This window comes from Malurus melanocephalus, unplaced genomic scaffold (genome assembly GCF_030028575.1).
Source record: "Malurus melanocephalus ecotype Western Australia unplaced genomic scaffold, MMel_1.1 scaffold_123, whole genome shotgun sequence".
Taxonomy (NCBI): Eukaryota; Metazoa; Chordata; class Aves; order Passeriformes; family Maluridae; genus Malurus; species Malurus melanocephalus.
The window spans coordinates 914,364-1,058,542 of record NW_026623355.1 but is presented as its reverse complement, the minus strand read 5'-3'; the positions used below and the strand labels follow the sequence as shown (position 1 = coordinate 1,058,542).

The following is a 144,179-nucleotide window of genomic DNA, read 5'->3' as shown; positions in this document are numbered from 1 at the left end:
RAAAATTAAAATGAGTCTCAGTAAAGAGTAAGATGAAACACTGAATTAACAGCTTTTCAGCATACAAATTTCCACTGCTWTGARTTTACAGATGTCAGTGTTTAACTTARGTCACTTCTCYCAAATTCTTTAGATGCCAATTCTTAGCTGGCAAAATCCATGTGGTGGGGAAGCCTGTGGAAACCCTCTTTCCTTTAATTTTCAAGGAACGAAGAACAAGAGCCCAGTCAGCCTCCAGAGACAGTGGATTCTGAACAATATTGCAACTTGGCAATAATGAAATCCTTTCGTCCTCTTTAATATTTGCACCTGACAGTTAAATGCAGAAACTCACAATTATAGAGCCCAGAAATATCAAAGCGTGCCTCAATATCRATTGCCACCACCACTYCAAGAATATCTACTGGAAGAAACAYGGGCATMGGCTGCCCATCTCCTCCTCTGCTCCCAAGAGATATGGGGCAGTAAAACCTTACAGGGTGAAGGAAATTGCATCATTGCAAAGCCAGCTTGGACTGTGTCAGAAGTGTTTTTTAACAACCTTTATTTTTTAATACCCTTCATTTTCCTTAGAAAAATACTGCTTTCCCACACATTCATCTCCATCCTCTTCTCCTTTTAAACAATTTTAGGAGAAGGTAAAGCAATCAGCCCTGAGGGAACACCTAAATCAAAGGGGTGATTGCCTTCAGGGGTATTTTCCCTAAATTTATTTCTAAACAAATATGCGATGGAACCAAGTTATCTATTCCACAGCAGAGAGGAAGGGAGAGCTGCAGCTGCATGAGCTCAGAGACCTGGCATGATGCAGGCTCTAGAGGAAACCCCCCACAAACCCCACTCCAGAGAACCAAGAAAGAAATGAGCTCCTCCCTGCTCCTGGGAGTCCTGCCTCTGCCTGACTTCACAGGAGCTGGCAGGAGCATCGATGGGAGCTTCCACAGAGCCAGAACTTCTCCCCAGGATATGAGATTCAGCACAGCGCTGTTAAACACATCCTGAAAATCTGCCACGTCTTGTGAAAAAAAAAAAAAAAAAGAATTGGAGGTGGTTTCCCCTTCTCTGCAGAGAGGGAAGCTCCTCACACTGTTTGTATTACATCCAAATATCTTCTTCAAACAAAATATTTCCCTCGTGAAGCAGCTCAGCCAAAAACCTGGAGGAAACCTTGATACAACTTTTCCTCTGAGATGACAGTCCTTACTGGGAAAAATAAGAGCATGATTCTGTGACTGGGGAAGATATCAGCAGTGTGGGGAGTCAGATTAGGAAAGGGAAAATAGAGTTGAAATATTATTGTTTCTAAAATAAAATCTGATCCCTTTGTTTGCTGGCCTTTTTGAAAAGACTGAAGAGAAACTAATTTTTTTTTTACCTATACACAAGTAGATAGTTGATTTATACAAATATATCATGTATGTTAGGCATGAAGAGCTGGACTAATGCGGGGGGGGGGGGGGGGGGGGGAGGGCATTATTTTACCCATAAAATATAGATAAAGATCCTTGAGGGCAGGGCATTTTTCTTCTCAGTCACATAAAGATCAGCACAAGGAATCCTGGATAATACCAGAGGTTCCTGGACAGCACAGTTGCATAAAAGGTAGATTACCTTTCTTGTCTCACTGCACCGTTTGCTGTCACTTGTGTTGATAAGGACATATCRTCTTTTTCTTCAAAGTTACTTCTCAAAGCTTTGCTGCTCTTGCATTTGAAGGATCCATTCGCATTGTCCGTAAGCCAATAAGGATAATTTGGAGTGCTTTAGAAGCCCAGCTTTATCGGGCTTTCTGCTTACAGTTGTGGTACAGACAGCTAATTGTTTTTTTCACACTGAAAAGACAAATTTTGAAGCTTTCTACTGCTCTTTTAAGTAATCTGTGAGCTGCAGAACTAACAAAGCCTCTTGTCCTAAACATTGCTTCCCACAATACCTTCTGTTCCTCCTTCAAGTCCTCCCTCTCACATGTCTCATATCCATCAGATGGACAATTCAGAAGAAGATTCTGTGGTGGCATTTTGTGGAACAGGCATCCAGCAGTGTGCTGAGAAAAGCACATCTGTGCCTTCCTTGGTCCAGCTACACAGCACACAGCTGCTGGGCTCATGCTGCAGACACATTCTCAGTTGTGGTATTAATTTTGACTATCCTCTTCTATCCACTTGGCAAATTTTCATTGGTTTGGTACATTCCTATCCTTAAAGTCAGTTTTGGTATAATATGGTAAATGGGTTGAAAAAGGTAGGGCAGATAAGAGGACTAAGATTTTGTGATTGCTTAAATATTTTCACATAAAGCTAAAAATGCCTACTCTCAAAAAAGGTCTTTAAAAATGTATTTTATCCACCAAACATTCCATGGAAGTGGTTAATGTGGCACAAGGAACAGAAAATCTGGAAAATGCAGTTTTCAGACTACTTTTCTTGGGCTCAGCGTCTATTTTTTCATTTCCACATTAAACAAAAAARCCAGTCATATGTAGGTTAATAAAGTGAACACAAGGGAGATGTACCTCCAAATTGGAGCCAGACGGTGAATAACAGAGCAGGAATGTACTTAAACCTCGGTACCAGCTCGTGACAAGGTCTGCTCTCTGTCTCAGTCCTTGGATTTTGGAAAAAAGCTTCAGGAGCTAAGAGAAAAACTTTCAACCTGACAAATGCTCCTTGGCTGGAAAAGGCTCCTGTTTTAATTCAGCACAGATGTGACTTTTAATGAAAGCATTATGGCTTTGCAGCTGCATGGATGATACAAACCTTTTTAAAGGAATAAATGACTCAAAATGCTTTCTTTTCACTGCACCATTATGCTTGACCTTTGCTGGGGTGCAATCCTAAAACCAGCTACAATGCTGTTTATAGTTACCTGTCTCTTATCCAGTCTAATCTTGGGAGAAATGGGGCAGCCTGACTCCTGCTAGAGGAGGAAAGAGAGCAGCCCATACCTCCCAGGTGGGACTTAACACTTTGCAGGATTAGGTGCCTGGTGAGAATAGACACCAATGGTAAACACAAAGGAAAAAAAATCTAAATGCACCAGACAGGGAACTGCAAAGAAATACTGGGTCATATTAGCACAGAGTCACTAGATAACACTGAAAACTAGGTCAATGTGAGGAACACTGGGAGCTTTTGCTGCAGCAGTCATTCTCCAGAAATTAAGCTGGATCTAAGGGCTGGCTATTTGGCTTGCATTCAGACACCTGCTTCAYGCAGACACAGGGGTAAATTGTAAACTTAATTTCTTCCCTTTGTCTCATGTCTTAATTCTGCTGGGCAAGAGACAAGACAGACACCTGTGTAATAAGCTTTTTTTTCTGTTTAGTCAGGTAGCATCTTCTTTATCTCACCTAKCTTCTGTCTGATTAGAGTCCAGTAGTTTCCTCCCATGCAGCAGCATCTCTGGGGGTAATTAACCACACATACCTTACAGGAGGATAAATCAGCTCCTAGAGAGAGGCTGTCTCTCTCCACACACAGAAGCTCAGACTAGACAGCTTTCAGATAGCCATTAAGGTGTAGCAAATCCCACCCTTATTATATACAACCCCAGTGAGTAATTAAAAAAAATAATACTGAAGATCAAGCACATCTTTTCCATCTCATGGAACAAGCACTGTTGCTCTAAACATGCAATCTTAAAGTTAATTTTAGGYAAACCTTTTCAGTCCATCTTCTTTCCTGCTAATGTTTCTGTGTATTTATTTCAGATCTGTTCCCCTACAAGGAAGAAGAAATCAACCCCCTGTGGTCAACATTTTCTTTCACCCAAAATGTCCCGTATTGACACTGCACTAGTCTGCCCCTGATTCAGCAGAGCATTTATCCATTTATTTAAAGACTGCTGAATCAAGGCCAAAGATACCATCCTGTGCTCAGCAGTGAACTAATAAGCYAAATATTGTGGAGTCAAGTTCAACATGCCGACAAATTCACATTTATCAATTTGGATTCCTTGGAAGTCTCCACATATCTGCAAAACATTTGGACTTTCACTGATTACTCTTTGTACTGGAGGTACATCTTCCTATCTACTCAGTGAAGTTTTAAAAAATATTTACCAATGTTCATGTAAATTATTGGTACAACAGCCTCCAATAACTGACCCATACAATGTGTATTATATGCAGAGCATGTGGAAATAAAGAAAGTAATTTCTTTAGAAAAAGAGACCAATTCATTTCCAAGGATAGCTAGGAAAAAAAAAAAACCAACAACAAGGAAACCCTGGACAGCTGATGAGAGAGCCTAAACAATTCTGTTTAAAAGGAGAAAGTTTAAAGTTATTATTCTTTAGCAAATCATTCTGAATGAATTTCATCATTCTTGATTCAAATGTGTTTTTTGACACTTTAATTATGAAGAAACCATTCCTGAACCATACAATATGAACAGAGATGCCATAAGTTTAAGTAAAATGCTATTACCAGCTCATTTTGCAAAATTCACAGCCTCATTCAAATTAAACAGCATTTCTCTACAACAGATGAAATGAATATTATAAAAATGAAATTGTATGCATGTCTTCAGGAATATTTTAATTATTTTATGCTTTATATACATATGTATGCATGTGTGTGTGTGTGTGTATGTATTTGTCAAGAATGGCATGCTGATATTTAATGAGGGTTTTTTTCCCCACAGTAAGATACCCTCTTATGTTCTTAGAAATGAGAAACATTCACTACAGCAGTATAATGAAGCAATGTTCATTAAAACAGGGTATGTAGGTAACACGTTTCTATTACCACATTACTGCATCCACTTAAATAAAATACAGAAGACTCCATGCATTCCCCTAATCTTTTTGCTTGTATTCTCCTGCTCCCCATTTATTATTGAGTTACCATATTTATAACACATTCGGACAAGTTTGCTCCCAAATAAAGCACAACCAATCTGCACAGAACAATGTTTACCTCTTGCCTCTTGTCTTCTTTTTTTTCCTTCCCTTTTCTAGTCACAAATCATTTTCACAAGCTCTGACTGATTAGTTGTCAGTTTCCTTCCCATTTTAAATTTAACAAAAAAACAAGCTTGAGCTCGATTTTTTTTTCTTTAATAAATACATGCCTCTGAATAATGCAGGGTGAGCAGTTACTTCAGGTATTACATAATACTCTAGCTCAATTGATAATATTCTCAGCCTGTAAATCAGTTTYTAAATTTGCATGATAAACACAGTTCATATGACATTTAAGCTAATGACTTGCTTTACAAATTTATGGGCTCTTCTCTTCCTATAATGCTAGAAAAACAGGAAGCTTTTGTGCTAAAGTATTTTGATTCCAAAACGTCACAAACTCTGTTTCACATTTTCGGGATCTGTGTTCCTCTGCTATGCAATAAATTTTCAGGCAGTAAAAGGGCACTGCAGAGGGTACAGAACATAAAAGGAGAAAGACTGTAAGAAGCCCTTTTCWACACTAGCCAGAAGTGAATTGGAGTCCTTTGCTCTACTATACATAAAGAAAATAAAAACAAAAGCAAAAACCTTTAAAGAAAATCTTTCCTTAGGGAACAGGGCAGATGTTTGTAGAATTTCTTTTCTTATAAGGTGTCCTCGAGAACTCAATTTGGGTTGAATGAGAGAAGCAAGATGATTTTTGCAAACAGAAGCAGAAGCATAGCAACAAACCAAATATCCCATATTACCTCACTYCTCCATTTTCACATTCAGAGTAGGCAAACATGCAAATTAAAAAAATATAGTCTGGTTACACTGCAGGTAAACATGCTGATATTTTTGTCCCACTGGCATTAAGGCAGCTTAGGTTTTCACTGAGTAACTCAGTTCCTTACTGTACCTCCTTTGTCCTGCTCTATTAGAACACAGCATATGCAGAAGTGTATTAATTCAAATTGCACAGTTGTATGTACACTGACTGACCTGATTTATAAGAACAGTCTTCAGTAAGTACTTAACACCTTGAATCTCCAGCTCAGCTGCACTCAAATGACTTATATTGGACTCAATTCTCACCTCAGCTTGCTCAAATACAAAACTCCCTGTGGTTTGGGGGGCTGGTGGCTAATCAAATGCCAACCAATTAATGAAAAATAAGAGGTAAGATACCAGCTACACTGAAAACCACCAGCCAGCACCACAGGAAACAAGGCTGAGTGAAATTATAATTTCAGAATGCTATTAATTATTTGCAATTGAAGAAGGAAAACCAGTCCTGTGGTTAAGAACCTGTAATAGGACTTGGGACCAGACAAGCGACCTCCTTCTTGGTTATGTTGGAGTTTCCCTGAATAACTTTGTCCTGCCAATTTCTCTTCCACGTCATTTTTTTTATATCTGACATGATGATATTCATACCTGTTTCTCTTCCTGCCTCACTGTCCTCTTTTTTCACCTTCATCCACAGAAACACTGGCATGGGAGCTAYTCTCTCCTAAATTCCTGCTACATTTCTTTTCCTTTTCATGAACAAATACTCCATGGGGCTTAGGTTAAAGGAATCTGAAATGCAGAATTTTACAGTAATATTGTTTAAAAAAATCTGTTAGCATTGCTAAAGAAAAACACTATCTGAGGACTCAGCGAAATTATATCTATCTGCTAATCATAAAACATAAATATTATGCATATTAAGATATTACTTACATATTTCAACACTATTAACCTTACCATATCACAAGTCCTAAGCTTGACTCTGTAGAAATACTATTTTTTTCACTAATATTGAACTGCACAAAAACTTCTGCAAAATAAATAGAATCAGCTATGAATTAAACATTGTTCAATCTTAAATAAGCCTGCATATATAATTTTACTATAAAATCAATAATATTTTCCATTTTCCTATTAAACAATATACTCAGCATTTTTCTGTAAGCAGGACTGTCTTTTGGTGAGGTTCTAGGGCTTATATTATGCAAAACATCAAAGCACAGGGCTTACTTCATGAATATATATACCTTTTCTTCCAGCAACCTCAGCAATTATAAAACTTGCCCAATTTGGCTTTTTTTTTAGCTCTGCACTGAAATACATTAATTGAATGGATGATATGCACGCTTGTTAGGCCACAAGGGGTTGAGTGACCAGATAAAAGCCTTTTTTACCCTTATCAGCAGGCCATGCCAATTGGCCTGCTGAAAGACTTAGCTATCTTCACACAAATATAATCAATGAAGTTTAAATTTAATATGATGTAAGGCAAAAATGCAGAAATGCTAGAGCACACAGGAAAAATTAAAGCTTTAAAAATAGTTCCCCTTTATTTTAGCAGTATGTACAGCRTGACATACCCCAACAAATTGAATACATTAATACATATATGCGTTAATAGATCAATACCCAGAACACACTTGCTGGTAATGCATTACAGATGGTTCTCTGCTAATTATTTACATATTGCTGTATGGAGGCTGGGATGCTTACTGCTTTGATGATACTTTGAGTTACTGTTTTGATGACTCCGAATAACTTTGAAGACTTCAAGGTGATACTGTGTTCCACTTACAAGTCTTTTCTTGTTCTTATATATGTGCTTAGCATGCAAATTGGAAAATTTCTATTTACAGGCCAGACACTAAGTGAAAAACAATCTGTATCAGATAATCTAAAGAATATAGTAACCTATGCTTCTTATTCATTGCTTAWATACTTGACCAGTCAACAATTCAAAATTTGAAAATTATTTCTCTTCTTGCAGTGTTTATGTTGCTTTCTTAAGTCTTTGTGAATAACTATGTTCAATATCTATTTCAAGTGTTTCAGGAATAAATCTCTGGTCTAACTTATTCTACTGGAATGATTAAAAAAAAATAGTTGAAGTATCATCCTCTGTAAATTAGTTTTCTTCATTCAAAATCTAATTTTTCATAACAAAAGATACTTCAGAAGAGAAAATGATATTATTTAATGTAATCAAAATGCTATATTAATCAGTAGTAATATAATAAATGATTCATCATTCTAAGCATGTACATTTTTTAATATGCCATTTCCATTCTTTAGATAGAACTATACAGTCAATTTAGATTTACTTTTCAGGCAGGAAAAAGTAAATMTTTTCTGATCTTACTGAAAGAAGAATTATATAAATCAGAAGAGCAAAACAYTTCAGAAGTAGTCTTGGAGGAGTGGAAGAGAAGACTTTTTTTAGCTCAAAGGTGGAAGAAGGCTTCTGCAAAAACTTCCAAATTACTTTGTTCCTCTGAGTCACTTTAATCCCTTGGAGAGAATATCTTCTGGAGTGACCTCCTTGAACCTTTGTGACCAATGCAATAAAACACCAAAAGACCTAGAGATTAGAAAAGAGAGTCTTGACACTAAAAAGAGTGTTCCTCAGGGCTATAAGTTACACCAACAGAGCGAGAATGAATCCCAGTGGGAAGGGAAGATCCTGTATCCCTACCATTATCCTGCTTCGTAATCTACTCCCATTATAATTGTGATACTTTCTAAATGCAGCTCTCCTTTCTCATGCCTGCAGCCATGCACATTGTTCYCTGCCTGACAAAACCACTCTTTGTTTGTGAATCACAAGCTATGTAAACTGCATAATAGTCTTTAAGAAAAGAATCAGATCTTTGTTGTGTTTACGCTACACATTTCTCTGCAGTGTTTTACACAAATGATTTACCCACAGAAGCCCACGGATGTTCCAACGGCATAACTTAAGAAATAATGATCTCCTTGCACAGCTTTACCCACCCCATGTGTCTTCATTATTCACTTGTTCTTCTCTATTTTGCTTGTTCTTTCCTGTTATTTAAAAATAAAGAAAAACAATTTTATTCTGAGGTACAACTGAGGACCTCAAAAACCTAGCTGAGAATAATCCATGAGACTAATTCAGACGTAGACAAATACAGTGCATATGTTTGAGAAGAGGAACTGTCACRAGCTGCTGACCACACTCGTGCACAAGCCTGTCAAGGTCACCAGAGCCAGAGCCCCCTCTTTACTGCCTGACCACCCCCTGTCCTGCCGGACACCAGCACCAAGGGCTGTGCTCACTCTGTAGGAGACCAATCTGGTCTTGCCAGGGTTGCTCAGGCTCTGTTATTGCACATTGCAATTTCACAACAATGTCAATTTTGATTTATTGCCACTATTCTACATGGCCATATAAAGCGTGCACAAATTTTAGAGGCTTTCTTAATATTTTGCTCATGTTTTTTTCCTTTTTCAAAGAGTGCAAAATTACTCCCTCAACTGGCAATGCTATTTTTGCTAAAGCCTAACTCCTGATATAGCGAGTAAAACWCAGCAATGGCTCAGCTGTTAATGAAAAATCAGAAAGAACATTAAAGAAAGAAGGAGGCCTATAGTTTACAAAAGGATTTGTGGGAATTGGGGAACAATTACCATTCACTAAGACACTTGCTTTGCCAGCTGCATAGATATATTCTATCTCTGTGAAGATCCCTAATCCACAAAGCTGAAACAGTCTTTCAGGAAAGGGGAATGTTTTGAGAAGTTCATTGTTATAAAGGCAAGCAAGATAATCAAGAACTGATCATTTATAATCATATCTTAGCAATAGATACGTTGGCTTGAATCTGGAATGTTTCCAAATTATTATTTAGTTATTCATTATAATTTTTCTTCTGTGCTTTGAGTCTTTTTTTCTAAAAAATAACTTGGGACATATTTTATCTTTAAAGCTTGCTGTTTAATTTTCTAATACTTTTAAAACACAGAATAGAGGTGGCAATAAAGCAATCATTTTACATTAAGCATCAGGAGAGGAGTAATGAAGTGGAATCACAGTGTTCAAGTCCTTCATTTACAAAACACTCTTTTATCCCAAACACCTGCATCTTTCCCCAGGCTAAGGGAGCATTTTGACTTAGAATGTTAGATGCTCTAGTRCATTATCGCTTCAGATCACCTACAGCCAACTGATTCTGGGTGCCAATTAATGTTATTACCACCTAATCAAATGCTACTTAATGCAAACTGTGGGCTATACCCTTGGCTTTGTGTACAGCCTGAGACTCACAGTTGAAGAAAAGAAATTTGCAAAGGGCAGTTTACAAAAACTGCAATAGTTTCTAAGCCAAGAGAGAGAATTAAAAAGAATTACATGTATTTCAAGAGGGAGATTTTGTTATAATTACTTTCAAGGTATTACATGAAAAGGTCATATTGTCAAGAGCATCACAGATTTAGAGGTTACAAAGTATAAAGCTAAGTGGAACTCACTCTCTGTTTTGTTGGAATATTCCCAAAATTGGAGTGGGGGAGGGGTGAGCTAGATAACCTCCAGAGACACCTTCCAACCTCAGCTGTTCCATGATTCTCCAATAATTAGCTTTCCAGGTGGTGGACATGCAAGTATGATACACAACCAGCTGTGGTACAGAGCCCTGTGCCTTCTCACAGCCACATGAATGGCTGCTCACATTCCAAATCCAAGCTATCTTCCTTTYCACCTCCATCTTCCTGAGAAAATACCTTAATCACTGGCTCAATAAGGTGACATTTTCTGAATTTCTCCTACCTTCCCTGTAGGTGTTACTATAGTATTAATGGTAAATGAGCAGACACAGCAAGCTTGGGCTGCTTGTAGAAAGCCCAGTAGAAAGCCCAGACACAAAAGGATCAACTTCAGCTTCACCACACTCATGGTMTCATATGAAACACCAAAATACACACTGCAACATGTTTTGGAACTTGGGAAATTTAGTATTTCTTTCCTGGATGATGCCAGAACCACTGAACTGCCTTGTTTTTTTTTGTCCCAAGAATTGCCAACAGCTTGCCTCCAGATCCCATAAGGTCTTCAGACACTTGCAGCTGTCACCTGGGAGCTTGCTGGTGCAGTGTCATATCCCTGCAAATGAGCAAGGAGGAAGCTAAACCTAAGACAGTCTTCCCTTGTGTTTATTCTCCAGTCCTCGACACACTGAGTAAAGAGCAGCACCAGCTTTCCCCACAAGCACAGGTCAGCATGAGCTGTTCCACCAAATCAAAGCTCACCACACAGAACAAGCACAAACCTCCTCTTACAAATACTGATGGGGAAAAACCTGTAAGTAGTCATAAGACAAAAAGAACTAATCAAACTTTCACTTTCTCAGTCCAATCCATGCAAAAGTTTCAACACAACTTTCTGACAGGYTTAATGGCTTTGTCCTATTCTTTGTCCTGACAAGGAATGAAATAACCAGCATAAAAACATGAAGTCTAAACCCTAGTGCATGGTTTGACTAATTTATCAGAATTTTTCACRTACTTGTTTTTGATCCAGATCAAAYSTGGACTTCCTRCAATGGGGAGTAAATGCTTCTCACATTCSCTGCAAACACCATCCTACCAAYATGCTYTCAGGATTTTATGGGTCAGAGCAAACAGTGGACTTCTCTACTCCTGATTCAATTTCACAAAATCTTGCACACAGAAGTACCTGAYTACAGATTGAAATTTTCCAATTCCTTATCTTAAGTTTGTATGGGAGCTGAGCTTCAGTAGCTGGGCCTGTATAATGTGTTGGGTTAGTTGCAATCCATTCACAGAATATGTGATCACAACCTGATACATTATTTGAAACCCTGCCAAAACATACTTGAGAAATAAGTTATCTCACAAATTATTTCTGAAGAATTYCTTTTCTATTATAATTAAAAGCCCACTTTATATACACTAGGCATCTTATTTCCTTAATTATTTTCAAACAGTTCCTGAATGGTTTAYGCATTCATCCCCAAACACATCAGCCTGTTATTCCCCACTGGAATATAACAAATGCTGAATATTAATTATTTGAATATCTAAATRGCAAATATTCTTTTCCAATATCTGTTTGCTGACCAAATTCTTCATTATCAATTAGGAATGGCTAGGGAAGTTGGCTGTTTTAGGCAGAAAAGAGCAGTGTCATATTGGCAGATGTGCTGTACGTGTTGATGGCTTGAGCAGGGGAACACTTTGGACATTACATCTGCATCTGCAGCTGATTCACACTTGAAATCGTTACTGAGGGTTCTCCAGCTGGAAGGGCAAAGTCCATCAGTAGAYCACACTTGGGTTCCCAGGCCTTGCATAATCCATTCTTCAAGCTTTGTYTGGTTAAAGTTCATCACGTGCAGACTTTAACTACTGACACCCTCTTGGTCTTCRTGGCCTTTGCTTGCATTTCAGAGCCACCTTGAGAAATTTCTCTGAGTTGGTCACAACTGAGTTTTAATGCCTACTTTTTTTATTCTTCTCTTTAGAACTATTTTCTAGAGAAATATAGACATAACCATATACATTTAAACAAAATCATCATTATTCTCTTCTGACCAAGCACCAAAAACTTTAAAATTACTGGCATTCAACCCATTAATAGCATTTCTGCAAACTTTAATATGGCAAAGAAACACTTTTAGTTTTCTGTTTTAACTATTTAACTTTTATTATTACATCACACATGAAAAGCATCTCAACAAGCCAGGAAAACAATATTTTATTATATAATATCCTTAATTATTAACAAATAAATTCTTTCTGGCAAAGCTTCCTGCATCTCCCAGAAATCCTAAGATAGACTTGAAATTGCATAGATATGGGAATTATAGTTTTGACTAAGAGAAAGGCTGTAAAAGTCTGGGGTTTCTGTGTGGTCCAGACTCATATATAATTATTGATCTAACTGTAYGAAATCAGCACCTTGATTCTAATTTTCAAAGATAACCGTTCATTGTCATATTAACAGCTGCTTCCAACCCAAAAACCACCAACGTAGATGAAATTCCATGTGCTAGAGTTTATTGTAAATTATTGCAGCCATAATGAAGGCTTTTGAAGTTTGGAAGTAGAAGTGAAACAAACTCCTAGAAACAGGTCAGAAAAATGCTAAGTGCAACTATTTTGGAATGTGACTCCATATTCAAGGCCCTTTTGACTTGAACCTCCTTTTGCTGCAGTGCTTCCCAAYGATTTAGGAGGTATAAGCATAAAATATTTGTACCAGAAAAACACAGAGTCAAACTGAGGAAAATGTTAAAGAGTAACAAAGGAGTTTTATCTGGCCAGTTTTTGAACAAACAAAAAGTTAGTAATGCAAACTGCAGACTAAAGTTTAAAGCTTTCTGAGGTTTTGGCTTTCAGTTGTGGGGGCTTTTCTTTGTTTTGTTCGTTACTGAGTTTCTTTTAAGGCTCTAGTTCTAGCCTTTTAAGGAAGTGTGGTCTTGCTGTAATTATAAATGAAATTGTAACTTTTACTTCTAAGAAAGAGCACAGCCAGTTCTTTTTGAAGTGATATAAAAGACAAGTCCATGTAAAAGAAAGGAGTCATATTTTGATGTAAGAAAAATGTTGGCTACAGAGTTTCTTCAGAGAATGCTCAAAAGCAAACAAAAGTTACTTGGGAGTTAGATTAATTTTAATGAGCTTCCAGGAACATTTATGGCATATCTATCCCAGTGACCACAGGTGGATATCCCTGCTGGGTAACACTTGGTTGCTCCTGAATAAAACAGCGGAGTGCAAACAAACAGAACAGACAAAAGAAAAAAGGAAGATATTTATGTCAGGGTACACTTAATGAACACCTGCACTTCACAGGCCTGGGTAACCATTTACCACCTTCTTCCCCCAGATAAATATCTACTGAGAAATTAGTCCTCTTTCTGTATCACTGACAAATTAAATTAAACTCTTGACGTGTGCTTGGAGGCAAACTACACATAGGTTAATTTTCCTTTTTTTGTATGTCAGGAAAATAATCATCATGGGAGCACCTAATTAAAAAGGACTCAACCCTTTGTGCACGGTCATGCTTGTTGCTTCCTAACAGAATGACTATTGATCTGGACACGGAGAATGCAGTTAAATAGAGCTCCAGTGGTCCAGCTGCTTGGCATCAGAGCACCCTAACAGTATCCATCAGAAAATCACCATTATAAACTTCATACTGGCCACAGGAAGAGAAACCACAAGGTATTATCACACATGAGAGAAAGGTCTCAACTTTGCATCACTGCTCGTTTAGGAACTTTGCCCTTTTGCCCAGGTCTGCCTCCCTTCCTCTCCTTATTTGCAATGGTGATTTATAAAAGGGGGACTRCCTTGTGCAAGACATTTATGAGTCCAAAACAAATTACTCAAAGAGGGTAGTAGCCTGAATGCAAGCTGTATTTGTAGTCCATGTGCCACAGGGGAAAACAGCTAACAAACACCAAGGGTGCCCAATAGCTAATTTCACAGATAGTGTAGAAAGACAGCAAAAACAAACACTAAATTCTAGATACTGCTAAATAAAAATCCTGATCAGAGCATGGGAAACAAACACCCTCCATTGCAAACTGCAAGAAATTCCACAAGGCAAGGCCGTAAGTTCCTCCTGAGTGGACCAGAGCAGAAGCTGAAATTCTGGCATGTTCAGCACACTCTTCACAGGCTGAAATCTGTCCCCAAGGGAGTGTGCCATCCTGCCCAGCAAAGATGTCTGTAAAACACCAGTGTCTTCATGGGATGGCAAACATGTATGCCAATACAGGACAACATGTTTTTCAAAGATGCTCGAGGACTGACAGGAAGTTGGAAAGCTAATTTTGAAGGCTAGAGGTAGAAGTAAACTTAATGAAATTTATTTAGATGTCCAAAACAAATCAGCCACTTGACCATATCCAGGAGCTTTCTTCCCACTTAGTTTGAAACCCTGATCATAGGTTGGATATCAGTTCCTTAAGAGAGAATTATTCATGTTCAATGAGCATAAATGGAAATAAAGCATTAATCTGGAATAGCCATGGAGGGTCAGAATGTTTACACTTGTTTTAGAGTAGGACATTTACATTTAGGTACCCAAGTATGCATGTCTTAATATCAGACTGAATACTGCCCTGAACTTGTAGCATAGCCTAGAAAAATATTGTCTTCATGGGTTGAGGAAAAGCTACACTTGCAATAATCTTCYCCAAGATCTGCAATCAAAGAGAAGTCTGTGCAGGAGTTTTTTAGACCCTGACTAATCCAAATGGGTCATTTTCAGGCTTTCAACCTTAAGAGCAAGGAGCAACTCACAGCAAAATCGTGGAAGAGCTCTTCCTCAGGTGTTAATCCCTTATTACTGTTTTCCTTTAAAATAATCCAGAGGAAATAATTTAGTTTAAGAAATATTAGTGCTTCTTTCCTTCCATTCATCTCAGTCCCCTCTTTACTTTCTATAACACCATAAATTATATTATTTTTACTTCATTTTCTCTTCTTGTTTCATAGATGATGAAACAGATTTGCAGATTATTCCTTCTAGAGGTGGTTACACAATCTTCTGCTGCACTGACCTGGATCTGAAGAAATCAGACCTTGTTTTCCAAATTTTAAATGCTAAACAATGAGAAAAAAAAAWGATGAAAGTTCCCTTGGCAAAAGATTCTTCATTCAGATTCTATATTGTATCTAATGAACATGAAGGTTTGCATTCAAAAATTATGGATACACAGTAAGAGAAAAATAGTTAGATAAAATAGCAGTTCTGGTATTATTGCGTTGATGTCAAAACAAATGTTCCATGCTCTGATGGCAAGTCAGTCCATCACCAAGGGTCAATTRCTTTTGCTAAAGGTGGCTTAGTTGTCATTAAAACAAATACACTGTTGTGACAAAAGCATCATAGGAATTATGCTCTGTGCCCCTTACAAAAGGAGCCTTGACATCCTACAACAAAACTGGACCTTCAGTACAAAAGGCCAAAAGCTTCAAATACTCTGTGTATGACAGAAGAGAACAGGAGAGGTCAAAGTGCACCTTCTGGTGTCTTATGTCCTCATAATAGCTGCTAGTGAAAAAATGGATTATCCTAGGAAATTGGCCRTATACTACAAAGGCAGAGAAAGGGCTCTCAGTGTTCTTTGCCAGTCTGACAAGGGAAATCCTGACCTCAAGTCCCCAGTGTTTGAGCAGCCAGGTACCCAAACTGCTTCACAATCAACTTGGGACATCCCCTGTGCCTTGCCCAACAACCCAATTCTGACTGTGGCCAAACTCCAGTGCTACTGGGAATCACATTACAGAACCTGGGATTCTGTCTCATTTGGAAAGTGCGGATTTGCAGATTCTTTCAAACATATTGCAAATGTTTATCTCACCATGTATAGGTACCAAAAAGAAACCTAGTACACTGTAGTCTTCATAAACAAAACAATATATTGCCTCAAACTGAAAATAAGAGAGTAATTAAATACAGAAATTTATAGACAACACATGACACTTGAATTAATTTTAAAGACTGCACTTACAGTTCCCCTTGGGTTAAAGCTTTTCTAACACATCAGGGAGAATCAAGCAAACAAAGTCTATGTTTTTGCATACAGTGTTTTATGTTCAATACTTCAATATTTATGTGTGGCATTATTTACCCTACACAAAAATATAGGCTTTGTGCCTTTCATTTATTCAACACTTCAGAATTGCTAATACCCATGGGTATATTACACCCACAGGTTTATTCCTCTGACAATGCTTACCTCAGGAAAATGAAATTTTTTACGTTTTAAATTAAAGGTAGCTCTAATTTGCAATTGTAATGTACTGTAAGAGATTATTATACACTATGTGGCAAAGGAGCTACCTTATGCTGRTAAGGTAAACTATTGTAGGGGTTGCTCTGAATGAACGTGGCACATGAGAATGAGGGAAAAGATACATCAAGTAACTCAGGCGTCTAACTATAACAACTCCATGCTGCTAAAGTAATTTCAGATGTGGCTGATTATCTGCCAAAACCCACCAATCTCTCCAGCCTGGCAAGGAAACTTCACTCACACACACTGCTCACCTGCACAAACAATCAATGTAACTATGCAGAAAAAGTGATGTCCCCAGGGTATCTCCCTTTTTGAATGGCCTCAGCATTAACTCTTCTGCTGTTGAACATTTTAACAAGAAATCTTTCTGATTATATTGCATAAACAGGAAATCCTCAGTGCACCAATTACCCATATCTTCCCACTGAGCCTAGATCTATGCTAGGTGTTGGCATCAGTGATCCCTATTCCAAGAAGCCATTCTGAAACAAAGCTGCTGATGATCTTCCCAGACCTCTCTGAACTGCTTGCCTGCCAAACTACCACTGTTTAATTCTACTCCAACACCAAGGAAACTCCTAGTTCATCACTATCTTCCTCTKCCTTCAGAGCTAGGAGTAGGATACCAGGTAAAGCTTGGCTGTACCATCTCCTGCACACACTTATATGTTGGGGGTGGTGTAAAAAGGCAAAGTTCACTCAAAATGATGCTGTACTATCTTATGCAGACTTRTCTAATATATTTCAAGCCTAACTTGCTCCCTGAATCCCAAAGATCTCTCGCACAACCCTGCTACAGCACGCAGTAGTTAATAAATCTTCAGAGTGCTACCATTTCTCAAGGTGAAGTTTGCTGTCCTTAACGCAGCAGGAACAGAGTTCATGTTCCTTGACAGCCTTAAGTGTGCTGCAGAAAGAGACTGCCCATCCCTCATACACAGCCAAAAGGGTTCAGAGGATTTGTAGTCTGAAACGGGCCAGATGCTCCCACAGAGAATTTCCAGAGGTCAGAGGCAGAGGTGCCAAGGGTCCTCTTACACTCGTTATGTGCACTGGCTGGTCTCTCGTTAGCAGAGYGCCTTAAAAAGGCCTGTATGAAAACAGACCCCTTTGCCTTCGGGCATTGTTTGCTGCCAGTGATTGAAGCATCAGAGTCACTCTCCCTGATGTGGTCTATCGAGTATTTCCTGCTTAAAACTAATAAGCTGTGAGAGTGTTATTTGTTCCCCCACCTCCCACTTTTTCTAATTTTCACTGCAAACACAGCTTATTTACACGCTGTCTCTTTTAAAAATCAAGTGTCAACCAAGTGCTAAACTGCTGCTATTTGCCAATGTTTCATTAACACCTTATTAASTTCCAACAGCTGAAGGTGACTGGACCCTCACCTCTGTTTATTTCCTCAAAGTAACAGTTAACTGAAGCATCAGGATAGAGGCACCCCTGTAAATATGACTGAAAACAAATATGCATGCAGAATATAATCAGGCACAACTTCAGCCAGATCTGCTAACAGACACATCTAGTTAATTTTATGCACAGTCACATACTATCAAGTTTGGAGCTCAGATTTTTATTAGAGATGATAACAAAGATCTCTGTGTGCTTTTCTCCCCCCCTCATCCCCCATGTCCATATCAGAAACTGGCTAAAACAGAAACACAAACATTGTACAAATTAGGCCACCAGTAGTTTGCTATTTCAGTTTAAATACCAGGTTAAAGGTGTGATACTTTTGTCATGTAAATCAGAACAGCTCCACTGATTCCCATAAAAACTGTAGTGGTTTACATGGCTGAGACTCCTGCATGTGTATATAAATTATTCTGTATTGAATACTGTTCCATGTAGCTATAACTGGGAAAAAAAAAAAAAAAAAAAAAAAAAAAGAAAGAAAAGAAAAAGAAAAGGCAAAATCCAAGAAATAGGACACCTGGAACAGGAGGAAACATTCTCCCTTGGAGGGATCCCTGAATTAAAGGAATTAAAACCTTTCTTCAGCTTTCCCCTATTCCTTTGCTTAACCTCTCTCTGCTCCCACCCACTTTTGTGTTCTCATTTAATTTGAAAGATAAGGACAGGAGAGCTTAGATATACATGTTTGCTGTATCTCTCTCTGTTTTTCATTTTACAAAAATTATTTCCATTTTTTTTTTTGTTTTTATTTTGTTTTGGTTTTTTTGTTCTTTTTTTTGTTTGTTTTATTTTATTTGTGTGTTTGCTTTTTGTTTTTTGTCCTGTCCTTCCAGACTATCATTTCGCTCACCTAGAAATAGTAACTAATTTGGTGGAAAATAATATATAGAGACTTTTCTTCCTCTCCCCAAATAGTCAGGGTCTTTGAGCTCCACTAATGCTGGAGGAGGTGGAGCTGTTATGGTTGTTCTCCAATTCATATTCTATTTTTGAATGGCATATTGGTTTCCATGACTGCATCATGTGTGTATTAACTCTGGGAGCTCAGTTATCAGAGTGCTWGTTAACACTTTTCATTGTCCAAACAGGAACAATACAGATGTTTCCAATAAGCTAAAAAGGGGGACATCTCTTCTATGAAAAAGCCTTCAAGAACATGAACTAATCAACAATAAAATTTAAATGCATATAGTTGAAAAAAAAATAAATTTCTGACATAGTCACTGGAAAGCTGGTAAATCACAAAGGAGCTAAGGTGAATAAAGTAAAAGGAAAGGAATTGGCAGGTATTTAGCTGGCAGTCTAAAGTCTAGAAGTACAAACAATYATATGGGAGATTAATAAAACATGGATAAAATAAATGGGATGTTGATACCCCTAACAAAAGTAGTGTACCCAGTTGTTGCCAGGGTGGAACCTTGAATTACAGTTCTCACCTCAAAATATTGTGTTAAATCAGAACATTTAAAAATAGTTGCAAGTGCATAACTTGAAAATTAATGTAGCTTATATGATTTTTTTTTTTTTTTGCATTGCCCAGGAACATTCCCAGGTTTTACTAGTTTCAGTATAAGCTAGTGGATAAATTTAAATCTTTTATTTTCTTAGTGTTCACTCTGTTTATGTTTATTGTTACACACAGGCTTGTGCTCAAGGATTTTAAGAAGTCTGCWGGGTGATATATTTTACTTGAAGATTGAAATGAATGCTTTGGTCTCAGAACTCTGCAAGTACATTGGACCAAATTTTGGTCTCATTATCACCAATTTAAATCTGGAATAGTTCCACTACTCTCTCTAATGTTACTCCCAATACATGCTGATTTAACTGAGTTCACAAGCTGGTCCATTGACCTAAGTGGTGTCAGTAGGAATGTACTGTGAAGAAAATTTGATCTACTAAATTCAAATCCTCAAGGTGTTGTTCTAGCAGCCAAGTTGTTTAGAAAGAAAACACTGAACTTGAATGTTGACCCTCCATCCCAGCTGGATCTCCATGTAAACTGTGCTCCTGCTGTAGCCTTTTAAATAGATCAGCAATTTACATTTTAAATAGATCAGCAATTCAAATTAGCGAAATGCCAAAATGTAGGTAATGTGTAGTGGGGAGATTTAGCATTACCTGAAATTTCATCAGGGTTCAGCAGCACAATTCTGTGTGTTTTGTGAGAGCCGGGATTGGAGGGGCTGTAAGGATTTGGCTACTGCATGTCTGCACCCAGGGATAACAGAGGTGGCTGTTACATAAAGGATGAGCAGAAATGGTCATGGTGTCCCAGATTGTCACCAGACCTTGAGTGACAATAGCAGGAGGGCTGAGGCACTAATCCTGCTGGGGAGAAACATTTTGGACAATTGTGGGAGACACAACCATGTTCTGGCCTGGCATGATCCACTTATGCAGATGCGTCCCACAAGTATTCAGTGTGGGGAATGGAGTATGTGGAGCAGGGATGCAACAAGATGATGGCTCTGTGTTCCAATTCCTACTCCTTTAAATGCCCAAATGTTTACAAAAATAGGAGGAATTTGTTCCTGGGAGCTCTGGGGTCTGCTAAAATGGATGTGAATGCCTTTAGGGCTAACCTATAGCGTCCTGTAGGTTTTGAAATCATATTCTTGAATTTTAGTGCCAAAGTAGGTCATCCAAAACTCACCAAAGAGAAATTARTGGCAGTGAGAAAAATGCGTAAACAGAGGAAAATGTCAATGGAAAGGCCACTGTATGACTTTGCGATGTTTTTTTCTGAAGGCCCCAGCCCATGTCAGTCTGTGTCATCAAGTGGCCCATCACATCCTGCCAGGCAGGGATTTGTCCTTCTGCCTTCCCATGGARCCACACACATGGCCACAGTCACTGTTCCATGACGGCCCAACACATGCTCCATACAGTAAGCCTGTAGCATTTCTCATAAGGCAGAAGCAGTCAGTTCTTCTGAATCAGTGATGGGAAAAAATACAACTGTCAGAGATTTTAATAACATGTTGTGTTTGCTGCTTTTTGTGGTGCTTCCTCATTTATTTGTCCCTCCCTTCTGCTGCTGGGYAGTGAAAAGACTTTGAGCTACATTATCTCCAGTCTTGACCTTCAGCATCTATCCTACTCTTGWATGGGCCAGACGATTTTGGGGTGATAAGATGCTGCTGTGGTCCTCAAACTGAAATAATTTTCCCCTTAAAGAAATGGTGCTTATGCTCATCTGCATCCCTGGCTTCACACGCACAAAGAGTCTCTAATTGCTGCCACTAATGAAAGGCATGTAGTGCAGGCATGCACCCCTCACGCCCCACTGTGCTGGGTCTGTCTGTTCTTGGCTGAAGGAATATCCCCGCATATTCTCTGCCTCCCTCACGGCCTGACAGTGCACAGCACTGTCACACACCTCAGTGTCTGCCTTAAAAAGCATCTGTGCCAATCACAACACAATTATTCTTAATMCCTCCAGCTCTGGCATTTGTTCACCTCACACCAGGAGGAAGAATAGGGGGCAGTTGCTCGGGATAAACACGAATGACTGTGGGAGATCCTCTCAGGAGCCGCTCTGTCAGCGAGGACATTTGCTCATTGACAGCCCCACGCAGCCTGTCGGCTCGGCTGCTGCTCTCCACAAGAGAAATGGCAGCATTTCAGGCTCTTAAGGGTGTGATTGATGGGTGTTGTCGGTCCCTACCTGTCAGCTCATTGCACTGACAGCATGAGATGCCCCARGGGAGGCAGCCTTACACAACACAGCCCACCCACCCTGCTCAGTGAGACCCTGATGTCCTGCCGCAGCGCTCCTGGCAGGTGGCAATCTGTTTGGCAGCACCGGGGAAGGGCAAATGAAGAGCTGGGAGCRCAGCTTTTGCTGGCAAGGGCAGTGACATCTCTCTCAGAAATACCTGGAGACGCTGGAGCAGGGCTGCCAGAGCAGCTGAGGCAGGCTGGCTGCTGCAGAGCRCTGGTTCAGCCTGGGGTTAGGATAGATCCTGCTGCTGCAGCTGCAGCCGAGGGGACATCAGTGGGAGAAACTTGTGGGATGCTGGCACGACTCCACGGCTTTGCATGTGCAACATTAAACACGTGCAGAGGGTTTGCAGTATGTGCTCCTGAGCCCAGGGGATGACAGAGGTGATACAATCATTTACCCCTGCCTGGAGGAATCCCCCACAGATGCCCATGGCAGAGCTGGCACACAGAGGTGTGAATTCCTCACCCTGCAGGAGTGAGGCTCAATGTCATCTGACTGTTCCTCCTGTTTTGCATCAAGCTACATAGAAGAGTCTGGTCAGAAAAATAATTCACCTCAGGAACCAGGACCTTTTTTACTGTTTTGTGTTTGACAGCAGGAGGTTTAAGGCTCTTTCTCAACATTGAAGTTTAAAGAGGATCTTTTTGTCCACAAGAACATATAAAGCCTCAGACTATTCAGCCAGTGTTAATAGGAGCAAAGCAAGAAAATCCAGCTGCCTTTTTGTCTGTCCCCTTCTCTTCCACACCCTCTGACCCTCCAAACCAGCAGTGGTTAACCTTTGAGCAGCTTGACTTGCCTCTCCCTGCACCTGGTTTAAATCAGCACCGATGCTTTTTGGGCCAAGAAACCCCAGCGGGGCCACCCAAAGGCCAGTGAAGTCAGKGGAAAGACTCCCACTGGCTTCAGGGGAGGCTGCATCAAGCCCAGCTTGAAGCAGAGCCATCTTTTCTTTAAAGAAAGCTTTTGCTTGACAGTTCAGAGGCCAGCTCTATCTACACACTAATACTTTTGGGGACTTGCTCCGGTGCCTGGAAGGCAAGCACTGACGTCACAGCTGGATCACTCCGTTCAGCTGGTGCCTGGGATAACAGTCTCACAGCTTCCCTTTCCCCTCCAAATCAAAGGCAGCGGCTGCAGCTGCACAGACCAGCGAGTCTGTTTAGTTTCTGTGGGCCAACAGCCACCAGCTGTAGAGGCTGCTGTGCTTTTTGCTGGATGGGAGCTTTTAATTCCAATAGACAATGTGTACAAATATTTCCCATATCAAAATTGTTCCATATCTTCCTAAGTTAATTAAATGCTAATTTTCTAATGAGGTGGCAACAATGGCAACAACCTGTTATCAGCATGCTAGCTACTGCCCGTAACCAACCGGTGAACACAGAACCCTTGCGCTCTTATTAAACTGCATTCCTATATTAATTAATTACTTTTGCAGCTGTATTATTCTGAAGCTGGACACAAACACAGATAGTAATTAAATGAAAAAAAACATTTACATCATTTGTAGATTCCAGAGYTGCTTTGTGGAATTTATTATTTCACAGTGTTGTTATAGAAACCTCTCATGTGTTTTCATGTCCGCTGCAAGCTAATTTAGTAAGAAATGGTGGAAGGAAAACTYAGGATGAAAATGCTGTTTGTTGTGGTCTAACCCCAGCCAGAAGCAAAGCACTACACAGCTGCTGGCTCACTCCCCCACCAGCAGGATCAGGGAGACAATCGAAGGACAAGAGGTAAAAATCTCATGGTTTGAGCTAAAGACAGCTTAACAAGGGAAAGCAAAAGCCAAGCACACAAGTAAAGTAAAATAAGGAATTAATTCACTGCTTCCCATGGGCGGGCAGGTCTTCAGCCATCCCCCGGCTCCATCACACAGTTACTTGGGATAACAAACGCCATCATTCTGTACATCCCCCCTTCCTCCTTCTTCCTGCTACTTTTTATTCTGAGCATGGTGCCGCTTGGTATGGAAGGTGTTTGATCATTTTTGGGTCACCTGTGTGTCCTCCCATGCATCCTGAACTTCCTCACCATTGCAGCAGTAGAAAAAGCAGRAAAGGCCTTGGCTCTGAGCAAGACCTGCCCAGCCATAACTAAAACATCTTGATATTATCAGCCCTGTGTTCAGCACAAATCCGAAATACAGCCCCATACCAGACACTGAAGAAAATTAACTCTACCCCAGCCAAAACCAGCACACTATTCAATATACATTCAGAATTAATTGAGGTTTAAAAGTTGGCTGAGTTGTGCAATAAGAATGAAATCTTGGAGTTCAGATGGAAGGGTGGGCATATATGTGTCATGGCTTTATATTCAGAAAAGGACTTAGGTGCTTAAAATCTGACAGAGTTGGAGTTATTGTGCGCGCATCCAAAGAGAGATTCTGCTGTCTGCTTCAGGAGGTTTCGAAACTCTGAGTCTAACTRCCAGCACAAAATCTTCCCAGACATCTTGAATTTGGGTCATACCCAAGGGCTCTTTGGTCTTAAAAAGGTCAAGTTGCCCAGCATCYAGTTCAGGCACCACCTTAGATTGGACACAAAAATATGCTTCTCTGTTTATCTTCCCCCAGGGCTGGTTTGAGCACTCTGAAAATTCCCACCAAACAGCTCTGAAATTGGATTTTTCATTAAACACAATGGCAGCTATTGATTTCTTTTGAAATATGGCTGCTGGAGCCCTTCCCTGGTCTAAGCTACTGTAGTATTAGAATGGGATATGAGAGATGTAGCTCAATGCCTCACTATGCTTATTCAGAGCAGACAGAATCACAGAGTATCCTGAATTGGAAGGGACTCACAAGGATCATCAAGTCCGACTCCTGGCTCTGCCCAGCACTGTCCCTAAGAGTCACACCACATGCCCGAGACCATCATCTGAGCAGTTCTTGAACTCTGCCAGGTTTGGTGCTGTGACCACTTCCATGTGGAGCCTGTTCCAGTGCCCAACCACCCTCTGGGTGATAAARCTTTTCTTGATATCCAAYCTAAACCACTCCTGGCACAACTTCAGGCCATTCAGGCCCTGTCACTGGTCACCAGAGAGAAGAGATCAGTGCCTGCCCCTCTTCCCCTCACGAGGAAGTTGTAACYCACCTTAAGTTGCAGTCTTAAGTTGCAATGAGGTCTCCCCTCAGTTTCTTCCAGGCTGAACAGACCAACTGACCTCCGCTGCTTCTCATATGGCTTCCCCTCAAGACCTTCACCATCCTTGTCACCCTCCTCTGGACACTCTATAATAGCTTTATATCCTATATTGTGGCACCCAAAGCTGCCCTCAGCACTCGAGCCCAGAGCAGAGCAGGACAATCCCCTCCCTTGCCCRGCTGGTGATGYCCCCAGGACAYGTTTGGCCCTCCTGGCTGCCAGGGCACTGCTGACTCATGTTCAACCGCCCATTGACCAGAACTCCCTGAGGAATATATTCATCTTGTGATATTACTTTAGCCAGAAGATTTAGTCTCCCTGGAAGCCAGTGTGAGATTTTCTCACCCTTTCTCATAGAAAAGGAATGGTAATTTCCAGCAGGACCATGATTTAGAGATACAACAGCTGCGTCACCTTTGACAGACATGGCACCTACCACCATCAAGAGAGAGTTCAGATGGTGGCAAAAAGGACAAGTCTTCTTAATGGCACTGAACTTAAAAAGCCTGTTAAAAAAAGCCAGTCCAAAGTGGGGCATGGSATTTCAGACAGGCTCCTGACTTCCAAATCTCCTCATCCTGTCATCAAGTATGCTCCACTCTCTGGCACCTCCATGTGCTGTTCATGGACCCTGGATACCCAATTAAGGATCAGGGACAGAGAAATTGCAAACAGCAGCGGTAGAGTGTCATGATGGGTAAAACTTGCACTGGTCTTGAAACCTCTTGAATTCTGAGATTTTTATTTGGSAACCTCCAAATATTTTTCTGTGGCCATCATGTTTCAATGGTTCAAAGGACASATTTTTCCCCCACTGCTGGAGAACAGACCATGTTTATAATGACGGACACAGAGTTTATTAGGAATAAATTGTATGCACTATGTTTAGACAATGAGGTAATGCACTTCCACATAGAACATTTTACAGCCATTCTCTTAATGGCATGATTCTCACCACAATGAACAACAGGTGAGATGCACCTGCAAACTGTTTCTCTGAGAGCTTCACAGAGTCAGTGTAATGATGTCCTACAAAGGMTAAATAAAATCTGCCAAGAAAATAAAGACATAATATGAAATTCATGTTAAACCTCTTTAAAACAACTTGTTTACTGRATTCAAATACCTCCAAACTGTTTCTGTTACATTTAGTACTACCTGAATAAGGAAAAAAATGCAAAACTGATAGCAAACCATGAGTCCATTCACATTAAGCAATAAGTAGACACTACTTCTGCTGTGTGCCTGTGTGCTTCTTTCTGCTTCTAATGTGGATAGAAAAATTCTTAGTATACACCCCTAGTAGTTGAAGACAATGATAGTAACAATAATGATCATGATAACAGTAAAATAATTTACATTTAAATAAAATGTTTCCATTAAATAATTCTACAAACTTTGCAAAATGATGCAGTGGGACCACTTTACCCAGCTACTGAAATGAAGCCACCTCTGGRGTGAATCACATCTGCTCAAAGATGGGTAAAGTCAATTTTATGTGATAGATTAGGATCAGGAGAAGGAATAAGTACTATTATGGAATAATGAAAGGGAAATTTATTTGAATTCAGGTTTGTAGGAAAACAACAGCTAAAACCCTTTTGCTTCAGAAAAAATGTTTTACATGCTGTTTAGTAATTATTAGGTTTTTGAGTTTTGCTTCATCCTAATCACAAAATCTTAAACTGTGCAGCAATCCCAACATCAGGAAAAGGAAAAAAAGGAAGGAAAACCCTGGCTGCGACACACCAGCACTGTAACTTCCCAATGGCTGTGAAACATATCCTGAGCAGGTTTCAGGAGGCACCATGCACTGAGTGAACTGCTTTTTAAGAGAACTCTTTTCATCCAACCTATCACTTTAATCTTAATGAATTTAGTATTATTCAGCATAGCGGATTTAATTAAAGATATTTAAAGTATTTAAATTATTAATGATTTAATAATTAGAAATAAGTATTTCACTCCAAGACTGAATAATGTATATTATTCAATTAATTTTTTTGCAAATAATGGKCTAGGTTTATTATTTTCCCCACATTTTCAATTCACCACTCTTCTGAAGTTGCAACTCTCTTATACTGGCTTGTTGCAAAATATAGCAAGTGCCAAACATCTTTGTTAATGCAGCCCAAGAAAGAACACAAGCATGTGRGAAGAAGAAAGTGACACAAAAAGCTCCTAAAGCTCTGCTAAAATCTCATTGGTGGTTAGATACAGCTCTGGGAAAAAACAYTGGAAAAAACCAAATCACAAGTCATAAACAAAAAGGTTATAATTATGTCAGAGGAAATTTACAACCTTTTATACCRCTACAGATTGGACCAGAGGTAATGGCATTAACTTGAGAAAGGACAGGTTTTGATACTARGAAAAAATTCTTTACTGTGAGAGTGGCACTGTGAGACACTGGAGCGGGCTGCCCTGAGAAGCTGTGGATGCCCCATCCGTGGAGGTGTTCAAGGCCAGGTTGGATGGAGCTCTGAGCAACCTGSTCTGATGGGAGGTGTCCTTGCTCATGGCAGGGGGGTTCAAACTGGGTGATCTTTAAGATCCCTCCCAAACCCAACCATCCTGTGACTTTACACATGCCCACAGAGTCTTGCTCAGCACAGCATTCATGCATACTCATGTATRTTCATCCTTCATACAGGCAACAAACGTGGGCTAACCTGGGAGCAGCTGGAGACAGCCCTTCAGAGACCACACAGCCAAGCACACCCACAAGTGAGTTTAATATTGCCATAGAGTGTGGCATTGTGTTATCACACAGGCTGTTGCAAAAGTCATCTTTTGGTGCCACTGTGGACAGGGAGCAGACATTCTGGAAGGTRGTGGCCCTTTGGTGGAATAGTCATGCATCTGCAACTCCACACTTCCTTCTGCTCTACAGAGACTGCTGGTGTGCCCAGTTGTTCACTGTACATTCAGGATCAGTTGAGAATCAGCCCTAAACGAAACCAACCTCTAAATTCCCTTCATTTCTGAGCAGAGTTGGATATAGACACCAGCCTCCCAACAACTCGGCGCATCTAGGCTCTGTGTCCCCTGTGGCTTCTGCTCATCCTGTCACATGCATTTGTGATTTGGTTTTGCTTCCCGAGTACTGCTTGCTCAGGTCTACTGCAGAGATCAGCCCTGTCAATACTAAAACTGCCCAGWAGGTTGATGCATCAGGGAGCACATGAGCTGCCTTGGTCCTGCAGGGCCTCCAGACTCTGAGAGTCAGCAATACCACTGGGAGAAGTGTGTCGTGATGGTGTAACTGTGAGCAGACTCCTGCCTTCAACAAAACAAGCTGCCCTGCCAGAGACACTGCACCCATCTCTGTGCCAGCCACAGTGAATCAAGCCACTCTCTGCGTGGGCTTTTTTTCCCTTTAATGTAGCCGCCATATATAAAAAAAAAAAAAAAATCATTAGGAATGTAACAGTATTAGTCAAATCAACTTTGTTGTTTTTCAGAGGTATGAAAACCAGTGATATAGTTCACAAGCAGGGAGTGTCAGTGAGTGGGAGTATTATGTGGTTTTTCAAGCTCTCTTCTTCCGCGTGGGCAAATTCTCATTCTTGCAGAGACCTCCTGTGTAATTGCTGTTGAAGGTCACACACAAAGTTTGTTTTTCYCAAGCTCCCAGGCAGACTGAACTGGCCAAAGGCCTGGAATTCAGATGGAGAGGAAGTGTTGTTCCTCCAGGCCGTAGCACCGCTGTGTTTTTGAGGAAGAAGGGCCTGCTCTGCTCAGTGGTTGCTTTCTTCATTTCAGTACCATCTATTCACCTTCCACATCACTGATTATTCCTCTACTGGGACATAGATGGCCCAAAGCTTTTTTTCACTGTGCTTTCCAAAGAGGAACAACAGTTCTTTCCTCAAATACTTTATCCCAATTCCACCTCCAAGGACAGCTGTGATATTTGCCTCCAAATAATTAAGACTAGCATAAAGTAGAGGTTTTTTGGACTATCTTATTTTTCCTCCTCATTAGCCTGTCAGCATCATCTCTCAGCCCATGCTAAGGTCAAGGAACAACTCGTGAGAGGACCAACATAATACAAAATCTCTCAGAGAGTCTCTGTATTCCACAAGACTTCTGAGACATGGGAGAATTTGACAGAGCATGAATATGTTGCTGGCGGATGTTTTTGATATTTGGCTGTGAGGGATGTAATAGTGGGGTATCTATGTAAGCTGTAATTTAATGAACTGAGGGCTTTATTTCTGCAGCTCTCTAAACTGGGCCAGTTAGATAGCCTGGTGTTTTAAAATCCTGTTTTACTTAATTAAAGTATTTCTGTTGGCTGGCTGGAAAGATGTGCTACCCTGTGAGTAACACATGATGAAAGGAGACATCAGTAACGTACATGACTCCTTCTTCRGACTCCATCAGAGCCAGGGCCTCTGTAGTTCCTCTGGAAGAGAATTAGCATATTTCTTACTGAAATGATTTTGGGGTTTGGGATTTGGATTTTTTTTTTTTGTGGCCTGTGTTTTTTTTTTCTCATATCCAGCTGCATCAATTTCCTCATAACAAGAAATAAATTGTTTAGTTATTTGTAATGTGCCTAGACATTTGTGAAGTTTTACAAAGGAACTTTTTCTGTTAGGCTAATTATAGCACTTGCAGCTCCTATAATCCTGAATTGTTAATGAACTGAACAACTTTTCCTCCTTCTTAGCATGGGAAAGACTTTAATGGTCTTACTCATGAAAAGATTGTATTGGGCTCCTCTCCTAACTTTTCMCAGGTTTCTGCCATTGGAGGAGGGAGTCCATAAGCAGCAGCATCTGGCAGAACATCTGCATCAAGTCCCTGCTGACAATCCGAGATCTGCCTGCCCAGGCTCACTCCTCCCTACATACAGAACCTGACACATCAGATACCCCACTGTCAGACAACCTCAGCAAATACTTCCCTCTCCAAGGGAGGCTGTGACAGTTTCTCAGTGTGTTCATCCTATGTTACCTCATCACTTGCCTGATGGAAGAATASTCAGACTTTTTTCAAACTGCTTACGGCTCTCTGGAAGGAACTTGACAAAGAGCCTTGATCTGAGCAAGCTGGAAAGCTTGATCGAGGTGTAAAGATCAAATCCAGCCTTCTCCAGACCAGTGACCAAGGAGTTTTAATTCTTTACAAATGACAGGAAAACTAAGACACTAACCCAGATAAACGTCAGTGAGTGAATGTGACAGATCTGCTCCTCAAGGCTTTGCAAGGAAGCAGCAATGAAGTGCTGAAGGCCCCCAGGCCAGCTCTGTTGCTGCTTGGTTGAAAGTCAGTTACAATCTTTTTTCTGTTATTCTATATCACTTTGAGTTATACATTATTGTAAATACCCTGTGGTACACCCTTTCAAAGCAACTGAGTAACTCAGCGTTTAACAAAGAAACGTTAATTTTCTTGTTTAAGTTCTGGGAAATACATGACAATTTTTCATTCTGAGTTGGCAATGATGATCCCCAAACTAGTGGTGAAATAGGGGGAATAATAGCTTTGTGGAAATTATTCTAGAGATCTGTACTGTAAGGAATGATGGATCAATGAAATCTTCCTTTCTGTATTTGTATTATCTTTTAAATTGAACATGTTTTATCCCTATGCACAACTCCCMTGCCGCAGCAATGATTCTTGTTTCCGAATGCCCTTGCTCATGGGGAACATTTTTTCTTTTTTCCAGCTGTAAAGATGTATAAAACAGAATCTATMTTTTCCTGTAGATAGGAATTAATTTAGTAAGAGACATCTCTTCTGTGTATAGAAGCCTAATATAGCGTAGAAGAAACACTTGCCACTGTGGGTTTGAGGGTGCCACATTCACAAGCAAAGTGGGCTGTCTCAGATGCGTCCTCTRCATCACCCCATAACGCTGACGTAGCCCAGTCGCAGCAGTGTGTACATGAGAGGCTAAATAATGCATGTGAACAGTCTCTTGAGCATTTATTTTAGTCCTTTCATGTGTCCTTCAGGCATTTCTCACTCCATCCTRATATCAACTTGAAAACTTCCTAATACAGGAAGTAAAAGCCGCCGACAAGGAAAAATTTCAAAACCATTGCTCTTGTTATCATCTGATGAATATCTGTGGAGAATTCACCGAAATTCATCATGGCAATCTTCATGAAAAGTCATACATATTACAAGTAATTCTTAATTTTGAGGTCAAACTTAATCAAAGAGATGTAATTATCATTCTGTAACATTTCAGATGAGAAGATACATTTGACCAAACTATATCACTGACAAATAAAGGCCACTTTTCTATTAATTAAAGGCAGCTGATGATCAGTGTATGACAAAATAAAAAATTCAGATGTATTCTCATGAATAACGCAGTTATGTTTAYAACTTGCCTTATTTTAATGTGAATTCAGAACTCTCCATGTATAAGTGCAAGGACTGTCAAATATAATTCACAAGAACAGGCTGCTCTTCAAAATAAAAATCTAGACAGTGTACTGGGAGAATGCCCCACATATATTGCCTAACTTTAAATGAATTTGTGGCTTTGGTGATGATCTGAAAAAGCCACTCTACTCTCTTTTYGTTTAGCACATCCTGTCATTACTGGAGCAGCAGAGATAGAGTGGAACAAAGGCAGAGTACAGCCTGAGAAGAGCAGCTCAAGAAAGGCTATGATTAATGAACAAATAAACATAAACATGGTCACCTGCAGTCATGAGCTTTTTAGGGCAGCAAAAACCTGTAATACTGTTGTTAAAACAGCCCTGCCTCAAGTAGACAAGCATAGTACCTTAGCTCATCTTAAGCTGAAGAAAATCATCAAAAGGGAAGTAGGCAAAAACCTGATTTTCACCATGCTTGTGGCTCTGAAGATACCTCAGGCAGGAAAAGCTAAATAAAGCTGCCCTGAATTCAGAATTTGCTCATCAAAATAGAAAAAATCATCCTCATCAAATCATCCTCATCCTCATCAAAATAGAAAAAAAATCTTACTACATTACACAGTAATAGTGACTTGAGGCCTCTTCAGCTTCAGCCAGGTGAGAACAGGAGAGACGGTGGGTCACTTTCCAGCCCCTCCTTCAAAAGGATTAGGCAGCAGGCCTCATTCTACCAAAAAGCAGAAGGAATGAGTGTGGCATTCTTTGACTGGATAGGAGGTCCAACAGACAGTAAGGGGAACAATTATGCAGAAGCATTTCAAAAGGACAACAAAAGACAATTTTTCTGGCACCTCCCTGAGAACCTAATAAATAAAAGAGAAAAGGCTGAATGTCTCAGCTTCTATTTACTTGTGCGAACAAATCAGGCACCAGTAATGGTAGGAGACTCACCCTGTAAGTTAAGCTMTGCTCTGTTCTTTTTGTAGCCTGTCCAAAACAATCCAGGACTGCAGCCTTACTCTAAACACCAGCAGCTCCCCACTGAGCAAGAGAGATGCTTTAGGAGTGCAGAATCAGCAAAAGGGCTCCCCTGCCATTTCCCTCCATGTCCCCTCTCTCTGCTAATAGTATCACAGGACAAGTGCCTCTAGAGAAATGCAGACATTGACAGGATCAGAATGTTTACATTTAACTCTGTAACAGACCCACAGAGCTACCCTAGCTTGGCATAATGTGACTTTTTTTACACATGAAGGCAGTAGCAATCACCCTAACTTATGTTTTGTGTAAATCCCCAAACCCTGTTTCTTTCCTACTTAAATAAATGAGTCTTTGGTCCAAGAAGCTGCTTTGCTCCAGACACATTTATCTCATTGTGGCCCTTTGACTGTCCTGTGAAAAAGCAGTTGTGGTAACTCTAATTTGATCTCAAAATTAGCTCTTCTTGAGCAAGATGGTGAGTTGTGAKGTGGTTGACTCCTGCAAGAACTGGCCCTTTTACTTCAATTTTCTCTCAGTCTTGTTTCTGGAGGAAGTACGATAGAACAATGATATCAGTTYATCACCAAACTCCATACTCACCTCCTGTGGCTGTGCTATTTCAAATTCCTACAAGCTCTTTGTGAAATGGCAAAAAGAGTATTACAGATCTATATGTTGCTCAGTTTTTCCACAGTTCAGCAAAATGAAGCTCTTTGCAGCTCATGTGTAACTGATGTGGACATAGACCTTTTAGGGAGAATCTGGGCAAGGCTCCAGGGTGAAGGCTCTGAACTGTGCTCCAGGGTGGACAGCTTTTATATCCTGTTTGTAGCTATGGAGAATAAGACAACAGAAACAAGCCTATTGATTGGCTAGTCAAGTATTTATTTGTGGTTTCAACATGCAAAACCAGTATAACGATTAWGGAAATTAGGAAAAATGTGGCACTGGAAAAAGTATTCATGCAGAATGAGTATTGTACTTGAACTATCCTGAACAATCATCAGTTACTCTGTCCCAATATTTATAGTTCATCATTACAACTGCCAAAACTGGCAACCACCAAGAYTGTTGTCTCAATTAAGGACAGTAAGCAGATTGTCCCATTTTTTTAATGAAAAAATCTAAAATGTAATACTTCACAGTTTAACATGTTTATTCATTTAAACGAGCTAAAAAATAGTGGTGTGACATCTGCTTGAGAGACACTGGTACCTAACATTTTGGCTGTCTCCCCACTAATTTGATTGTGATTAAGGGGGGATAAAAGGATGAGAAGAGGATTCTGTCAATTAAATGAATTGATGAACTGCAAAAAATGTTTTTCACTCTTGGAAATGTGTAGAAATATATCCAAAATAATGCATTACAGCAAAGTAAGAGGATGAAGTACTGCAAAATACCTCCATCAACTCTTTCGGGGAAAGATATTGTAAGCACTAGATCACAGACAATCTTTGCCAACTTATTCATCTCATGGCTTCCCTTCCCAAAGTGCAGGCATAATYCACTATAAAATCTTTCAGGATGTAGTTCCAACATCACATTTCTGCTGTCTTACTGATGTGCCGTATCATTATTTTCTTAGTCATAAGCACCACTAATTACTGAGCTACTGCAAGTTGGACTTGAAATGTGATCAAGACCTGTAGTATTTTTTTTTTGGCACTCTAACTTGCCTATTCTGCTTTTCAAGTCTAGTCCTCTACAGAGAATGGTCCTGAATCCATCTRACCTTCACCAAGTGGCTCAGTTGTGACTTACAGGCACTATACCTTATCAATTATTGCTCTACTGGGAGCTGCCAGCAACATTTTCTGTCTTGAAAGGGCTGCATTCAAAACTTGGCCCTAAGTCAGCAGGTAAGCCTGTTCCATAGTAGCCACTTYCATGGAAGCAGCATGAACAGTTTTGTAGGGTGCTCACTGTGCTTTCCTTTAGCAGGGCTGTTGAAAACCTATGTTTCCAAACACAACTTTTAGGTCAGCTGCTCTAGAGGACATCTAAGTGAACAGATGAGTCTGCTCATGTTGTAGCTATCTGCAGTTACATGTTACAGCACAATCTCCCAGTCTACATGCTGTCCCTGCTACAGCTGGTCTGATGCATGAMAGGAGCAATTTCGGATTCTGCATCACATGTCTATATAATATGCAAGTGAACTTTAACTGAAGTGTTCCTCAAGAAAAGTTTAAATGTATCTCTAGTGTCTATTAGGGAAATGCTTAATGTGCCTCTTAAGCTCTCAGTAAAATTAAAATATGGTTATGGACACCAGGCAGTAGAGCTGGAACCTTTGCTTGGCAATGGCCATTAGAAGCACTAGTAAACTACACTGAGGCTTCTGTCCTGAGATGATCTACATGCTGGCTCTGCTTTTGTAGGATAAAAGAGAAAAGGAAAACTGCCTAGGAAAAATTTACTGAGCAAAATCACTGCTTGAAGACTGTTTTGCCTTCCTAGCCAGAGACTCTTCCAGACAGGACATCTGCTCCCACCCACAGAACAAGGACTCAGTATAGGCATCTCCTCCACAAACTCTGCTAGAAATAAATTCAGTTTACTCCAGGAGCAGAGGGCAACAACACTACTGATATCTAACTTTTTCCTACAGGTGAATATCTTTGGAAAAAAACCATTAAGCCAGGTTTGCCATGTAAATGACTGGATCAGCAACCCTTCTTTGAAACAAGCACATAAGATTATTCATTTTATAACAAAAAAATCTTCTAAGACGGAAGTGATAGAGCTGCATGGATCAACAGCAGAAAGAGATTTGATCTATTAGCATTGGGTAGAATGCCAAAGGAAGTCCTCTTTATTGTCTTTTAAGTATTTATAGGCCACATTTAGTTTTAATATGAGCTTAGGGGCTAGAACTGACTAAAATTCAGATATTCTAAAAATCCAGATATTCTAAAACTGACATCAGTGCTCACTTTTGAGCACTGTGTGTTTAGACTGCTTTAATGTCTTTCAGATATATATATATAATTCAGTGTGTTCAACATTAATAAGAGAACCAAAATGAAAAAAAAAAATTAATAAAATAGACACTGAGCAACTCATACAAAGATAGATGGTCCAAAAGCCAAAAGGYATATTTCAATCTCATATATAATTAAGGGCAAAATAAGCCCCATGAATTATTGGAATTATTAGGAATTATTGTACTTATAAGAGAATAAGTGTATTTACTGCAATATTTACCATGTATTTCTATGTACACTGAACAGAAGTCTACCCAGTCTAAGCAAAAATAAATTTTCCTGTTACATGACAATATCCTTCCAGTACCTGAAGGGAGCCTCCAAGACAGATGGACTTTTACAAAAGCATGTAGCAACAGCACARGAGGGAATTGATTAATACTAAAAGAGAGTAGGTTTAGATTAGACATTAAGAAAAAATTCTTTATTCTGAGGGTGATAAGGCACTGGCACAGGTTGCCTAGAGAAGCTATGGATCATGCCTGGAGGTGTTCAATGCCAGGTTGGACAGGGCTTTGAGCAACCTGATCTAGTAGAAGGTGCCTCTGCCATGACAGGTGTTTTAAAACGATGATCTTTCAGGTCCCTTCTAACCCAAACCATTCAAAGATTTCATAATTCTATGACCTTTCATGCAAATGAAAAGGCCTAAMCCAAACAAAGCCAATAGACAAACTGCAAACTACAGGCAATATGGACTCATACACCACACATCAGGGAAGCTGACAGAATCACATATATATGCACYTCAGATTTGGTCTGATTCATAATTACGGAAAACGGAATATTCCTGTAGTAGGAACTTCATAAATTTGACAGTAAGAATTGCTTGCTTTTTAGTGCAAACAATTGAGAGAGCAGGTCACAAGATGASGTGCATGAAGGGAGTAATATGCATCTTTCTCAGACCACACATGACCCAGAGAGCTATCTGCTGACATTAAGAAAACAACCTTCCAGCATGTTAAAGAACATGAAAATTGCTAATGCAAAGTAACAGGAGAGGTCTGCATCTTCTGTGACATGTGGTTGGGTGCTGGTGAAGTGAACAGCATGTCACATTCAAGGAGACAGGCTGTGACATGCTTTTCCCTCCACTGAAAGTTGGGCCATGTGTCAGATAATGCTYCACCATAAATTCAACATGTTGCAAGGTGTCTGATCATGTGTGTGAGTAGCAGCGGAATATAAGTCACATGAATGCATAAATGTTAGGATTTTGTGCCTGTAACAGTCATAATTAGAAAATGAGACATATTTGCACATACATGTTTCTCATTCATATACTTTTGGAAGACTATTGTACTCTGAATTTCCAGAGGAGTTGTTTTGCACTACATAAAGTGAATGAGGACTATGACATACACGAAGTGGCTCCTTAGAGACTCATAATGTATATGGTCATAGTTACTGTATGTTTTAAAAATTAACTGTATTGATCCAAGTTTCTTAAGTGGTGATAATGGGACTGTGTCAATTTAAAAGAAATATATTTTCTATTTTAATATTTGCTGTGATTTGTATCCCTTTGACTTCAAAATCACTATAAGAAACCTTAGTCAGGCATCTCAGGAACAAGASAGTAAATACCTCAGTTGCAATTAAACCTAACATTCAGTTCTGAAACTGGTATCAAAGGCAAAGCCAAGCTAGTTCACTGACTTCWGAACTATGAAAACTTTTCTGGAAGTCAGTCTACCTAAACTTCCTAGCCACATTCAGCACCAATAACTCTATGTTTTTCTTGATATCAAATTGAACTGGAACTGAATTTCATTCAGAGAAAGACTGACCACATTTTTAAGCAGATCAAAACTTYACATCCACAAGCTCAGTTATATGCCAAACTCAAAGCAGAACAGGATAAAGCTAGAATTTTAAAGCTTCCTGCAGCTGCTCTGACACACCAAATTCTTCAAGTGGCTTGTGGCTATCAAATGGAAAAAAAATGCAAAAAGGTAGTGTGCAAGAACTGAAGGAAGCAATGGAGCCAAATTTACTAATTATTAGTACATCAGAAAAATAAGTGTATCTTATTACTTTGAGCCTCTCACATTAGTTTGATGATCAAAATGATTGTATAGCTGGAAACCAGTGTTTTTATACAACATGCCCCTAACAGGTAGAGCAAGTTGATACTAAAACCATCAGGAWGAGCATAATTAAAATACAATTTTGACTTCATATTAATAGTAGACCAATACACTAATTAAAATCAACATTGACTAAACTTTCTATTTACACTAGTTCAGACAGCACAGGAGGCAAAGAACTGTGTTTCAGAAGCATATGYGAATGTTAGAGCTTCTGTCATCCAGGTGCCATTTCTAACAGAACACATGTGTGCTGAACAGTTGGCAAAAGAATGAAAAAGATTACTGCAGATATATGGGCACACAGAATCTGGAATGACAGAAAATTAAGTCCATATCGGAGGTGACAGACTGCTTGTAAAAAGGTATTTTTTTCCTACAATTTCTTCCATCTTCATGCATACGCCTGTGTACACATGCACCAGAAAGATTAAAAGGGAGAGAAAGGATGAGGGGTTTTTTATATATATTAAACACAATGAAAAAAAGACTTTTTATTTGGTATTTCTGCTTTCTTATGGGAAAGGAAAAGGAAACTAATTTGGTTGTTAGGAAGCTTTGATTCCTAAATTTGGTCAAGGCAGACACTCCTGTGAAGTCAGCATCAATACCCATGATAATAATAGCACCTGTCTTTCGACATCAAAGTTCTCTGTCTGAGAAAAAAATAATGTAAACAATAAACTTCATGTATTATACTGTTGCTCCTGGCTTTGGTTTTAATCAAATACACTCAGCCAGGTATAAGTGTTCTTATTTTGGAGATCTGGAATGTGACTGACATATTGCAAAAYTTTCTTATGAATTTGGACTGCAAGAAATGGCATCGTTTACTGTCTCACAGTGAAGGGACTGTGTGTTCCTATGTAGTCTTGTTGAAGCTGAAGAAATCTTGATGATAGATTCATTGCATCTGCTAGTTTTCATCTGGATTCAGATCAAGGTCAACTTCATTGGAAACATTAAGATAAAAAAAAGCATAGAAAGCCAACAAAAATACCAGTATAGCTGCAAGGACAAGGGCAACTTCCTGTAGAAATAAAAGAAAGCAAAAATTAAAAACCTGTTAGAAATAACACCATATTTTCAGATTAATCAGGAATAAATATTATTTCCCTTCTATAATGCACATCAAAATAACACCAGACATATATAAATGTGTAAAGCATTGATATTTAACGAGTTTATTGTGGTTACCATTTCAAATGTTGTAGAAACCATCCACTTAATAAAGATTTTGGTGAGTCTGATACACTGTCAGAAAGAGGACATTTGGCTTAAAAGTCTTTAGTCTGACCTAGAGCTAAGAGCTTTATATCTTTTTATTATCCTATTCCTTCCTTTCTAAAGGAAAAGACAGAATTCACAAACCACAGTTTTGAACACAAATTTAAGTTATGAATTTACACTGTGAATTTTGATGTTTTCTAGCAATATGTTACTGCTTTTTGCCAACAAATTTGTAATTTTTTAATGAAGCAAACACAGTATGGTAGAAGTCAATGAAAATTGCTACCTCTACCTCCCAACCTCCTGGCATGCAGTACAATATGGAACTACAAAATCCTTCAGAATTGGATGAAACTTTTCTTTCTTCCGCTCTGCAATAAGGCAAAAAGCACAACAATTTGCACTTGCACTTGCCTCTTTTCACATAAAATATTGCAACTTGCTGCATCTTCCTTAATTAACATAAAAGAGACTTCCAAAGTATACATGATTTACAGCAGCTTTCAGAAGCAAAAAATGTTTTTGTACTACACAATATACTCATTACATGACTACCTATCATCTTAAGGCTGGACTCTGCTAACATATAATAAATTATAATATGATAATCCTCTTTAAAACACTATTTCTTTCAGAGTCACAGCATTTYACATTTCTAAGTTTCTATTTTTCTGTAAGGCACAGCACACTTCCTATGGTGTTGACTCTCATTTCACTARACAATGCAAGATGAAAGATAAATTTGAGAAAAATATTTATGGTACTTCAGCTCACAGAAAGTGTGATTCTACAGCTAATAACATCTACTGCTTCACTCCYTATCATCATGATGTATTTTTAAAATTGTGTACTTGAGATACTCCAAAGGAACAGATCAGTTTGTACCTCCAAACCCYGCTTTCCCTCAAAAGAAAGAAGCAAAACTTCCCCTCCAATTCTCAGCTTTACCTTAAGCTATAAAACAACTMCATCAGAACAATCACGATGTACATTTAAAAGGAGAGAAGTGAAAAAGTTCAGTAATTTTGTAAGAATTGATCTGAGTTGGTACAGAAGATGTCATATCAAACCTACTCTGCCAGTGGGACTGAAAGAAGATGCCTACACTGCACTGAGAYAATATGACACCCTTTACTGTCCAAGGACAGAATCTGGACCTCTTTGATGTAAGATTTATTGTGTCCTCTAAGAGAGGCCAGGTGAATTCTATCCCAAAATGACCATATTCCCCTTAGACTAGAAGGGAGTGCAGATGGTGTCTCTGGGGTGCACTGGAGAATTAATCCACCAGCTCTAGGCTGGTGGTGGCTTTCTGACCAGCATTGTGTGTCCACTGACATGAAGGAGTTAAAATTGTGCATTTCATTTTTTAAAGTCTGGCCCATAATCTGGCATTCTTCTATAGAACAGCATTTCATTTGCATTTACATGAATGCATTATATGGTTTATCAGAATGTTGGATCAATAATTCAACATATGCCATCTAATAAATTTTGAAATACTTCTGCCTAGTTGGCGTATGTTCTATAGGAACATATTCYTTATTCTACAGAAACCTTTGCTTTATATTTTACATGGATGATTAATTGAGACGTACTTTAAATTTGTTTTACCACATTAAAATTGCTCCTGCAAATTTGCTGAGGCTGTTGGCTACAGATTTCAACTTCATTTTTCTCTTAGAATTGTATCATTCTCCGAACTTCATCCTCCTGATTTCACATGATTTGATTTAAAAAAAAAAGTACATYTAATTCACTAATATATTAAAGGAAAGTGATTTTTGCTTTGTTGCAGTTGCAACACGTCAGTATCTCACAAAAGGGCATGGCAGCATCAGACAGGTTTCATTTATTTCCTTGTATCCACAGCTGTGCTCCCAGACCCATCTGGCCACACAGCTACTAATCTTAAGAGGATGTAATAAACAAGTGACATACAACTGCAGGCTCCATCTGCTCAGGAGAGTGGACAACAAAACCGTACAATGCAGGCACCATTCACAYTTGACACAGAGAGCAAATTCATTCCAGTATTAAAAAGTTTTTTCCCTTGTTTGKATGCCACACTTCCCACACTTTCTGCTTTACAATAGGTTTACCTTTCCTCTCCCTTCTCCCCTGTCTCCCTTATGAAATGCTATGGTGGCAACAGCAAACTTTTGAGGAGCCTTTGCATTRAAGATTTGTTTCAAAGGAAGTGGAATTGGAAAAATCTTGAGTTTTATTCTTAGGCTGCCCAGTAACTGTTTGACAGAAGCAGTTCCTTAATTCCTCRGCCTAAGTTACAATGAATAACACTGTGATAACAATACTACTTTCCTTGCACAGCCATTAGGAACTGGGTGGCTGGACCAGTATTTATTATTCCTGGGAATGAAAAGTCATATTGAAACTTCAGGTCTAAAAATTATGCAAGAACCTTAATTTTGAGTTACTGAAAAAGGAASAGTAACAAAAATCTAAAATAAATGGCCTTACAAAGGACATCTGGCTCTCAGCTAGGGATATGCAGTCTCTTAAGAACTGCATCCAGTTTATGAACTTTTATAAACATAAATTTTGCAAGGTAAATAGCAAATGAGATGCTATACCACTATGTTGTATTTGCAACAACAATATATATTGTCATTTTAATTTGTTTTATACTTTTCAGGCTTTGCTATTTGTATTTTAAGTCATGCATAGAAATGAAATGTTAAAATACTCCCTGCTTGACATATATAGCTCCCTTTCTCTWGCACTTTATGGATCATCCCCATCATCCTCTGCAAAATCCATTTACTCAGAGGATTTCACCATGAATAATTAAAGAATACAGAAAARGTCCTATAGAAATAAACTTAAAATGATCAGAGGGTTTTTTCTTTTATATCATGGTAGAGAACACTAGGAAATAACATCCCTACTCTCAAATCCCAAAGTACAGTCAAAGAAGCCTTTAAAAWGGAACAGAATTTTCTATTTTATTCTCTTGCACTTAGAATAATGTATGTAGAACCCTACTGATTTCAGTTTGGTTAAGTTTTTCAAAAACTTTTCCTAAAGGAAATGCAAACCATTACAGCACAACATAGATTTAATTCTCCTATCATTTTTTTTTTCAGTTTTATATCTCTCATGCCAAAGTACTTGGAATATGTCCTCAAATTCACCCTGATGCAACAAGTRGAAGAGCTGGGAACTAAACAAGATTAATCAGGAGATGGGATGAGGAAAAAATGTTGGCTATGATAACACAAATCTGGACATTACATATGGCAGCATCACATCTTACACATACAGAGAAGTATCATACTTCCAGGAAATTCCAGGGGTTTTTTACATATTTTTTAATTGTCCTTCAAAGAGAATCACAAATTTTTTTATCTGAAACCTGCTTAAAACTAAGTGAAAGAGTACCACAAATTGCTCTATTTGAAATGCTAAACTATCCCTACTCTTTCTGAAAAAAAATGAAGGGAAAATCATGCCATTGAAGGATATCATTAAAAATAAAACAAATACATATGAACTTGACAATATTTTTTTTATCTCATATAGTTTTTAACGGAAAACTTTAGCTGGACACTCACTAAGACCCTTTTTTAGAGTTTCAACAAAATCATATTTAAAAATGAATGTTTACTTCCTTAATGYAGGACATTCTACAGTCAACAGAAGGCAGCAAAAGTAATCTATGAACTTTTATCCACACTTTTTATGTTCTAATTTTTTATTGTAAAAATTTCAGATGGAAGAAATATCATTGTCTTCAATAATGAGAACAAGGTACTATTACAGAGTAATCAAAACCACCTCACTACATGCCTACAAAGCAAATGGATTCATTTTAATACAGCTAAACGCAAAGTAATATATGCARGTATCAAACATGCAGCCAGTACTTAMAAAATGGAGTACTCTTCCTTGAAARACTATGATTCTAAGGAGGTCTTTAGATTTCAGGGGYAACTACTCCCTCAGTGTGATCTCTGGATGTACAAAGGCGGAGGGGTTTGCAGTACAGAGATGACTGCTATTTATTTTACCATAGAGAATAATGAGAGGTAGTTTGGTTACAGCATATAATTATATACAACTGTATTTAAATAAGGCATTTCACAGTGTGGGGTCCTTCTCTCCTGTTTATAAGAACCTTTCAAGGCCCAGCTGCACTTAGATAAGCTCAGCCTTGAACTAAGATACCATTTTCTAGGAGCAAGAATGATTAAACATTCTTCAGGAAAATATGGACTTCCATAGCTGTGAGTCTTTTATCATCTGACATCTCTCAAAAAAGTACATTTTTATTCAGCAATTGGAAAAAATACTTCAACTTGGGCTTGAGTGAAAAGGAGGTCCTGGCTGCCAGCCTTGGAGTCGGCAAAGTCAGCCCTCTCAGCTGCTCCTCTCCTTCAGGACCCTAGGAAAACTCTGATTACTTCCATGGTCAGCGCTATATTCTGAACCCCTGAAGCATCAGGTTATGAAAAGTAATAGCACCCTATTCTTCTTCAGACTTCTCTATATAGCATCGAATGTTGGAATTTTCCTCCAAGTGTATTGTTTCATTTCTGAGATTTGAAGTTTTGCTGTTGTTGATTATTCTTTGAAGTGTTATAGACTGGTCCTAAGTAGAGACACAAGCAGACTTGAGAAAGATGGGATACTGTTCCAAGATACTACAGAAAATCCTCCTAAGATCTTGCTTGGTGCATCATGGTCACATGCTCAAACCATCATGATTATGATATTTTTGTGCTCAGGTCAGGCAAAAGGCTGATTTTGTTCTCTTGGTACATGTTTGTCTCCCCTCTCTTTCATTTCAAGGTCAGGGATCAAAGCCTGACTACTGGGATCACTGGGAATGTCACACTTCATTTACTGGTGGCACATGAAGCTGCTCTACACTTTGTGAAGCACATAAGTTGGTTTGAAGACCCAGTATTTTGGCCATTACAAAGTGCTTGGACTTTGTAGAAAGTATTTGGATGAAATTTTATGATCTGTAACATATAGGAGTGCAAATTACATGATCTAATAGTCCCTTGTGGTCTTAATTTCTGCAAAGCTATGAAACTGTATCTTGGCAAATGCCTTTCACTAACTTAGCAGATTATGAACAGCATGAAATTGGAGAATATCCTTTGCCAAAATACACTAGGAATGTCTTGTTATCTATTCATATCTTGCTCCAGATGAGATAAACTCTCCATAGTGAGGTAGCTAACTACACAATAGATTAAGCAGATATGCAAAAGAATGACAGACAGTATGCTCTCACTTTGTTTAGGAAACAYTTTTTCCTTAGCTGAATCAATGCTCTATGTTGCTAACAATTCTCTGTGGAGTGGTATTCTGCAGTCAATTATCTCTTTGCAAATACTTTGCAAATTCTACTGTTCAGATTTATTTGCAGATACTACTGCCTACCTCTCGAGGAGACAGAAAACTTCATCAGCTGTCCCACAGACACGCTCTTGCAGCCTATGAAAAAAATCTCTCCCCAAGAACTCCCATTACTTTTGGCTTCTGCATACCAGCTCCAGCTATCTGGGGGCCAAGCTTCCGCACTTCTCAAACCATTTTCTGCTTGTCACCTTCCTGCTGACACCTCTTCCTCATCCACTGAGAACAGTTAGTACCGATGGTGCAAAGGCCTTCCTGGACTTCCCCTAGCATGAGCCCCATGTTGGGGGACAACAAAATGATACAGAGAAAGTTCAGAGCCTCCCTTTTTGGTACTGCTACAAAGAATTTTGTCTTATCCAAACACCAGGAGACATGCAGCATTTCTGCTTTCTCTTAGAGTTGTTTCTTGAGACAGGGGTCCAGTATTTCCAAGACACACAATGTATTTTGGCACTGTCTACATTAGTGTCACATATACAAACAGAGCCAGTACAATAGCTCTTCTGCAATATTTAATCTTTAAACATGTTTAAAGAGCAAATATTACACACCAAGTACTAGCATGGTCACCCTGCTTGAACTAACTTTTGATAGTTATTAATGCTCAGCTGTTTTCTCTGACATTATCAACATAGATAAAAATCCCTCATTGGGGAAATTAAAAAGTACTAAATGCCAGTGACTGAAAGAAACTTTGTTACTTTAAACCTTGCATTAAAATGACAAGGCAATCAAAGTTTGACAAGACAAGCTAATTAGTATGCCAGCGATGAAATGTGGAGAATCTCCAGGGGATTGGTACTGAAAAGTTTTATGTCATTTATGGGGCTTTTTTAAGCTAATGTTGTCAGCTCTCATGGTGAAATACACAACAGTTGGATTTCATTATCCTCATAGAAATTAAGGACTAAAATCCCTTCACTATTTTCCAGTCCTCTTTTTTTATGCCCTAAACACTACACCAGGTCTTATTTACAGCCAAGCATATAAGTTCTTCAGGACAATTGTGCAAAACAGCTCTAGTTATCAATGATACAAAAAAKCCTATTTTTTGAAGTAGCTCTATGGTGCTTATTGTGTTAAGTATTTCACAGGAATACAAAAATATTCCCCTTTCCCAAAGAGTTTATCCTTTTACTTTTATCCTTCCACTACAATATTTTTATTAACTTCAACTTAGATTTTTACAGTAAGAGGTTAATTTATTTTGAAATGCTTTATGCTGCATCATGTATTGAATAGATACCTATATAAACAAACAAAATACATTCCAAATACATGTATGTGTCTGGTTTCTTCTCAAAGATTTACAAGAACTTTGGCCTTTTCTATTTAAAGTGCCTACTTATTATATTACATTGTAGTTACGTCACTTTTTTTTCTCTCAACAAAGACTGAAGTTGATCAACTGTGACAGCACAGAATTAGGGCCTACATAATAAAAAAAGACTAAAATCCCAGCCTTTGGAAGGTGAATCATACTGCTTATTACCATTACTCATCACAAGCAAAAGAAGGAGATATTAAAGACAGAGGGGAGTAGAAATGTGTTTCTGCTTGGGGTGGCAGGCAAATCCCCTCCTGACCTACCTCACCTCTCCAGCTTCCCTTAAACAACAGGTATGAGGCCCTGCAATCTGAGGACCAGGGAAATGAGAATGGGGACAAGGTCCATAYAGGTTGAAGGGGTTGTCTAGGGCAGGGCAACCTACCCTTCACATCAAAACTTACTCAGTCAGGAAAAAAAGAAGGGTAGTAGTCATTGGTGACCCCCTTTTGAGTGAATGGAGGGCCTGATATGCCAACTGCACCCAGCCCATAGGGAGGTGTGTTGCCTCCCTGGGGTCCACGTAATGGAAATCACCAAGAAACTTCCCAGCTTGGCGTTGCCCACTGACTATTGCCCACTAGTTTTCCAGGTGGGCACAAAGTTCCAACAAGGCTATGGGTGATCAAGAGGGACCTCAGGGCCTTGGGAAAACTGGTCAAGGGATCTGGAGCGCAAATTGTGTTCTCTTCTGCCCTGTCAGTTGCTGTCATATCAAACAGGAGCTGTCAAGAAATTCTTATTTTAAAAATTATCCAGAAAATAACAGGACTATTTATGATAGATGTGGAGGCTGAATGCAAAAAGATGGCAYTTGGACAGCTGGAGGATCTTAACATTGGACTGAGCAAAACAAGCCCTGCCCAAGAGAGGGGTATCAATTATGGGGCTTCATAACTAAGCAGTCTCTCCAGGGGTAGGGAAAGCGATTTCCCTGCGGATAGTCCAGGACCATCTACTGCCCACAGAGAAGCTCTGCTGCTGGAGAAACTAAACAGGGTGAAGAGCTGTCACCRCGAGATGGGAAGAGGTGCACCTTTACCCCAAGATGTTAAACATGCCCTTCTTCTGTGCTGGGCACTGCAGGGTCTGTCAGCAGAAGTGCAGAGTTTATTCTACACAGGTASCCTGAGGTCTGGTAGAAGTGTGGTAACATTTAGTAAGCCTGAGGTTGGCATTAAGCAGGCTCAGTGAGATGGATGCAATCAAAGGCCCTGCTTTCCTTCCCCTACAAGCAAATCCCTAAAGGGAAAGGTGCCCAATTTACCTTCCTTTTAGCTTTCAGCTCTGTCAGCTTTTCTCAGCAATTTGGAAGCAAAGCAAATTACTGTGATCTATTTGGGGATGATCCAGTTATATTTTAAGGTCCCAAAGCAGAAAAAAATATTACAGCTGGAAGAAGATATTTTAACGATTTTTTTTTTTTTTTAGGCAGAGGCAGAATTGTAAACCTGAGACATCACACAGAGTGACTAGCAGAACCCCAGAAACCCGCTCATGACCTGGAGAGTACATATAGGCCTTGATGSCAAAAGTCCTTTATTCACTAATACTCAATTCTTCACTACATATGATTACACATATGCTTTCCCATTCTCCCTTATTTTTAGAAAGAATTACTTAAGAAAATAAGGTTTTGAAGKATCAAATTGCATATTTTTCTCACTTGTGAAAGACATGCAAAACACTTGTACATTTTAAAAGAATTAGGCTGTACACTAAGTCTCCAAGTAGAACATCACTTTTAAAAGGTCACGTCATTGAAACTAAAATGAAAAGAAAAAGTGAAATTTAATAAGAAAGGAAGGAAAAGGAACTCAAAAGGTTAATAATCTATCCTTTAAACAAAAAAGGCAATCTACTTTTTCTCATTAAAACCTGACACACAGCACTAACTGAGGAGATTATGTTGTGAAAACATACTGCATCGCACGGTAATGCTTGATCGAGATCAGCAATCAGGAGCAAAAAGAAAGCACTGTTTCGTGATTATAATAGCAAATTCTGGAAGACAACCAAATACATCATCTGGCAGCCTAACAGCTGTTACAGCTTGGTAGTAATACCTTGGCATTTGCTATAAGCTATAACTTGAAAAAATTGATTTCTCATCTGCCAGAAACAAGAAAATGTTCTCCTTTTAACATTTCTGAAGTTTCTTTCACTAGAATACCCAAGCAATTGATCCACTTTTTTATTTTGATCAGGTTTTAAAYTTGCTGCTAAGTTGACATTGTATCAGTTAGACTAAAAAAATAAGTTTGAGGGAAAAATACTGGAGGSAACATAAACAATGTGTGCTCAGATAGATCCTATTTTGATGACACACTGGGTAGTAGATAACAGAAAATATTTCTAATTGTCCTYCTTGATCATATTCACAGCTGTGATCAAAAGTAATTATTATATTTCATACCTGCCTGAAAAGGGGACATTTTCAAAATATGGTACCTTTCCATACGTTTTGCTGTTAATTAAGCCTTCTTTCTCCAAGTCATATGCAATACACAAAGATGCAGACTGAGGCAATAATGCTGAGAATTAGCAATATTAAACAAATCCAGTCTTTAAATTACTACTGGGTATAGGATCAGAAGAGGAACACGGGAGATATTTATTGCAATGTGTCTASCTATATGAAATAGTTAAAGAACTTGTTCTGTGTGTAGACAGGTTCCCCAAACCCATCAATTTTCTAAGCATACAGTACTTTAAACCTTAAAGTAAGCATGCATCRTAACAAGGACATAGACTATGTAAAATCTTTCAGCATTCAAATATTCAAGTTATTTTAGGGTTAAGTTAAAGCAGTTCATCATAAATATTTTAGATTCTAGCATTCTACTTAGATTTTGAAGTGCCATAAACAATATCTCTCAGAAATCAATATTCACACAGTACATCTATAGGGAAAAGAAACAACATAAACACAAAGGTGGTTTGAGCTGTCAGAGAGATCTCTACCTTTACGCCTAGTGCAGATTTCTTGGCCTCTGCTTTTAATCTTGTAGCTCTTAACATAGGCCTGGTTTTCTTATAATCTTGTTTCCCTAGAGGAAAAAAGCATATTTAATGAAAACAACGCAAAAAGAATATAAAGCATGTGAGCATTTATTTTAGTTGAAAAGTCAGATTTAACAGTAAAAAAATCCCACARTCCAGCATTTTAAAAAAGGGCTACTCTGTAACACAGGGATCTGCRTTACAACCACCCTTAACACAGACAGTGATAGCAACAGGAGCCAACAAATCAGTGTAGAACCTATTACCCCAGAGTGACATCAAAGTACCTGTATGGATAGATATCCACAATGCTTAATAAATTGCTTAACAAGAATCAGACAGCAAATAAGTAGATTAAAGGTGGATGATGTCTTTTCCTTTTTTTGAAATCAAAACAAAAATTTTCATTAGAATTTTTCYTGGCTAGTCATCTCTAATGCATATATAAATGTGCAATATAGGACATTCTGGTGAATGTAAATGTTCRGAATCCTGAACGGGAAGATTATTAACAGATATCAGAATTTACAGATATAGAGATCAGTYCAAGTAAATGCTTATAAAACCATTGTAGAAACACGTTACGCAAAATCTTCTAGATGAACTTTTTACAAATTACAGGGACTATCTCTTGCAGCCACAAAGATTGCAGGACTTGATTATTGTGAGTCTATATGAACTGAGTTCAGAGGAGGACATGTAAGTATTTAAAAATGGTGAAATGGTATAAATCATTTATCTCAGTAACAAAGCATAAAACACGTGATATCTCTCAGGGATATTTCTGCTGTCTGAAAGGCCTGTAAGTGTTATACTATCCACTATTAACCATAGCTTCTTTAAGTTAACAGAAGTCAAGGTACAGATACAGTCACAAAAGGAGAAGGAAAAGAGGAATCTATAAAGAAAYTGAGAGGGATAGAACCTCAGTACAYCTGCTTTGGCTTTTTAAAAAGTCSTTTTCATTTTTCCCCTCCTAATGCATACAAACCTTTTTTGTTCTTTCTGCCTAATTGCAAAGCTGAGCTACAATGATTACAGCAGCATTTTGCCTTTTTCAAATTACTAAGTTTACCTATTCRTACATTWGCTTTCATTACTATTACAGTCAGAKAATTTAAGCTTTCCTCTATAACTTTGTCCAGTGGTTTTGTATACAAAAATCCTATTTTCCCAAGCAGATGCGATTTTATATTCATAATCAATAATGCATACTTCTAATTTTAGGACTACTTTCAAAACTGACATATTGTAGTGTACTGATGAAATTCTGAAACATGAATTGGAAAGGTCTTCTCCAGTGTTATACTGGATTCATGAAAACACTTCTGATTTTGTCTACTCTTTGTACCACCCTGCTCATACTCAATACAGAGATCGCCTGTGTAGCACACTGTGAATGCTGAACTCGCATTACAAATTTGCTTTCATTATATAATCTCTCCTCAGTCCTATGGATTATATATTGTGAGGGTTTCCATGCTATTCTTTGGTCAGATATTATTCATAAAAGACTTGAAATAACTTAAAAATACTCAATGACAAATAAAAAAAATGACTGAAACCATATGTATTAAGAACAACAAAAAAAAAGCAGCATATATCCAAGGAAACTTGAAGGATGAAGAAAGGATGACAGAAAGATGATTTATGTCAGGTGCTCCAATATATTCATCCAGTCAATACATCTTATTAGCTGGACTGGACCACCGCAGAATTATTATTCAGAAGTGAGTAATATCTGATAACAGGATGCATCAGGAGYGCAATAATTTTTTTGAACAGTTAGGGAAAGAATTGCAGAATCCACAAAGGTCAAGTCATGAGATGAAGCCAGCCACAGAGAGAGAATGTGTTCCTTCTCCCTAAAGTCCCACAGTCATACTTTTACCATGAAATAGTTAAAAGATCTTTCAGAATTTCTATTACAAGTGGCAGGAGTTTATTACTCATAAAAATACACTCCGGTCTGAAATTTGGCATAGATACACCCCAGCCTTGAATTTTTTTGTTTGTTTGTTGGGAGCCAACTTTCCTAAGTGATGCAGCTGTTCTTACTTACTTGTGAACAAACGATAGAAATTTATCAATCTGAAATATTTTAAGCATGTGAAAAATATCTTCGTTTAGAACTGCGTAAGTGACAAGGGCTAAGTTCAGTCTCTGTTCTCATAATTCAGGCTTGCTGCTCTTCAATCGGGGGTAAATGAAATGAGACAGTCAAAGATTTCCCTTCCAGTGATTCAACAGCACAAGATAATGAAAACTAGAAAACCTGGTARCATCCATTAGGCATGGGACACAAGCCAGCTTGCAAAACCCACCTCCCCTTCCTCCCATTGCCCATTCTGTCTCCTGTTCTCCACTGCTCAAGTGTGAGGGTGACACGGACAGGGGTGAACATTGCATAGAGGACCCAGTCTATTAAATACATCTATAGGCAGGACCATGTTTATTAATCCAAATGAGAAAGCTTATTGGYGCTCTTTCCCTTGGTTTCAGGCACCCCCCTACTCTTTACTCCAGTATCATGGCTACAGCTAATAGTGGATTCTACTTATCTAGAGAACAGTTCCAGATTTATATTAAGTYTGATATGAACAACTAACCCTCCTATAACAAAAAGGCTATTTCAATGATGACTSTAGAGCTGGTAGTTGTCCAAATCCATGCACCTGCCATTAATTTACCACTTTCCTTCCTAAATGTAATAGCCAAAAGGAAAAAAATAATATGGTAGGGAAATAGTCGGAGTCCACCAAGTGCAAAAGTTTAAAAAGGGCATCTGTGGACTTCTTTGTAATGAAAACCAGATTCAGCAATTGTACTAAAAGACTCTTAAAACATGTGAACTTTCTGAGGCCTCGGGAAAGACATCTGCACTACAGGACTATAAAGAACAACGAAATGCAAAGCTCCTGCCACGTGAACACTGATCATTACCACCTGGAAAACAAGCAGAAAAAAAGAATACAGGCTCCCTACAGCCTCCCTTCTTTTGGGCTTGCAAATTCAAACAGTTGGGGTAAGTATATTCACACTCTCAAAGTCTTTTAGTTTTATCTCACCCTGCAAGCTTTCTTGTACATTTATCTGTCAGAGTCATCAGCTTAAGCTATTTCTTCTTCTCAGGAAGTGATCATCAAAGCCAGTTGAGACAAACTCATCAGACAAAACCCCATTTGTCTGCTTTACCAATGCCTATTTGAGACACTACTTTTTTCAGAGGGAATATATGAAGGGAAGAAGAAGMCAAAAAGATAGTACTGGAAAATTTCCAGACCAAGTCTTACTTTTCATATTACTTGAACAAAATCCTTTCCTTTTTGACTCATTGTAATTTCTCCCAAACTTTAAACTCYAGTCCTTTTTTCAGGTCCATCACTTCCTTTCTATTTTTAAGGCCAAAGAAGTACTCCATGACAAGGCAACTTTTCTTACTGACTACAGCTCTCTGCTTGTCCTGCTTTCCGACAGACCCTCCAAAGATCATCCATCTTCCCATTCAGTGCTTGAAGTAGCCTTCACCTTTTGGAAACTCTACAGAGCTTGCCTTGCACCTTGTCCCTTCTTTCCATCCTTGTACAGTTTTTTTTCACTCCTTTGGTGGCAAAGTGACCTCACTGTTACCTGAATGGAGTTGTGCCCTGTTTACAGATCCTGCTTGGGAAACCTTCCCCAGGCAGAAATGAAGACTGTTCTACTAGCTGCAGGATTAGAAAAGGGTGAAAATAAGGGTGAAATACAGGGAGCTTTTTAGCTACTAAAATAGGTCTATTGTGAAAAATTACAAAGGGTGCCTCRTTCAGAATGGATAATAGGGATTAATACAGTATGTAAAATGAGTTTGTTTCTCTTCATGTAACTAGGAATAAAAATCTATGGATGTTGCAAGGATTTTTTTTTATTTAACTCTGCTTACATGGGAAATTGAGATCCCATACATCTTCTATTCAGTAATTTTAATAATGTATTAGAGATGGCCTGATCTTGTAGATTCAGTACTCTTTAACTAAACCTTCAATGACATGATGATGAATGCAAAACTTAACTTAAATTATATGTATGAGCTAGACAAGTTTATTAAGTTCCAGGGTAATTTTTTTTTAGTCTACAGAAATACTGTGACATTGCCAGGTAGTATGCACAACACTGTACTTCTGCATACATACCAAGCTGCTTTATATATGTAACTGAGAATGCAGTACATTGTGCACTGTATTTAAGAAAACTGACTATGTTTAAGATTGTGTTTAAAGATGCTGCTGTTTAAGACATAACCTGAAAAAATCTATAGAATAACTTTTTGAGGAAAAAAAAAATTGTATTTCCAACCCTTCTAGATATTTACTCTTTCATTCTAACAATAACTCATTACTGGATTTGAATAACAGACTAAAGACTGCCTCTCTGCTTTTCAATTCATCAGGCTTAAGCAGAAACAGGACTGCATCTTTGGCCTTTGTTGATGCTGCTGTCCAAGCTTATTATCATATGAATATCTAGTTATTGTTTTATAAATGTTCACATTTCAGGAGCTCTTTTCTTTCTTTTCTCTCAGCAGACTTTACAATATCCACCTTCATTATCATCATGTGGCAGCATTGCTCTTCGCCTGCATTTGCTACTTTAAAAATTAATGCACTGCTATTTTCTGAATACTGTACTGCGTAAGCTGCTTATGAGTACATTATGCTATCAAGCAAGCACATGCAGAAAAGCTTCCTAAACTGTTATTCTTTCAATGAAAATACAGCTGGTTCTGCTTCAAAGGCACTTCTTTTCACCTGCAAATGGACTTGCTTCTACACTTATTCCTCAATTCATTGTCTTTTATTTGTGTCTGCAAATCTTTAATTGCCTTTAATTAGAAAGAAGTAAATTCAGTGCTTTAATCTTGCAAATACATTCAATCATAATTCTGTCTGGGATGAATACCAAGTTCTATTCACTGACTGATCTTTATAACAAAGGTATATAAATTTATTGTCCATTTATATAAACCACACCAATTAAGCAACAATGGAAAACCAAATAGATAAGAGTCAAAATATTTGAAATGAGAAATGTGCAATCTAAATTTAATTACTCAGACAAATAATTTGAAGATGAGTTATTTGCAGCATGCCAAAAAACCTGACAGATAGTAAAATTTTTTAATCAACACTACAGATTTAAAATTCCTTTCAACACTTTCACCGTAATTTGTAACAACCAACAAACTGCYGTCCTGAATCTTTCTGCGCTGGTATTATAGTCATACTCAAAACATTAGTAAGACATCTTCCATACATTAGCAACTTGAAACACTAGTAAGACATTTTCATACATTAAGAATCCATTTCATATGTGAAAGTACTGTTTAAGGTGCACTAAAACTATAACTACAGGGTAAATTTTAGTTACCAGTAGTAGTTTAACTGAAGTACCTTACTGTAACTGACACTGAAAACCATACCAAAATGTATACACAGCTAATTAAAAACTAGAGACAGATTGTGGCAAGATTTACTGACAAACTGCAAGTGTGAAATCACACACCTAGCTAAGTTGAAATCAATTTGTTTATTATGATTATTGATATGAATCAGTGAAGGTTCCAGGAACCCTCCACAAAACCCCACAGAACAAACACCGAACAAGAAAACAGGCCTCTGGTCTTTTTAGGGTTTTCACAGCCTGACTTCAAACATCCCGTCCTTTCCCCTGCAGTAACAGGGGCAAGAGAGAATTAGATCTCACTGGCAGGGACAAAGGTCCAAGATGGAAGAAGTTCAGTCATGCTGTCCTCCACAACCTCCTTACATGCAAGACATGGAAAATCACACCCATTACATCCTATTTCAGTTTTACATGATTGCTAGTTTAGGTCTCTCTTCCCATATAGAGACTTCTCCAAAGAGAGAGTGACAGCAGTCTAGTATAGCCTAAAGTGCTCCCTGCCATTGCCTGCTTTACTGTCAACAATTCCAGATGTTCTGAACCCAAGTCAGGTGGGATGGCTTCAACTCTAAGGTTAAGCAGAATAAATATGAACTAAGGAAATAGCTCTTAGGGACAGGTAGAGAAGAAGAACCAGTTCCTACATGACTTTACCTTGATTCAAGACATTTGCAGACATGGCCAAATTACTTTTGAAGTAATTATCTTGAGTATTACCAGTACTACAGAGAGAAAATCACAGTACCATGAAGGGAATGCAAATTGCATTGAAAACCCCAGCCTAAATTCTACCCCTGCTCAGCTATGACATGGCGGTTTCCAAGGCAGTTAGCTACGCCTCTGCTACAGACCACTGCTGAGGATGCACCAGTTAGGACACTGCTTCTTCAGAACTGCTCCTGTCTACCAGCTGTAGTCCTGCTTTACACTAAGTCTCAGGGTTAGAAGAGATTAGGTGAGAAGGGGTCGTCAGATGGTCCACCCCTCTGCTCAGAACAGAGCTGATTTTTAAACTGTATTCAACCTGAAAGTCAGCTCCAGCAACTCTGGGAGCTAGTTTAGCTGAGCTTATCCAGTAGTTGTGAGTATTTCCAAAAGTGAGATTCCACAATGTTTGTAAGAAACCCTTCCCAACATTTGACCATCCCTCTGGCAAAAATATTTTTCATCTACTTACTGAGAATTTTCATGTTCTAACTTGCCTTTTGTCCTATCACTGTGCACCTTTGAGAAAAGTTAGGCTTCACCCTGCCTGTGAAGGGGATGAAGGGTGAATAGACTCCTATTAWGTATTTGTGGACAGCAGTGACAGCTGAGCTTTCTCTTCTTAAAGCTGCAAAGACAGCTCTCTCAGCCTGTTCTTGTACATCCTGTGCTCCGGATGGAAATCCTGACCATTCACTGGACCCGCTCWAGTATGTCCACATCCTCCTTGTTTTCTTGTAGATGAGCATGACACTTGCCTTTTTCAACCATCCCTTCCAGGAAATCAGCTAAATGGCTGACAACTGAGGCAGAATTTAGCCACAAAATCACATTGCCTGAAATACCTTAATATCACTATTACATATATATATTACTTACATACATMTATAACTCAAATGCACCAAAGGAATTCAGTAGGGTCTGTAAACAGCAAGTCAATGGACTAAGAGGTTCAAATCAGTTTGCACTAGCAGCACTTCCCTAACTTTAAAGTATTTTGTTTTTCAGTAGGAGGGAAGTCCAGTATTGATTTTCTTACATGCCTGGGACTCCAAAACAGAGCTCTATTGTCTCACACATATAGCACAACTCTTCTTTAAATGCCCTTCAAAATGCCAGCAAGTTAGGTGTCTGGCATGGAGAAAGTATTGTTTTCTAAAGTGCTTTGTAACATCATCGAAAAATACAGAAGTACCTTAACACCTGCCTCCTAAGGTGCGTGTACCACGGTGTATTTAATTCTATGATCTTTGAGAGACTTTAAACCAGTCACTGTACATTCACTGAATAACAGAACTTTAACCCAATGAAACTCTGTGAAACTCTACACATCTTCAACACGCCTGCTTCATTCTGGGAAGAACTATTTATTYAGCATGTTGAGGAACCTCAGAAAAACAAATTTCCACAGGAATTTCAGACCTAACTTCAGAAAAAATAATTTGGCAAGTCACMTATCAGCAACCTGTGTCTGAGAAACAGCAACACAGCCCTAGCTCACGTCTGTGGAAACAAGATCAAGCTCTCAGTATTTATTACTGGGTTTTGTGCTATCAGTGTAACACAGATTAATTCAATGACCAYTCTTTTCCCAAGCAGCAGAAGTGAGATTTTTCTTATTTTTAATTGCTATGATYCCATACAGAGTTTTTGGAGTCTTAGGTTAACAGAAATATTTTTGTATGTCTTATACCTACACAAGAGTGTGTCTGCACTCAGAAGAGGCATGAAAACCCCCCACAGCCTTGCTATTTTATTCAGGTTTAATGGCAGCTCAAATCACTGACCATTTTTCAATCTTGAGAGACGGAACAGCTTGACACTAATAATACATTTGCAAAGGACACATCATCATTTAACACAACATTAAGTGCTCAGGGACAACTTTTTACTGTAGACACAATGTACTCTGAGCTCAGGGTTGACATTTAATGCTACAAAGATAATCCAACCAGTCATTCATGAGGGGTAAATTAATTTTCAAGCAACTATATTTCAGCTTTAAGCCAACAAGAAGGATGCATTAAAATGAATAAGTTCATTTTATGCTRCATGGATGCAAGATTTAAAAAAAAACAAATATAATGCATTCTTAAGTACACCAAAATATACCCATTTAATTATTGCTATCTTTCCCTGATTCCAAACCAGAAGTCTGGGAACAGGTATTAAATATAATATTCTGATTGGAAGCAGAAAATCCCTCAGAATTTTCTAGGAGTTGCCATGAAAAGCAACAATTCATTTTAAAAAATGGTTWACATTTAAAATTTGTATTAGACATACTTTGATTGTAACAAGTAATTAAGAACATATTTAAATTAGCACCTTTTCTGATACTTCTTTTAAGGAATATTTTATAAATCTAYAAATCATTAAAAAACAAAATTCAGGAATCCAGTTATCAATAATGTACAGAACAAAAAATAACAATACTTTAAATCAGCTAATCACTAAGGTAATTTGATTTCAATACCCTCAATTAACTGCAAGACTATAATAAAAGATCTGAAGAACAGCACTAAAAATATTGATGCTTACTAGGTACTATTTGATAGGCAGTTCTTTTCCATGCCTTTCTGTGCAAAACTGTGTGTTGCAATTCTGCACTTAAGTCCAACAGGTGCATGCCTAAACCCATTAAAAAGTACTGACTCCATGTAAAAGAAGTAGCTTCCACACACATGATGGCAGCTCTTCAATTAACCTTTCCAACAACCTCKTTAACATTTCCTACTCAAACAGACAACTGTGAAAACATTAAATACCTTTCTTAAAAATAAATTAACACGATTAATTTGAAACAGATCACTGGGTGGGTGTTTCGCTTCTTTCTTCTCCACCTACGTAATATATACATACCTTAATTCGTACGTGTTGTTTTGAGTACATTTTTACTGCTTTGCTATGGAACAACTGCTCACAGTTACACTTTCATATAAACAACCGTGTTTTAGTATAAATTCTGAAAATGGGAAAAGCAAACAAAAAGCTACTACTTCAGAGAGAGACTATTTACAAGAGCATGAAGTAACAGGACAAGAGGGAAAGGCTTCAAAATGAAAGAGAGTAGGTTTAGAATAGATACTTGAAAATTCTCTRCTGTGAGGGTGGTGAGGCACTGGAACAGGCTGCCCAAACAGGCCGCTGGATGCCCTATCCCTGGAAGTKTTTAAGGCCAGGGTGAGATGCACTGAGTAACATCCAGTGAGGGGCATCCCTGCCCATGTCAGGGGGTTGGAACAAAGTGAGGTCCTTTTTAACACAAACCATTCTATGATTCTGTGAAATACTCACTATCAATGCAATTAAAAGCCATATTCTTAATCAAACATTTGATTAAGATTTTATGAGATGATATTTGGGCAACAGAAACTATCATACTATTTCTTTGATGATAAGAGGTGTGAAAAAGGCAGCACAAGGTGTGGTAAGAGAGACACACTGAACACAAGGAGTCTTTCTGCCTCTGACTCAGGCTGCACTCAGCTGCAATTTGGCTTGCACTGATTTTATTAATGGTTGGCTGCAAATRGAGGAACCGTGATATATCCCCCCAAAAAGTGGAAACATATCTTAAAGGTATCTTTCATCTACATACTTTTCTTACACATCCAATCAGTCTGCCTGTGACCCCCCCTCACTGTTACAAACCCCTTCTCCAAGATTATTGCATAAGCATTCTTGACACTTATTCAATTTGTAGGTTGAATATTTATTTCATAGTTAAGAAACTTGTCCTTTTTCTGTTGTTTATATTCTATTTTTCCAAGTAATTTCACTGATTTCTCAAATTTAGTTTGAATTTGCCTCATAATTTGAAGACTAAATTCATCATCCCACTGGCAAGTAAAATACTGGGTACAGGACAGGCCACTGTGGATCCACTAACAACTACTGAGAACAGCTTTCATATCAGTTTGGTACCCATCTTGCAGTAGCTTCATACTCATACATCTCTAGTTTGTTTACCAGAATACACTGACGAGGTCAAGGTGAATGCCACCTCTTTCTTATCAATGGAAAGTTTGCTACTCTGCCAGGGAAGAAAATTKAACTGATTCAACAAAACACATTGGCTATTGCTTATTTCCTTGTAAGCACTGTGGGTGCTTACAAGAAACTGTGTCTATCCTKAAGAGCTTACTGTGAAGGATGAGCAGGCTGCATTCAATAATTTATGAATATTATATGTTCCATCTGTGTGCTTGTTATTGTGATGTTGGCTTTATAATTACTAGAGGTTAGGTCCAATACACGTTGGCCCGCGCTTAGGCAGGAAGGTAGGAAAATACTACTAATAGCTCTCCACTAAGAGCACTTAAAGACAACAAAGGAAAATATAGAGACTGATGACCAGGTCATCCCATTCAGCTGCCCACAATAAAGCACATCCAGGTAACAGATGTTCCACAAAGTATCTTCTCTGTTCTTCTTATCTCTGCAACTACATGACCAGAAATTTCTCCCATTGCCTTACATTACAGTCTTTTGACCTTGAACAGAACAGGAGCAACTAAAACTACAGAAGTCAAGATACACACTGGGGTATGTTTTAGGAAAAAATTCAACACACATGTACATGATTCTACGACCAGGATCAAAAGGATCCTGGTCAAAAGGACACCATCGTTCTTCTTTCCTCACTGAACAAAATCTGTTCAACAGCCCTAGACCATCTGAAACAAATTCTTCCAGACCGCATCTCTGGCATTAAGGAGGACCAGATCAACCACTGCCTGAAAAATGTTTTCAATACCAGTAACTTGAAATTTATTCCTAATTACTCTGGTGTATACCATGCTTCTGCCAGACGACTCAGAACTAACTCATTCACAAAAATAGTTGCTGAATAAGCACCACATSATTACCAAGTACTGTAGCAACAGACTTAAACCTTCTGGATAAAGTCACTGGTGTTTCAGGAGAGGAGGATGCCTGTCTTTCGGCTGCAGTTAACATTGCACTGACTGACATGTCCAACCTTATTAGGTGACTGGGGCCAGTCCCCAGAGGATGACACAGTGAGACTGTGGCACCACATCAGTTTTCCCTTCCCATTGGGAGTCATCCCTTCTCCCATGTCTAATGCTTCTCCACAAGCACCCTCCAAGGAGACACAGACATCCCCAACAATAACTCATCAACCTTTCTGCTGAGAGGCTTTGCTTAAAGCAAGGATGGTGACACCTAATCCCAGAAGGGAATGACACAACCTGTCACCCACTGCTTCTTTTTCCCCARCTGGAACAGAGAGGCCTTGGAGATGCCACAGAAAACCTGAGCATTGTGGGGAATAGATGACACATGAAACACAGTACAGGACTTCCACTGCACATATCATATCACATCTGTTTCTATGACTTTCAGCTTTCTGTTCTCACACACAATAGTATTTGAACAGTATTAAAGTACATATCTGATTTTAAGAAAAATGAACAAAGCCTTGCTGTAAACAAAGAACATCAACAAAGTCCTGTGATGAATGAGGGACAGCGCCTCAGAGACAAAGCTCTGGAGAAGCTGGGATCATTTCTCTGTAACACCCGCTTTCTTGAAACAAAATCCTTTTTAATGTTAACCTGAGACTTTGCTGCCAAGTTTAAGTTAATTCACCACTAGTCACAATTTGCTAAAGAAAACTTTCCCAGATTTGAACCAAACAAAGCCTGAACTGAAGCTAGAACTCATGGAGAACAGACTAARTTTATGGATTTAGTTCACGTATGGGATTCATGTTGCTCACCTGGGAGCAGAAGAGATGCAAGGGCTGAGGAGGATACTCTGTGAATAATCACAACCACRTTTGAAAAGTGAAAGGAAGAGAATATCTGAGTGAGGAGACCTGCATGAAGTCAGGCACCATAAGAATGGCACAACTGTGATTCTGAATGCCTTAACTTCTGATCTAGCATCTTATCCAGTGGATAATGCTTTTCTCAGAATTGAAAATAAATAGAATGCTGTCTGCCAAGATGCAGTAATTTCTTACTAGTAGATGATATAATTCTGGAGCAGCTGTATATAACAGGGTCATCCCAAAATACAAACTGTAATTTATTAATTCTGCCTAAGGTAAAAGGTTTCYAGTAATACTGACAGCATTTGCAGTCCTCATTTCAATGAAGCACATTGCAAAGGATGCTTCGTCAGACCTACATATCACTGTCACTCCAGAAGTCAATGCACTGACAGTCTTAGCAGAGGTGGATGTTACAGGATACTGTGAAAGTGATTATGTAAGACAGAAAAGCAGATTTTTGGAATCTCACTCCAGCAATGCAGAAATCAGAAGCTTTTAATGGAATTAGCCAAGAAGAGAACATCTCTTGTACACATCACCATTATCCCTTGGGATCCTAAAATTACTTGTGAGGAATAATCTCTCCAACTCACTCATAATTTTAGCATGCCTAAGAACYACATATCTTCAGCTCGCCTGTAATTTAAACTTCTTTCCTTCAACAGAAACACCACCTGACAGGTCTTAACTAAAAGTGAATGACAGCAATAGCAGCTTACTTAAAAGTGTAAAGGAAATGCATATTTATGAGCACCCAGAGTAATGGTTTATGGACCTGAGAACTAAAGGTATAATAATGTCTTGAAGGCATATTAGGAGACACAATTTTACCTTCAAGAGCCAAACTGGCTTCTGTCAGTGATGAGATGGGTGTTAAGATAATAGGATAGAGGAGCCTGGCTAACTTTCCTATTTAATTTTTCAGACCTGCTACTCCATCCTTTTCCCTTTCTGAAAGCTCACAGAAAAGGAACTACACAGTTCCTACAGTTTGTGCAGTAAAATAATGGCATCTTACTCCTGACTTCGGGACTGGACTTATTGCCTGACAGCGCAATGTCTGGAATCCTTCACAAATACTGCAATTAAAATATATAGTGAAAAATCGCTAGGCTTTACTTCAAATCTTCTCTTTAGAAATAAAAATTTTGTCAAGTAACTTATATGCTGCCTTTTTTTTTCCAATAACTGACATCAGAGTGATAGTAATGATTTTAGCTGGGACCSTTTGATTTTATGTCACCATTTGCATCAGCATCACTGCTCTGTTGATATTTTAATGAATAAAATCAGTTGGTTTCTGTAATAGCCTTACTTTGAACATCACTATATAATAAATTATTTAAACAGTGAAAGGCACATATTAGGGCAATCTATTCAAAGAATCAAGCATTATATCCCAGTATAATTGTTTCCAAATCTTTATGCCACAGGATGATCTTTCAATGATGTCTCTTGTACGAAACATACAAAAGATGGAGAGATTGCTGAGTAAAAAATTCTACCATAGACCAGATAAAGCATGAAGCTGTCTTCTATTCCTGAACCTTCCATAAAAAAAGATTGTATGACCTTGGGAAATCTCTTTTCTTTGCAAGACTTTGGTACTCATCAAAAACTCTTGAGATCCTGGTCTAAATASAAGTAAAAAACACTCATGAATGTTATCTATTAGAAATGATTCTCTGATGGCCTATATTAATTTCTTTTTAAAGATTTTTAAATTACATTTACAAATATAATGAGAAATAATTAAACAAGTACCTGAAAAAGTAACTGAATCTGCTACTGACCCTTAAAGTCAATTTCTTATTCATTAAAAATACGTGTTAAATACTTATAAACCCACGGACAAAGCAATTTCAGCTTCTGGAATTAAAAGCATACAAAATTAAACAGAATTAAACAGAAAAATAACTTTTAGCTATGCTTTGCTCCTCACATACTGTATGTGGACATTGCTCTGATCACAAAGGTCCTGTGTGCCACCCCTGCCTTCCCTTGATGACGTCCCTCTGTCTAGAGTTCCCTAGTGTGGTCCAGCATGTGACACAGGACACAGAAAATCGGCCATGACCCATAAGGTGACCAGTGACTTGGTCTTAATTCAACTCCATCTCCTGTGAGAGAGTCCTGATGCAAACCATCAGCACAGAGAATGCCCCCATCTCCCTCGGTGGGCTCCCAGCAGACAAGACAGACTTTGATATGCACAGATGAGAGTTTACTGATAAACTCTCTGAATGGTCCTCTATTGATATTTCTCTACCTGATTGATTCTGTTCTTTAAGCACACCAGAAAAGACACCTTCAGTATACATAACATGCGGAGTGAAAAATAATCAATACATTTCCTTTTCAGAGTAGTTTTTCAGTTCCTCACAACCTAGAGGTTTGTTTCACATTTGGAGTGAAACGTTTTTCTGAATGTCTCATTCTGCAGACAGTCAGACAGATAGATATAGATAGATAGATAGATAGATAGATAGATAGATAGATAGATAGATAGATAGATAGATGATAGATAGATAGATTGATAGATAGATAGATAGATAGATAGATAGATAGATAGATAGATAGATAAGCAGAACACAGAACAACAAAAAGCCACATGCCCTGCCTTTGGCCTGTTTTTCAACAGCTTCAGTACTCAGACACATCACTTTCAGTAACAACATGGTCCTTGTGACAGACATGCTTTTCCTAGAACCAAAGAAAAGCCAGTGAATCTCACTATGCCAAGTTATAAGAATTTAGCAAAGGGTTTTTACAAATGTGGAATAGAGAACACTAAATTATTAAAACAGTATTACAATATTTGAGTTCAAACACTGTTCAAATGGCAGTTTTAGTCCACACATCAATATGATATGTTAGTGACCAACAGTCCACATGTGCCTCCATCACTTTCCAGTCCAGGTGTTTACTCTTCTATATCCCACTCTAGCCAACATATCAAACTATTCCAAGATTTACTGAGAACTGAGCTCTTTCAATKCCCCCCATACTGGTGTACACTTCTAAGATCTCAGCAATTCTTTGGGGAATATTTCACTAAGTGCTGGTGCTGCGCACCTGCGTGAATTTCTTTCAAAATTTGATAAGCTGGGTTAAAATAATACTTGGGAAATGACTGATTTTTCATATCMTGTTTAATAAATAAATAGGTGTAGAAGGAAAATTCCATCTAAAGAAAGCATTTCAATGACTGATGTATGCAGTGGAGATAGACTGCCTTACCATGCTCTTATGCCACCACCTTTGGTACCTGCTGTAAACTGTTTCCAAATCTTCCTTTTTACTTACTAAATAAAATATGTTCCCAGGTTCCTTGTCAACCTGCAGACACTAYGTGTTTTGTCTTTTCTGTCACTCCCTGGAGATGAGCTAATTGCTAGAAGTATGCAGTATAAACCCTTTTTACTTTCCTATTGAGATTTTTTTTTATGACAAAATGCCTGTGTCACATCCTATTCTACCTGTGGGACATGCTGTAAYAGCTAGGGAGAATGGGTAACATAGTTAAGTCCTGTCAAAGATGTACAACTGGGGATCCTCTGATAACCTACACACTATGGTTACTATTAGACAGTTAAATACTGCACTTCTATAATACAAAGAACAAAAAGGGCAGCAACACCAAATGTAGACTCAACAATTTATTAAAAATTCCCCAAAACAAAGAGAAAAAAATAATGCTGTGGCAATATTGTGCAACACACTGTGTTGAGAGCATGGGCACGGAAAAACAAAGTTCAGTGTTACGATCAAAATGTGCCCCTTACCGCTCTCCTTTCAGCATGACTTTCATGTTATCTCAAAAAAAAAAAAAAAAAAAAAAAAAAGGAAAAAGCCTGTGAAATTCAAGATTATGTTGTCAGTTTTCCTGAAATCTTGATTTTGGTAAAAATACTCAGTATTAATTTTTCCACAAGTAAAACTTCAGTCAGAAAGTTATGGTAATCCTTCCAAATGCATTTTCTAGCTATAAATATATCAGAAAGCTGCTCCACTTCACAGTGAAACTTTGTCCATATGGAACATATGACTAGGAAGGACTTTGTGAACTACTGAAATCCAGTACTTTGCTAGAGAAGGCACATGTATCATTCCATTTTCTTTAAAACTGATTATAGAAAACGACCAGTTGGAAAACAAGCTAGAGCTTTCAGTTTGGTTTTTTTAGCCTAGCAGTAGGACATTACCCAAGAAGCTCAGTCTCCTATTGGTATGAAACTGCCTTCTATTTCCTCTTATGTTTCTTTATGGACAATTTATACAGTCATGGACTGGATATACATGGACTGTGTCTTTTCCATGTGTTTGTTTTGCTTGGGAAGTTCCAAAAGGAACCATATTTGTCTTAATTCGTGTTCAGCTGTGCTAAACAAGGCTCTTCTTGGTGCTTGGTGTCCCCTAGTAGTTTTTTCAGCATTTCTTTCAATTAATCCTTCTTAAACATGAACAAAACAGTACTCAGTACTTCAAACTCATTGTCCCCAGTGCCCTATTTAATGGCTTCAATATTTTTTATCATTACTTTAAATACATACAAGGATACAGGACACTTTTTTGATGACCACGAGTAATCACTAGAAACAAGGGAGCCTTTCCACTAAGATTTCCAGCTGATGAATTGACATCACTGGTTGTGAACTAGCTGGGCATCAATGTGCAGGTTTTTGATGCCACTTGGACCATAGACAACAAATGATGAAGAAACACAATTAAACTTTTCAGCAACTAAATGTTATTCATTTTACCTTCACCCTCATGGATTGGATTTTTCTCCCACTTACAAGGATGAGCTCTGGAAATAGCTGCTAAATTCAGTAGTGTGATACCAGTCCCAAATTTCCATCATAAGAAAATCCAACCTTCCTACTCATGGTCTCTTAACTATAGCAAGTGTTTCTCTTTGGACTAAAAATTACCTGAAAGGTAGCTGAATAAAGCAAAAAACGTATCATTAAACTATGCTTTTAATTTCTCTTTTTTTCATCAGTGACAGAAATAAGAAAGACAATCCTCTGTGAGGTACATTTTTTCTGCTTTTAAGAGCCAAAATGTTTTATTCTCCCTCTCCGAGAAATACATGGAAGCATTTCCCTCTGTGTCCTTTCCATGATGATTACTCATTAGAATTTGATATTTTTTTCACGAACACAACAAGTTATATTTCTTTCTTCCATAAAACCATTTGAACAGAAGCTCTTTCATGGAATATATATGCTATGAGGTCTGTGGTTTTCAAGGCTGCCTATCAAGACACACAGAGCCTCCTGTGTTACAGACATGAGCCTGACTTTCTTGTAACTCTACCAATCGTTTCCATCTGGTATTGTACTTAACAGGTGGATTTTCTGAGACACTTCACACTATGAAGTATGTTAAGGATTGTACCTTCAGTTCTATTTGATTTGCAATTTATTCAATGTTTCTCTCCATGCATTCCAGTTTGCACAGTCCTCATCTATTCCAGAAAAGACAGAGCGGACTGCAGCCTACCTTTTCTGTAAGAGTATTTCTTCAGAGACAACCCCACTAGTCATTTCACTCCACTTCTTTCCACTGTGCAGTAGGCAAAAACCACTGTACTATCCCTGAATATTACGGAAAAAGCTCTGCCAAAAAAAAGAACTGCATTCAGGTTTTGTTGTGCCTTCCACACGTATAAAAGGCAACATCACTGCTCACTGCAGACAGTGTATAATACCTCTAAAAATACATGGATTTAAACTATTGTAGCTATGATTCATAAAATAATTCAGCCTGCAGGCCTGATCTGACCTACAGAGGCTGCTGGACTGAAATCAAAACTGATCCTGAGAAGCTGAGGGAAACTTACACAGGGCATGAATCCTTCTTACACTTCCTAATCTGTTYAATCTGCATGTCATATGGAATAAAGACTCCTCCTAAATTCAGTCAATGTGTGGCCTGGCTTTGCAAAGTGCTCAAAAGCAATAGTGGCTTATGGCACTTGCTGGCCTGAGTTTCGCCACACACTTCAGTGCCTGCAGTATGGTGTCCTGGCTTTGATGTGTATTAGCTTAGTTTGTGCATGCAGCCAGATGATGAAGCAGATCAGGGAGTTTATTCAACTCACAAACAGCTCAGCACGTCTTTTACTTCAAGCTGGATCAAAATGGTGCACAAACAGCTGTGCCATCCCAGAGGATGGTATACTGTACACTGTGACATGGTAGCAGGAACAAGAAGAGAGATGTAGGTGTTGTTAAAAGTCACTTTGTAATGTTGAAATGTACCCTCTGAGTACCTGGTTGCAGGTGCATGAATATATTAGGCACCATGAATCAGAACTGGAATTCAATGGTATGCTCACTACAGTTGCTACAATGGTCCCTGACACAGTCTGTGCCCACTGTAGCTCTCTCCCAAATAATTCCTATACATGGCTCAAGAGGGAACTGAAAATTGCCTGGAGCAATTTTCCATAAGCAGTGTGCAAGCAGCCACTCTGTTTTAGGGATAAAAGAGTTTTACAGTACAATCAGGGTTATTCAATGCCAGTTGACCTCTGTGCCAGAAAGCAGTACAACACTTGCTTAACCTACAAGTACAAACATGAATCACCAGTGCAAATTCTCACCCTTCACCTGTTAGAACAGAAGCCCATAGAGATTATTTGTACACATCTCTACTCAATGCCTGCAAAAGGGCCCACTTACATTCTACTTTGACTTAAAATTTGTCCCTGCTCTTCAGGTCATAGTGACTGCAGATCCCTCAGGCCATGTCTAAACTGACAGCTGCAGACTCATTCAGCCTGATGTGAACTGCTAAGGTGCAAGCAGGAGATGCGTTGCCATAGTACACAATACCATGGCCAAGTTAATTAGTGCTGATAAGAGACAGGTCAACACAAAGCACTGTGCTCAAAAGGCCCAAAGCTGAAGGGGTTTAATGCACACTGTGAACTCAGATTTACTCAAAACAGCTCCAGTAAATCTGGGCCACGCTCTCATCAGTATGCTGTAACCTTGAGCTGAAGGGACCATGTCTAATGCTAAAACACTGTTTCACTCCATATGCTAGTTCATTATCCAGCTCCTCTCTGTTTTGACTGCCAACAAATAATGATGTTTTTCAACACTTCTCCACTAGGAACTGAATGCACAAACATCGCATCATAAATGCCACCCAACATCTGCCAGGCAKTTACCATCTTCCCATGACTATCACCTAGGCTGAACCTGAGCAAGTGATTTACTGACAATCTGTGTCACATCCTCTTACCTATCACACCCTAGATCATCCAAACACCAATGCTTATGAATTGCCCACAGGTATTTGGTTAAAATATCACAGGAAAATTATTTCTAACAAAAAACCTCCCATGCATTCTAAAAGTACTGTTGCTTTGTTAATGAAAAATCAAATACTGCAACTGAGGATATCAGTTTTGCTACAAATCTTATAGCACCAACCCAAATATGCTGATAATGATACGATATCCACAGAAAATAAATGAAGGGAAAACCAGTTTTTCCACCTTTCCTATTTAACAGGCAGTCAAATTTCTTGAAAATATTATTGATATATATATATATATATATATATATCAATACTATACTATATGAATTTTTCTAAAACAGTATCAAAAACTTAGCTTAGCAAAATTCCCTCCATTGGTCCCACAGTAAGTAGGTGATCTATGTAACTGTGATAATGACAGGGGACCACATTTCAAGTAAAATACTTCAGAAATTAAGCAATAAATTAGTGACTTGCCTTATATTATCTGTAAATTTATTAACTGAAAAAAGAGCGCTCAATCAGGCCAAATTATTTGCTTTCCCACATTCCACTTACTGTGCTTACAAAGCACTTACATGGTGCTTTTCTGTACTGATTGAACTGCTACACAACTGAAAGATATCAAAATAACTTTGAATGTGTAAATACTTTCAATTGTGCTTATTTTAATCAGCCTTTACCATCAAGTAAAAGTAAAGGCTAGTCACATGATGTTTGAGATTTCTGTAATTCAAATCAAGCAACTGCTTTGATTTTCTTATTTTCATTCCAGCAGTTTGAGCTTCCTAAGATCATTCTCCTTCTGCCCTGTAAGTTATTTTCTTATCCAACACTTAAAGCCTTCAAGCAACATGCAGAGCCAAGCAGACAATCCCATAAATAGTTCGAGACCTTGAAAACCACAATGTAGCCAGTTCCTAGCTTTCTTCCAAAATAAGGCAAAATACAAACAAAAAGTTCCACTGAAAAGAAAAATATTTTTAATATGATTCAGTTACAGAAATCCATGACAACATGCAATTAATGGACTGCATGATAGCAATCACCAATGTGATTCATTATATTCAGTTCACTACAACAGCCAGATGACTATTCTATGGTCATACTTACCCTAAACACAGACATGTAACACATTCTTTTAAGGCCATAAAAAGGTGCAATACCTGATGAACTACATAATGCACACAGTCACATCCTGTAGCATGAAATACAAAAATCCCCTTCAGTTAAACCTCTTGAATTGATCCAAGGTGACTCTAAAATACTTTAATTAGACCACTGTCTCTGCAATGCTGTCCAGACTCCTTGCTGACTTTATTCCTGCTAGCCCAGGCAGGGAAGGAGCAGAAAAGRTTTAACGAACTGCCACTTTCCATGGTAGGACAATGGCTGGGCAAATCTTAACTGCACCCAAAAAACCCAGTGTMACCTCTCACAGGTAAAGAAATGCAGTTACAACTATCAATTATGTTCACCTTAAATATCTTTTAAGCACATCTTGAGAGATGCATCTGCACTGAGCATTTCATTCTTATGCYTGCTCCACTGCTTTGTTGTGATGAAATGAGAGGAAATCAGATTTGTACTTCACTACTCAACTCTCCTTGCATTCATATTGATGCAACATTACCTACAAATATAAGCACATGTATCACACACAGAGAATGTGTATATATGAACACTGTAAACATGGAATAATTATGTCTAAGATTTTTTGGAAATGGAAGTCTGAMGTTAGATTTACATATTCACATTGAGATGAGAGTACTTTGAAGTCCATCTTTCACACATGAGCTAAGATTTTCARTGCCTGGTGAAAGAATTTCTAAAAATGTTAAACTTCTCTGCCTCCAAATGTAATATATACATGCCTATATGTGTCTATAGTGAAAATTTTACGTATTTTGTAAAGGACTAGAGTTCTTTCTCAGTTGATTTTCATTGCAGAAATGAATTCATTGAAGAACCACTCAGAAGCTGAGAGTAAGTACAAACACAAATATGTAACATTGCGACAGCCCTGAAGACACCGGAYACCTTTCAGGAATTGCAAGTGTTTGAAATAACACCATGCTGAAAGGCAATGCAGYGACTGGAAACATGTCAAATTTCACTCTCATTTACAACTATAAAAAATTCGTAGCAACTCCACTGAGTGAAATGGTGATATTGTTGATGAGATTAAAATAAGAGCAGAGTATGAGCCTCCATCTGTGTAAAAGTACTGGACAAGTGCAGTATGAATGTATAGTAAAAGTAGCATAATCAAACAAGCTCAAAGAAACTTTTGCTGTGGAAAGGGGATGGGAACCAAAGGGTTTAGATACACAACCTTTCTCCTTAGCTTCTCTTCAAGGTGTGCATACACACTCTGCAGCCCTCTGAATCTGCAGCCACCCCTCCCATTCTTCTCCTCAGAGTGAGTCTGTCTGCCCAACAAATGAAAACTAAGTAATATCCACACAGATGTAAGTACATATCCAGATCTACCATCACCTTTTATGCTCTAAGCCAAGGCAATAAAATATAGCTCTGCAGCTTTGGACTTAAAAAAAATACATGATCACAAACTGCATGTGCTTAAAATCCATCATCAGTTTTCACAGAACATATTTAAAAACATCCCCATCATCAGAAAATGTGGATTAAATTAGTATAGCCAGACTAGGCTCCACTTCACAGCAGTGTTTTCCTCAGCTGTACCCGCTTTATTTTCCAAGAAGTGATTCCACTGGCATAAAATTAAAATCAAAACAGCACTTACTGACCAAAGGATGTAGTTCACTTTTTTGTGACACCAAAATTCTTCATAAAGCCTCCTCCCAAAGAAAAGGGACTACACATGGTATCAGTGGCCTATCATTGTGAGGTGTGAAACTCAGATTCCAAAACTTGCCAACAGTCACACATAATAGCAAAAGGAGGGCTTTTTTTTCCCTATTTCTCTTTATTACGTGCTTAATAGTAGACTTTTATTAGAAAAATTCAAGTGAGAAAATGTAATGTTCCATATGCAAAAAAAAGGGCATACTGAAACTGCCTATTTCTTGGGGTTTTTTTTCCCACTATAAATAAACAGTAGAAGACTCTTTCCTTTTTGTCTCAGTTTAGAGCAGTCAACATTTTTTTCTTTACTTTTCTGATGTCTTCCTTTCCCACCGTAAATAGGTCTCTGACATTAAAATAGGGTGGGAAAAAACTAGTTTAAAAAAAAAAAARMCTGGATAATTTTTATTCCAAYGACATCTATCCTGCTACRTTTTTGCTTATGGCAGAGGAGAACAATTTCAATGATGTAGATATTGCCTTCTGGTTCCATGCCTTTTCTTAACAGACAGAAGCAGAGGAATCACTCTTTYGTGACAAATAGTGAGATTTTGAAGTTTTCAGTACAATTTCAGCCCAAACTTCTTTGCTGTTGCTATTGTTGCTGTTATTTCAGAAATTATATCTAAAATTTTCATGCTGATAACAAGCATTTCCTGATCCAAAACAAAACAACCAAATTTCACTTAAAAGTATGCAATATATTTCAAAGGAAAGTACCAAAATATAACACCTCCCCTCTTTTTAAGCTGAAAATGAAGGCTGRTAGCCGCCAGTTTGTTTTGACTATGCAATGCACTACTCAGGACAAGGAAGGTGGAGGCACACAAACTCCGTAAAAACACAGAGAACATGGAAAAGGTGAGGTGGTAGAGAGTAAAGGTAACTCTTTTAGCAGTAGGGCAGGTGGAGATGGCAATCTGCCACAAGAAGGGCTTCTATCCGGAGACAAGAAGGCAACAGGTCCCTGTTCCAGCTGGTACCTGGAGGTGGGAACACCAGGGATGTTCTTGCTGCCACTAGTTCCCAAGCTCTTCTCCATCTCAGGGCTATACTGAGACCATAACCTCGGCCCTAGCATGAGGCCCCTTTCTTCTGGACAAGGAATTTTTAGAAGTTCTTACTCTACCCACAAAGTTTTACCTGCTAGTGCAAGTGGGCAGCGCTCTCTCCACTCCTGTGGTACCTCAGCAGGACTCAGGACTCCTACCCAGTCCCCTTCCCTTCCCCAGTGCTCCACATGTGCAATGCCAATGAGCACCACCTCCATCTTGTGCTTTCCAAAACAAAAAGAGAATGTATTTTCATTCACAACTTTTACTACTTCCAGGGGATGTGAGCAGCCTTATTTACTCCAGAGAACCCCTGAGCTAAGCCTATATAAGCTCTAGCCCCTAAAAGATAAATCTGGCAAGTCAGGAGATATAGAGCAGACAATAGGCAGACCTTTGAGTCTACAAATTGAAGGYTGAATGATTGGCAAACAATCTCTCCTCATGAAAAATTATGCTACAGCAACACAATAGTAACRGGAGCCAAAAGTATGTCTACTCCTGATTTGTAGACCAGGTTTTAGTTATGCTATAATCCTCTCAGTATGCCTGCTTAGGATCCCACAATCACACAAGTCATGAACACTACCCACAAATCCTGCGGCTCCCATGCTGAGCAAGCGACACACCAGATGAAGAAGGATGGAAAATATACATGTGGAATTGTTCTGGGAACTTAAAGCATACATAACAGTAAACAAAGCAAATATGGTACAAAACCTGTTGCTATTTTCACAGCATTTGTGGAGCAAAGCTGCATAAATGCAGAAGGATGCATACTGCCTCACACCTTTCCTCAGATTCCAGCAAATTAAGCACAGCAGCACAAACAGCAGCAGGGAGAAGGAAATGCTCTGCAGAAGAGATGCCCTGTTTGCTGCTGCACTACAGGTATGTTTGGGTATGTGAGAGAGAGATGAGTAAGAAATGTTAAAATTACTTTTTCTCCTGTCTCTTCCACAGCCTTAGTTGCTCATGGATATTTGAAAAGTGATTCTTTTAGTGCCATCYTCCCTCCTCCAGGTACAGTCAAAGCCAGTTCGGAAAGATAGCTGTGGTTGTCCCCTGCCTACTTGGGGACAAGCTTCACAAAACCAGCGCCAGTTTGCTCTGATAACTAAAAGACTGCCTCTGCTCCCCACTGAGAAGGCAGTGCCACTGTCAGATACTGGAGCACCAGCTTAAGTGGCATTACAGACAAATTTTGGCTGGTGGCAGAGAGATGGCTGAAAGCCAGCTGACAGAGAAGAGCAGTATCAATCTCTCTGCTGGGGGAATCCTCTGAAAATCCTACTGAAGCAAACAGCAACCGCTAGTGGCACAGAGGCAAACAAGACACGGGTGATCCTGTTCTCATGGAGAGAAAAAGGCAAACGGCTGAACTGAAGTAATCAACATGAACTTGAACCATGGCACAGGGCAAACATGTGGCATGCCGTATGGAAACTCAGAACAAAACAGAAAGCTTGGAACAAAATTAAATTAAAAATCTGCTTTTATTTCAAATTACTCCACTAAACATCTAACTGAAAATTGTGTTGAAGTTGATATGACTTTGTGACATGTTGTTCCTTGAAGGCTGCCATTTTGCACTAAAAAAAGGTATGAAAAATGTTTCAATCTGGTTACCTTCTTTCCAGCAACACTAGAAAACGTTGTGAGCTAAAAAATAAYATCACACCATTAGTCAGCAAGAGATGGCTGTTCAGCCAGCATCTATCATAATGTTTTCAAAAATAGATACCAAATGCCTGGAAAAGAAGGACTGCAATCACTCCAAACATGGATTTTGAACTTTAAATTGCATTTGATAAATTAATTTTTTTAAAGACAGGCCCTGTCCAGCCTCACTCTATTGACTGCTTCTAGATAGTTAATCTACCTGCAAGAGGGTGATCAAATGTCCATCTCCAAAACAAATGAGCCTGAAGCATTAGGGCATTCTGTATTCTGAGGGACCATCTGTTGAACAGCTTCACACTACAGCATCCCCACAAAAGTACCTAAGTTGCCAAATCTAGTTTATTAGATGAATGTATTTTAAATTTTTTTTTTCTGTATAATTTCTAATAAATATGTRAATGAAATCAGGCCAAGCAGAATCAAAAGGAGTTAAAATGAAGAATCTAGAGCATCTCTGCKATGAGTGACACATCTCAGAGTGTTTACCTACGAGAAGAATTGAGTAGGCTCAAGGAAGACCTCCATCAGTGTATATAAATACTTGAATGGAGGGTGCAAAGAGGACAAAGGCAGGCTCTTCTCAGTAGTGCTCTGTCACAGGACTAGAAGCAATGGGCAGACAGAGAAATATAGAAGGAAAAAGTCTTTTAAGAAAAGTTTGAGGATAGTCAAACACAGGAAGACAGGTTGTGGAGCTCCTACCCTCGGAGATATTTAAAAGCCATCTGAACATTGTTCTGGGCAACCAGCTGTAGGTCRTCCTGCTTGAGAAGGGCAGATGAATGAAATGACTTCTACTGGATCCTGCCAACCTTAACTATCCTGTGATAAATGGATGAATTATTACCAGTTACGCACAATTATGTAAGCACAAAAAAAAAAAGAAGTAATGACTAAAAAATAAAATACTTCCATATTAATTAGAGTAATATTGGACAATATTTGTCAATAATATTTGTCCTATAATACACCTAAAGGCATAATGAGACTAGAGGGCTCACTCTACCAAGTTCAGCTATCAGGCCTAARGACAGCCCAAAATGCTTACACATAAAACTCAAACACACTTGCAACACTTAAGTATAAAACCGTATACATAAATTTTCAAACTCCCCCCACCCCATTCATTAAGTTCAGAGAAGAAATTTCCACTGGCAAACTCTATAGCTATATCAGTGAATAATGTGAGTGGAAGCTGAAACAACCATCATCAGAGCAAAAGGCAGAGCACAGTCTATTTTAATTCTTGATCTGTCCTCTAAGGAATATTACAATCACAGAAACACCTCCTAGGTTATATAGTTTGCCTGCCAGTCTCCTTCCCTACAATAATTTTTAACACTTGCTTTGGCCAAGTTAAGAGCAAAGTGTTGCATTTAAAGAAAATGAACTTATTATGAACTCCCTCAGTATTCTGCAGTACCCAATGGATGCTGCTGCTGCACTGTGTAACAGGGAAGGTGACAAATTGTTCAGACAACACATCAAGCCAAAACTGGTGAGTCAGCAACATACAGGGTCCCTCTAAGTGCTGGGCCCCAGTACAAATACTCCCAGCCCCTTGCTATAGCAGTGCCCTCTCCCCTGCTCAAGGCACAATCTCAGTATCTCACAGGTTTGAGAAGACCGATTGTACCACAGGGTAGTCATGTGCAAGAAACAAGCTGCAAAAGAGTAGGAGGTAATTATTTGAGCCTCTTATTTGAATCAAGCTTTACATCCACCCTGGTCTCTCCAACAATACTGTTGATCCCTTTCACCCTGCAGAGGATTTCAAAAAACAAGTCCAACCATGGTCACCTGAAAGTGCTCACAAAAAAATCAGAAAAAAAGTAACCCCAAAGGTGGTGGCTAAAAAACAAGTGACCATGATGAAAAACAAGTGAAGAAAATGCCAAAAAACTGATACAATCATCTTCTATCCAAGCACSCAGTTACATAGGATGAGTTGTCCCAAAAACAAGCTGCAGGGCTCCCGTTTATCACCACATACATGTGGGTGAAATATTTGTGAGGTGCTCTTCTACAGGGCAAGAGTTTCCTTGCAAGGTTTTCTCCACAAAACCTAAATAGCACAAAAGCAGAGAGTTCACCTTTCTAAACAGATGTGGGTGCTTAGCAATTGTAAAACAAAGTAATTTACTTAAATAACTGAGCACAGATTAAGGTACATTATTTTATATATAAACTTTTAAAATACTGTGACTGCTTGATGATATTATTTAATAGTGACAGAATCCTCACACATGGATTTCAAAAGCAAGTCCCCTTTGAGGGATTTGCATTTGCTACATAAGCATCTATGTGAATGTACAGGTGTGCATGTACATACCCTGTATACGTTACCTACATATGTAGTAGGTAAGGACAGAAAAGGCCTAAGATAGGAAATTAACAYGTTTAAAATATCATTAGTGTGAGAATAAATGCAGTTATACAATGCAATGGTCTGTAACATTCAGTATAGCAAAAATTGTTAGGAATGAGTAAAGTATTTTGTTAGAAATGCCCATATATGAAATCAAAGACAAACAGGAAAATCAGCAAAGTTACAACAGTTCAGAAACATTGTGAAGCCATTTCACTGCAGTATTTCACCAGTGTTTCCACACACAGAGCATATACTTAATCTAGTCAYTCAAAATACAGTCTTCATAGAGCAGAATGAATTAGTCAAGAGCATATACAAATGAAGTTTTTGAAGAGGAATGTTACATTTTGTTACACTAGTGGGCCTTGCTGGGAGGAAAAAATGGGATTTTTTTTTTTTTATTTTTTAAGCCACACAAACCTTACTTTCCAACTCTTACCTATTTGTTTCCTGTACTGGTCAACAGGAGTCCTTGATGTAGAGGCATCTTTTCTACCCATTGTTTTCAATCCAAAAATCACTGTCCGCATCAGAAAAAAACCCAAAAACAAAAACCACAACATTATTCCTAAATAAATTAGTAACTAAATCAATTGCTTATAACATCAGAAAAACAGTAACAAGCAACATTTACATGATTATACACAAAGACATAAGCCTTCCCAGAGTACAATGAGACACTGGAGTTAATCATAATTATTCTGAAGACCATTGGATACATTCTAAACATACCTTTTTCTACTTTGCATGGGTTATTAACATTACAGAATGCCTGTTAGTTTGAATAAAAATAAAGAAAAAAGAAAGGACTTAAACTGATTGCACTGTAATTAAGCATTTGGTACCACTGAATTACATTCCTGTACAATTTATTTCTTTAGTAAACCAGGGAATGTAGTAYTGTGAGCTGCTGTCATTATTGGCAAATAGATTTACACCACATACAGGAGTCAGAGGCAGGAACAGGCATGGGTGCATCCACAGATGCAACTGCTCAGGACACCCTGCAGACACAGTCCTCCAGCCACCTTGAGTAAAGAGAGGAACAGATACCTACAACACAGCAACCTCACGCTCTCCTCCCTTCCTGCCATGAGCTCCAGATAGCTGTCAATAAAAAGGAAGTGGACAACACAAACTGAGAGCTGGAGCTGCGTACGTTTTACACCTCCCAGCCATAGTACTGATAGTTTAAATCACCTTCAATGCATTTAAGTAACAACCATCCTGACTCTTGAACGGGCTTATGTTACACAGTATAACTGGCACTAGTGCTGCACAGGGAATTGCACTATCATCCACACAAAGATGTTCTTTCTGGTGTAGTGGTGCTTCCACTCCATTCATGTAACTGAACAAGCACCATCTGAATAGTGCTCTCACATATCTTTTAACATGCAAAACCCTTTGGTTTTATTTCATCCTCTCACAGGCTGCCACTCAAGTGGCAGATTCTACAAATCTCATTTGATGCTCATTTCACCTCTTTTTCTCTAGTTAAGAAATAACTGGCTCTTACAGTCATGCTTATTGCTCAAAACACTGGGACTGAACCATTTTGTCTGGGCTCAAGACATTACTCACCACAGTGATGATAAGCCCCACCATCTGACTGCCTCTATGACACAAGAGTCCCAACATCAACACCCATACTCATGAGAGGACTGACATTTTCAAGCAGTGTCAGATTTACTGTTCAAGCACAGCAGCCAACCCTTGCTTTTTCCCAACTGGCCCTGGCGAGCACCGTGCCAAGGGCAAACCTTGGCTGAATCATCCTGGGTAGCCACAAACCATGTGCAGATTGTGCACATATGGCCGTAGAGTATCTGCAAGAGCTGTACTTTTCTGTTAGGCATAATCAGCTGTGCTACAGCAAGATGAGCTTCCCTGCTCACTGCCAAGGCACGCTTTCTGGGAAGTGCAGCCCTGGAAGACACTGAGATGCCAAATCACGACCCAAAAACATGTCACAGCAATGTTGAACTGGCTACTGCCAGCATCCCAAACTTTAAGCATTCACCATTATTTCGTCCATAGCATTGAACATGATTTAAAAATATAGTTGCAGGAATGACTCCCACCAGTTATTTGTGCATTTTAAAACCACAAAGTTAATTATTTTAGATTTATTTATTCTATAGGAATTACTGGCATTTAATGCCAAGTGACAAATCCAAGCTTCGTAATTTTATGTGTRGGACACAGCATCAAATGAACTTGGATGCTCCAAAGTCAGCAACCATTTTAAAAATGCATTCAGGAATAATAGCAAGGTATAAAAGAGTGTCACTAATTTTTAATCTGCAGTGAAATTTAGGTTATAGTGTTCTAATGTTTCCATACATTACTTCAGTTGAATTCAGAGAATACTCTTTTTTATGTGAAACACGTAACAGTGAACAGTGAATTCAGTGGGTTGCATTTCTTTCCCCCTCTATTACGCTTCACAGAAATTCTCTAGACTGGGTTGTATTTCTCACATAACATTCACATCATAATAATTAGAGTGGAAAAATAAAAGTAGTGTTTGAACTTTCAGCTAATTGAGGAAGTAACAGATACATTTTTCCCCTACAAAACTAGTTCTTGGTTTTTTTATGCCACTGTTAAGAGACTGTTTTGACTTGCCTTTTGCAATTTCCATAGTCTACTAATGGTTTATAACAAAACACCAGCTGTGAAAGATGTTTCCAGTTTTAGTAATGCCAATAGAACACATGAAGAAAACACAAGCAAAAATGATTTCCTGACTTAATATGAGTCACAGATACTCGCATTTGCCCACGTGGCTCAGTGTCATGGACTCTCACATCTAGAACCTCCACTCCTCTTTGTTCTTCAAAGGGATGCAGTAATCATCATTCATTTCCACTGCTTTGATGGGTAGATAGCAAATTCCTGAGAAACCCATGGAGACATTGGCATACAGAGCCCAGTGTCTAATAAGACAGATATTTGCATAGAAGATCAGCCACAATTTAGAATGCATTATGATAGATGTGGAAAGGGAATTAGCATGTACAAAAAATATTAGCATGTACAAAACTGAGATTGTTTTCACAATTTAATTCCTTGGGACTACTGCGTCCCCATCACCCTTTCTTGTAAGCTCATCACCCTTTCTTGTAAAGAATTCCACATTCCCCAAGGAAGCAACTTACCATGAGCCAGACTTAAGCTAAAATATGGATTAATAAGAGCTAATATTTATTATTTATGAACCATGCTGTAAGAGTGATTTTCAATGCAATTTTTTGACCATTTCTCAATAAAGYCTGAAATCTTAGTGAGTCATAAAACTAATTCTCCCCATCTAAAATAACAGTGGTCATCCTACAATAATTGATTATTTTTACTGTAAAAAATCTGTACTCAGGTCTTTGACCATTTTGCTGCCTCTGACATCAGCAAATGGGAGGATCAGGCTTCTCCTGTATTTCTTTGCCAAAYGAAAGGGATAGGCCTCACACTGTGCTGCATGAATCCCAGGCAGCCTTCAAGTCCCTGGAGTTTTACTGAGGACATAACCACCAAAAAAAAAACATGTAAAAGAGGTTGTCACTGCTCCTTCTACTTCAGAAGTAATTTTGGATAATAGGAAAGCAATCTGAGCCATCCTCAACTTCAAGCTTCTATAAAAGATGGTTTTAAGAAAACAAAGCAAGGCCCCAATGAATGATTTTTTTTTTATTTTGTTTATTTCTACTTCAGAGATACATGATTAAAAGATACTTCTGTTTTTGTGGTATCCTTCAGTGCTTTTACACTACTTTTGGCTTCCCCTCTAGTAATTCACCTTTGAAAGTTTACACACTGAGAAAAACACGATTTTATTCTTCTCTTCTTTTACTCCTAAGGGGTGGCTGATAACAATTAAAATACATAATAAGTATTATTACAATTGTCAATAGCATTTCGTGAGATTAAAACCAGTACTGAGTATCTGTTCAAGGTGTGGCTAGACTTTTAAATTCCAATTCCCTGTTCTTGATGTATACATAGCATCTTCTACAACAATTAAAAAAAAATTAAAGCCATTACTTTAATGAAATAGAAACTTACTATGAATTACTTTAGAAATACTAACAAAAGTAAGAATACATTATATACACACTGACACTGCATTCTGTACATTATTGGTGCAATACAAATGATTAACARTGATAAGTCTTAAAATGTAAACCTGTGAGCACTCAAAAGACATGCATTTATGCAAGCGTACAAACTTTCTTAGCAGCAGTATTTGATAGTATGTCGACACTCTTCAGCAATAGGTTGCYTAAATATTAACAGGGGGCACATTAAAGAAATATTCAATTACTGGTTTTGTAGTTGAAACACAGTTAGTCAGCTGAGAGAAAAGCAAGTAAACCTTCAGGATAGAAAAGAACCACTATGGAATGAAAAGCTACTGGACCAAGTCTTCAGCATCTGTCTATATGCAGAAGTTCCTCATCTTTAATTGCAAATAGACATCTATCTTTAAAATAATTCCTATTTTGTTTGTTTTGTTCGATGTAATGCAGGTTGATCATCTGAACTCATAAACCAAGTAGTTTTTAATATGATTCAAAGATTCTRTGAAAACTTACTGATATTATTGAAGGAACTAGTCTTCTCCCAGTTAACTCCAGAGCTGCTTATTTAATAACTAATAGATATTAAAATATTTATAAATTACAAGAGAGCAAAAATAGCCTTTTATACACCTCAGGTAAAACTCAAGGAGCACATCAGATCCTCTGCAAACATCAAGTTGTTCCAAAGAACTGGTAGCACTACCTCTAAAGTGGGAAGCCATCTGCATGTAGGTATTTTGGAATCATTGATGCTGGTTATTTTAACTGGCTTTTTTTGTTGTACTGCTGAAGCACAGTTACTAAGGCCTGTCTACACAGCAGTGGAAGTACCCTGCAGCCAAAATTGCTAAAATAATGTAGATGAATTATTTAACCATACTGTAGTCAAGAGAAAGAATTTAAAAACCTTTATTACTATTACTACTACTTGGAAAAAACTTCTACAAACAAAAGAATGGAGAACAAAATACATTAATATTCTTTTGGTAAGTCTTATAGTAGTCTTCCATTCCTTGGAAAATCTCTATCAAAGGATGAGACTGTTATTTCAAAGGAAAGAGTACCCTGCCCATAGTGCTTCTTGTAGAATCYCTCTCTGCTTTATTTGGGGATTTATTAATTTTTCTTCTAATAAAAGGAATGCAATACTTCTTTACTTAATTGAACCTTGAAAGCAGCAGAGGTRATTTAATTAAATTTAGGAAAATTAATCAAAAAAACAGGATGCACAACTCCAGTCAGAACAAATRTTAAAATAATTTCAACTTTCTACACAAGGGCAACAAACACTATAACACATTCCAAGATTCAAACCACATAGGAAGTACAACTTTTACTCACGCATGTATCAGGCTGTTTCATAGCTTTACGAAAGCACTAGGAACAAAACACACCTTGTGACTTCCAGTAAGTGCCCTCTGCACTCTAGGGAATGGAGCTGTTCTGTTATTTGTTAGCTCTACAGTACCCACAAAACCAACGAAATTAGCTCTGCATTTATGYAATACAAATAATAAACAGGTAATAGTTCACAGGAATTTTCAGCATATTCTCATGAATGTTTCAAAATCCTAACACAACAAATACATTCTGAAAAACTAATTTCATCAACAGCCCAGATTAGTTCCACTAAATTTCAGGAACATAAGTGAGACACATGAACCACACAGGAAGCCATCTCCCCCTCCCTTTGCAACAGGTGAAGAAAGAAATGTAATGGTAAGGAATCCAAATCACCTCTAGCAATCTTGCTTTCTTGTTATGCTCCTAAACCTCTTCAGAGTGTCTAAAATTTGCTGGAATAATCTACGCCCAAGTATTTGCATGTTTTCCTTTAGWGAAAAGTCTACATAATTTTGCTAAATATAAAATGCTTTTTAACATCTGAAGAGTTGAAAAGATTATCATTAAATATACTCATAGCTAGAAAAATAGTGAAAATTTCAAGGGTTGCAAAACCTGAGTAAGATTTTTCAAAAGGACTTAATATTTAGGTAAAATTGCTTTCTTAAGCAAAAACAGGCTATTAAAAATGTTAAAAGGTTCCTTCCATTCCCAATAGAGCACAGTTTGTCTCTGCTTCTACAGGAAGAAAGAAAATGTAGTAGGCCAAAACTCACTTATAAAAACATTACTTACACAGAAGAGATCTGTTTAGTAATTGGTGCTATACTTGTTATAGAAAAGTATGACATTTTGCAGAATATTCCTAACTGTAGTGACTTCATGCACCTTACATTTAATTTTCATTATTAGGATATTATGACTTCAGAACAGGACTCCCTACTCACTTCAGAGATGAGTAGAGTGATAGCCTAACATATATTAAATTTAATATGAAGACAGATCTTCATCTGAACAAATTTAAAATTCCAAATGTTTCAAGTGGAATGTTTTTCCCTGTTTTTATAAATCTATGATGGCACTGATGCATCAAGTAAATACCCTAAAGTAGCTCAGGAAGGAGAATAGTATACACGTGGTTCATTTCTGCCTTGCCAGACAGCTCAAAATGTAGTACTTTCCAGAGGAAAGAATAATCTCTGCTAAAGAGAAATTACACAATAAATGACATCATATGCAATATTTAAGAATAACATTCTTCAAAATAAAAGGATCTGTCTCAACATTTTTTGGGGGGACTAGGAAGGACATGGGACTGTGGTAGAAATCAGAGCTAAAAGGGGTATAAAGAGTACAAACATMCAGACCACCCCAATGCCCAGAGGCAAAAACACCAAGGATGGATACAGCTTTCATGGGAGCACGTGCAGATGCTTTTCAGACACCTCTGTGGCACAAGGGGAAGTAGCGAGGACATCACCACCACCGCCACACAAAACAGAGAGAAGCATGTGCTCTCTGCCTCAAGAGTTARAAGTTCATTGAGTTAACAGAAACAATAAGAAACAATTATTTGCCCTGTCTTTTGACAGAAAATCAGCAGTGAACACTTTTGCAGTTCAGTTAAATCCAGGCAATTTTACTCCCTCTTTGATCCCTACCAAATACCCCTTCAGCACTCATTTCCTTTGATGAAGTAGGAAATAACTTAAGTAACAGGTATAAAACTAGAGGTCACAGACCTTACATTTCAAAATCAGCTAAGTCTGCCTAAGCACTTCACTTCTAATATGTTATGAAGTTGCCATACTTGAATTTAATAAAGTCCCGTGTGGTTTTACTTGAAGTCTTATTTGAAGTCTTACTCTAAAACCTCAGAGACTGTTTTGCCCTCCTAGGTGTATCAGCAAGGGAAGAGTGACTTCTGTACCTTCTTCAAATGAGAAATTAAGCCCTCTATTCTCCCCTCTTTAGGTCTGGAAACTGACAAAAATTCAATTTTTCCTAAATGTTACTTCTTTTTGGGACARCCACAAGCCACAGCTTGCTGTAAGCCTGAATGTTTTAATTATATACACTTGTTAATTTCTCATTTGTAGATTTTTCGGCTTAAGCTCATTTTTGATGGAAATTAAATTCTGATTTCTTCTTYAAGTGAGAAGAAGTACTTAGGGATTATCCTTTCCTTTAGTATATCCATCTTAAACTACAGTTCTCAACCATCCAGAGGACAACGTTTCACAAAATTCYCAATATTGCAAAATCCATAATGACCTTCAGTGAGAATAAATCTTGTAACTTCTAAAGTTATTCACCCACACACAAAAACTGGAACMGGTAGTAATTTCATATTGATCATGCTTTTGTTTCTATGGTGCCTTTCTTTTCACTTGCCTTATCTAAGACTACTAAAAATACAAGATTTCTGAATGAATTATTTAAAAACTGAAATGKTTTTTTTGAAGTGATATATCAAAACAGGACAGTTGAAAACTGCTGGAAATTTTTCTTTCTTTCATGCTCTCACACTGTTTATTAAAAAAAACCACTTGTTAAAGTATGTGAGGCTAAGTTTCAGCTTAATTTTTCTCCATTAATTCTTATATTGATATCCATTTTCCTTGAATTTGTCTATCATTCAAGCAGAAAACCAACCCTCAGCAAGTAAAATTAACTGAAAATCCRAAAAGAAAATAGCTACCAATAAGCCACCGAGGCACAAAGTTAGGAGGCAGACAAATGTGCCCTTCTGTAACWTATTTCACTGCAGCATAACACGTTGTCCCATAACAACTTCACATCATAGAAATTGCTAAAACTGGTCACCATGTATATAACCCAACGGTTGCTTCACTTCTTACCCTGAGCAAGCTTGCAAAAGTTGAAAGCACACTACAAATGACAGCATCAAATAATACTTCAGTCCACATAAACCTAATAGTAACACTTCAGCAAAACTGAATTATTAGTTCCATTACTAAACCTGGTGTTCAAAAGSACTTACAGGGTAATCTTTCCATTCAGCATTCAGAACAAATGCACTTTTCCTTTCTCTGAAGCTACTGCAGCTCAATAAGTATTAAACAGGTTGATCCATCAATGAGAAAAAACAGTCTTATGCCCCTTTTTTGCTTTCACATGCTGTATCAAGCATTSAGGAAAGCAACTCAGATTGAAAAAAAAACTATTCTAGTCACCAGGCAAAATTAACATGAAGTATAAAGAGTYTTAATTTGGTGGGTTTTGTATTTATGCTTCCTCCATTACTCTACAGCTGATTAAAGAAAGAGTAATCACAGAATTGGTAAGGCTGGAAGGCACCACAGTGGATCATCCAGTCTGACCTCCCTGCTCAAGCACGGTCTTCCTAGAACACATGGCACAGGGCTGCATCCAGATGCAGAACTTCCCCATAAAGATCAGAACATAAAGCTGGAATGCATTTCATCAGTCTTAAACAATATAACCTTTTTTTGTACTTTTTTTTCTTTAAAATTGAGACCAAAACCAGTGGATAACCAGTAGCTAACTTAGAATTAACAGATAAAATGCAAAGTTCAGCCCTACAGCACTTAATAATGAGGCATAGTGACTGACCTAATAGTCAGGCTTAGTGAACAGACCCATAGATGTTAGCAGCAGCATTTTCAAAACCAAGTGTTACTCTATTGGTTTTGAAGGATTAGACTGTAATTGGGTGAAAAGTTTAATGTGGCTTAAATAACATCAGCTCRGTAATTTCCAAAGTAATCCAAAACAATAGGCCAAGCACAGTCTCTGCAGATTTTATCTAAATTGCTCAAGACTTGGCTCTCCTGAAAACTACCTAGAGATCCCATTAAAGTCAATGATTTTTAAGATAAAGAATAAAGTAATAGCTTACATGATACCATCTCTTTGGGAGCTTTATGTTGTATTTGGGCAAAAAGGGGAATATAAGATCACTGCTATCTATTAACTATCTGAACCTTGAACAAAGATTGAATTAAAGGAATGGATCAAAATCTAAAACCTATATATGCACCAAATGAAAAAATAAGCTTTGATAATCATCAGAAAATCTGGTAAACTGTTTTCCCTGCCTCATTTTAAGGCAGAAAAAAAGCATGGAAGTAGCTGGGATGAAAGGCAGCAAAACAAAACAATTATCAATCAGCAGTAAAGTATCAGTAGAAGTAACAGAATGTCAWGTGAACATCTGAAGGTTTAGGATTGCAATCATTTGTGCAAATGTCTGTTTGGGTACCTTTCATGGCTCTTCCCACTAATGGGAATGGGGTGGGAGGACACTGCATCTATTCCCTCTGCTCCTGAGTAGCACGCAGGTGTCATAAAAAAGGTTTGGCTTCAGAGTTCATTGTCCAGAAGAATGCCAAAAGAAAGGATGACACTGAGACAGACACATTAAAATATGGTATTCCTTTGGATGTCTCAAGTCATTCAGTACAAGCTTACTTTTTACTACAAAATACTAGTGAATTACAAAACTGAACACATTTTGATGGGTGGCTGCATTAGGAGATGGAAAAGTTTTATTAAGAGAAGGTAGATGCACTGCCTGAAATCCAGCCTTGTAGATGWCAGACAAAAAACCTTCCAGAGCATACAGTAAAATGAGTTCAGATTGGTTTTCTCCAGAACACACCAACATCACAACAAACTGCATGTCTGTTCTCTTCCTGCTACAATTGTCCAGTCTGGCCACTACTGTACCAGCAGCTGTACACACCTCTTAACTAAGCTTTAAAATTTAAGGAGAGCTGGCTCAACCCTGAAAATTACTTTAGCTAAKTTGCTTCTTCCACTTTTACCTTTCAAAAAGGCTTTATCCCACACACGCAGTTTTACAGCTGCCCCAGTTATTTCACACTGATATATTTATTTTAATAAGGTGAGTAAATTAAAATGCGTAACAGCATAGTACAGRAGAAATATCTTTCCAACGCTTCACTATTTCTAACAATGATAGTTTAAGTCTGAAGGCTCAAAACCGAAAAGAGGCAAGTTTGGTCAGAGAGTCATTGTCCTGGATTTTTTCAACATACATTATTCCCTCCCCTTCAAGGTCCCCTCAAGGTACAGTACACATACTATAGCGTCCTTCTATGGTCTGGATACAGAATTGTACCAAGACTATACAATATACATTACTTGTGTGCAATAAATGACAGAATACAAGTGTTTTGAATTTCTTACTCTGCATATATGGCTATGTTTTAGTATGGCACCCACATTTACATCATAATTTCCAAGGGTCTGTATAAACGTACATGAAGATAAACAGGCTTTCYTCCCATGCAGAACTGGAAGAATTCACCCAGAAGCTTTGCTTTGTAAATTATTTCAGATGTATTTTAATGAAGCTATAAAAGATATTAGCAAGTGTGCTGGGAACTTGAGTTTTAAATGAACGTGATCTGTTATTCCAACAGAAATTATTAGTATTATTTAACTGAATAATATTAGCATATATTTAAAATGAAAATGGTTTCAAGTTCTTTTCAATAGGTTTTGCYTCACCATAATTTCTCCAGAATTTTTCTATTTAGCCTGTTGGTCTCTGGCTTTGTGTACATAGAGATACCCAAATAAATCAGGCTTTCATATTCTCCTATCTTTCAGAATAAAAAAGTAAGCCGCAATCTAAGAATGCTTCATTAAACTTTTCACTCCAAATTACAAAAAGATTTATTAATAAATTAAATAGCATGTCAAAAAAATCCAAAGAAAGCAACATCCAGCCTTGTTTTGAATATTTTATGACTTCAGAATTAAAAAAAAAGTAAACTATTAGTTACTGCAATTCTTAGGGGTTCTATTAAAATAATATTCAAATTCGTAAAAAAAATCATATTCTAAAAAGCCTTCCACACTGCATATAACAAAATTGAAGCAATGCTTTTCCTGACCTCTATAAAGGGAAGAAGTGGCAAATHCAGAGTCAGCATAGCCTTTGCTAGGACACTCAACAGTACCTATGCAAGAGGRCCGCTGCAGTAACCAAGATGGGAGAGAGAGCTAACACAGCTTGCTGAAGTAAGGAAGACATGTGGTCAGAAACACCAAGGCAAGCTTGAACCCAATCTCAAACCCACCTACCAAAGGCAGTTCTGCTAACAGAACTAAATCTGTATCTTTCAGGACCCTCATCACGCTTTCATATTTTTCAAGATATGTTTTCAATGGAAAGAAAACTAGATGCAACATTGCAGCACCGGTCTTTTTATTCAAACCATGCTTCCACCTYTCCTCTCCTAGGTAGCACCAGCACTTCCTGACACTGCCATGCACTTGAATCCCCTYTATCTACAGGACCTTCCTCACAAACCATAGCCACTGCATTACAAGACAAAAATTTTCCATTCTGCACATACATCCATCATTCCTTGTTCCTCAAAACATGCACACAAACTGCATCCTAACAGACTCATGTCATCATGATCTCAGTCATGCTTTAAGCTTCATTCTTTCTTCAYCAACCCAGCAATCACTGAACTATCATCATGTGCCACTATAGCTTTTATGTCTACACACAATTGACCAAAATGGCAAAGCACATGACACCACATGTAAATGCCGGGAGCAGTCCCCACAAGCTCAAAACCACTAACAGTGGCCTGCAGCCATTACTTCTGAGTGCTGGCAGCTCACCAGCTCTTTATCCATTTGATTGTCACTGTACAGTCCTGATTTTAAAATTATTTTAGTTGAGTAACWGTAAATCAGGGATCTAATCAAATTTAAATGTTAGCTATCTAAATACTGCGCTTTCAGTTTGACAGCCAAGACACAAAAACAGAACAATACACTACTTCAGATTAACKGTTTCCTTTTGGCAAGAGCATAAGTAAAACAAAACTGGTCTAGCAGTAAAGTAAGTGATGCAATTCTAACTGGAGGCAGTGTAATCAGCTCCACCCACAATGAGAGYGACACACTGTCTTACTGAACAATTTCTATGGCATACATATTACATGAAAGAAAGATGYATGGTTTTTAATAACAAGCTTTTAGTCATGATCACTTTTTARAGCAGACAAAACTATGGGGTCAGAGTTTAAGTACAGAGCGTGATATGCTAAAGCCAAGTATGGAAATATCCTCCACACTGACATGGCAACAAACTGAAAACATAGGCAATTTTAAACAGTTTTAAACATGCTCAACTTAAAACTACAGGGGAGTCTCATCAACAAGCTCAGAGTGTCTGAGAGGCCTTAAGGTGTTGCTGACCCGGGTGCTTATTGTCCTGCCAGGGCTTAGCAGGCTGTAAGAAAGGACGAAGAAGGGGTATGTGCTACGCCCAGGACCCGATTGTCAGCCTCCACAACAGCAAAAGGCACCCTAAAAGAGATGTGAGTTCAGGTGAGGGAAGCAAACTGAGGTGCAAGTACTGCCAGTTCTTCTGTACAGACTGCAATCTGAAGGGTGGGGAGAAGCAACCAGCTGGCAGCATCTTAAACCACAGCATTTAAAGCTTCCAGTACATCTGTCAGAGACATTTGTGAATAAATTTCAGTGTAGGAGTTTGTAGAAWTGAGAACTTCATATGTAAAGATTACAATGGAAACACAATAGATAAAAGCACAAAAAGCTACAAAGGCTGATTGATAATGCAAATGTGAAAGAGAATTATCATGGGTAAACTTAACCTTTTCTTCATTTATACCACACAGCACAGCCTGAGAGAAAACAATTGAGACTTCGAAATCTACTATATTTTCAACCCAATCTGTTTCCCCAATATAAAAAACAGTTCATGACATRAAAGGTTATTATTTTGTTCCACTAYTTATTTCATTTCAATAGAAAGGCATGAGGTTTAATTTAGCTTTCTGGCTAGAGGCAACCAGCTATAAACGATGCAAACCCATATTTATTTCTTTGTCTTACCTAAGACTAGAAATAACAGCATTAATAGGTGACAAACTTGTGTAGAAAATGGTGTGCCTCAGCTAGCCCTCTGGATTTTAACCTCCCAATACAATTCCCAGCACTAACCTACTGCCAACATCTGCTCTTTTCGCCTCTCTCACTTGTCCTTCTGCTGTAAGTTACTTYACCATTTCTGCTGTCAGAACAGTCTTTCTCCATTTATTCACTTTAGCAGCTCAACATCTAGTTCTGGATTTCTACTGCACCCTTCCCTTCCTATCTCATATCCCACTCTACAAACACCACTGGGTTTACACTGGCTAATTCATCGGCCTTTCTTCCCAATTCTGCCTCATTAYTGATTGCAGAATATACTGAGTGAAGGATAATGACAAGAACAATCACAACACAGGAATAAACAATATTGTGATGATATATGAATTATCATATTTAAAACTGCAGAAAATCTCGGAACACAATAAACTGTATTGTGCAAAACTCCACTGTATCAATGCAGCGTGTTGAGAGAGGCAGAATCAAACTTAAAAAWATCACTAATGCTGATTTTTAGCCCTGTGGCTAAAAAAATGTAAAACATATGAGAAACAGAGGAATGAGCACCGTCCATGTCAGGAATGCCTCAAGTATTTACTCAGCACACTGAATCACAGGGGTATCTATGTGCAGCTAGCGATATAAAAGCACCTGGGATTCCATGACATTTTCCCATGGCCTTCAAATATAACTCTAAAGAATAAAAACGTATCAGGAATCATAAGCTGTTGCAGGTAATTCTAGAATATTAAAGTGGCATTAATGCAAGTCCACTTGGAAACACACATGCAAGAACTTTTTATCTTCTCTAATCATACCAGTGACCGTCATTACATGGAACAAGAGCTCCTTCCTCTAGAGCAAACATCACAGATWTTATGGAACTCCCTTTCCTTCTTACTTTCAAGGAAAAAAAAACAACCTTGTTACCCATTTATTTTGTGTCAAAAAAGAATTCAAGAATAAGCCCAATTATTCTCTTAACATATTAACTCATTATTATAAGACTTGTAAGATACACTGTGTTTCTTCATGCCCTCTACCAACCACGCCACAAGGTTTATATTGTACCAAATACTGCAATGATATATKGGATCATCAGATTTAGTAACTAAAAGCAGTTTCACTGTGCCTGTGATTGATAAACTATGGGAGTACTAAAACATTAAAAATGTTAATCTTTGTAATAATTGCCCAAAAAGTTTTTATATTAATGTAAACCATGGATCATTTTAAAATTTAATCAYTGCAGACTTCACTTGGAATGAGACTAGCCATTCACTGAAAAGCACTTAAYTTTTTATTTTGAAAAATGATCAGCTAGTATTTATTCTGTAAAYCTCTTCACATTTTTTCCTCAAGCAAAAGTAAACCTGCAAGCAAATGAAAAAATCCACAAGAGCAGAAAAAATTAAGGCAGAGTTTGGGTCAGAAAACATTGACTTTCACACTCCTGTTTCCCAGGAGTAACAGCATTACAACAGTAGCATTGTACAAGAGTTGGAGGACTGAGGAAGACTTCTACTGCACATGGAAATCACAGGCTTCTTTGTCTATACCTTACAACGATCTATGTTGCATTCTCTTCATGTATCTCAAAACGTGTAAACGTAGTAATTYACTACGTTTACTAACATAGTAGTAGACTAACTTGGCCATGATGATATTAAACTGCTCTAGTTTTTTTAATGGGCAACCCAATTTTGTCAAACTAGCCCACTACTATCCTCTCCTATAATTCCTTGCCTTGTCTACTGAAAATCTAGATTAATATGGAATATCCCAAAGAAAAAAAAACAAAACCAAAAAACTACTTCCTAATTACGGTAAAAATTGCACAAAACTCCAAAAATTCTAACTGCAATTAACTGTAACTAATCTTGATGGTACTGATTCAYTTTAAAAGGTATTTAAAATTATCTAACCAAAACCAATTAATGGTCTCAAGAAACAAATTTCGTATAAAAATGCAAGGACAGTATTAAAAAAAAATAATCTGAAGAAAACAACCTTTGTCCTGTTTTCTACATAGCATCTAAAACTGAATGTTTCCTGGAGCTACTGCCATGAAGTATACTGAGCTTCAGCTGCCCTTTAGACTGGGCTGTGGGAAGAACCACAGCTTAATATATTAGCATACATGACTAGACTTCATTCTGTATTTTCAACCAATAGCGAGGTAGAAGATTTTCAAATTGACACACAAACTGGCTTCCTTATCTGAAGAAGCTGCACAGTCTAACAGCATGAACTATAAAATCACAGAACTTGCAGAAGTGAACGAGGCAACTTTCAATGCATGTAAGCTTACTCTGCATAGTTCAAATTCATGGGAAAAAGAAAAAACACAAACAACCAAAAATAAACAGTTAGAAAGGCACTGATTTTACTCCCCATTTCACGAAGAAAGTATGTATCTCCTTGCATATTACCTTTTGCGAAAGTATGTTCTTAAGGAAAGATGTAYGGAAAAATCCTGGTCATTCAGTGTGAAGCAGTAATTAAACACTGGAACTCAGCTGCTTGTATCTGAAATAGAAAACATAGTCYTGTTTTTATGACTTAACAGAAATACAAATGTCTTTGTATATAATTCAGTGCAAGACTTTAAGCTAATTGTATAAGGAATTTTACCACTGTTAACAGGCATCTCTGTTTCAGTAATCTGACATGAAACTATCTTTCAAAACCTAGATGTCTGAAGAGCTCCCATATTTGCATTAAAAAGTTACTGAGTGTTTCCTATATTGCTTTTGCAGATACAGAGTACTATTTTAAGCACAATAAGAAGTGAGTTTTAGAACATTTTTGTACTCTCTTCTTGGCTACATAAATCAAGTTCACAGAATTTACAGGATTGTTGATGTTGAAAAAGATCTCTTGAGATCGACTACTCCTGCTCAACCAGGTTTCACAAGAAGACTATACATAAATTAAAGAATCACAAAGTAGAAAATAAATTACAAAACAGATTTTCACAYTGAAAGAAGAATTACTAAAAAGTGAGCAACACCCTTGTTCTATCAACAAGTGTCAACTGCTTGTACTGATGTCATTATTTTATTTCTAAGTCAACACTTAGTTTTCTCTGTGCTCACATTTACAGTACTGACCTTAAGTAGACTTACATCTTACCAGCTTCCATGAAGACAGAAAAGAAGTCCTAAAGGGTAGACTGTATTAAYTCATGATGAAAGATAACCATGCCAACAAAGCAATTGGCCAAATTCTTCTTTAAGTGAGCAGACAAACTATTTTCTGCGCAATTAAGTTTGTCCRCAGCCCATTTTGAACCAAAAAGTGAAGTGATTCAGCCAGGAATGACATGCCAAACAGGAGCATTTAAGAAATGGTTCMATTTTCCCCATACTTGTATCTCTTAAACATCACTTTATACAGTTTTCCACTAAGGAAGTCATGTAGCAGTAGCAAAGGCTGGATTAGAACTCAATATATTTCCAACAGCAGATACCCTTCCATTCTGATTAGCTCTTTAGGAACGAGCCTGGGCCCCAACAGAAAGAACTCAAAACCCGTAACATGTAATTGAATTACAAAGTGTGAAGGTGTGTGCTGCATATACAGCCCAATTACACCATAACCTCTTTCAAAGCGGCTTTCTGTTACTACTCTATGATCTGTCCTTACAACACAGAGGGCTGATGGAAGGTGGAGCAGCTTGCTACATGAACAGAGTGGCAGAGAATCCCCGAATCCCCTGCCAACACCTCACATTTAGAAATTTTGCAGCTCACATATWTTCACGTATTTCTCTCCAGGCTTTTCTGAGCAGTGGTTTGACCAGAGCTCTCTGCAGCRAACATAAAGGAGTGCAATGTACCCGGAACACATCACACCTGGAAGGCAAACATAGCCGTCTCAACAACTCCAGGTTGGAGCAGATTTACTGCACACCCACAGCCGGCCAAACACATTCAACAGCACCACACGGCCCTGTCTCACTGCGCATGGGGGGTCAGCACACACAGAGCACCARATTGTCCAGCTCCAGACACCCTAACATCCCACAGAACAAGGGGTTTCATACACACACATGCCCAACCACACCGCACTGGCCAGCAATATGTGAGCAGTGGTGCTGACAAAGGAAAATYGTGAGCTATCCTCGTGAGGATATCTCAAGCTTTCGCCAGTTCGGCCCCGCTGGCGTGTCTGGACCAGGCCTTGAACACAGCCCCGCCRAGGAGACCATGGTAAGGGGATTTGTTTCCCTCCACTTTGACAGCCTGGTGAGCATCGTACTTCTCCGGACACAAAGAAACAGCCCTGGCAGTCGGGGAGCCTCAATGTGGTGAGGCGGAGGCGGAGCCCGAGCCCAAACCTGAGTCCCGGACCCAAGGACCGGACAGCACGGCCGCCTTTCCCGCCCACGCCCAAAATGGCGGCGGCAGCGCCGACCCCCTCCCACCGCAGCCCCYCAGCCCGTGCTCCGGGGGCGGAGCCTCCCTGATTGACAGCGCGCTCCGGCCAATGGCGCGGAGGAGCGCTCCCCGCTGGCCAATGGCAGGGCGTGCCCGCAGCGGGCAGCGGGGCGGCCGCGCTTCCCGCCGGCGCGAGTCTCCCTGCCCGCGGCCAATGGCGGCGCCCCCGCAGCGTGAGGGGGGCGGGGGCCGGGGCAGCGCTCGCTCGGTCCCGGCGGCCGCCGCCTCTGCCCACCCCGGGACSCGGCGCGGTACCTCGGGCCGAGCGGCACAGCTCCGCCTCCTCCCTGCTCTCCCGGCGGGGCGACTTCCTGTGCTAGCGGGGCTCCCGCCACCTCCTGCCCTAGCGTCCCCGCCTCCCGGTCCCGCCTGCGGTGGCGAGAAGGCTCCCGGCCGTTTGTCGCCCTCGGTTGTGTCCCTGGTTTTCCAGGGAAGATGCTTTGGGGGACGCTGAAAGCTCAGCCGCCGAGTGTTTCAGCGTACTCCACTCACACCCTCCGCTCACTTTTTACCACTGTGTTTCCTGTGTCAGAAATGTTGCTCCAGGCTTGTAGAGAAAAAAAAAACGCAGAAAATGCAGTTAGCCACCTTCACATCGGAGAATCGCAGGATGCTTTGTGAGGGACTGTAAAGGTCATCTACTTCCAACGCCCCATACCCTCATCACAAGCCCACTTCAGTGGAAACTTACAACTAAAAACACATGGCAAATTATGAACTCTGACAGGTGATTTTTTTTTGGCTACCTACCACTTGAGGTGGTGCTGGACCTTCTGCAGCAGATAATTCCATCGCTTCTATGCAAGAAGCAAGCCACTGACTCACAGAACAGCTTACTGATTAGTATTGCAAGTGCATCCCTAGGTTCCTGCAAAATGGCACTTGATAGCCAAGTGTAACACTCCCCTGTAAGGAAAGAKACACAAAAAAGGAAATATTTGCATTTGTTTACCTCTGCACCTTTGGAAGTGAAAGGCATACCCAGCTGAACTTCTCCATCTTTCTGGATGGCATGCATATAGAGTGGAGAATGAGCCTACGGAAAAGTTGATTAATCAGAGTTTGTGTCTGACATACATAYCAAACCACAGTTTTCTACAGTCATTCCTACAGCAAGCTTAATAGATTCTTCAAATGATACAGCTTTCTTAGATGGATAGCCAGTCTTGATTCCAAACAATGAGAAAAAATACTTTTTTTATACCCKTTTATTTTTCCAAGAAATCTCATACTAAGGGTATTTAGCAGCTTTGAACATGGCGGGTCGCTGGACACAACTTAATATTTTCTTCCCAAGCAATCTTGTGCCTCACTGGGACAGTAGTTGCCACAACCACTGTGGGCACTTTCTCTGATTTTTCTATCTTCGGTGTTCAGAATTTTCAACAATAATCTCATTYGTACTGCTAATGGTAGGGCAGGAACCACATGCATGTAAAATATTTTAATATTTAATTTTGGTTTCTTGATTGTTTTCATATGATTCAGTTAAAACCAGGTCATGATTATGCTCACGGATATTTCAATATAGGATTATGTAAAAAACAGCAGTCACATTCAAATAGACATTACGTGTGGTTTTTAGCTGTGGAATCACAACCAAAAAATCCTGTGAAGAAATACCAGAATCKGTATTCTCAGCTGCATTATTTTGTATCATCTGAACCACTGCTGAGGAGTTTGTCCRTATGAGTTGTAGTAGCAAAATAAATCTGGTTCTAGTTCAGTTTCACCTAATTTAACCTAATCACAATATTCGTTTCACTATGAAGTTGTTCTTCTAAGTAATAAACTAGTGTATGCCCAGCAGCCTTGACACTTAATCTGTAAAGAAGCTCTAAGGAGTTTTGACTTCATGAAAAGGAGCTCTATAAGCACTGAGATGTTTTCGCCATTTTACTTTCACTGTTTCATGTCTTCATTCTTGGTCCTTATTTTATGGGAAAATTGTTTCCCACTGTGATTTCTTTTTCTTCAGGAAGGGATTCACTCTGGTCAGAATGGAATGGGCACAAATGCAGTTGACATTTAGATGATGAAGTGCTACTGAGAAACTTGCTGTGTTTTGTGGGATGAGAAGCAGCCAGGTTTGTGTCCTTATTTTTATATTTTTAATCTGTTTCTTAGACGTATAAACAGAACAGGTGCACCATTACTATTATGTGATTGTAACTGAAATGTGTATCAATCAGAGAGGAGTTTTTATTGATCTTGCCATACCCATCAATTTGGTGCCATATCCCTGGATCAAATTAAAACTTTAGATGTGTTTTTAAATTACGTAGTTTTACCTCACAAATTTTTTAAGAAAATGTATCAGCCATTGTTTTCAGTGACTGTCTTTTTCTGGTTTTGCTTCTGTTTTTCATTCTTTCACAAGATCTTCAGCTTCTTCTGACAATTTGAGAGAAATCTGTCCCTTTTTTTTCTCACATGCAGTGATTTTTAAGTTTATGATTCGGGAAACTTTTAAAATAAAAGTGTAGTTAAGCYCACTGAAAAGAGCTTTCCTTTTTTATTTATCTTTTGCAAAGCTCTGAGAAGCAGCTCCTGAGCTTTTAGAGTTTGGTTAGTTTAGGTAAAAGGTTGGGAAATGATGCTCAATGTCTTTGTTCCAAGTTGACAAMACAGATTAAATTAACATACTAAAAACTATCCCCAAAGTGCAACAATTTGTCCACTCTCTAACCTGATGTCTCCTCCTGTATGTCTAACTATCAAGTTAAGGTCAAAGATGTGAAACAATGTTTTTGATTATTTTTGCTCTATGAGTTTTGCCATCACCAAGTAAGATTTTGTCCCATCTCTTATCATGAACTGTAGCCTGAATGTTTCCAATAAAACACCTTATTTGGGCTACTGTTAAAGCTATCTTCAACTTTCAGGTAATACCTTACTTCAGAACTTCTAAAAGGTACAATATTCCCCATCTAACCACAAAGCTAAAACTCTTCATGCTCCTGTCACTTCCTAACAATGTAGTTTCTGGTGGCTTTGACAGATACAGACTTGCTCTTCTCATACCCAACCAGAATTGCTGCTGAAAGAAATAATCGCCTTAGCTCATCTCTTTATCCATGTAATTCCTCATCTCTCCAAAGTCTCCCGTTTCTGTGSTGGCTCTGAACACACTTTGCCTTCATTTTGAAATTCTTTATTCCTRTACTGTCTTGTTTTCATTTAGCTTTCATGTGTCATTTCTCTCCTCTGCCTAATACAGAATTCTGGTTCCACTACATTTTTTTTTTTTTTTTACAAACCCTGTTTTGCTTTCCCCACATGTCACTGTTTCTCTCAAATCTGCCCAAGAGAGAGGTACAACAGGATGGCTACTGTAACTTCATGCTGCTGGTGTGCTATGCTTACTCCTATCATGCCTCTCCCACACTTATTATTTCTGCCTGTTTGTTCATGTCTAGTCTTGCATAGCTCAGTTCCAATTTCTCCAGCACAGATACCTTCCTCTTTTTGTATATCACGTTAGTGATTGATACCACTATCCCTAAAATCAGGSATTTCTACAATCTCCAGCATAGCCCCAGATGACTGTCCTTACCCATGCTTCCAGTGGGGATAGAAGGGTTGTGGAGCCCATCCTGACTCCTTCCAGCCTTCAGCTGAAAGTCTCACCATGATGTCAGTCATGATAGATGGTGCATTTTGTGACACAGACAGCCTGCCATTAGGACAAACTCATTTCACTGAACTGTCTGATGGTAATGACTTTCASTGACAGACTGACCTAGGCTGGCTCAAGTCAGCGTGCTGGAGGTGAAAGGCTTGATATTCCATTACCAGGACTCTGAGCCATCAAGTCTGCTCCATCCCAGCCCTACTTAATCTGTATTGATAGATTTGGTAGCATTTTCCTAACTGCTGTCATCCATACAAATGTCTGCCGTTGTTTTGTTGATGTGGTCAATCAATACTGCATTAAATGTTACCTTCAGTTTACCCTTAATTGTCTAAAGTAGATATGATATTTTCATTATTTATACAACTATGCCATTAAATTATGCATTCCAGATTAAAAGAATAAAAGACTTGTTTACATTATTATTATTGCTCTGGCATCAACTTTTGGATTTCTGTGTAAAGAAATTAATCTATCGGAGGGGGAAATGGGGACTGACAAGCTCTAGCTCCTGTTGCCTCTGGGAAATAATTATGCTTGCAAATACAGAACTAGAAAAAATCATAAGCTTAACACAGTAGACACTCCTGAAAGTTTCATCTCAGCATGAAGCTATGTTTTAATTATTATTTTTGTCTGCATTGTTCAGATCGACAGTGCACCAACTAGAGTAAGTGCTTATCCTAGTTAATTCTTCATGAGACTTATGTCACTGGAAGATGCATTTAATTTATTTCCTTTTGCTTTCCTTAAGCTGTCACTGCCTAAGTGGTTATCTATAAACATTCCACAAAGGTTTTACTACTTTAGGCCAGATCTAAAGCCTATTGAGTCAATTGGAAGCATCAAAGTTCTTTGGAATAGGCCCTACTGCAAGACACAAATAAGCTGTGATTTGTTTGGGGACCTTGAAGAATAAAAAAGGAAAAAAACCCTYATTTATATTTGACAATATTACCAGATTTCTATATGATAGAGATTTTCTGTTCTTATGAAGTGAATTTGAACACTTAGACATCCCCACTCACCTCAATGATAATTATATATACATTCACACACATACATATGTCTATGTGTATATCCTGATTCCAACTGAAGATTGGTAGAATTATGATAAAATCTTTTTTCTGCTACTTGCAAATATTATTGTAAGTAACACATGTAGTTCTTACACTTAACTGTCATTTCTGCTCTGGGAGAAGATTTTCATATTTACTGTTTTAATTGGGTAATTACAATGATGTATTTCATATTGGGGAAAATAGCATATTTTGAAAATTACTGTGACACTAGTTTGGTTCTTTTTATTTTCAAAAAGCTAACGTGCTAAGTATCAGCATAATAGTTACCTATTGTRGGATCATTAAAAAAGCTCAGCTTCYAGGAATGAATATGGGTTTTTGCAATGACAAAATTAACCTAAGAAATGCTCTGCTTCCAAATATTAGTGTGGTCATCCACAAAACAAAAACCTATTTATGATTTTATGAATTACTTGCATTATAATTTGGGATCCATGTTCTCCGCATTGCATGATAGTGCCCTAAATTACTAGGTTGATGCAGTTCTCCTCAGTTTCCCACAACAATCTCCTCCAGTTTGTATGAATAATAAAGTATTCTATTAAGAAGTCAGACTTCAATTTAATTTTCTCCCATCCTGGATGTGTGCATTAAGTGATGAATGCACCGTCCCTCTTTCTACAATACGCTCCCAGAAGCCAACAGGGAGTTGAGCACATCAGCAGGATAAACAGAGAACTTTTTGTGCTACACGCAGTTATCCAACAGCAGAATCCTTAGGACCCTCTCTTAGCAAGGGTGGGACATGAAATCTGATCTTTATTTCTAATGGAGTAGAAAGAGGGGAAGTGCTCCAGCCTTTCATTTTTCCAGCCTGTTCCCCTGGTCTGYAGGACCTGTGAATGTGAAGGCTCATTTTGCTAGTAAAGACTGAGACAAAGGTGTCCTTCAGTTCTCAGCCGCTACCATGCCCTGTGTAACCAGGACCCCTAGCTCACTGAGCAATGAGCCCATATTTTCTGTGTCTTCCTTCTGTCTCCTAAACRTACTTGCACGTTAGTTTTGCTCAGGATGTGCTTTGACACTGAGATCATGGCACGTGCCCTCTAACCCTCTAGAACAGCATGTCCACATGCCAGCAATCTGTTAGTTGTCATTCGTCGTGGATGATGACTGGTGCTTCAGGAAGCTTGAACCACATTTGGGAATAGTTTGGCAGCGTCTGGCCAAACCAGCTCTGTGTTGGTGACTTTGCAGCTATTTAGAAGCACAGGTAATCAAATGCAAGTGCCCAGGATCAGCCTTTGGCAGAGCTCATGGTACTTCTGTCTCAGTAATACCAATCAAGAAAGAAATCCTGATGTCATTGTACATAATTACCTGTAAACTTCAGCTCCGAGCCTAGCACAGATTAAAAAATCCAAATAGAATAATCATAATTACTTAGAAAGAAACAGAGGGCAGAACAGAACAGAAGTTCTTATTATACCACAGTATGTATCATCATATCTTGTCACCCTGTCTCAGAAAAGAAACCTAGAACCTAAAAAAATTACGGAGGTGTGTTACAAGAATGATCAGGTTTGGGTATTGTAAAAGAGATTAAGCAGATGAACATTCTTCATGCTGGAAAAGAGATAACATAAGAAAGTAATTAATTGSAGAGAGTGTAAATAAGGAGCAATTGTTTGCTGCTTCCCAAAAAGGAAAGAAGAGGACAGCAAATAAGAAAAAAATCAGGCAGCAGGTTAAAAACAGAGGTCTTTGCTGAACTGTGGACCTGCTTTCTTGCTTTGCCTTCTCTGGGGTGATCAGTGGACCCATTTATCTCCCACGCTCTGCCCATCATGACAGATCCATGGGTTTGGGTCCTGCTGGTGAGGGCAGTTCCTGACCCTGCAGCCCCTCCAGCTCCTGGCCAGTGTGCCTTGTGGATGAGCCCTGCTGTTATTCCTTTCTGACAGCATATTTTTCATTTAGCCAGAAATTCCATGCCTCAATGTATGGTAAAACCTTGCATATGTATTGATTTGCATCTTTAGTGGATAAATGTGACATTAATCTTCTTTTGACAAGGTTTTCTGTTATTTTAAGGTTACTGCCRTCAGAGTAGCATTTATATTATAGTTAGTGGTTAAGGCTACTTGAAAATATTTCTTCTCACTTATCATTTATCATTTCTTCTCACTTATCAAAATTCTCATGTTTGCTTAATGTGGACAGYGTTAAACTTTTATATATATGATTAATAAATTTTAGGTACAGTCAAAAAAATTATCCCATTAAATGACTGCATGATACAGACCAAAGTATGGTTCCTGCAGAGGTTCRTCTCACTCCTCATGACATGTGTTTCAGAGAAAGTCTAGTTTGTCATAGACAGCTGTACAATGCTGTCTACATTCCCCAGATTCATAGTTTACAGTCAGAAGTGAGGGTTAGATCATTTGATGAGATCTGTATATCATGTGCTATGAAAACTTGTCAACTCACTGTTATTCTGAGTTTTGCTGAGCATGGGGACACAAGTCTGAACAAAATGTTTTGTACAGTCTCCAAAAGAGCTGTAGAAATCCAGAGATGGAGAATGACATTTTTCTGCTGCAGTTTGTTCCCATGATTAATCTTGTTTATAATTAAGATCAGAAACCAAATAAATAATAGCCAAAAATGTTGTTCTTCATAGCTCATTTGAATCTGTTTGATTCCCTCTTTCAACCATTGGCTCTTCTTCTGTCTTCATTCATCAAAAAAGTTTCCAGTGTCTTTTCACTRTGGAGGTGCTTATGTACTTTAATCAGACCACAGTTTAAAACCTCCTTTTAATAAACTGAGATTTGGGAAGTTTTGCTGAGATTTCTTACCACTAGGCACTTCTTTCAGCTCTCACATAATTTTTACAGCTGTCTGCTGTTGTCTGCCTAATTTATCAAAATGCTTTCCAAAATACAGATGATAGAGGTGCATGATTTATTCCAAAAATGATCCCATCAGTGACAAATTTAGAATTAAAGCATTTCATTAACCCTGGAAAGTACTTTATTACATTATTTTATATCCAGCAACTAAGCATGTACTTTGTCAAAGCTTTKCTTTGGCAAACTGCACTGAATCATTTGGAAGCAGTGACCATAATAATTTCAAAACATTAGTTTTCAGAATAAAGCTTTCCACCTTTCTAAGTATCATTTGTAATTCTTTGTTTGGCTTTATTTAAAAATGGTTTACTGGTTCCAGACCAGCAACAGAGTCTTATCAGCGCTTTAATTCCATCCCCTGAGTTATTTGGTATCTGCCAACCTTCTTGTTCTCATTTTTWWWAAAAAAAAAAWTTAGTTTATATTCCTAGCTGGAGCTTTGGCAAAAATCTGAAAGCATCTGTGGCCCACTGTCATTCTCCTATCATTACCTTATTAGAAGTGTGTCTTCAATAATAGCTACTTCTTTGGTTCACAGTCTCTTTCTTATATCTTTAATGTGTGCTCTATTGTTTTGTTGCTAGGAAAGTCACACTTCACTATTTCTTCCCACAAACACAAGTAGACTGCCAAAATAAGTTTAATAACAAATTCACAGTTAGAAAGCAGGTCTTTTAATTGGACAGYGTTTGCCTGCTTGATGGGATGAGCTGTGACTAGAGGCCACTGAAGTGTGAGAGCAAATTCAAGACTGTCCTCTTGACTGTGTTTGCTGCTGGTGCTTTTTCACTTTTGGGAGGGATGATAGCAGAAGTGGTGGCAAGTGCTCTGCAGCCATGCAGGCATCAGCTCACTCRCTGTGTGTCTGGCATGCTGTTCCTGGCAAGGCTGCCCATCCCAACACCTTTTCCCTTTGGTAGTGATTGACACAAGACAGAAGGATCCTTCCTAGAAAGATCCTGGCATCACCTGTGAGGAAAAACAGATGGGMTTTTTATACAGCCTGGATTTCAGAATAATGTGGATGCTTTTTCTGTCAGCACTTTAAGCCACTGAAGTAAGTACAGACATAACCCATGTTTCCTGGCTGGCCATGAGTCCAAAGATGTAATTAGGTCCTGAATTGCCCTGCACTGTGATGTGGTTTGTGGGTTTCATTCTCCCCTGTGTCTAAATGTATCAAACCCAGAGTTTGGACACTGAATCTGAGCATAGTGGTAGACAGCATACCTGGTGAGCATCCCCATTCTCCTTGTTTTGCAGTGGTAGAATAAGATTAGAGYAGTGAGAAGCTGGAACTTCTCAAACCCTACAAATAATTGCCAAGCACTGTTCCAGTTAACAGGGACAATACTGAGCCAAAATGATGCAGCTTTGCAYTCTAATATTTTATCATATCTGCTGTATATCTTGATGCTCCCTTGCTTTAATGGCTGCATGGATTTAATTTTTTTTTAAATGAGGCTTATTTCAGAATGACAGAATGATCTAAATATAAGCTAAAATTACCTCAAAAGGATATTCAWGATTAGTGCAGCCCAAGTGAGCCATCTTTTCAATGTCTTTATTCAAATAAAACATGTACTGAAGTGAAGAGCAGCCAGATCTGACTGGAATTTCTTCAACACATTTTGTAAATATATTGTTACTAATACTGATAGTACTAATGATATGTTGAACGATGTGTCATGTAAAAGTGCAAGAAAGATTTTTTTTTTTTTGCCTGAAAATATTGGAAAATGAGCTTTGTGTAAAATCATGAGCTGGCTTCCAACAACTAAAAAGTGGACATATTTTCAAAGGGGTCATTATCTTCCAAGGAGCWGTTAAAAGATGTCAACACCAGTTTAGGATAAAAAAAATACCCAGTTACATAACAAGAAGCTATTTTCTCAACATCAGGTGTAAAAAAAGCCTTGAGTAGCTGGAAATAACTGGGGCATTCATGGTGCAAGCCCAATCTGTATTTATMAATAAAAAGCTAGTTTCTCAAAAGGTCAGGAATTAGGCTTAACTTTCTACTGGGAAATCTTTTCCAGGATAATTGAATTCTGTAGTGACAAAGAGAAAGYACATGCAAATAATTAATTAACTATAATTCAGCATGGAGAATTAATACTTACTCTGCATAGTAAGGCAAAAGGTAGTATATCTGAAAACACCATTATTCTTAGTTAAGAATATTTTTSGAGATATTATTCTTTCATCCAGTATTTAATATCTTCATTCTTATTGAAATATTATTAATTCCAGAGTTAYATGCAAAAATTCTCATCCTGCAAACATTTATGTATATGCTTTATATTATACAATCCAGTGCTAAGTTAAGAAAAGTTCTAGCTTCTAGGGACTTCAGTTCTCAAACACTTCTTTTGGAAATCAGCTTAAAATAAAAACATTTTTTTCCTTCTTAATAGAAGATTTTTGTGTTAGCAGAATAAATAATAAATTAATGTGACAGGAGATAGGATAAGTATGAAGACTGAAATGCTGGATTTACAGATCTAACGTGTTTTGAGAAAAATCTGATCAAAGGCATTTTATGAACAGAAATTTTCTATTTCCCTTTTGGGGTAAATTGTCTTTACTGTGCAAAGAGGAGTTCTACAGGGAGCAGAGAATCTGGTTTTGAAATCTGTTTTCCTAGAATGGCTGCTTTACTTTTTCAGTTTCATAGCCCTTAGTCTTTTTCTAGCACTAATCTTGCAAGTGGTGTCATAAAAAGTAACTTTTTATATAAGTTTTAATCACATATATTTCAAACCTCAAATAGGCTGTTCAGACAAAACACTGTTTAGAAGACCCTATTATACCATGCAGTAGTGTGTGATGAGGAGATGCTACATTTATTTTAGGAGAGAAAGAAATCTGTATTTCATTTGTTACACTGCTAACTTCACTTTAGGTAATTGCATTCAGCTTTATTATTGCCCAGAGCAATAACTGATTGTTAGTTATTGAAGTCTGAAATGATTTTTCTCATTTCCCAGGGGAATCTGGAGATTTACATGGTGCACAGCAGTAACTAATAGATATAATCTGGTCATAATGTAGCCCTATAATGTGTTATTTACTTGTTGAGAACATGGATGTTGAACATTTYAACATTTCCTCAAGAAGTGTTGCAGATTTTATTCATGATATGTGGGCTTTAAGTGAGCACTACTCTTATTTTCACAATGGTTGTAATGCCAGCAACCATTAGAAGAAATATAAAACACCAGGGATCACACACCTGTACTTACCCAGCTGCACAGGAACTTGAAYAGATTTTATCCTCAATTTCTAAAATGTGCACACATGAGTTAAAAATAACCTATGATAAGTAAATTTCATGAGCAAAAAGTACTCATGAGTTTGACTTGGAATACTGTGGAAAGGTGATTATATTGGGACAAAGAAAGGTTTTTATGGAGCAGATCTTGCTTTTCCTGCTCTCCTCAGAATTATTTGTATCCATTTTGGTAGCAGTGTATATGCAACCTGGAGTATTTTAAGCAGCTGTGTGCRTTGTTTTATGGATGTCTTGTGCCACTCTGGAGGCAAAGGACATTGAGGGTGTGCAGTCACAAGCAAAATGTCCCTGGATGTATTCTGGAAGCATCAAACGTTTTAAAGATGGGATTAAGATGCCTGAATTTAGGCATCTAATGCTATTTTGCATGCTGTGGTGTATTAAGAGCCTCCCCACCAGGACCAGCACATCAGGAACAGAGCCTGCAGGATACTTTGCCTTCTGAAGCAGCCAAGTGAAGTACCTTAGGGCACATCAGGTGTCTTGTGACACACCTTTGTAGTTAACAAACTGACCCTCTGAAAATCTACCACATTTATTCAGTGCCCAGAACAAGGGACCCCAACCTAACTCTGACTTTCTTTAAGGTCGTAAAATAAACCTTAAACAGCAATTCCTTGAACTCATCGGCTCTGTGGTGCATTTGTCTGCCTTTGAAGCCACATTTAGAAATGAGGTCTTAGAGAAAGAAGAAATCATTCTATAAACTTGGGTTCAATCTGGCTTTCTTAGTTAAAATGCTCAGTTTTGAGGTTACAGTAAAATGAACAGTTAATGTTAGATAAACAAACCRATAATATGAAATAAAGCAATCTTAGGCTAATAATATATAATAACAATGCAAGCATAGTATACATTATACTCAAGTAGATAAAATACCAACTGCTGATTGTGTAATAGTGGTAAACATGTTTTATTAAAGTACRTTTTCCTTTCCATCAAATATGAATGTTTTATGAAGGTTTCAACGTATTCCTCATGGAAACATTAAGAAATCTGTTGTTCTCTCAGTCCTCAGGGGATTTGTGACTGTTATTCACATTAAATCTAATGAGAATTACTGACATAAATACCTGGTGCATCAAGAGGCATCCAGGCTCTAAATCCTTAGSATCTTCATCATCCTTTCTGCACAGGCTCCACCTCTTCCCAAGCTGCTGGTTGCTTCCATTCCTAGTGCTCATTTCTTCATACAAAAACATGCCTGCTAGTGTGGGAGCACTTCTTTAGTGAGGAAGATTGCTTGAGGAAAATCCCTTTCCTTGACTGTGGTGTGGGCTTTCTTTTGCACTAGAGACAGACCCTATTCCACACAGCCAAGAACTGGATGCCATTTTAAAGTTTTATTGGAATGTGTATTGGATGCGGAGGGAATTAGAGCTATTTCTGCTCTGGATTCAACTCCAGACTGTTTATTATCAGGGTGGAAGATGAAAGGCAAGAGAGAAGGAAGAAAGCAGTAAAGTGAAGACTGCAGGAGAAAAGGAGGGGGAGTGAGAAAGGACAGGATGGGTCTGTGCACTGATATAAACAAAATATACAATTAAGAGTTCAAAGCCATTCCTTYCCAAACAGCGGTGAGAAAGAGCAAAATAAATTAAATACAAGCAATACCATCCTCCCTTGAAGCACCAACCCTTACTATATTCCCTCCTTCCCTCTCAAAATCCAGAGGAAACAGCTGGATTTGTGTCCTGGAGTTAAGTGTCCCTTTAAAGCTTACAAAAGCTGTTCACCCTCAGATGTTCAACTGACAGTACCCTCTGTATCTCAAAGCACAGTCCAGATGGAAGGTGCTTCATTTGTTCAAGTCTTCCAATGCTAGCCTGGATTCACTGCTTCATCTGCATCTGCACAAACTATAAATAAAATCACCTGAAGCAAAACAACCGGGTTCCAGTGGGTAACCTCACATGTTATGCTGTGATGGATCACTGCCGATARCATGTACTAAAAATGTCACATTTCATGCTTAAAGCCATAAATCAGGTAACTACTGCACTGGACCATCAGCCAAGGCCATGTATATAATCACTAACTGATTATGGCTTGAAGTTTTTTTTAAAGGATTTTAGTAAAGATTAAAATGACTTCATGTCTCCAAATCTTGTAGTGCCATTCATTTTCCTGTGTCTTCATTCTGATGTCCTGTTTCATTGTTATGCTACATTCTCTGCTAGTTCTTTTTCCTCTCTCCAGTCATCTCCATGAAGTTCTTCTGCTCCATTTTCTCCCTGCACTTGCATAYTGTACAAAGCTCCTGTATTAAAAACCTTCCAAACTTCTAATGGTGGCTGTCACAGCAATACTTCTGCTCTTGCTAATCCCAACTCTCTCACATTGTCCATTTGAAATTACATCAGGGCATTTATAGGGTTTTTTTTTCTCATAAGTAAAAAATCTATACAGAACTAGAAGATAAGCTTTTGAGACTTTGTCATGCCTTGTGAGTTTGCTTTCTGTAACTGCTGTCCCCGAACAGTTTCTCCTGTAGCCACAGGTGTGTATGTGTGCATCTGGCTAGTTCAGAAGAGCAGCTCTCAGTCTCTAAACAGAGTCCTCTTTTCTGTACTCATTACAAATGCACMACTATGTGATTTTCATAGCTCTCCATAYGCCAATATTAGGTTCTCTTCTGATRAGACCCTTCTGCAAGATTCATCAGCTGTGTTCCAGAATAATTAGGTGAGTATGGGACAGACAGGGAAAAGCTTTGCATGCTCATGTAAATAAGAGATATTTTGTATGGCAATGAAGTTTGATGGGCTGTATGCCCAGAGAATGGGAATGCCTGGTAGGAAACATTTAGGCTTGATGGTAAAGCTAGTCAAATAACAAAGGGAGTATGGTAATACTTTTATAAAAGAATAATACAATGATAAAAGTCACCATGGTTGACTCTTTTTTTTTGTTATTAAAAAGATTGCTAACCATTTGAGAGCAKAAAGACTGGAGTAGTTTTCAATATAGCAAGAAAACTGACCGTTTTTAAGACAGACATTAAGTGTGGTACTTGGATAGCCAGGATGTAGACTTAGTGATCCAGGGGTTTTTACTGTTCCTTGCTTTTTTTCACTTACCTCGAGAACATATCTGTGAATGCTAAATCCCTTTCTCRGGTKCCTTATAAACAATTACCTTTGCTGWATGGCTTTATATTKCTGCCTTCCAGTTTATTTAAAATGYTGCTAACATTTCCTCATCTGAACACTCTATCTGATAGGATCAAAGTGATATTTTTGTATTTCAAGTGTATTAGAAAAATWCACTTGATTTAGTGTCTTGGTTAACTTCATTACTAAACAAAGTAAGAATCAAAATGCATGATTTTTGCTAATTTCTTAAACAACTGACACTTTAACTTGGCAAAACCAATTTTATTGAAGCCTCAACAAACCGTTAGATAAATATGTCAATACTGTACATACCCTCTTTAGCTTGCAACCATGTTCCTGTTTTGGACAGATTAACTCAGCAAATAAGGCAAGTACACATTAACTGTATTGATTGTCAGGTGAATAACTTAGCAAGTATGTATACAAAAAAATAGATTGCATTATCAATAAAGAAACCAAGACCTATTAAAATCAGCTTTTAAAATTAACTGTTTCAGTGCTTACTGCTGTTTGATACTATAAGATTGTGTGTTAAGAGTTAAGAGTAATTATTGGCTCCTGCATTTCCAGAAGACATTTCATCAGGAAATGTGTTTTCTTTCAGAAGCAGTGGAAATTTCCACCATTCTGCTATTGTTCAAAGGCTGGCAAACAGGTCATCAGCTGCTAAACCTGCTTGTGCACCTGGAATGGGAAAAAGCCCTACTGAATTTGCGGTTCTTCACGATAGGAGTAGTTTTTGCTGCATTTCTAATTTCTCAGAAATTGCTTTAATATYTCCCACATGAGGGTTTGCACTGAAATATCTCTCTGTGTTTCCTAACATACTCCATAAGGACACCTAAAGTCAAAACCTTTTYTAAGAGCAGTCATAAAAACTTCCCTAGACCTTGAGATGCAAATTCTAACACCCTATCTTATACAAAATCTTTTCAACTTTAAACACCATTAAACTACTCAGGACATGTTGTAGGACAAGAAGATATTTTGATGGCAATGGYAGGGAAGCCACTGCAATATCCTGATAGTATCTTAGAGATTGGTAAAATTTAATAGTAATTGTGGTGTAATTGGCAAGGTGAGAGCCACCAAGTGCTTTCAGGGAGGAAACATCACTGTCCCTGGGAACATGTGGTAGACATTCTGAACCTTAAGACCCCGTCCTACRCAGGCTGTTACATTGTCTTACTCCCATATTTTACATCTTAGGCTGCGCTATTTGTTTATATCATAAGATTGCAGTTCTTATGACTATAATTTTTAATTGACTGCTTTACAAATAAAGATGAACTACACAGAAATGTTGTTTTTCCAAGCTTTCAGGGATYATTAAATGACCTTGTCAACTCTTGGAGGATAACAAAACCCAGTGTTTTGCAGTTAAAGTGAAAGTTTTTCTCTGTTGAAAATTGCCTGTTGTTTTTATTATTGTAAGAACTGGTCCAGTGAACTTAGTGCAGCCTCTGAGGTCTCAGTGAGAATCCTATGATTAATGAGGTAGCCATTAATGTCAGTAGATTGAACAACTGAAATCTGATTATATTAAAGTGCTTCCCAAACATTAGGGTCACATTAACAGTTTATTGAAACAAGCTGATAAAATTTAAAATGGTCATCTAATTCCCTAGGGTTCCTAATTGTTGCATGATAAATCACTYTGTAGAGAAATCTATTACAATGTTCCAAATGTGAAAATGCAATTTACTGTACCATTAGTGGGGTGTTTGAAGCACATCAGTTCTTTCATGGGGGAGTTTTGCCAGAATAAGACAAACTCTGTATATGGAGATATTTTTTCTTTTAGATTGAGATAATGCTCAGGCCTTGAGCTGCCTAAATTATGTAAGAAAAATGAGACATCTTATGGAAACAAATCATCTGACAGCGACTTGCAAGTCTATTGCAAAAAATACAGCATGAATGAGCATTCATCTATGTTTATGGTATTATTCTATACTACAAGCATACTTTTGCAGAGATTAAAAAGTTTTTATGACTCAGTTATGGTCGTTTCTTACAAGGAAATAATTAAGGAAAAATTCACACATTTCTGGTTTCAGAACCTCAGATGCTGAAACAAATTCTTGCACGGAGAGCCTGAGTTTTTCAAACCAATGTCTGCAGGATCTGGGTCTGTCTTCATAATGTTTTCTCCTTTCAGCGTCAAAATTTCCCACACACTCCCCTGTATTTACATCTTTCTTTCCCTAATTTATTCRTTATATTATTTTATTGCTCTCATTATGTGCTTAGGTAGAATTTGAGCTTCAGAGATTAATACATGTATTTCACTGTGTGCATGCAAATAAATAGCTGAATGATGAGCATCTCAACATGTCCTAATTCAGTCTCTAGTTTGGTGGTAATCTTAGTCAAGCAATGRCAATGACCTTAACTTTCAGCAAGAGTGAAAAGGGGAGTTAGTACTCACCAGAARTATTATTAAAATAAGGAAAAATATCTCAGTTTCATCCCTTTCATGAAAAGAGGGCTGAAACATTGTAAAAATGAGTGATTGAATAGGAGAAATTCATAGTATCATAGAATGATTTGGGCTGGAAGGGACCTTAAAGATCATCCAGTTCCAACCTCTCTGCCATGGACAGAGACACCTTCCACTAGATCAGGTTGCTCAGAGTTCCACCCAGCCTGTCCTTAAGCATTTCCAAGGATGGGGCATTCACAACTTCTCCAGGCAACCTATTGCAGCTCTTCACCACCCTCACAGTAAGAAAGCTTTTCTTACTATCTAATCCAAACCCTACTCAATTTCTCTTTCATTTGAACCCCATTCCCCCTTGTCCTGTCATGCTCTTGTGAAATATCTCTCTCCGTCTTTCTTGTAGGCTCTCTTCAAGTACTGGAAGACTGCAACTAGGTTGCCCTGAAGCCTTCTCTTTTCTAGGTTGAATAATCCTAAATTCTCTCAGCCTTCCCTTATAGGAGAGGTGTTCCATCCCTCCAATCACTTCGGCGGCCTCCTCTGGACGTGTGCCAACGGTTCCATGTCCTTCCTGTGCTGGGACCCCAGGGCTGGAGGGAACACTGCAGGTTGTGTCTCACCAGAGCAGAGCAGAGGGGCACAATCCCTCCCTGGCCCCACAGGGCTTTGGATGCAGCCCAGGGCACAATTGGCTCTCTGGGCTACAAGATCACATTGCCAGGTCCTGTCCAGCCTCTCACCCACCAGCACCCCCAGGTCCTTCTCACCAGGGCTGCTCTGGGTCTGTTCATCCCCAGCCTGTGTTGATACTGGGAATTGCCCAACCCAGATGTGGCACCTGCCCTCCGTTAAAAATTATGGCATTTGTCCTTAACATCCTTCCAACAGGTACCTGGCTTTTTTAAAGTGTGCCATTCTATCTGCGACAAAATTTGATTCACATTGCATATGAAGAGGAAATTTGTACATGTTTCACATTCAAAACACTGATTGCAGGATGTGAAGTTATTAGTACTGCTTGCAGCTTGGTAGCATCTGGGAGTCTCAGCTGCACAGCAGAGTTCTGTGTACAAGGAGAGGCACAAGCACAGGAMAAAAAAAAACATGTTTCAGTAAGTTTCAGAGGATGAAAAAATATATGGCAGATGGATGTAAGGAAGTGAAATGGAACATTAAAACAAGCTGCAGTCTTAGCATTGTTTGCTGTAGGTTTCACAAAAAAAGAAAAAAAAAGAATTCTAGGCTGGCTGTGCAGAGAATAATAAGGTGCAGCTTTGTGAAAATTTGCTGTTCTCAGAGAAAGCACATCTGGAAGAGGAATTAATGCCACTGCTTCTTTTTTATGCATTGCCTCAGTGGTCAGAATAGCCTCATGGGAAATTGAAGAGCAATTTTCCTGCCTTAGTGGTGTGGAAGTCAGATTGAAGAGGATGCAGAAAAAATTTTGAACAGGAAAAACTCTAGATTTTTTAAATGAAAGAGACAAGAAAGGAATATGGTGACAGTTGAAGAGCAGTCTTTTCTTAAAATGGGAAGAAAATTTGGGTTTATAGTCAGATGAAAGTGAAAGAAAAATGAGATTGACCAAAAGCAGAGAGTAAGAGTGACTCTAAGGCCACTATCTTAGAGGGGCTTAGGGGCAATCAAGCAGCAGAATCCAAACAATATATATAGTTAAATTGTGGAACTCATTGCAACAAGACTGTGAAGACTAAGAAGTGGTGCTTTTTTTGTTTTGGAGGGTTTTTTTTTTTGTTGGTTTTTTGTTTTTTGTTTTTTTTTTTTTCAAAAGACATTAGACTTGTATGTAAGGTTGGTTCATTCATACCTATTAAACATCACTGACCCAACAGAACCTTCAGCTTAATTCAGTTAACAACGGTAGGTTTAATTTTTTTTCTTGTTACCTGCTTCTTACTTTGTTTTCAGAAGTCTTGTGCAAAAAGAGACACTAAAGATGATGAACATACCAGTCCTTCTATGATGCTGATGAAAATACCAGTCATTCAAGGGCCCTTTTGAAACAACTGCAATGAGTCTGCCTGATCTTTCTGAGACACTGTAGCCCAGCCTTTGAGCTGGGTCTGACAGGACAGAGCACAGTTCCTTCCCCACTTTTCAGATCTTCCCATGGCCTGATGGAGTTCAGCTGCCTTTGCCCAGTCACTAAGCTCGGGACTGAAACTGTGAGATTCAGATCACTGGATCAGATCTGCTTTCTCTTCTTTGGGCTCTGCAGCTCTTTGTTGTCTCCATTCACTTTTGGCTCTCCTATTAACTTCATTCTTTTTAGCTGATAAATCATCTTTCCCCACTGAAAACTGGGGAAGGGGAAGAAAGAAAAGTCCCAGGGACCAGTACAATTTCCTGTGAAATACTAGCAAGAATATTAGAATATTGTACCTACATCGGGGCGTTGTGATTTCTGAATTTTATTTTTTTTTTGAGTAAGAAATAGGGTAGAAAACTGAAAAAGAACATGTAGAGATGAGATGAAATGCTTCACCTGAGAAAGGAGAAAACAAAGACAAAGCAAGCCAAGAAAAGAAGGCAAATACAGGGATATGGATCAGCATGCCTTGGGTTCAAGTTCAGCTGTTACTATGAAGTCATTCCACCATAGTTCTCATTCAGATCAGCATTTATCATTCACTCTGGAAAATCCAGCATTGCTTGAACGAGCTTGGAAAATTAGTACCTGTAAAATATAAGCATGAAAAGACCTAGGTTACATGACAGGCCTTCTGTCAGGGAGAAGCTTCTGCTTTTTTCTTCTCACCCTTGAGCAATGCTTCTCTCTGTCTTCCGTAGTCTGACACATGGGATGAAGGATTTAAGAAAGAAGTAGAGCAGAACATGTGAAAATTGTTTGGTGCCAAAGCCAAACCAGCATCAGCACCAGGAGTAGGGAAAAAAGGAAGAGAGGAGGTTAAAGTTTCCACTGAGGGTTTCAATGTAGTGAATTGGAGGCTTTTTTGGGTGTAAATTTGCCTTATGCCTGTACATGAAGGAATGCAACATGCATTCAGACACACTATTATGCTCCAAGTTTCCCTTTTTAAYAGAAGCAGTTGAAGACACAGGATGACAACGTTTGTGTGATCCACCTACAGTGTGGCTTCAGAATCCTTCACCATTCATCCTCTGTGCACAGATGATTTGTGCCTGGGGCTGGAACCTCGTCCAGACCTCCTCACCATTGAAGCCATAAGGTGGATTTACAGTGCTGGAGCCACTCAAGACCTGCTCTGTGCCATGCTGRTGTATGATAATGACAGAATCACAGAATGGGTCAGCTTGGTCCACCCTCCCTGCTCAAGCAGGGCCATTCCAGAGCACATGGCAGATGGTTTTTAAATATCTCCACYGAGGGAGAATCCACAGCCTTTCGGGGCAATCTGTTCCACTACTCAGTCACCCACAGAGTGAAAAAAAAACTTCCTCATATTTAGCTGGAGCTTTCTGTGCATCAGTTTYTGCCCATTGCCTCTTGTCCTATAGCTTGGCACCACTGAACAGAGCCTGGCTCCATCCTCTTGACACCTTCCCTAAAAATACTTACAAATATTGATGAGGTCTCTTCCCAAGGCTGAACAGGCCCAGCTCCCTCTTTTTCATGTTTTTGTAAATACACCAAGGTCAGAACACAGCACAGGGGGACCAAAAAATACATTGACCAAATACACTGGTAGAAGTGCTGAGCCCAAGTGGTGTCACCAATGGAGGTAACAGTGCTCAGCATTCTGGAGGACAACTTTGAAGATCCAGCCCCATCCCCTTATCTCYGACCAGTTTTCTCTCCTATGCCAAATGAATAAGAAATGGGAGGAGAGCTGAGGAGCTGTCTCATCTAGTACCAGCACAGAGGTTGCCATGCTGGTTACTGAAAAGATCTGCCTCTCAGGCCGAAGAGATGCTGCTGGGATTTGTATTRTACTCACTGCACTACTGGGCATCCTGAAGAATTGGCAAGAAATAAAWAAATAAGAAAACAGACTAATAACTAATAAATTAGCAGAGTGTTCCCATKACAGTGACTGATTTCCTAGACTATATGATATTAATTCACTGCACAGCTATTAGATTGGGAGGCACAAGGCTGTACATCACACGCTTTCTCTCCTCATTTTTGTTCTTTAGGAGTTGGCTGASTTTGAATTGAAGACTGCAGAGTCACAATGCCTCTTGATGTGCCCCCACAGTTTTTTAATACACCATTTTATTGGGGAAATGTTCTTCAGATGTAACTTGTCTGTCAATTTTTCTCTAATTATAATTATTGCTGCAATCTATGAATGATATATAGGAATTTCTGTGGATTTATGATAACTATGGATTTCTAGCTTTTGGCATTAGAAAAGTGAATGTTGCCTAATGTGCAATTCAGCTCCTCTGAAGTTGCTGAAGGGTTACATGCTGGTTTGGAAGAACTGCTTGCACACATCACATTGCAAATTGTTCCTTTGAATGCTTGGCAGTAGAGTTTTTGTGATACCCTTTGTGTGAAATTGCCTTCCTGGTTTTGCTAAACTCAACTGAAGTCAATAGAACTACTGCAGAGATGAATTTGGACTTCTGTATTTTGTTTATTCTGAAAAAGAAAAAAGAAAATATATTGCTTTTATGGAATAAGAAAACATACATAGTATTTACCTGAAAGCTCTCAAAAGCTTTTTCATAAATACATGTCGTACTTTTGTGCATGTAAATGTGTATTGGTATTTTTACAAAAAAACTACTTATTAGTAGCACAGTTAAATAAGTGTTTTGGATGTACAGTAGGAGTTTCTTAGCTCAAACATGATTTACCTTATCACCTATAATAGCTACCAGGATAAACRCATATTTTGCTGTAAGTAAAAATGCATATTATTAATATTTTTATAACAGTTTACATTTATATAGCTCCTTTCATCCCAAATACCATAGTGCATTCTGTATATGAATAATCCCATTGAACTGGTGTGAATAGTCCATTGAAACCARTGGGACTATTCACACAAGCAAGGCTATTCACAAGAATTAGAGCTATAGAGTCTGGCCTTCATTGTAGAATGTATTTTTTTCTCCACAAAATTGTCACTCACCATACATATTAGTTTTAAATAAATTAATTGGAGAGTAGATAAAATTGCAAATGCTACTTCTTTCAATATATTTTCAGAAATTTACATGATGAATAAGGGTAGGAGGCCGAATAATTTAATATATCTGTCTTGTATATTAACATAATAGTTTAGTGCTTATTTAAAATGAAGATGTCTCTTGCTAATGGCTCATCCCAAAATAACTTCCTATAAATAAGGGGCTTAATCCTAGAAATTTTTACTTCAGGAAGTAGGTTTTAGTCATGTTAATAAATCTTACTTTATTCAATGAGATTGCTAATGACTTAAGATTATAGGATCGATACCAAGGCCAGGTAAACAAGTGGTTAATATAATTGATTGCTCTTTGGCCCATATTAAGCAAACATTTTATACTGAAACAGCAATTTGAGGAATCAAATTTGGGCAACAAACACTTTTAAGTTATGCTTTCAATTTCTGTGTGTTAGAGATGTTCAGGAAGCAAACTTTTCATAAGATTCGGGATATGTTATTTTTTTCTTAATCAGTTCTAATTAAACAACAATCCAGCAGTAAAATTCTATGAGAGAGTAAGAAAATTTGGTGCTATTTCTGATGAAAAGACTCTGCTCTGCTCCACTCCACACTGTTCCTTCCTTCTCAGCCTACCCTGCCCTATGTCTACCTACGGAGTTGTGGAGCCATACGTTGATCACATCAAGGACCRATCCAATTGAAAACTAACTAAGTGGTTTTTTGGGCCATTTTAGCTTTTATCCATATTGTTTGTCCAGCTGAAGTCTGTGACTGTATAAATAGATGTGCCAGTGCAAGGGAGAGGGTGGTGCTGCTCTTAAACTGCAAAATGGGGGAACTACTTCCTTCAAAATCATCCATGAGACTGCAGCATTAGTGTGCAGGGGCTAAGATCACCAGGGACCTGAATGGTTTTKACACTCACTAACAGTTCCTTTTCCCTTAAGCAGAATGAGGTGTCTTGGAAAGATATCCCAGGACACAGAGGTAGCAGGGGTGGTGTTCAGGAGAAAATGGCAATTTAAGCATTGTGTGGGCTCTTGAGAGGCTCTTATCCACCTCTCTGAACCTAGGACAGTCAGGATTAATGCTTGAGAAACTGGTAAAGTGTGAAGAGCAAAAAAGAGGCCCAGCATGGCAAGGCTCTGGTAACAGAGGGGCTACAGAGGTGAATTCTGTGAGAAGCTGCCAGAAGMTTCTCCCATGTTGAACAGAGCCAGTAGAAGACAGACCTGTCACTGGGTAAGGCTGAGCCCATCAGCAACAGCGGGAGCACTTTTGGGATGATGTATTTAAGAAAGGGGGAAAATTGCTGCCCAGCTGCATCCAGAGAGAGAGGCAGAGTGAGAATATGTGAGMCCAACATCTCTGCAGCTGCCACGGTCAGTGGAGGAGGAGGGAGAGAAGGTGTGCAGGTGCCAGAGCAGACATTTCCCTGCAGACCATTGTRCAGACCATGGAGWAGCAGCTGTGCCCCTGCAGCCCATGGGGGTCCACAGGGATGCAGAGATCCACCTGCAACCCCCAGAGCAGGTGGAGACTGTGACCCCATGGAAGAGACCCGCTCTGAAGCAGTTTGTGAAAAACTGTAGCCTGTGGGACAAGTCACGTTGGAGAAGTTTGTGGAGGACTGCCTCCCATGGGAGGAATTCTGTGCTGGAGCAGAAGCAGAGTGTAAGGAGTTATTTCTCTCATGAGAAACTAGCAGGAGAGCTGAAGGACCTGAGAAGGGACCTGTGATGAGCTGACCGCAACCTCCAGTCCCTGTGCCCTCGCAYTGCCAAGGGGAAGGAGGGAGAGATAAATGGGAGGTGAAGTTAAGCCCAGGAAGAAGGGAGGTGCGGGGGAGAGGTTTTTGCAAGATAGAGTTTCATTTCTCATTATCCTACTCTGATTGGTGATAATTTCAGTTAACTTCCCTAAGTCTGCTTTGCCCATGAGAGTAACTGGTGAGTGATCTTTCTCTTCCCTTTTCTCAATCCATCAGCCTTTCGTTACATTTTCTCCCCTGTCCTGCTGAGAGGCAGAGTGGCGGAGCAGCTTTGATGGTCACCTGTCATTGAGCCCAATTGTCATTGAGCCCAATTGTCATTGAGGGTCAACTCACAACAACAGCACAATGGTTGAGTCATTGGGGATGCAAAACTCCTTCTGATTGCCGTACTGCCTGATCTGGAGCATTGACCCCATTTTTTTTGGAACATTACATGAGATCCAGCACATAGGCTTTGGAAGACAGCCACTTTCTTTTCTTATTTGCCTTTACAGTGCAACACAATGAAAAATACCTCCAACAGGGACACTACTGAGGAGGAGATCTGCTTCAGAGGGGAGCACACCCTGTCAGATGGGGACACCCTCGCGGATGTGTGAGATGATTGTGCTTACATTCTTGTCTTAGAGCAGGCAGAATGATGATGAGAGAAAAGAGGAGACCCCCATTCACCCACCAGTTTGGTAAAACCAAGCACATGGAATTATAGAATGGCTTGTGTTGAAGGCACCTCAAAGGTTAGCTTGTTCCCCTCCACCTTGTGCACAKASACCTTCCACYAGACCAGGTTGCTCAAAGCCCCACCYGACCTRGCCYTGAACATTTCCACAGATGGGGCTTTCCACAGCTTCTCTGAGCAACCTCTTCCAGTGCCTCACCACCCTCACAGTAAAGAATTTCTTTCTAATATGTAATCTAACCTTACACTCTTTCAGTTTAAAGCCTTTCCCTCTTGTCCTACCACCRCAAGTCCTTGTCAAAAGCCCTTCTCCAGCCTTCTTGTAGGCTCCCCTTTAGGTACRGGAAGGTGCTATAAGGTCTCTCTGGAGCCTTCTGTTCTCCAGGCTGAACACCCCCAGCTCTCTCAGCCTGTCCTCATAGGGAAGGTGGTCCAGTCCTTTGTCCTCTTCAAGACCTTCCTYTGGATTTCCTCCAGCAGGTCCAAGTCCTTCTTGTGAGCCCCAGAGCTCAGTGCAGTACATATCACTCAGCTAGACCCTAACATCTTGAGTCTGGTGATAAGGCAAGTTAGAGATCAGTGTGGGCTTGCTGATGTGCAGATTACCCAGGTATTGGGCACACAGCTGCTCAGTAAAACTAAAGTGCATTCTCATACTGGCAGATGTATTGGTGAKTCCTTGGTGTCTAACAAAGTGTGGGCACTTGGGGATTTAGTTGCTTTTGAGGACCTCAGTTTTTCCTGCTGTTCAAGTTAAGCACTTCAAGTGGCTGAGCAGTGCTTGAGTCCCTTTGCAGATGAGTTCTAAATTATTGCAGAAAGTGTAATTTATTTTTAATAGATACGTGTGTGTGCATGTACATATATTCTGTGTAAAGCTTCCTTGTGCCCTGGTCTAGAGGTTGTATTACCCCACCCTGAGGGAAGGTCACAGCTATAGGAGGCTTATGAGACCAAAAATTCACTTTTAAGTTTTGTATCCATTATAAGGACACAAATTGTTCATTAGTTCTGAGTATCACATGCCCAAAACAGTCTCATCCTCCCTCAAAAGCAAAGATCCCCTCAAGGTCATATAAGAATTTCTGAAGGTCTCATATGAAATCATGGTAAAGGATTTTTAAGCAAAATTTTTAAGAAAGCATATCTAATACTTTGGTGTTTTTAAGTATTTATTGTGAATGCTTCAGATTTGCTATACCTTTAATACTAATGTCATACTTAAAATAAATCACAATGTGTACTTCCTGTGATCTTTTCAGAACGCAATAAAACAGATTGTTTTTAATGGCTGTTCCAGCAATGAAAAATATCTGTGTTAGGTGGAAACAACAAATTGATGCTTTTTCAATTCCTTTTAATGGCATGAGGATCTTTGCAACATGCTGTGAAAAATATTCTCTTAATGATAGGCCTGTGGCACAACTTAAGGAGTCATCAAGAAATAAATGCTCTGCTGTCTGGCTGGCAGCTTGGTGTCCCTTAATTGAAGTATTATAAGATTCTGTGCAGAGTAAAGCCTCCAGGGTTTTGTAGCTAAATGGCACGGACACCTCTGATGAGACATGCAGATGAAGATGTGTCAATACAATCTTCACCAATTTGCTGTAATAGCAGAGACTGATTAATTTTATAACCACGGGTGCTTCTATTAGCTAACCTAAGGAATGATTTAGACTTTATTAAGCGACTTATTTCTATCTTTTTCGAGAGACTTCTGCAGCATAGTTTATCTCCAACTGCTAGACAGCAACASTTTTTCTAATAAGGATTCTAAATTTATTATTTAAGGACAGATCATGAGCATAACTCAGTTATGTGCAGCTTAGTGGGGGCAAATCTTTGTGACTTGGCAGATCAACTGTACTTAGGTTGGTTTCTCAAAAAATAAAGTGACTTGATATCCTATGCAACTGAAATGGCAGCTCCTGTATACATTTTTAATGTACGAAAAAGGAAATTGAAGCAACTAAATCAAAAGTATGTGGCTCTGTATTTTCATCTTTTTTTTTTTTTTGCTAGACTATAAAACTATTTTAATATTTTATTATAATTGCTTATGGACATCTAACATGATTTGGTTACCCATAATCAACCAACACTTTATATTTTAGGGCCTTCTTCAATAAAATATGAATTTCCACATGGACAATGCATTTCATGATTTCTTTGCACAGTGCTGGCTGTGCAATCATTCTGCACTTTCTCTCAGGAATTAGGAACCCAAAATGACTCCCRTACATTCTGGACACAGCAGACAGTTGGAAAAATGTCATATCCATTTTTTGGACAGCCAAAACCCTGAATTGATGGCTGTCATAATTTTCCTTACCCATTCAGCAGGAAAACTGATGGCAATGTGTTCTCCATCACAGATGCGATCATGCCTCCCACTGAGGAAACTGTGTCCTTCATTGTCCCCCACTGCTGCCTCCTGACACAGCACTGTGTCCTTACTGCTGAAGGAGAATGTTCATCCAATGAGTGCAGATAACCCTCCTGTCTAAGTTTTATTTACCAAGCCTTTTTTTATTTTTCTGTTGGCTTTGTGCTGTTTTCCAACTAGGCAGCCTCATAMAAAGTATTAAAGAATACGCTGTTCACAGAAGTCGAGTTCACACATCTCAGATTGTAGCCATCAGCATAGATAAGGAGTAACCCTTTTCTAGACCATGGTCTGAAGTTTCACTCATGCACCAATGACAGAGAAAGCAGTTACTCTTTGCTCTTCATGGTCCCAGGATCTGGACACAATTTAATTCAATCTTGTGCTCCTTTATGTACAATCTGATTCTGGGATGGACACTTACTGTGTGAACTCCTCTGAGTTCATACACACATACAATCTGAGGTTCATATTCATATTTTTCCCCTACCAGCAGCAATATGAATGTGGGAGGGTGTTTCTTCTGATCAGGGCTTCTTCCTCCCTTCCCCTGTCCCCTATTGGTTTTGTGTTTTGATTTTTTCTCTTTTTTTGGTGACTATGTGATTCATCATTTCTATACATTCATTTCTCAAATGGCTGAATTCATAACCCTATCTGAACATTTATTTGTTTGAAATTTCTTACTATTTGCTGCATAGTTTCTTTTCTTTGACCAACTGTTGAAATTTTGGAACAGTAATAAAAAATTCCTCATTGTGAACAATAAATTTTGCTTGTTCTTCTACATATGTGCAACCCACTTTAATACCAAGATTGTGCAGAATCACAGTATTTCAATACTTCATCCTTASAGATATCTGAAAGTTCAATCTTCAAAATTACAGGAATCCCTACTTTTTGACTTGCCTGAGATCTTCTGAAAGTCAAATTATTTCAAACTTTGCCTCTTGTAGGTTCCATATACAATTTTCTTATGTGTCTGCAAGCTACATGCCAGCCGTTGTCTGATCTAGCATGGCAGATCCAACTGCTTAAAACTGCAGGCACGTTCAAAGAAATTGTTCTCCAAAGGCTTGTGGGAGCCAAAGGCAACTTTCTTGTGAAGAACAGAAAAAGCATTCCTTTGGAATTGAGACAGACATTGGTGATCACCTTTTTTCGTACTTACTTTGCTTTTTCTCTCTTCCCTACATCTGTGGGCTTCATTTTTGCCCCCTCCCCAAACTGGGTTCACTATCACCGCTGTAGTTTTAGAGTTGCTGGTCAGAAGTGGAGCAGGACATGAGACACAACAGCTTTATGTCAAGCAGGTTCATGCCAGCTCTGTCTAGTCTGCTTCTCTCAGTATTTCAGGCTTGTTTCTCCTGTAAAGGTGAATTAATAGTGCCACTGATTCATGCTGCATTTGTATTAAAGTGCATAAGAACCTGCACTGATGCTTACATTTCTCACTGAATTCTGCTGTGGCTTTCCCATGATATCCTATCTACCAATTTGTTTTCCTTTGAGATCTTCATGGATAGTGAGATTGAGTCTGCTGAGAAGAATTACTGTGGCATTTACTGAAGATCCATTCCCTAGTTCTTGAATTGGTAGCAGAGTGGCTCCTGCCAAGGGAGAYATGACTGACAAATGTTTTTAAAAAAGTATATTTATATATGTGTGTCTCTGTGTGTTTGCACTTACAAATTAATTACCATAAATATGCTTTAAAAATAATTATGTGTGGCTAGATGACTTCTTTACAAATTAAAACACTGGACTTTACTTCACCTTCTAATTGAAGCAGTGCCTCTAGCACCTGCCCCCCTACATTCTCCTGAAGAGACAGAAAGGAGATCTAGGCTCAGATGGAATCATTGGCACCATATTACCCCAACCAGTGAAGTTCCCRAACCCTTGAATTGGTGCTCCTGCACCTCACAGGGATTGAATCACTAAGCACTATTGATTTCAGCTTTCTGGAGAAGCCATTCATACAGCCTAGAGTATATAAAGGAGCTTCTATTCTCCCTGAAAATGATTTAGTATAAATAACTAAAATAAATGTCAGTGGGAGATCTGTGAACTTATTAAGCAGAGGTAGACCTCTCCATGTGTTGCACATAGGTTGAATGTGTATATGTATAGATTCAAATAATGATACAGTCCAAGTTTGGCACAGGACCAGAATGGACCTCAGAGTGAGTGCAAATACCCCAGACAAATTACATAATATGCATCTGCATAGGGAAACCCAGAGCTGAGGCACACCRTGTCTATTAATCCTACCCCAGGGGCTACTAAAGGCTGGAGAATGCATACTCGTAAATATGGACTCTGTCCCCTGCTCACAGACGTGGTCCCTGGAGACTCATTTGTACCCACTTTGGCAGTGTCTTCGAGGGTGACCAGAGCTGGGAAGAAATTCTGCCTCATGGCTAGATAGCACCATCTTGTTTTGGTCCTGCATGGACACGCTGCTTTCTTTGACCGTTTAATTTGGTTGCAGGTTCCTGACAATCCCGGCAAGTTTCCAGTGCACCCTGGAGTTTTGTTACCTCTCTCTTTTCTGTCTCGTTGAAGTGTGAGTGTCTTSGTGGATATAAGAAAGTAGGGACCCTGTGCCTTCACCAAATTCCATCTCTGCCCACCATGGAGCATCTGGGCATCTCCTGGTCTTTAAATGAATGTCCTGTTTAGGCTTTCTGGAGGTGGAGCACAGAAAATGCAATACCATGCCAGATACAGGCATTTCAAGTTATCTCTGATTCATAGTCTGCTGCTGGCAGTAAAAATCTCTCTRTCATCTCTGACAGACTCTGGATCAGGCAGATACTGAGGCACTAACAAAGTATTAAATTCTACATATGTGTGTACATGCACACATATTGTTCATAAAGTGTCTACATCTATGCATTGCTTTAATTTTTCATAGTAATGTAATTCTAATTTATAGAGTCAATCCATTGCTCTGTTAAATTTTGAAAAATAAAAACAAAATAAATCTTCCCTAAAAATGGACAAGATTTTTTATGTTACATGTTCTTACGGCATGACAACCATTGAAAGAGCTATTTAGTATGTTACATGGTTTAATAAAAATAACTTGTCTGGCAAYGTCTGAAAGCTTTTGCAGCTGCAGGGGTACTTCTTGGAAATAAATTTGTGTTTACACAGGTGCAGCCATATTTAACAAAATTTTTATATGCAATGCAAACAGCTGCCTGTTTTCTTTGGCTGAGTTCTTTCCAACTGAAACAATTTGTATCAAACATATCTCTCTGTGATACCTATATAAACAATAGACAAAATTCCTGTGAAAGGAAAAGGTTTTCAATAATGCAATCTTTAGATAAACTGGAAAGCAGAAGCACCTGGATTAGAAAATCTTGTCCCTTCATGAAATGTCTTGCATTTAAGAAGGGCTCAAGAGTCCACCAGGGAACTATTAAGCACTCTGTAGGATATTTTCCTTAACAAGAGCACTGCCAGCAGCGATATTATTCAACATTTGTAATATTTTTATATAGAAAGAAGTATTTCTCAAAAAATTTAGTAATTACTCAATTTTCATTTTTGACTATACATATTTTGTTATAATTTTTTTTGCATTGTATTAAATTCTTGTTTGTTCAGAAAACTGTCATCTACAGGAGCCTTAGTAATCCTGCACTTTTCACTTCTTTAGAAATACTCCTGCTTTTGAAAGGCTGCTGTATTGCCAGTTTGCTTTCGTTTGGTCAAAATTCTGTAGATTAGAAGTCTGTGGATTTTAAATTGTGATGTGGAGTTTGGGTTTTAAAGACACCTTCCCTGTTAGCTTTCCCTGTTCCCAACCAAAACAGTGAGCAGGAAAGAAAGATTTCTTCACTTCATTTATCTTGATGTTCACAATTTCTTCCACTATTTGTTAGCGTAAAAATGTTTTCTGTTTAATTTGCAGCAAAAAATGTTAATGTTGATATATGCTGCTATTGATTCAAATTGCATTCAAATATTATTGAACACACAAGCAAAATGTAATTCTAACATTAAATATAAGTTTAATTATTTTGGCACGGAAGAGGAATAATTTTCTGTTCACAGATGAAGAGCAAACTCTCTAACAGCATTGTCTTCTCATGATTTTCTTTTGTTCTTTTGTAACCATGCAGTAGAGCAGGTGAACCCATGCATGTGATATACTTGATCAGTCCTTTTACTTTATCWGAGAATGAAGTGGAGAAGCTAACAATGCTTCTGGCAGCCTCACTACAACAGAAACCTTGTGTCTAGATAAAGATTTTAATAAATTATACATTTGTGTAACTCCACTGACTTCAACAGAGGATCCAGTGGGCTTTGTGCTGTACTTGCATTTGTGTGGAGCTGACACAGCTCCTGAGTGCTCAGAATGACAAATCTTTGTTAGCACTGCTGCAGCTTCACAGAAAGCCCTTCATGACATGCAGTTTAGTTTACCAGCACCATGGGGGCTTGTCATGCTCTCTCCTAGGCAGTGTGCTGGAAGCGTATTTTTAGTGAGGTCTCTTGTTTGTTTTTTCCCTATGAATTTTCCCCTYAGTATAAATACAGTCCAAAAAAACGTCCTTTTCTTAAGCCAGTTCTGCACACAGTATAATCACATTTGTCTACAAAATGTATTTACATATGGCTATTATATTCCTATACCCCTATGCAGAATAAACAGTTCTTTATCACTGGTTGGAATTATGGCCACAGAAGAAGATTCTGTGATTGCACGTTTTCTACACTTTCTGAATTACTCTGGCCTTCTGTTTGAACTTCAATCTGATGAGCTGAGAACACAGAAGACATATTAAAGAAAGTTGTGCTCTGTGTGTAAAGGCTGCTTTATTTTCATATTACTACTTTAGCTGTGAGAACCAACTAGAAAATTTAAATTCTTTGTGAGTATTAAGCTTCTCTTTCCCATCTAAATAGTGTTTAAATCATTAACTTTAGCGATTATTTGTTTCTAGGTTTAAGAAACATGCATCTATCTTCAGGAATGCCTACACATTTGTAATTGTGTAAGCTTTGTGGTTTTTTGAGCAATAGATTTGCTTAGTGAATGAGGACTCCACATGTCCCTTAAGCTCTTAAATTTTCGGATGGAAAGATTTCACTCCAGTGTTTTTAGCTGAGCTGGACTCTAGACTAAATTAGGAACAATACTCACTGACAGTGTGGAGTGGAGTCAGAAAATCCAGTTTGTAAATTTGTGATAACAATCTCCAGTAAATGAACAGTTAGATAGGAAAGGGTATTACATTCAACTGAAATAAAAGAACATTAATAAAAAAGAGATGGAGCAAACTGCACCTTGATGGAGAAAAATTGTTTGCATGTTAACTTGGGATCATATTCTCAAGAGCAGTGATTTCACCAGAAGCAGAGACAAGCCTGGTGCAGCTAAACAGAAGTGCTGAAAATGGCAGTCATTTGCTTCAGTAAGTACAAACCAGTGATTCTTACTGCTGCTGAAGGATCTTTAAAGTAAATTGCCTAACTGACTGCTGGACCCTAACACCTTTATAAACAATCCCTTCCTGTATCTCTGTAAAACCCTAGCTTGCTTTCCACCAAAATTCCCTCTCCAAGTGCACGACCACTACCTCTGTTCAACCTCAGCTTAAAAAAGTATTTACAGGAACATGTGCTGATATTAAGCATATGACGAATGGTGATAAGTCTGTGAAGAAACCTAAGTCTACTAAGAACCTCYGAGACAAAAAAGTTCTCACAGAAGTAATTATTATTTGTTTCAGTAATTCCTTCATTTAAGTTATTTTAGATATACCTTATCTAAACCACTCATAAAGACTTGTGTTATTTCCTATATGTGCTGTTATTTTTCTGTGCTGTGTCTATGTGATATAGAGGTTTGTAGGGACCCTGAAAGATGAAGTGAAATTCTTCAGAAGCCAGATCCTTAGCCTCGGATCTGACTGAGCAAGCACAAAGAAGCTGAAGAAGTACTTTAAAGGGATAGCCACACTTTTAAAGTTTGAGTCATACAAGGTCTCTGAGAAAATAATTTATTTTACATAGATCTGTCCAATTAAGACTGGCCACTGTGATCCTTCTCTTGAAAGGAATTTCAGGCAAAAACCCTGAAAATAAAGAAAAAGACCTGTAATCAGTACTGTTAACTGTAAGTTTAGCAAGGCTGGGATAATGTGGAGGCACAGTAAATCAGGCACTAATATTAAAAAGATAATGCTAAAAGCTATCTGAAACCAATCAGATGACTATGTTTAAGATTAATATGAACTTAACTATGAGGCTTGACTGCATTCTTTGGTATAAATTRTATCTTGAGTTACATCTCCAGAGCAAAGACCTGCACTGCCCTGTAGTGGGCGATGGATGAGAGAGCCTTATTCATTCCTTTATCATCAGCTTATAAATCACCCTTCTTCTCTTTCATGCTTTCATTTTAACTTCCTCTCCTTGAAGATCCAACATTAATTTAGGTCTTGCTGCCATGTGACCCCCAAGAAATTCCATCTGTGTCTTTGCTTTAGCACCTTGGTTGGATTTCCTGGCGCTGCTCCTGAACACTCTCTCCTTTGCAGGTARATGGCTCACCCTGCTCTGTGCTGATGTGTTGGCATGATTATCATTCCTTTACAAACACAAGCAAATGTTCTTACCCCTGGTGCGTAAAAGTGAAGTTGCTGGGAATTAATCCTGCCAAAATAATGTGGAGGAGAAATGGGGCAAATATGCTATTGTATCATTCAGATTAATCAAATACACAGTAAAATTTGCTTCCTTGTGATAATGCTAGTTGAAATAAATTATCATAAAGATACTAGGAAATGAAAGTGGCCAAAGACTATTTGCTAACTTCCAGAGCAAATCACATCTCATATCCATATAGTGAACTTTAATTCATATTGCCTTCTGTTTCCTAAATGTAAAACAGAAACACATTTGTCCAGCATAATCCCTCTGGGAGCAATCCTAGTTCCTTTCAGTCTCCCTCACACACCTGCATACTGGCTGCTGACTGACATGTGCCAAAAAATACTACAGACAGCCCTGGCCATAATTATGCCATGGCTATGTTTTGCCATGGTCACCCTGCCTGGCTTCCTGCAGTGTGCTCCATCAGTTCAAAGTTATTTTGAAGACAGTGCAATATTTTAATTTTGCTAGAGCTAAAGACTTACCGAAATCCCAGATTTATATGAAAATCCAAGATTTAAATCAATCTCTGCTTCATATCAAAATGGCTTCTCTCTCAGCACTCTCCAAAGACTTCTGTGATTTTCAGAAGAATGTTATATCACAYCACAAAGGCAATTAAGAAGTAATAATAATTCTTTTTTTGACTTAATTGGTTTTTAAAAGAGTACTGACCAGGAAGATACTGGGTTTTTTTTCTTCATTCTTGGCTGCCTCTCAAAAGAGTAAGAAGCAAAAAAATGTAACACCTTTTTAATCCTCTCTGTATTTTTTTAGAGTGAGAATAAAGATTACTATTCAGCACATGGCAACATCTCAAGTTCATGTTGGTGATAAAAAAAGATCTGTATCCTAGGACTTTAATCTGCAGTCCTGCAAAGCAAAAGCCCTTCAATAGCAAGGACAAAATCTGTTTGCTAAACAATATAATCTCATTGGTCAAGTGCTTCTTGGTTGTTCAAAGCTCTTGAGAAATCTGACATAKTTCATTCCTGTAGGTGTTCAAAGCTGTTTTCCTGAGCACAGAATTTATTTGGCGTTGTAATCAGCAGGTGCTGCGGCAAAAGCAAACTTTCTGAGGAGTGTTTGACCGTATTTTGTCCTTACTCTGGACAGAGTCACACAGTTTGACAACAGGCACAACCCTCTCACTCCGGTCAATCGACTTTAGAGCCCAAGCTGGGGACTGCAGTTACAAACCTCTGTTGCCATCGTCTTTTATTATGTAACCCAAGTTATATTATTGCATCCCCCCGTCTGCCTGTGATCACTCTGCCACTTCATTGTTCTGGCCTTTTCTGTTTGAAACAGATGTTTAAAAACATTTGAATAAGATATTTTAGTTTGCGGACTTCTTGTCATCATCCTGCAAATTTACAGCAGTCAGCAATGTAAACATGTACTTGACAAACTCCAGCAGCTTGTAGACTTCAGAGTTCATCCACTCATTTCAGCAAGGCAGATGTTTCATTTTAATACTCTTCATACTATAGATTAGGATTATGCTTTTTCTTTCTTTTGCTTTCTTTATTTCTCTCTTTGAAAAGGGAATAAACCTGACATGCTACTAATGTCATTTCACACTGCGGGCCAGATGGCGAAAAATGCAAAGGCTGCAACTCTGTTTATGTACAGGGAAAAAAGGAATTTTGTTTCTGAAAGACTTTCAGCTCAATCATTTGTTACTTTAAACTAAACACTAGATGATGAATAAAGTAGGACTATCTGAACTTCAAAAAGGTCCTTGAGATTAAGTGCTTAACAATGTAATGCATCTGGAGGAAGAGTATTACATTATTCCTTCTTGCTGCATTGGAAAGATGTTGGGAATGTTTTCACTATAGTGGCTGCCTATGAGCAGAGTGCTTGAAGACAACATTTGGCAGTCCCTTGGAAATTTCTGGAGATATAAATCATATTTCCATCACTTTTTATTATTATTAGTGAAAGACAGTACTTGAGCAGACTGTCTGTGCTAAAATAGCYTGTTTTATCTGCCATTTCAAAGCAACAAAATTATGTATTTGCCAAGAACTGTGTAAAATGTACAGAAATTCAGCATTATTCCAGGCAACTTTGGGCCCTAAAACTTAGGGATGGGTAAGATTTCACCCAGCAGATTTCTCTTAATTTGCAGATTATCACAGAATTAATCTAAAATTGGTGATTCTGCCTGATTTTTAGAAAAAGGCTGAAAAAATTAACTGTACTTTGATTTGTTTACTTTAAAGCAAATGTTTCATAAGAGATCTCAATTTGGGGATCAAACTGTTTTGCTTTGTTTCCTGTCCCAATTCTCTGGTACAATTACAGCACATCTTGAATGTTGCAGTCCCGTTGCCTCATTCTGGTGTTTGGATGGACAGGGTGGTATTTTCCRTGAAATACCATCACTCTTCAAAAATAGAAGTGATTCTCATGCATCACTGAATGCTCCAGTTTGCCAAAGAAAGTCAACCCTCAGAAAATGGTGGGAATACAAGGGAATCAAATCACAGATGCAGAATCATATTCAATTTTAAGTCTTTACACTTTAGGACAAAGTATTTAAGTTCTTGAATTTTTACTTATTTTTATTAAAACAGTGGGGAGTGTTTATTGTTTGGGGTTTTGTGTTTCTTTGTTTTGTTTTTTGGTTGGGTGGGTGGTTGTCATTTGTTTGTTTGTTTGTTTGTTTGTTTGTTCCATTGGGAATTTTACTTCCCCAGCTATCCTGAATAATTTCCAAACAACATGAGAGTGAAGTTTGGGCTAAACAGAAGGAAATATTTTGTTCCTCTGTTTCATGGGGTTTTTTTGGCTTTTTTTCTCATTAGTTTGCCTCTTATTGTGTCATCAAAGTCTCTGTATGATGCCAGGTTGTGTCTGGAAGAAGAAASTCCTATGTAGCTTTCTTCAAATAAGTTATGTCAGATTTTTAGAAGAAGGAATTAACTATGTAAAGGGGAACAACCTTTTGAGATTAAAATTGCCTGGATGAACCCAAGAAAAACTCAAATAGAAGAGCATTGACCATCCTGTGACCTCACAAAATTGCTTCCTTCACTCTTGGCTGAGCACAGTGATGATATATCACAGTGTGCATGAGAATCTGCYGGGATGTGTTAGTATATTAGGCTCTAGTTAAGAATGAAAGGCAAAGATAGGGTAGGCACAGGCTGCATCTTTCCCTGAAACATTTTCCTGTGCTGTGCTATCCACATGAGTATTCTCCACCACCAAAGTCATCAAGAATAAAAAGAACACACAAAAGAACTCTTRCAATAATTTCTCAGCAGTATTTTTGACAGTTCTACTGATTACTGGAGAAGGTAGCATCAAAGAAAATTAGTATTAGTCTTTGATTAAGTCAGGTAAATAAATACATTAAAAATGTAACTTCAGSTGTGTATTGACAAGATGAGTCTTGAATTTAGGATATTATTAAATAATGCAAACTGTGTCTATTGTGGATGTGGTCCTAAAGGTCATGGTCATAATAACAAAAAAACTATTACTTAAGAAATGTATTCTTTCCAGATACTAATATATAAGACATCTTATAATATATAAGAAAAACTTACTTTAATGCTGATTATATTTTTGTCATTCAAAATGCAGATTAAAATTTTTAAGTATGATGTAGATCAAGAAGTAAATGAAGGCTGATAGCTCTGACTGAACCTGATCAAATTCCTGCCCTGTTTCAATGTGTCCGAATCTAATCTGTCCCAATACTTCCTTGATTTTTTGCCAAATCTACATTAGAAGAGAGACTTACTTATCATTTTAGATACAGCTGAACTTTTAATGTTAGTGACTGACCTCACAGTTTTTCGAGCATTCATACTGCTAGAAATTTCTGAACAATAATTTATGAGAAAAGGTTTCCCCTGTTGCAAACTACCATATTATATGGTAGACTCTAACACTGTTGCAGTCTCCAGTTTACATACAAACACCAGTGTACATCCAAACAAGATTCAACTGTGTGCTGAACTAAGCTTGGTTAAAATTTTTGAAATGTCTGAAATACRTTTTGGAGTAAATCTACTGTCAGTCTTCTTTCAGTCTTTTCATTAAGTCTTTCAAAACTGAAATGGAGGTATTTTGGTATGTAAAGACTTCCATACAGAAACAATATTCTGCAGTGTGAGTGTAAAAGTCTTATAAAACCTTTTGTGTTACTTAATTAAAAGATGATGGGCAGAAGGGATAATAGGTTGTTTCTCAAATTCTAATGAATTTTATCATCATAATGATGATTACCAAATGTCTGTATTTGCAAAAGAACAGCAGTTCATAAATATCAAATTTGTGCTATTATTAATATGCAGAATGTGCCAGTTTTTATCAATATAGGAATCTGGTAATTATCACTAAAGCCATTAATTAAAATTAAGAAGTAACTAAATAAGGAATAGGAATGCCACTTATTTCTTAGCATSCAAAGAGCAGAAATATCTACCTATTATCCTTTTCAGGCATCTGACACTGTGACAATGGAATAGAAGGTTGTCACAGCATAATAGTCCCAAGCTGCTGGGTGGATTGGAGCTGAAACTGAGGCATTTATCAAAAACAAACACCAGGGGAAGCTGGGAGACATTCATCCTGGGAATGGATTCATCCTGGGAATGGATTCATCCACTCTGTTAAATCCATGGTATTTCTGTTCCAGCGGGTGACTGATGGGTGTGCTCTGTCTAACGGGTGTCACTGTGGCACAATGGTCCTGGTTCCACACCTCAGGGAGACACGTGGTGATTGTCCAGGGAAAGCAAACACCCTCACACCCTGCCCAATCAGAGCAGACCCTCCATGGGGGATTTGTGAGGTGTCACATGGTGTCACCCCTCCATCACCCTCTGCCTCACCGGGTGCTTAGAGGACTGTGCGCAGCAAGAAGTGGATGACCTGACACCAGGCATCCCCATTTGCTCCATCATTGCATTGGTAAAATTGGCTGGGAGGATGCAAGGCAGGCAGGAGGAGGTCTGGCACTGCAGGGCACGAGGGTGGGAGGCCATCAGAGAACAGTGGAGGCTTGGGGAAGAAAAAGGGACTGTGCTTTCCGTTGCTRCAGTGAAGCTCTGGTGTAGCTGGAGCCAGGCACAGGGGCAGGGGCTCTGTGGAACCACAGCCGCACAGCTGGGCACGGGGTTAGTGCTCACCTCCATAAAAGCAGCTCTCAGACCCCTACAGAGCACTGACCATGAGCCAAATGAGCTCTGTGGGACGGGGTGCTGCTGGAAAGGGACTATACTCGTGCTTATCAAGACCTCTCTATTCACACGCAAGATTCATCTGCACTGGACACCAACGATTTTGAAGCAGACCCAATCTCCAAGGCAGCGAAGGAGGAGGTGAAAAGGGTACATCTTTTTGAGGCAAATACCAGTTGCCTCTGTTTCATAAGAGGCTTTCTGCTCTCCTGGCATTGTGTTATATATCTTCAGCCTCACTCGCTGCCCCCTYCTGTGTAAAATTTACACAAGCATTGAAAGATTGTGGAATACCCAAGGAAATAATTTTTCAGTCGATTGAGTTCTTAATGGAAAAACCTCCCTGAATGCTATCTTACAAATTAGAAGATCCCCTGCTTTCTAAATAGTTCAATTGAAATCAGCTTTTGTATTTATCCTTCAGGTCATTCAGGCTCAAATGTTGTTAGCTCTGAGTCAAAAAGTCAGATTTTTAAAGGGAAAATGTCAAGTCCTTTTAGGTTTCAACTGACCTTTTAAACCAGATTAGGGATTTGAAGCATTACACATGGATTTCTACATTTTATATCACAGTATTTAACAAATGATCAAATACAACTCCCAAGAATACTATTTTTACAAGCTTGACATTTCAGGCCTTAAAGGATGTTGCTGGTCTTYCTTTTACATAAAATTACCCTGGAGAAATTCAGCCTGTTTTCTGTTCCTTCATTTCTCTTTCATAAGAGAGGAAGTTCTGTGCATTTCATTCCATGCTGTTGTTCTCTCTCTGGCATTGCAAGCAAGAAAATATCACGATGAAATCCGTGAGATATTCTCAAAGTGATTGCTACAATAAATTCACTCGGTGGGTGTCACATATGGTTAGAGCACAAATCACGCAGTTATAGATGCCAACAGGGCCCTAGGAATAGATCTGACCTTACTTTTGTGCCTGGTCTGACAGATAATGCCACTAAAAATGCACTAAATCTCCCAAGGTGGAAATAATAGAAACCCTCATTTGGTTCCAAGTGTGTCCTCACACAGGTAGGACCAAGGAAAAGGATGCTGGAGTGGGATTGTGGATGTGTGAGAGGACACTCATGAGCTGAAGGAGCAGGCTGGGTTCACTGCTCAGAGACTGCAGACACAGTGGGAGCAGGAGGAGCACCATTCTCTGCTGCTGTGGTCTGGAATGGGGGGTCTCTGTCAGTCTCACACCCCATGAGCTCCTCATCTGCTACTATGGGATGGTGGAGAAGAAGGAGACAAGGTAAATTTCCTTCCTGTTTTCTGTCGGGGAGGGAGATTCTGTTTCAGGGGTACCGTATCAGAGCAGACCACTCTGCCCTTGCTGGTTGTTCAGCCCTTCTCCTGTTTTCTTAGGGCGGCCCATTAAGTGCTAATCATGACATTGGTATTTTTAGGTGGACGGTTTCTCTGATCATAGTTGGAAAAAGACCAGAAAATGTTCCCACATGGACCAGCTGGGCATCAGGCAGCAATAGGGTTCAGGTTTAAAATGCTCTGCATTCAACCACCAGCTCCTKCTATGTCTGTAGTGGAGATAAGGTTTGTCATTTAGGCACATGRGTTTTGTTTGTTTGGGTATTTTTTTTTCCATACCAGACCAAGACCTGCAGGTTTCCTGACAAGTTTTCCTGGTAGTTTCAAAATCATCTCCAAATTCAGTATTATTATGGAATGTAGAGGACATCTCAAGGCTTTTCACGTAGGTTCCATTTTTGTTCAAGATGTCTCCGCAGCTGACTCCAACCCAGACAAACGCAATGCAACATTCTGCTGCACACCACATTCCAAAGAGGTTAAACCACAAAGGTTTGTTACCAGTCAAGCRTTATCYATCCCTTGAYAAACAAAAGGTGTTGARAGGGTAAAYTTGTAGAAAAAGAGCAGAGWCTGCCTTCAAGTTTCAGCCCTGTGYTGGTRGCRTTTAATACRAGTGCATTTKTATTTTATTTGYCTAATAGACAGTTCCTGTGCACACCACTGTACCTGTATGGGTGTGGATTAATAGAGGCTTGCAACATCTACACGTTTTAAGAAAGTGCAGAGCTTACCTTCTGCAACAGAATTCCAAAGTTTCRATTTCACGAGTTATTGTTTTGCTGGAAAGGACTGAAGAGGTAAATCTTGTCAAAGGGAAAATGGTGCTGACTTTGGGTCTCTTCTGGTAACTGCTAAGTAYAAAGTAGACACCATACAGGTGTGTACCTGGGTATGCTTTGATACTTTCTGCATGGTGACACTACTACTGTCCTTATAGGATCAGAATTACTCACTTTTCCCAGGTCCTACCTCTGAAGGGAAAAACACAAAAGCAGCAGTGTCCGGGATACAAAATTATTGTAGTCTGAAGCTAACATATTATAATTGGTTAGACCAATTATTTACAGTCCTTAGTGTTCATTTGGCTGGTGATTTCACTATTTTCAGTTCTTCTTACTGGTTGATTTAGGATTCTAAACTATTCAAGATTATATTCATAACAAAAAAAGTGTCTGTAACTTATAGCCAGATGTACAAAGTCATGACAACACCTAATGATAAAATTGCCAAAGACATCTGACAGATGCCATTTTGTGATGCTATTGYTTTTTACTAAAATAAAATAAGCAGCTATGAAGCTGTTTTAAAATATTTGTCAGACTTTATCGAAATAATTTACCTATCACCATRTATTTGTTTCTTGTAATGGAAAATACCTGTAGTATGACAAGAAGATGAGGTTAATCTAAGGCAAATCAACATGATAGTTTTYCATTATTGGAACTCAAACAGGCTTGTTGACAAGTGATGACACAGAATAACAATTCTGCTGCTGCTACACAAACATGCATTCACYGAACAAAGAATATTTTGAGATGTGTTTTTCATTTTATGTGGAAACATTTTATAATTAAAACTAGCTATGGTGTTCAAACTCAGGAAGGCAAGCCCTTTTGAAATAACATGCTCTCCTTGAAGCTTCTGCTTTGCTCAAGTTTATCTCCTTTCCTTCCACCAAAGGATTCTTTCATTGCTTTAGTCATTAGAAAGACAGAATTAAAGAAAGCTTGCCAAAAACATTTGGTTTTATCATGTGCTCTAGTGTTAATGGACAGCACTTGGTCTCTGGTACAGAAGTCGTATCTACTTAATTTATAAATTTTATATGATAGATCTTCAGGTCATCTGATTTTGCTTTGGAAGCAATTATACATGGATCATTGTTGGACCTGTAATCTCACTATAGGCACTCTTGTTTATGACAATCAGCACTGYATTAACAATTAGATGTTCGTTTGAGTTACACTGATTTTTTTTGCAAGAAAAAACTCCTAAAAAAGAGGGATATTGGCCCCTTAGCTCCCATTCAAAATGTTCAGGACTTCCTTTCTCTATTAACCATATGTGGCAAGAAAACAGCACCACAAAACTGAAATGGCTAGTTACTAATGATAACTTAATGGTTATAGCATCACACTTTGTCTTCAATTTGGGAAATATCCTGTCACAACAGAGATTTATAGTAGGTGACATGAGTCTATGAATTTTGCAAAGCCTAAGTGGCATCATTTTTTCAGTTACCAAACAGGAACACAGTCAATTCAAAACACAAGTCGAGGGTTGAGAAGAAAGTTTGATAATGTTAAAGCCCCTACAATTTTGGAAATTGCTGTTTGCTTGGTTTARAAAAAAATCAAAACCCTCAGCTCTTGTTTCAGAGAATCTGTCTTCCCTCGTAAGTGTGCTGCAGGAATAGTTTTCAGTGAGTTTCTCCAGGAACAGCCTGACTAATGAGGAACTCAGATGAGTTTCTAAAGCAGATGTATCACTGAACTGTGCTGGTGGAGATCCCAGAGAGCCGTGGTCCAGCAAGCCATGGTCCTGTCTTTGCCAAGTGCCAAGGTGTGATGCAGAGGTTCCCAGGTTAGTGCCAGGTGCAATGGTMATCCTGGGACCATGTCAGTGTGCTGAAGCCAGCTRTAGGATTTTGGATTTGTTATCTCAGCTGTTATCTGTGGACAATAGCRGCATGGACCAGGCTGGGAGRGTGTCTGACACASAASCCCTTGCACTCTCACACACTGGTACTAACAACGTCATTCAACAGTTCACACTTGGTGTTTCACCTCATTCTTYCCCTTTTTCTGATTGTCCCAGTCTGAGAAGATGTTAGTCTTTCTCCACTTCAAGGGCATCATCAGAAGCATCCCAGCTGCTGTGTTCTGCATCCATCCTGCCCTTGGTTTGGGAACAYATGACTGGAATAACAACTGCAGCTTGAGGGGCTGGTAAATGCTCAGACAGACAAGAGAGAAAGAGATAAGGTGCATATAAAATTAGAATTGTTTCATTTTCTAATGCAGAGACTATTCCTATGGTCTTATATCAGCAGAAAGGCRGGTATCATACTTTCAGAAGCACATGGTTGCTTTGCTCCATTTATCATCTGCATTTACCAGACTGAATTAACCAGGAGGATCTGGCAACTGTTCCCTGGGGTTCAGGCTGGTTTACCACCACTCAATTTCCACATCTCTCTGTACATGCTCGCTCACTTCTAAGTCACTTCATCTTTCTGATCTCTCAGTTTTCCTCTGCTTTGTGCTAAAGCAGACTATTTCCTTTACTCAAACTCCTGCTCAGTCCACACACTCCAGTCAGCAGCTCAGTGCTTTGCTTCTGTGTCTGAGTTTTGTGCTGAGCTGCCCTCACCATGCATGGATTTGGACATGAAACTTTTCTGAATAKTTTCCTGAGAATACTTTCCCTTGCCCTTTGCTTCAATGCAAAAAGGCTTTTCTTTGCTATTACTTTACATTCATATTGGGTCTAGATCCTCCAAGCCCCCCAAAGCTCTTACATACTCTATCCAGGAATCAGTAGAGGGTGAATGCATTGGGGCTCTCTTGTTATTTCTGTATTCTTAGTTACATCACTCCGTGTCATAGAAACTGGCTTGGTGACTGACAAGGTTAATTCTGCTTTGCCTAATTCATTCCAGTAGAAAAGCCATGAAAAAAGTACAATTTAAGTGCATAGCATTTTAGAGGGAATATCAAGCACACTTCCTACACTGTTTTAATCTTTCTCTAAGGGAATATATGAGAAGCATAGTTTATAGGAAAGAGTATTTACATAATTTAGATTACTCCAGAGCACTTCATTATAATACCTAGAAAGAGTGAGAGAACAAGCATTTTTGAGTTTGCTGTCTGGGCAGAACCATCGTTATCCAGTGATGCAACTCAATCCTTTCAATAGTCAAGGAGACCAGGGTTTGTGTGGTGTTCATCAGAAAAGTATGAAATATATGAGAAAGGAAATATGATTTTGCATTTCTAACTACATGACTCTATAATTTTTCAGCCTTTCATTGAAAAAGCCACCAACAAGGTATGCAAAATAAGATGCTGCCCATGTTGCTTAATCAAAGTATTGGTATAACTGTCATCTTATAAGAACAAAATATAATCACATATTTGAAGGCTTTAAAGCCTTGAAACAACAGTGGTTTTCATGCTTATGACAGAGCAGAGGAGGAACTAAGATCATATCTAATATTAAGAGATAAATGCTCCACAAGTAGTCAAGGAATGGATAAATATGGCAGCCAATTCAACAAGTAATASGGTATAATAATTTTTATTTTGAAGGTAACTTTTGGAAGGGAAGAACCCAACTGATTGCAGGGAGATTCCATGTGGAAAGTGATGGCAGAGCAATCATAGCCAATGAAGAGTGAATGTTTGCATTGACCATGTGCTTCCAGAGGATTGACCCACTGAGTTCAAATTATTTCATAAAGGGACATAAAGTTTTCCTTATCAGTCCCTATAACACAGTACATCAGCACATCTGCCTGTCCTGCTCTGGGAACTCGCAGATGTACAGCAGACACTGGTGGGTCCCTGTTTATCACAGTCTGTGCCACTGTCCTCGAGCTCCCCAGTGCCTGGGAGACAGCTCCTCAGCGTGGGAGACASCTCCTTCTCAGAGGAGGATCACGGAACAGTCAGATTGAAAATGCCAGCCACACCACTGACAGTGGAAGCGATACTGCTGATAGATTAAGGCAATTTTTCTTTCATCTGTTCAAAGTGTGCTGAATAAAAACCTGTTAATTCTCCAAGTGGCTTCAGAAAAGTCACACTCCTGGCATGAGCATTTCAGGCAAAGGCCCTCTTCTTCCAAAATGCCTCTTCTTAGTGCCTTGCTGAATCCATGAAAATTCCTCTTTTAGCAGGAGCTGCTGTAAAATAAGTTCTACATTTACACTGAATGTCATGGGCTTAGTGACTGTGGTGATCTCAGAAGTTCAGAGCACACTCAGTCTGACAAAGTTTGTGCCTAGCAGGTTCCTGAATTTGCGGAGACTCTGGAAAGCTGATTCTGTCACCCAATAAAACAGGGCAGCCACATGACAGAAATTCAGATCAACAAGAAATCATGTGGTTTAATGAGTCATACTTTGTTTACGATAGAAGATCATTCCATGAGGTGCATCACATGGTGGTGATATTTTTGTGGAAGATGACCGAGTTTGGCCTAACAGTTTCTGCGCAGAGTTTCACTCATTGCTGCTGCYGATGATTACAAGTTCACTGAGCTCCGCACCTCAGATACCTGAGAAATTCAAGAGGAAATCAAGAGTGAATTTAAAAGGAAAAGTGGTGACCAATTCATCCCTGTTGGCTAAAAATCTTTTCAYCGGGATGCACCTAAAATGCCTTTCTGAAAGTCTTATTCTCTCTACAACCAGGAAAAAAGGCCATTGCTCTACTACCTAAAAGAGACCTTTGCCCATCTGTCATGGTCTTCTGATACTGTCCCAGTCGTGCTTGTCTAGAAGGAAAACTAATTCTTACTGCATCCCAAAATATATCATCATAAAAAAAAAAAGAGTATTAATGTTTTTAGCCAGCAATAGAACTAGAAAGAAAATTAATGTAAGGTCTGTTTATGTAATCTCATGATTTGGTCTGTATTTGCAAGGGGATTATTAAACAACTCTACCAGAGCTGATGTGGCCTAGAATAGAGCTATTTCTTTCCASTTTACCCAATGCTCTTGAATGCTCCAGCATTTCGTCAATAACTGTCAGGGATAGATTAACTTGCAGTCATTCATTCTGATAACTCTATTTTTCTGAATCTGAGCTTCTCTCTGACTAACATACCCCTATCTTGATAACACATTTCAGAAGAAAAAAAAAAAAACCAACTCCAAATGTCCAAATGTTTGCTAAGAATACAGTGGAGCTCCTCTTCTATGTCATCCTCTCAATGACTGCAGCAGGGAGACAAAAAACTTCATGCCATCATGGCATGGGCAGCTTTTAAAGTATTTACATGTGTATTGATTTTGATTTCACTAAGGTTCCTCAAGGCAATTCAGCAAAGATTTTTCAAAAGCAGTACTTCATCATGCTTAAAATAACAAAATTAACTGGATAAATGAGTCCATGTCTTCCTTTGACCAGTTTAAAAYGCTTTCATTATCTTTCTGTGTCCAGATTGAACACAACACTTCTTTGTAAAGATGAATACACACAATTATAGAATTGGACCTGACCTTTTGCAACGCCAGAGCCCCAAAATGAACACTGTTTGTTCACATTCAATTCCCACAGAGAAAAGTAAAGTATGAAAATAGGCAAGGAACTTCAAGCACCAAGGAGGCCTTCAGGCAATGGCATAGTCATTTGGAAGGTGAACAATGTCTGATTGAGGTTTTCATAAGGCTTAAGAATCTCAAAAACCTCCAAAAAGCCTTGATCTAATACCACATTCAAGGATTCATTTTCTTCTCTATGTTCAGTTTCACAAGTGTGACCATGGTCCAAGAACAGTATTCCAAGTGCAATATTCTATGAGTACCAGTGTCTCCAACCACATTTTCAACAGCAATTGCAATTATTTTACGATCCACCCATAGCATGATCTGCAATGTGCTGTCCAATATTAAGGCCAGATCATGCCAAAATCTTTTCTCTTGAAACAAAATATGTCAAGGAGAAATATAGTTTTAATTCAATWGGTCAGAATACACTTACATGCTTCAAAACCTAACTTTACACTTGGGGCAACTAACCCCTCTGGGCTACTCAGACCAGTCCTCAATGCTCCCAGGAGCAATCAGCTTGGACAGTTTGTACATGTGAACACGTATCTCTGTAGGTCACATTGTAAAGCTTTATAATCCATGAGCTGGTGGTATTGATGATTAGAGATTTCATGTGGCATCTCGTTTCTGTCATGCAAAGATGGAGATGGGTCAACCCACTGCTCTAACCTTGCCTGGCACCCTGTTTCCTCTTATGTGGAAAGTGCAGTTCTGTTAAATGAGCTGGCAGAGGCTGAAGGACCCCTTGGGACACAAAACAACGGGGAATGGATTGCCACTGCCAGACTGATTTCTCCAGCCAGCAACCTACTCTCTCTCCTGGGCTGAGGAGCCCCCAGCAAAGTAGAAAATAAAAGCAAAAGATCCCATGTTCTCTGCATGTGTAGGACATTGGTCCTTCCCAGGGGATATGCCACCATGTACTGCTTCTCAGTGGAAATGGGAGGGAGCTGTGCATCCCACACGGTTCAGACCCCTGGTTAGGAGCAGTCCTTTTAAACAGCAATTAGAGAGACATTTGGCTTTCAAGTGCTCAGATCACTTGCCCTGGCAGCACAGCTTGAGGCCCCTGCCCCTCACCTCAGTGATTTCCACGCAGCTTTATGCCCAGCTGTGTCCTTGCATCAGCAGAGCAGCTCCTCTACCTTTACCTTCTGCTCATGGGGGCCGTCTCTTGGAGCCACAGTTCCACCCCAGCTCAGATTCTTCCAGCCTTGGCCTGACTCCTGGAGGCAGAGGGCTGCCCACTCCACACTGACATGAGGAACCTTTGTTTTACAGCTGTCTCTGGGTAATTGGCTCTCTGAGCCCTGATATTCTCCAGGACTTTTTGCACAAACAGCCAGAAAGACTTACGGGGACAGAAGGGGCCTCAGGRTGAAATACTTGCTCCATTGAAGTACGATGCAAAACTCCCTTTGACTTCAACAGGGTCAGAGTTTTACCCTGTAGCTTTAATTAGCTTGCATCGTTGTGAGTGTCCTGTGTCACTACRTGAGGAATTTAAAGCTGGTATGTTCAATAGTGATGTGTACATAAATAATTAAAGAGGATATAAAAGAGGAGTGGTGCTTTAAAAGGCATGAAGTTACAGCAACTGGCTTGTTTAAACCCTACCTATTCTGTGCTTCATAACAACCCGGAAATCCACATGAAGGCCCTGTAATTTAACAAAACAAACTGGCTCCCCCAAAATAAGAATCTGTGTACCACTGGGAAAAGTGTCAGAGAAAAATGATCTGACAAAGAAAARGCTATAAAGGGAGTCCATTTACAAATCATTCATTGTGTTCCTTCTAATAAAGACCTGAAATTTTCTTACAGATTTATGGATTTTAAGGAGGATAAGAGGGCTGCCAGGAAAATGAAGAAAAACTTCAATCATCTTGCAGAGGGGCAGAGGATGCATGGTATAGGATGTTTAGCGTGCTGGAGTGTAGTGGACGCAGGAAAAGCGAGTTGGGGTGTCTCAGGTAGTGCACAGTGGCAGAGAGCTGATGTGGCAGAGCAATGGATATTTTGACAAGAGCCACAGTGTGAAAAGTGTTCTATGCAAATGCTGTGCCTGGAGTAATGAATAGTGTAATTTTTTTCCTCTTCTGAGAGTTTCAATGGAAAGGACACCTGGATTTCACAGAAAAGCCCCCACAGAGGAATTAAAARCGATGTTTTATTCATTTATGAGGCAGACTTTGTCTTGTGTGCAGATTTCATCATTTCATTGTCTCTRGTATCTCAGAGAAGAACAAACAGCTGGTTCCTCACTAGATGCTTCCACAGAGGATTAATTTCATTTTTTTTTTACCCCAGGAAATTATTAGTCTTGTACAGGAAAGAACCCGACACTGCTCCCATATTTCTGATTTCTAAGCCATGCTGAGTGAAGAGAGGCAGTCCAGTTCAGGAGGCTAAAACAGGGGAAGCCACGTAATTTTCTGGTATCTGGAATTCCTTCCTCACTCACAGGCCTTCCAAGTGTTGTAACAAGGAATATTGAGACCAGGTACCACCAGTGACCTGGGAAATCTGCCCATGATGAGCACAGGGCTTCATTTTAGTGCCAGTCCAGGGTTCAGCTCGTGCATATGATTGCTGTGTGTTCAGCTGTGGCTTCTGCATCACAACTACAKTCAAGACAACTAAAGTGAAGCATTTCATATGCTTTTCTCTATCCTTCCCCAAATTTTAAATCTTTGGAAATTTGCCTTGTGATATTCTTTTGAGGTAGAGTTGCAGAATAACTTAGGTTGCAAAAGACCTGYRAGATCATCAAGTCCAACCAKTAACTTAGKRCAGCCAAGTCCACCACTGAACAACGTCCCTAAGCATGACATGTGCACATCTTTAAAATATCTCCACTGATGRTGACTTTACCATTTCCTTAGGTAGATGGTTCCAATGCTTGACAACACTTTGWGTCAAGAAATCTTTCCTAWYATTCAATCTAAACCTCCCCTGGTGCAACTTGAGSCCATTTGCTCCCATCATATCTCTTGTGACTTGGGTAGGTAAAATRATAGCAGGTATTTGCTTCTTGAGGTAGAAAGGTCATTCTGCTCTGTGTTCCATTTGCAGAAGTTTGCTCCAGTTCTTATTTGCAGTAACAGATTTCAAGGTCCTAATGCACTGTGTATTATAAATTTAATACTAACAATTCTGCTTTGCATTGTATTTTTAATTGCTTACATGATACCTCTGAAAACACAATAGAACTCAGTGCATTTTCTGAAGGGAAGAAAAAGTTTCTTTCCATCTCCTTTGTTATTGTTATAACATTATTCTTCACTAATGCTATTTAAAACTGAAATTTAATATTTTATTCCATCATTTTCTCTAGTTTCTATATTGCAACCCTTCCTTTTAAGAAACTCTGGGGAGACAGAATGTCTATCATGAGAATCCCCTGCATAAGGGAATTAAAAAAAACAACTTGTAATGAAATATGCTAGCAATTGTATAAAAATACATTGTGTGGGACTTTTGCCTGTGGCAGTATGTAYGCACATGAATGACAGTATTGTGTGAGACAGAGCATTGTGTTGTTCAGTGCCAGTGTATAAAGCTACACTCATTTTGCATAAATATTTGACTSCTTTCTGGGATGTCTGGGATTTTTTTTWAARTAATGTTCCATTTCTCTTTCTCTGCAAGCACTCCTTGAATTTGCATGTTTTAACCATGGTTGTCACAATGTGGAAATGTTCATGTGTCACTTCAGTAAATTTTATCAAATTGGGGAGGGAGAAAAAGAGGAAGAAAATGTATAGCTTGAAAATCAGCAGACCTGTGTCTATTGTTTATCCATAAACTGTGAATTAAATACAAGAGGTTATGGTTTCAGACAGACAGTCTTTAAATTTCTAATTTTTCWGGCTTTGCAATGTTCCACATACTTMGGAATCACCTCTACAGCTCCTTGGAAATCCAGAGATAAGATGCCAGATGAGAATCTGTGAATATCTACAAATATTTTTGTTTCAGTTTTTTGATCCCAAGTGCACTTACGCAAAAAAGGTTTTTCTCTTTTCTAATGCTCCAAAGAAGACATTTTTTACATGAGAATAAGACTCCGAATAATCTGGCCTGCTTGCTTATTTGGATCCACTGTTTTACATCTTCTTTACATTCAAGAAGCAGGAAGAATCTGCAGGATGAGACAACACCTTGGAAGCTAGGGACTCAGAAGAAGATTCAAGGGTAGAAAATGAAGAGAAATTAATCATGAGCTTTCAGGGCAATGCCAGGAAAAATCTAGTTTCAGCTTTGTAACTAAGTGGGCCTAAGAGGTAATATGTCCCAGAACACCGAAGAGATTAATGATGGGAAATGTTCTGGTCCTGTGCACACAATTTTAAAATGGAAATTTAAACTTTGAAAAAAATCTTAAGCTTTATGTAAAGCTAGAGAAGATATGCTAGAAAATATTGTGACTCATAATCTTTAATAAGGCGTAGACTGAGAAATGGTGTGGAGAGAAGGGTGATGATTGGATGAGGAACCCCAAAGAATCCATTAAAGTCCCTGTTTAGTCAAACAGAAAGTAATGTCTGAAGTCAAGTATATTGACAATAGGAAGTAACATTTAATACTGTGAATGATCAAACCATGGAGATAGAGCCTCTGTCTCTTGGAAACTCAGCCCACACTGGGTGCCTGGAAGGTTCTTGACTGGCCACCCTTTCATAAATTTATTATTGGTGGATTTATTATAACCCTCCCACTGTCAGTACCAGGGTGAATAGAGCAGATCTGGGTTACCAACCATTTGAACTGGGAGAACCAGTGAGATAATCTAATGCTCCTTCAGGCTGTACACCTGACCAGGTCWAAGGGAGCTCTTAGGAGGCTCTTTCAGGACAGAGTCCTCTCACCGCTCTTGTTTGTGGCTGCTTCAGCCTGGTTTGTTCACTCAGCACTTCCAGATGTCAGCTGTGACACTTCCCATAGATGTCAGAGTAACATCGAGAGCAGCTTGAAGCTTTGCCCAGTAACAACTTGGCAAACTGAGTTATCATGCATATCCTGCTATCACTGCAGGGCAACTGCACAATGGTAAATGGATTTTCTGCCCAGGGTGTCTCATGGAGAGCATTCCCAAGAGGCACTCTGACTCACTGAATACCCASTAAGTCTTGTTCTAACCCATTTCATTTGGTCCAGTTAATTTTCATGTGTGCTAGGAGGCACACATGGAAACAGTGCAGAGG

The 144,179-nt window shown here is 38.8% G+C and overlaps 1 protein-coding gene across 2 annotated transcripts; it reads right to left on the bottom strand.

Annotated features, from left to right (window-relative positions):
* Positions 1-35,577: 35,577 nt before the first annotated feature.
* TRIQK (triple QxxK/R motif containing) lies at positions 35,578-93,483 on the bottom strand. 2 transcript variants are annotated; one of them, XM_057370358.1, is made up of 6 exons: positions 93,357-93,483; positions 92,415-92,516; positions 91,092-91,188; positions 75,744-75,824; positions 48,103-48,188; positions 35,578-38,217 (listed from the first exon to the last, which is right to left on the bottom strand). In XM_057370358.1, the coding sequence occupies exons 4-6, from the start codon at positions 75,802-75,804 to the stop codon at positions 38,104-38,106; spliced, it is 261 nt and encodes an 86-aa protein (XP_057226341.1). In that variant the 5' UTR covers positions 75,805-75,824; positions 91,092-91,188; positions 92,415-92,516; positions 93,357-93,483; the 3' UTR covers positions 35,578-38,103. The 2 variants fall into 2 exon arrangements, with proteins under 2 accessions (XP_057226341.1, XP_057226340.1); XM_057370357.1 differs by lacking the exon at positions 92,415-92,516.
* Between the last annotated feature and the right edge of the window lie 50,696 nt (positions 93,484-144,179).

Coding starts and splice junctions, on each gene's coding strand:
- TRIQK (XM_057370358.1), bottom strand. CDS start 75,804: ATGGGTAGAAAAGATGCCTCTACATCAAGGACTCCTGTTGACCAGTAC. Junction 48,189..75,743: donor CCAGTACAGGAAACAAATAG/GTAAGAGTTGGA, acceptor TTTTTCCTCTAG/GGAAACAAGATTATAAGAAA. Junction 38,218..48,102: donor AATCTGCACTAGGCGTAAAG/GTAGAGATCTCT, acceptor TTATTTCTACAG/GAAGTTGCCCTTGTCCTTGC.